General features: G+C 42.8%; 1 protein-coding gene across 4 annotated transcripts; it reads left to right on the forward strand.

Annotated features, from left to right (window-relative positions):
• The first annotated feature begins 26,081 nt into the window (after positions 1-26,081).
• MTCL2 (microtubule crosslinking factor 2) lies at positions 26,082-120,411 on the forward strand. Of its 4 annotated transcripts, none has more exons than XM_073683678.1 (15): positions 26,082-26,782; positions 42,504-42,728; positions 46,896-47,054; positions 58,539-58,592; positions 63,875-65,101; positions 74,579-74,710; positions 82,895-83,020; positions 83,536-83,766; positions 86,581-86,670; positions 86,958-87,110; positions 97,898-98,143; positions 108,752-108,811; positions 110,562-110,632; positions 110,825-112,268; positions 112,447-120,411. In XM_073683678.1, exons 1-15 carry the CDS (start codon positions 26,303-26,305, stop codon positions 112,591-112,593), a joined length of 4,845 nt encoding a protein of 1,614 aa, XP_073539779.1. In that variant the 5' UTR covers positions 26,082-26,302; the 3' UTR covers positions 112,594-120,411. The 4 variants fall into 4 exon arrangements, with proteins under 4 accessions (XP_073539779.1, XP_073539780.1, XP_073539782.1 ...); XM_073683679.1 differs by having other exon boundaries at positions 74,582-74,710; XM_073683680.1 differs by having other exon boundaries at positions 26,083-26,782; positions 112,497-120,411.
• The last annotated feature ends 23,768 nt before the right edge of the window (positions 120,412-144,179 follow it).

The following is a 144,179-nucleotide window of genomic DNA, read 5'->3' on the forward strand; positions in this document are numbered from 1 at the left end:
AAAATTAAAATATATCGATATTAAAATAAAAAACACCTTATACTCACCTATCGGCCGTACTCCGAGTGTCCCACGGCGATCCGATCACCCAGCAGCATGCTATACACTGACAGGAGTGCTATACTCCTGGCAGTGTATAGCGCTCCTCACGCTATACTCCTGGCAGTGTATTGCACTGAGGTCACTGGAGTTCAATCAGCTGAGAGCTCAGGTGACCTCACTTACGGCACCGGTGCTGCGTGAGAATTTTCTCATGCAATGCTGATGCAGTAAGTGAGGTCACCAGAGATTATCAGCTGTTCATCAGCTGATTGAACTTCAGTGACCTCAGTCTCGGCAGCTCAGAGCTATACACTGACAGGAGTGATTACACTCCTCTCAGTGTATACAGTGCTGTCCTCTACAGCAGTCACACCAGTGATTGCTGATGTGACTGCTGTAGTAGTGACCCAGATCTGCGTGGGACACTGTGGATTATGTCATCACGTCGGACAGGTGAGGGATATGGTTGTTTTTTATTTTTACAGGTGACAATGACTTCACCGGATTAGGCGTTAGGTGAGTATACAGTGTTTTTTATTTTTAAATAAATGATTAAAACCATGTGTAATTTTATTTAAAATAAAAAGACTTTATTCTAGTGGTGTCTTTATTTCAAAAACTTTACTACGGGATTAGTAATGGGGGCGTCTTATAGACACCCTTAATTACTAAACTGGGCTTCATGTCAGCTGCCAATACAAGGCTGACATGAACCCCAACCCTATTATCCCACTTACCACCACACCTGGGCAAGTGGGAAAAGCGGAGGCTAAGCGCCAGATTTGGCGCATCTTGTGGATGCGCCAGTTCTGGAGCCGCTGAGAGATGATTTTATTAGCCTCGGAGGGGGCCAGGATCCATGGCCCCTTCTCTGGCTATTAATATCAGACCACAGCTGTCTGCCTAGGCTTTGCAGGTTAGATTTTATAGAGGGACCCTATGTCACTTTTTTCTGGGGTTCCCCTGTAATCTAGCCAGTAAAGGCTAAACAAACAGCTGTGGGCTGTTATTAATAGCCAGAGAACATTTTTGGCTAATGGCCCCTTTCCTGGCTACTAATATCAGCCCCCAGTGGTTGGCTTTCCCTCTGCTGGTTATAAAAATGACACGGGAGCCCACGCCATTTTTTAATTTTAGGCTATGTGCCCACGATTCGGATGTAACAGCACTTTGGCTACAGGTAAATCCGCATGTTTTCACTGAACCATGCGGATTTATTGCATTTAATACACTCTAGTAGTCAAACTTCTGTTATGGAGACTAGCAATTAGTGATCCGCAGCCTCAGATGCACGCATAGTGGGACATGGGATTTCTAGAAATCCCATCCACTATGCTGTAACATCTGGCCGCTGCGGGTTTGACGCTGCATAAATACGCAGCATCAAACCAGCAGCATTTCCTGATCATGGGCACGTACCCAAAGTCACGTACCCAAACCCCAACCCTATTATCCCACTTACCACCACACCTGGGTAAGTGGGAAGAGCGGAAGCTAAGCGCCAGATTTGGCGCATCTTGTGGATGCGCCAGTTCTGGAGCTGCTGAGAGATGATTTTATTAGCCTCGGAGGGGGCCAGGATCCATGGCCCCTTCGCTGGCTATTAATATCAGACCACAGCTGTCTGCCTAGCCTTTGGAGGTTAGATTTTATAGGAGGACCCTACGTCACTTTTTTCCGGGGTTCCCCTGCAAAATGACACGGGAGCCCACGCCATTTTTTAATTTTAGGCTATGTGCCCACGATTCGGACGTAACAGCGCTTTGGATGCAGGTAAATCCGCAAGTTTTCACTGAACCATGCGGATTTATCACATTTAATACACTCTAGTAGTCAAATTTATGTTATGGAGACTAGCAACTAGTGATCGGCAGCCTCAGCCATAGTGGACATGGGATTTCTAGTGGACATTAGTCTCCACTGCAGATTTTGACTGATTGAAATGTCATTACATGGGGTGGATTCGCATATACTGACAAAACAAATGTGGCATTAGGATTAATGGGATTAGGGTTAATGTGATTAGGTGTCACTGACACCTAACCCTAGTTTTAGTAATTAAGAGGTGTCAGCCAGACACCCTCATTACTAAGTAAAGAGTTAAATAAACACACACTGAGAATAAAACACTTTCTTTGAAATAAAACAGACACATTCTTTAATCATTTAAATTAACTAATATACTCACCCTAGGTCCGAAGGTAATCCAAGGGTTGAAGCGATGTCCCACGTTTCTTTAATCAAATATCTTTATTTAGCTCCAAAAAGCATTCATTGCTGTACAAAAACGCATCAAAAACACACAAAATCGCAGCAAAACGCACGGTTTTGCCGCAGCATTTTTGCTGCCAAGATAAGTTTGCAAAGCAGGCAGATGAGGGGAGTGATGGTACAGGGGTAGCACTGCTTCAGCAAGGCATGTCCCCTGAAAGCCGGAGGAGTGTCAGCTCCAGTAAAGAGGGAAATGGGAGAGCAGGGCAGGCCAGGCAGGTGCTGGTAGTGGGGGACTCAATTATTAGGGGAACAGATAGGGCAATCTGTCACAAAGACAGGGATCGTCGAACAGTGTGCTGCCTACCTGGCGCTCTAGTCCGGCACATCGCTGATCGGGTTGACAGATTACTGGGAGGGGCTGGTGAGGATCCAGCGGTCATGGTGCACATTGGCACAAATGACAAAGTTAGAGGTAGGTGGAAGGTCCTTAAAGATGATTTCAGGGAATTAGGCTGCAAGCTGAAAGCAAGGACCTCCAAGGTGGTATTCTCTGAAATACTACCGGTACCACGTGCCACGCCAGAGAGGCAACAGGAGATTAGGGAGATAAATAAGTGGCTCAAGAACTGGTGTAGGAAGGAGGGATTTGGGTTCCTGGAGAACTGGGCCGACTTCTCAGTTGGCTACAGACTCTACGCTAGGGACCGGCTGCTCCTCAATGGGGAGGGTGCAGCTGTGCTGGGGGAGAAAATGGCTAGAAGGTTGGAGGAGTGTTTAAACTAGGGATTGGGGGGGAGGGTATTCATTTTATAGGTGGGGAAGATAGTGCAGATAGTGACCTGGGCACAAATAAAGAAATTGGGAGTGGGGTTAGAACAGTCAATAAAGGAAGAAGGAATAGAGGTACAGAGAGATACATAAAATGCATGTACACTAATGCCAGAAGCCTCACCAACAAAATGGAGGAATTAGAATTAATTTTGTTGGAAAATAATTATGACATGGTAGGGATATCTGAGACGTGGCTGGACGAGAGTGTTATGATCTGCAACATAAACTAAGGAAAGAATGTGAAAAGCTGTCTCTACAGTAAGACTAAGCTGAATCCCTACGATGTAGCGGGCAGCCTGTTCCTTGTGAACAGACCCGTCTTCGTCCTCAGCTAGTCTGAACGGAGACCTATAGAATAAAGGGAGGGGTCCCTAAAAGAACTAAGGACTGGGACAAAAATGGGACACCTCCTAACAGAAGTTGTTGCAGAGCAAAAAGACAAACTGACAAAAAGTACTAGAGGTCCCAGAGGACCAAGCAAACTAGACAGAGATAGGCACCGAAGCACCTGGCTAGAGAGACAGGCAAAAAACACTGAAGTCCAGCAAAGCCAGAAGGGCGGAGCTGGAATATATAGGCAGCTGGTCACGTGACTGCAAAACACAAGATAGCAAAAACTAACAGGAGGGTTCTAACAGTACCCCCTCTTCTATGAGGATCCTCCAGGCCCAGGCCTATTAGGAAACCTCCTGTGGAAAGCTTTACCAAGCCTAGGAGCAGAGACATCATCGGTCCTTACCCAGGAGTTGTCTTCGGGACCGAAACCCTTCCAGGAGACAAGATACTGTAATATCCCTCTATGCCATCTTGAATTTAAAATACGAGAAATTTCATATTCACCGTCTTTCACTACAGGAGGAACTGTAACAGTGGCGTCCCTATTAGAAACGTCAGCCTTTTTCAACAAGGAAACATGAAACACAGGAGTAATCTTCCAGGAAGTAGGGACATCCAACCTGACAGCAGATGGGTTAACAACCTGAAGCACTTTAAATGGACCCACAAACTTAGGACCCAGTTTTTTAGAGGGAATCCTCAACCGCAAGTTCTTCGAGGACAACCAAACCATGTCACCCACAGTAAACAAAACCTCTTTACGTTTCCTGTCAAAATACTTCTTGGACTTCTTGTTAGCCTCTTGCAGGTTACAACGTACATTAGTCCAAACTCTCTCCAAATCACCGGAAAAATTCTCCTCCTCCGGCACCGCCGACCAAAATTTGGAGAACGAACCAAAAGACGGATGTCTCCCAGTGCAACAAAAAAAAGGAGAACACCCAGCAGAGGAGGATGTATGATTGTTAAGAGCAAATTCTGCGAGAGGCAGAAACTCAGACCACACCTCTTGATTGTCCGCCACAAAACAACGCAAAAACTGCTCAACATCCTGGTCCTTTCTTTCAGTCTGTCCATTAGACTCAGGATGATAACCAGATGAAAATGACAAATGAACTCCCAACCTGTCACAAAAAGCACGCCAAAAGCGAGCCACAAACTGAGGTCCTCTATCAGAAACAATATCCGTGGGAACGCCATGGAGCATGACAATCTCCTTAACAAACGCCTTAGCGAGTGTCTTGGCGCAGGGCAACTTAATGAATGGAACCAAATGACACATTTTACTAAAATGGTCTACGACCACCCAGATGACAGTAAAACCCTCAGACACAGGAAGATCAGTAATAAAATCCATAGAGAGATGCGTCCAAGGCGCACTAGGAACCTCCAGAGGGCAAAGCAACCCCGCAGCCGGAGTATGTGAAGGTTTTGACCTGGCACACACAGTACACTAACGCACCCACTTGATGACTTCCTTCTGTCATCCAGGCCACCAAAAACTGCGACTGATAAGTCTCTTGGTCTCCGAAACTCCTGGATGACCTGCCAACCGAGACTCATGACACTCCACAAACAAATCACTCCTAAAGGCTCTAGGTACGAACAACCTCCCATGGGGAGTGTTAGATGGAGCATCATCTTGAGCATTCAGAATCCCATTCTCCAAATCGGAGTCCAATGCCGCCACCACAACTCCTTTCTGCAAAATGCTCTCCTCTTCCTCGGCACCGACCGTAGGAGAGAAGCTGCGAGATAAAGCTTCGGCTTTAACATTCTTAGTACCAGGAATATAGGTAACAGAAAAATTAAACCGAGAAAAAAAAAGTGCCCACCTAGCTTGACGGGCATTCAAGCACTTGGCAGCATCCAGATAGATCAAATTCTTATGATCTGTGAAAACCTGAATAGGAAATCTAGCGCCTTCCAAAAAATGACGCCAGTGTTCAAACGCAAGTTTAATAGCCAGCAACTCTCGATTTCCAACATCATAATTCAGTTCGGTTTCTGAAATTTTTTTCGAAAAGAAGGCACAAGGATGTACTCCACCCTTGTTCTCCTGAGACAAAACTGCTCTGACCCCCACTGATGAAGCATCGACCTCGACCAAAAAAGGTTTGGTCTCATCAGGCTGTATAAGGATAGGGGCAGAACTGAACCTCTCTTTGAGATACTCAAACGCTTCAATGGCTTCAGTAGTCCACTGGGTCGTATTCGCACCTTTCTTGGTGAGATCGGTTAGAGGTTTAAAAATTACAGAAAAATTCTTAATGAATTTCCTGTAATAATTGGCAAAACCCAAAAACCTCTGTATAGATTTCAAACCAATAGGCCTAGGCCATTCCTGCACAGCCTGAACCTTCACAGGGTCCATCTCAAAGCCCTCACTGGAGACAATGTAGCCCAAAAAACTAATTTTCTGCACAGCGAACTCACATTTCTCCAGCTTAGCAAAGAGTGAATTATCACTCAATAACTGCAAAACTTCACGTACACTCTGCCAATGGGACTCTAAATCTGGTGAATAAATCAAAATGTCATCCAAATACACAACCACATTCTTACCAATCAAAGGTCTCAGGATGTCATTAATAAGGTTCTGAAAAAATGCAGGTGCATTGGTAAGACCAAAGGGCATCACCAGATTATCAAAATGACCAACCGGAGTGTTAAAAGCAGTTTTCCATTCATCACCCTCCTTCACACGTAACAAATTGCATACCCCTCGGAGATCAATTTTTGAGAACCACTTGGCCCCCACTATCTGGTTAAACAAGTCAGGAATTAACGGCAATGGGTAGGAATTGCGTACGGTAATCTTATTAATTTCACGAAAATCCAGACATGGACGTAAACCGCCGTCCTTTTTTTTAACAAAGAAGAATCCGACTGCCACAGGCGACTTAGAAGGTCTAATGTGACCAGCAGCCAGGCTAGTCTCTATGTACTCCTCCAAGGCCTTTCTTTCAGAGATAGTAAGATTAAACAAGCGACTTTTGGGAAGAGTAGCACCTGGAACAAACTCAATGGCGCAATCATAATCCCTATGAGGAGGTAAAACTTGCGACTCCTCCTCCGAAAAAACCCTCCAAAAATCTTGAATAGGTACTGGTAATTCCCCTTTTTCCACAGCCGCAATGCGACCATTACAAAATTTATCATAGCACTTCGGACTCCAAGACTTAATCACATTAGTAGACCAGTCCAACAAAGGATTGTGCAGTTTTAACCAAGGCAATCCTAGAACAACTGGAGAGGGCAAATTATCCAAAACAACCAAATCCAAAATTTCTTGGTGAACACCATTGATAGTGAGAGGAAATGCAGCACTTTTGTGAATAATACATTTCAAAGGAGTGTTATCAATTGCAACCACAGAAATAGGAGATGACAAAGGTTTGGATTTCAATTTAAGTTTTTCCAAAAACCCTTTATCAATCACATTAAGTGTTGAACCACAATCCACAAATACCTGAAATTCAATCAAATCTCCTTGCAGAGTAGAACACCCAGAAAGGAACACTCCTGCAGAGCGTAAACAAGCTATACGGGCGTAACTGACCTTATTTTTTTCTTTACTTAAACGACGCTCACAATACTTAATCAAATGATCAGCTTTACCACAATAAAGACATAAGCCTTCGGCAAATCTCCTGTCTCTTTCTTGAGAGCGGAGTGACATCGCCCCAACCTCCATTGGTTCTCTGCTGTCAGAGCAGATTTTCTGGAAACTAGGGCCTGAAGTTACAGGAGTTTTTACATCATTGACCCTGGACCTTATTCTCCTGTCCACACGAACAGCTAACTGCATAGCTTCCTGCAGAGTTTCAGGTGCAGGGAATGCAATTAGCAAATCCTTAACCCTTTCACTCAGACCAGCAAGAAATAAACATATCAGCGCCGAATCATTCCACTTAACTTCTGAAGCCCATCGCCTGAAGTGTGTGCAATAAATTTCAACATCATCTGACCCCTGATTCAAATGTCTAAGTTCTGATTCAGCAGATGAGATTCGATCAGGTTCGTCATATAATAGCCCCATAGCGGAAAAAAATTCCTCAACAGAACTTAAACACGGATCATTAGGTTGGAGAGAAAAGGCCCACCTCTGTGGTTCTTTGCGCAAAAGTGACGTAATAAAACCAATGCGCTGTGATTCATTCCCAGAGGACCTCGATCTCAAACGAAAATATAACAAACAAGCATTTTTAAAGGAAAAAAAATCTTGCTGTTTACCATAAAAAATATCAGGCAGTCCTACCTTCGGTTCCACAAAATGCGCTCCAGGACAGCTACTCACGTGTTGCTGAAGCTCGGCCACCTCCAGAGACAATCCCTGCAGGCGCTGAGCCAACTCCTGGACGGAAACCATATTGATCCCCGAATTTCTTTCCTTTTAGTTTTTTTTTTTTTTTGGGCTGGACTTACTGTTATGATCTGCAACATAAACTAAGGAAAGAATGGGAAAAGCTGTCCCTATAGTAAGACTAAGCTGAATCCCTACGATGTAGTGGGCAGCCTGTTCCTTGTGAACAGACCCGCCTTCGTCCTCGGCTAGTCTGAACGGAGACCTATAGAATAAAGGGAGGGGTCCCTAAAAGAACTAAGGACAAAAATGGGACACCTCCTAACAGAAGTTGCTGCAGAGCAAAAAGACAAACTGACAAAAAGTACTAGAGGTCCCAGAGGACCAAGCAAACTAGACAGAGATAGGCACCGAAGCACCTGGCTAGAGAGACAGGCAAAAAACACTGAAGTTCAGCAAAGCCAGAAGGGCGGAGCTGGAATATATAGGCAGCTGGTCACGTGACCGCAAAACACAAGATAGCAAAAACTAACAGGAGGGTTCTAACAGAGAGCCATGACTGGGCAGTTAATTTACAGGGCTATAGTCTGTTCAGAAATGACCGTACAAACAAGCGAGGGGGGGGGGGGTGTGTGTTTATAAGTAAAATCATCCTTAAAACCCGTCTTGTGGGAAGATATATGTGAATATAATGAAAATGTAGAGTCCCTGTGGGTGGAGATAAGGGGAGCTGGAAAAATAATAAATTACTGATAGGGGATTGTTATAAGTCTCCAAAAATAATGGAAGTAGCGGAGAATATCCTCGTAAAGCAAATAGATGAAGCAGCGACTCAAGGAGAAGTCATTATTATGGGAGACTTCAACTACCCTGAAATACATTGGGGGACAGAAACCTGTAGTTCAAGGAAAGGTTATAGGTTTTTGACAACTATGAGAGACAATTACCTTTCACAACTGGTTCAGGACCCAACAAGAAGGGGGGCACTGCTAGATCTAATATTAACCAATAGGCCAGACCGCATATCAAATATAGGAGTTGGGGGTCACTTGGGTAATAGTGATCACAAAATAATACATTTTCATGTAACCTTTAATAAGATGTGTAGTAGAGGGGTTACAAGGACACTAAACTTCAGGAGGGCAAATTTCCAACGGTTGAGAGATGATCTTAGTGCAATAAACTGGGACGATATCCTGAGACATAAAGCTACACAAAGCAAATGGGAGACATTTATTAGCATCCTGAATAGGACCTGTGCACAATATATACCCTTTGGGAATAAACATGCTAGAAATAGGAGGAAACCACTATGGCTAAATAGAGCTGTAAGGGGCGCAATAAGTGACAAAAAGAAAGCATTTAGGCTGTGTGCCCACGTAGCGTTTTTCAAGCGTTTTTGATGCGGAATTTCCGCAGCGGAAACGCTTGTAAAACGCTTGGTAACACGCACCCCATGGTCCCCAATGGGATTCCGCAAGTTCTATGCACATGCTGCGGATTTTTCCGCAGCGTTTATGCTGCGTTCAAAAATCCGCAGCATGTCATTTAATTTTGCGTTTCCGCAAGCAGAATTGCCTTTGTCCAATGCATAAAAAACGCAAGGCAATTCCGCATGTGGAAAACGCGTGATAAACGCGCGAAAAATGCGCGATGAAACGCGTGCGGAATTCCGCATGCGTTTTTCCGGGAGAGGACTTGCAGAAATGAAGCAGAAATTTTCTGCTTCATAAATGCAACGTGGGCACATAGCCTTAGAGAACAAAAGCAAGTAGGTAGTGATGAGGCATTAAATAAATATAGAAAATTAAATAAATTCTATAAAAACCAAATCAAGGCAGCAAAGATTGAGGCAGAGAGAATCATTGCCAGAGAAAGTAAAAATAACCCCAAAATATTCTTTAACTACATAAATAGTAAAAAACTAAAAAATGATAGTGTTGGCCCCCTTAAAAATAGTCTGGGGGAAATGGTGGAGGAGGATGAGGAAAAAGCCAATATGCTAAATGATTTTTTTTCAACCGTATTTACACAAGAAAATCGCATGACAGAAAACAGGATCAGTGATAACAAAAATTCTCCATTAAATGTCACTTGCTTAACCCAGCAGGAAGTACGGCATCGTCTAAAAATCACTAAAGTTGACAAATCCCCGGGCCCGTATGGGATACACCCGCGAGTACTGCAGGAATTAAGTAACGTCATAGATAGACCATTATTTTTAATCTTTAAAGATTCCATAATAACAGGGTCTGTACCACACGACTGGCGTATAGCAAATGTGGTGCCAATATTCAAAGAGGGGACAAAAACTGAACTAGTAAACTATAGGCCAGTAAGCTTAACCTCTACTGTGGGTAAAATCCTGGAGAGTTTCCTAAGAGATGCTATACTAGAGTATCTGAAGAAGAATAACCTCATGACATGGACAAAACAGAATTCATCATCTTTCCGCCATCTCATTCAACCCCCCCAACTGACCTATCCATCATAGTCAATGGCTGCCCACTGTCCCCAGTCCCTCAGGCTCGCTGCCTTGGGGTAACCCTGGACTCTGAACTCTCCTTCAAACCACATATCCAAGCCCTTTCAACTTCCTGCCGACTCCAACTCAAAAATATCTCCCGGATCCGCACATTCCTCAACCATGAATCTGCAAAAACCCTAGTGCATGCCCTCATCATCTCCCGCCTTGACTACTGCAACCTCCTGCTCTGTGGCCTCTCTTCCAACACTCTTGCACCCCTCCAATCCATCCTAAACTCTGCTGCCCGACTAATCCACCTGTCCCCCCGCTATTCCCCGGCCTCGCCTCTCTGTCAATCTCTTCACTGGCTCCCCATTGCCCAGAGACTCCAGTTCAAAACCCTAACCATGACATACAAAGCCATTCACAACCTGTCTCCTCCATATATCTTTGACCTAGTCTCCCCCTACATACCCGCACGCAACCTCCGATCCTCACAAGATCTCCTTCTCTACTCCCCTCTAATCTCCTCCTCCCACAATCGCATACAAGGTTTCTCCCGTGCTTCCCCTCTACTCTGGAACTCTCTACCCCAACACATCAGACTCTCGTCGACCGTGGAAACCTTCAAAAAGAGCCTGAAGACCCACCTCTTCCGACAAGCCTACAACCTGCAGTAACCACCACTCCACAAATAATGCGGCACGACCAGCTCTACCCTCACCTACTGTATCCTCACCCTTCCCTTGTAGACTGTGAGCCCTCGTGGGCAGGGTCCTCGCTCCTCCTGTACCAGTCGCCGTCACATTGTGTTCAAGATTATTGTAATTGTTCTTGTATGTATAACCCTTCTTCACATGTAAAGTGCCATGGAATAAATGGCGCTATAATAATAATAATAATGACCCAATATCAACATGGGTTTACGAGGGACCATTCCTGTCAAACTAATCTGATCAGTTTTTATGAGGAGGCAAGTTCTGGACTGGACCAAGGAAATGCAGTGGATGTTGTGTATATGGACTTTTCAAAAGCTTTTGATACGGTTCCACACAAAAGGTTGATACATAAAATGAGAACAATGGGGATAGGGGAAAATATATGTATGTGGGTTAAGAACTGGCTCAGTGATAGGAAACAAAGGGTGGTTATTAATGGAAAACACTCAGACTGGGTCTCAGTTAACAGTGGGGTACCACAGGGGTCAGTATTGGGCCCCCTTCTTTTTAACATATTTATTAATGACCTTGTAGGGGGGAGTAGTATTTCAATATTTGCAGATGACACTAAACTCTGCAGGGTAATCAATACAGAGGAGGACAATTTTATATTACAGGAGGATCTACGTAAACTAGAAGCTTGGGCTGATAAATGGCAAATGAGCTTTAATGGGGATAAATGTAAGGTAATGCACTTGGGCAGAGGAAATAAAATGTATAATTATATGCTTAATTGTAAAACACTGGGCAAAACTGTAACTGAAAAAGACCTGGGTGTATTGGTGGACGACAAGCTCACGTTTAGTGACCAGTGTCAGGCAGCTTCTGCAAAGGCAAATAAAATAATGAGGCATAGATGCTCATGAGGAGAACATAATTTTACCTCTATACAAGTCATTAGTGCGACCACACTTAGAATACTGTGTACAGTTCTGGTCTCCGGTGTATAAGAAAGACATAGCTGAACTAGAGAGGGTGCAGAGAAGAGCGACCAAGGTTATTAGAGGACTGGGGTGTCTGCAATACCAAGACAGGTTATTACACTTGGGATTATTTACTGTGGAAAAACGAAGGCTTAGGGGTGATCTTATTACTATGTACAAGTATATGAGGGGACAGTACAAAGACCTTTCTACTGATCTTTTTACTCTGAGGCCAGAGACGGGGACAAGGGGGCATCTTCTACGTCTGGAGGAAAGAAGGTTTAATCATAATCACAGACGGGGATTCTTTACTGTAAGAGCAGTGAGACTATGGAACTCTCTGCCGCATGATGTTGTAATGAGTGATTCACTATTAAAATTTAAGAAGGGCATGAATGTCTATCTTGAAAAGTATAATATTACAGGTTATATATACTAGATTCCTTGATAGGGCGTTGATCCAGGGAACTAGTCTGATTGTCGTATGGAGTCGGGAAGGAATTTTTTTCCCCAATGTGGAGCTTCGTGTTTGCCACATGGTTTTTTTTTGCCTTCCTCTGGATCAACATGTTAGGCTATGGGTTGAACTAGATGGACTCAGTCTTCCTTCAGCCTTAAAAACTATGTTACCTATGTAGATGCAGAAACCTTACAGAAAGTTTTGCAAACAAATACTGAACATGCGCACATAGCCTAAAAAGGTTGTCCACTTCCAAAAAACTTTTGCCCATTTATTCAGTTACTTGTTGTAAACAAATTGAGTATTACTTACCCTTCTGGGGTCCAGCACTGTGTCTCCACCATTGCCCCAGTCACTGTTAATTGGCTGCAGTGGTGATGTCAAGTCAACATTGCTGCAGCCAATCAACAAGCTCAGCAGCTTGTGTTGTCTACATTGGCAGAGCCATTGAGCTCAGTGATTGGCTGCAGCGCTGACTACTTTATGTCACCTCTGCAGCCAAACAATAGAGACCAGGGCAGTAGCGGAGACACAGAGCTGAACACTGGGAGGGTAAGTAAAGCTCCGAATATATCTTTACAAGTAACTGAGCATCTGCCTAAAAATTTCTTGAAAGGGGGCAACCTCTTTAATCATAAGCTCCCATACATAGCTGAATATGGTCTAAGAATACATACTGTAAAAAATATACAATATTCTAATATACTTCTGAACACTGAACAAACATTTCAATAAATAATAAACACAAACATTTCAATAAATAATAAAAGGAACGCTGCAACCAAACCTGATACAATTTGCTGTATTGTGTGGAACACATCCCATCCCATGCACACAAGCACTCACTAGTCTTCAGGGAGGAGAGGGGAGAAAGTCGTTAGTAGACAACTGTGGCAGCAACTTATCACCCGAATACAGAAAGATGGGGAGCATAAATTCAAACTCCCTGATCCTTCTCTCTCCCGACCTGATTTGTTCGCAGACAGTCAGGAGGCTTCCATCTACATTTATTGGTAGGCCAATCCTGTTGAATTCGGAAGGTACAGATGACTTTACTCTGATAGGTATGTGGGTGTTTTAACCAGAACTATGCATGACACATTAGTTTGGACTACAGTGTTCCTTTTAAAGGGGTTGTCTAGGATGTAAATATTGATAACCTGCCCTTGATTCAGGTTGTCAATGTCAGATAGGTGAGGGTTTGACACCCAAAATCCCCAATGACCAGCTGGGATCCCACAGCTCCGTACAATGTGCAGTGCCCAATCTGGGGTACTGCAGTTAAGCACCCATTGAAGGGACTGGTAGCTGAGCTGCATTACTGGAGAACAGCCACTGCACATTCTACTAAGTTATTTATTTCCGGCCGCCGAAGGATACGTCATCAATATCTAAGCCTTGGAAAACCCCTTTAATACTGATTGCATAGTGAAGGATGTTTTACGAAGAAGACAATACTGGAATTATCTGATCACATCTGAGACCAGTGGGTGTTTATTAAGATGTAAAAACAGACAATTACTTGGGTGGTGTAAAATAGTGTCATGATGAAATGAATGTGACAGATGAAACAAAACCTACTTAAGACCGTAATTACAATCACCTTATTTCAGGATTAGAACTTAGCTGGTTACTTCCGGCCTTTTCTGTGCAATGCCTACTTTTATATACCGTAATTCTATAATTGTCACGATTACTTTGGTAATATTAGCTTAACGGAAATACTGTAAAATGTGGAGAGAGAGAGAGAACTTCATAATTTGTATAGGATTTGCATTGTACCAAGTCTTAAGAAGCCAAAAATAAAAAGGGTATTGTTAAGTGTTGAAACAGAGTTTCTCAATATTGTTAGCCAAATACAAAGAAATGTCAACCAAGTACCCCAAGTCTATGATCTGTCATATTTGATACTTTACATGGCTTAGATATAACGTTAAAAGGTGTGGCGTATTTAAAGGGGTAAATACCTGTGTGGAGCATAAATATGTAGTATATTATTAAGGTCTTGATAAATGTTTTTCAGGTGCCACTGTAGCCCATTTTACAGGGTTAACTAGTTAAAACAGCCAATCACATTGTTTCACAGTGACCCATAGATCTGTGCTCCACATTGTTGTACATATGCTGCTTTAAGCTGATTTCACATGGTTTCATAGTCCGTGTACAGATCTCAATACTCGTGTCGGCCTAATCACCTCATATATACCTATCAAGTTGTAAATTTCGGTAAGGAGACTCACGGTTGGTCCGGGAATTGCGGTCTGTACACGGGCTGTGAAACTCATATGTTACATCAGCCTTACTTTTGTTAAAATGTTTCAGAGTTAAAGATAATAGCTCAGAGCTGAATTTACAATTCTGCTTTTTCAGAGAGGGTTTAAGCAGAGTGGGCCTGATCTACATGTGCCAAAAACCTGTCTTCCAGGCACTGCACCATATTTTTCATGTACTTAGGATATATTTTCCAACATGCTTGACAAGAGGCATGGCCTAAGGAAAAGTTGGTAGAGTAGGGGTTTGGCCTTAGGTGACCAAAGTAAAGCCAACTAATAGATGGCGCAAAAATTAGACTTGACAGTCTAAAGACACTTTGATAAATTTGACGCATTTTAGGACCATGTTGTCTATGCTTACAGTGTCAATGAATTTTATAGGATTAGTAAATCAGCCCCTTTATTTCAGTCTCCTTGGGTAGACGGTTCACAGAACGCAGGCAGCCAGAGACTTGTGCTGTGTTGATGGCATCCACAAAGCAACATCTATGAATCAGATATTCCTTTCCAACGTGTGCTGTCAGAATTGGATCGCTCTCTGTTGTGAAGGGACTAGTTTTGTGAATAACATTATTTAACTGCTAATAATGATGAATACTAAAATGCATGACTTAAAAGGGGTTTCCACTACCTGACTAACCCATTTTAAAATGAAGTAGTCCCCCTTCGAAATTAAAAACATCATATGCTCACCTCCTGCACTTGCGCTGATCCAGTGACGTCGGCTACGGGTCTTCTGTGACATTATTATGCCACGTGAGCTCTGCTGCCAATCAGTGGCCGCTATTAGGCTGCTGTGCTCTCACTTATTTAGTTTGTCCTAGTTTCATGCCTTCAAATGACCCTCAGACAAGCAGAAGTAGTAAGAGTACAGCAACCCAATAGTGGCCACTGATTGGCAGCAGAGCTCACGTGGCATAATAATGTAACCCAAGCTTCAGTAGACCCAAAGTTGACATAACTGTAGCACGTTCAGTGCAGGAGGCGAGTATATGATGTTTTGATTTTACAAGGGGGACTACTTCATTTAAAAAGGGCTAGCCCAAGTAGTGAACAATACTTTTAAAGTACCATTACAGTATTATATTTTTTATTTCGGCAATTGTTAGCTACCAGTAATGTATGTACAGTGTATGCCCTAAAATAGTTACTGATCGCTGTCTTCTACCGTTTCCAGCGCTGCTCTGGTCCTTTCCTGCAGGCTCACACCGCAGACTGATAGTTCTTTTCTTAATGTAAGTCTATGAGAGCCTCATTTTGAGACTCTCAGACTTCCAGTCCACACAAAAAATGTTGTTGTGAACCGGCCGGTCACAACTGTGGTCACATGGTCCTGGAGAAGACTGGAGTTGCGCTGAAAATGGCAGGAGACAGCGACTGGTAAGTATTTTATTGCAAACATTGAACATACTTTACTAGTAGTTAACAGATGGGGGAAATAAAAAACAACATTGGTGTGGTTCTTTAAAAAGCTACAGTACATGACAATACAGATCCTCAGTTAAAGTCCCCTATGAATGTGAAAAATCTAGTATTAGCAATGAATGGCAGGATCTCTACTAGGTGGAGAAAGGCAGAGGGAGCTGTTGCACCAATACATGTGACAGAGGAGTGAGGAGCTTCCCTTTTGTTCCCTAGACTATATGTCAGCAAAACAGTACTCTGTGCCTGTCACTTGAGAGCAGACAGCTGTACGTATTGATCTTACAGAGCAGTTAGCAGTGCAGCTCCACGTATTGTACTGAATTTACAGAATTCTGTATGGAAGACATTCATATAATGGATCAGATATGACTACTTGATCTCTTTTCTTATAGACTGCAAGCTTATGACCAGCGCCCTCACTCCTCGTTTAAATAGTATAATTATGTGTTACTCTGTAATATCTGATATTATTTGTACATGTCCCTCTGATTTGTAAAGTGCTGCAGAATATGCTGGCGCTATAGAAATAAAGTTATTGTTCAATTATTATCTCTTGGTTTTGTAGGACTAATTCAAAAAGACCAATACTGTTGTATTTCTTTTTATATCACTGGTGCATGTACACATGTGAAGTCGTACTATTCCATAGGAATATATTACATGTGACATTGCACCGTGCTTATCATTGTGGCCTAATAAAGTAGTTCCTCATATGGGCCTGGTTAAATGACCAATATGGCACCTTGTGATAAACCTAAATTTGTGGCGTTTAACAAAATAAGAAAAACGGTAACAATGAAATGAAGGTATACAAATATTCGCACACACCAATCAGCCAACCTGCCTAATATGTACATCCCCCTTGTGCTGCTAAAACAGCTCTAACCCATAGGCGCCATAAGACCTCTGCAGGTGTCCTGTGGTATCTGGCAACAAGACATTAGCAGCAAATCCTTTAAGTCCTATAAGTTGCGAGGTGTGGCCCCCATGGATCAGACTTATTTTTCCAGCACATCCCACAGATGCTCGGTCAGATTGAGATCTGATGATTTGGAGGACAAGCCACAACCTTAAAGGGGTATTCCCATCTCGTACTTTTATGGCATATCCCACATCTGTCCCTAGAAAGGTTCCCAGTTCCTCACTACCGGCAGCGGAGAGTCAATGAATGGAATTTATGACAACGGCGCATGTTAGGGCCTGGCTCTTGAGGTGTGGTCCCATCTGTGGGATCCACATCTACTATACATTTATGTGGATGTGCCATAGATTAATGGGAATACCCCGCTAAACTTTTTATCCTGTTTATCATTCGATTCTTGAAAAATGATGCAGTGTGGCAGGGGTAGGTTATCTTGCTGAAAAAAGGTCACTGGCTAGGAATACCACTCTAATGAAGGGTTTACTTGGCCTGTACAATAGCTACAGTAGGTAGGTTTTCATGTCATTATAACATCCACACAGGTTTCCAGCAGTACATGGCTTGCCATCTTCCCATAGTTCATCCTGGTACCATTTTTTCTACAGGTTACTGACACACTCCGTCCTTATTATGTAAAGAAAATGTGATTCATCAGCCAGGCCACCTTCTTCCATTACTCCATGCTCAGGTTCTGAAGCTCATGCACTTTGAAGAATTATGTGATAAACGGCGTGGAGTTACGGTTGATACGTTTATGAATCAGATATGGTTATACTTAGATGTCAGACTCATGCCTGGGTTTCATGATCCATGTATGGACAGTAATGCCCAAAGAGACGGTAGGTCTTCTGACCTGAATCAACAGCCTCAGGCATATATGAGGCGACTAGTGAGGATTAGGAGACTCACGGTCAGGTCCAGGGACTGTGGTCCATCTGCAGATGCAGCCCTATTGTGGTTACAGAATTGTTATATATTGGCCGCACTTGTAATTCCCAAGGAATCTTTATGTATATAGGCACCTTTACAGTTACCCCTATATGGCTCTTTTTCTACCCTGTACTTTCCAGATGGCCATGTAGGGGTGTAGGTGAAGTGGGTGTAGGGGCCTAGGAAGACCTAAAATTTCATATGAGGAGGCCAATACTATTAAATATACAACCGACAGAAGAAGGGTCTCTACCTATATCCAACCCAGCAAGGGCAATAGCAAATATCACTTGAATATATAAATGAAAGTATTGCTAATCAAGGGTAATAGGGATACCAAGAACACAACGGGTTAAATATAAAAGTAGAAAATGTTTATTTACAGAAAATTAAAGTATATAACTACTGTTATATTTTATATATAATTTTCATACAGTACAGACCAAAAGTTTGGACACACCTTCTCATTTAAAGATTTTTCTGTATTTTCATGACTATGAAAATTGTATATTCACACTGAAGGCATCAAAACTATGAATTAACACATGTGGAATTATATACTTAACAAAAAAGTGTGAAACAACTGAAAATATGTCTTATATTCTAGGTTCTTCAAAGTAGCCACCTTTTGCTTTGATGACTGCTTTGCACACTCTTGGCATTCTCTTGATGAGCTTCAAGAGGTAGTCACCGGAAATGGTCTTCCAACAATCTTGAAGGAGTTCCCAGAGATGCTTAGCACTTGTTGACCCTTTTGCCTTCACTCTGCGGTCCAGCTCACCCCAAACCATCTCGATTGGGTTCAGGTCTGGTGCCTGTGGAGGCCAGGTCATCTGGCATAGCACCCCATCACTCTTCTTCTTGGTCAAATAGATCTTACACAGCCTGGAGGTGTGTTTGGGGTCATTGTCCTGTTGAAAAATAAATGATGGTCCAACTAAACGCAAACCGGATGGAATAGCATGCCGCTGCAAGATGCTGTGGTAGCCATGCTGGTTCAGTATGCCTTCAATTTTGAATAAATCCCCAACAGTGTCACCAGCAAAGCACCCCCACACCATCACACCTCCTCCTCCATGCTTCACGGTGGGAACCAGGCATGTAGAGTCCATCCGTTCACCTTTTCTGCGTCGCACAAAGACACGGTGGTTGGAACCAAAGATCTCAAATTTGGACTCATCAGACCAAAGCACAGATTTCCACAGGTCTAATGTCCATTCCTTGTGTTCTTTAGCCCAAACAAGTCTCTTCTGCTTGTTGCTTGTCCTTAGCAGTGGTTTCCTAGCAGCTATTTTACCATGAAGGCCTGCAGCACAAAGTCTTCTCTTAACAGTTGTTGAAGAGATGTGTCTGCTGCTAGAACTCTGTGTGGCATTGACCTGGTCTCTAATCTGAGCTGCTGTTAACCTGCGATTTCTGAGGCTGGTGACTCCAATAAACTTATCCTCAGAAGCAGAGGTGACTCTTGGTCTTCCTTTCCTGGGGCGGTCCTCATGTGAGCCAGTTTCTTTGTAGCACTTGATGGTTTTTGCAACTGCACTTGGGGACATATTCAAAGTTTGCCCAATTTTCGGACAGACTGACCTTCATTTCTTAAAGTAATGATGGTCACTCGTTTTTCTTTACTTAGAATTTGTATTATGGCAAGAAAAAAGCAGCTAACAGTCTATTCAGTAGGACTATCAGCTGTGTATCCACCTGACTTCTGCACAACACAACTGATGGTCCCAACCCCATTTATAAGGCAAGAAATCCCACTTATTAAACCTGACAGGGCACACCTGTGAAGTGAAAACCATTTCCGGTGACTACCTCTTGAAGCTCATCAAGAGAATGCCAAGAGTGTGCAAAGCAGTCATCAAAGCAAAAGGTGGCTACTTTGAAGAACCTAGAATATAAGACATATTTTCAGTTGTTTCACACTTTTTTGTTAAGTATATAATTCCACATGTGTTAATTCATAGTTTTGATGCCTTCAGTGTGAATGTACAATTTTCAAAGTCATGAAAATACAGAAAAATCTTTAAATGAGAAGGTGTGTCCAAAAGTTTGGTCTGTACTGTATGTAAATCATACTTTTTGTAGAGACATGTTGTTCTATAAGGAGCCCACAATATGAAGGATTTGATTGTCTCTTTCTGACATGAGAACTTTTCCATCTTTTCCCATATCAGGTTTCTAGTTGTACCTTTTCCCTTACTACGTTATTCTAGTCTTTTTTTGTATGGAATTATCTTTAATTTTCTGTAAATAAACATTTTCTACTTTTCTATTTAACCCCGTTGTGTTCTTGGTATCTCTATCACTCTTGATTACTTTCAATTATATATTCATGTGATATTTGCTACTGCCCTTGCTGGGTTGGATATAGATAGAGACCCTTCTTCTGTCGGTAGTATATTCTGGTTCAGGGGGATGTCCCACTTTGTATAGTGGTACTTCTTTTTTAGGTTAATACAATACTATTAAATACCCGTACCATTTGGAGGCCGGGTTGCAGATTTTGCATGAAGACCCACAAGCTTCAGGTTAGGCCTCATTCAAACATCAGTGATTTTCCTCATACACAGATTTTCATCAGTGTTTGGTCAGTGATCAGTTTCACCATTAGTGTGTCATCAGTGATTTTGATCTGTGACTTCAATCAAAAATGGACGGGTCTCCATGATTTTATTGTGGCGACAATGTGCACACCCCATATATTAGCTGAGCCTCCCATACACACCCACCCCAATATGTGCACTCCATGTATGAGCCAAGCCTCCCATACACAGCACCTCCCCTCCATTATGTGCACCCCATGCATGAGCCGAGCCTCCCAAACACGGCACCCCCCCATTGTGTGGACCCCATGTAGGAGCTGAGCCTCCCATACACAGCACCCCCCATTATGTGCGCCTCATGAATGAGCCGAGCCTCCCATACACAGCACCCCCCATTATGTGCACCCCATGTATGAGTCGAGCCTCCCATACACAGCATCCCCCCATTATGTGCACCCCATGCATGAGCCGAGACTCCCATACACAGCATCCCCCATTATGTGCACCCATGTATGAGCCGAGCCACCCATACACAGCATCCCCATTATGTGCACCCCATGTATGAGAAGAGCCTTCCATACACAGCACCCCCCATTATGTGCACCCCATGTATGAGCCTCCCATACACAGCAACCCCCCATTATGTGCACCCCATGTATGAGCCGAGCCTCCTATACACAGCAACCCCCCCATTATGTGCACCCCATGTATGAGCCGAGTCTCCCATACACAGCATCCTCCCATTATGTGCACCCCATGTATGAGCTGAGACTCCCATACCCAGCATCCCCCCATTATGTGCACCCCATGTATGAGCCGAGACTCCCATACACAGCATCCCCCCATTATGTGCACCCCATGTATGAGCCGAGACTCCCATACACAGCATCCCCCCATTATGTGCACCCCATGTATGAGCCGAGACTCCCATACACAGCATCCCCCCATTATGTGCACCTCATGTATGAGCCGAGCTTCCCATACACAGCATCCCCCCATTATGTGCACCCCATGTATGAGCCAAGACCCCCATACACAGCATCACCCATTATGTGCACCCCATGTATGAGCCGAGCCTCCCATACACAGCACCGCCCCATTATGTGCACCCCATGTATGAGCCGAGCCTCCCATACACAGCACCCCCCCCATTATGTGCACCCCATGTATGAGCCGAGCCTCCCATACACAGCATCCCCCCATTATGTGCACCCCATGTATGAGCCGAGCCTCCCGTACACAGCATTCCCCCATTATGTGCACCCCATGTATGAGCCGAGCCTCCCGTACACAGAATCCCCCATTATATGCACCCCATGTATGAGCCGAGCCTCCCGTACACAGCAACCCCCAGTATGTGCACCCCATGTATGAGCCGAGCCTCCCATACACAGCATCCCCCCCGTTATGTGCACCCCATGTATGAGCCGAGCTTCCCATACACAGCATCCCCCCATTATGTGCACCCCATGTATGAGCCGAGACCCCCATACACAGCATCCCCCATTATGTGCACCCAATGTATGAGCCGAGCCTCCCATGCACAGCACCCCCCCATTATGTGCACCCCATGTATGAGCTGAGCCTCCCATACATAGCACCCCCCATTATTGTGTGCACCCCATGTATGAGCTGAGCATCTCATACACCCCCCCATTATTGTGTGCACCCCATGTATGAGCTGAGCCTACCATACACCCCCCCATTATTGTGTGCACCCCATGTATGAGCTGAGCCTCGCATACACCCCCCCATTATTGTGTGCACCCCATGTATGAGCTGAGCCTCCCATACACCCCCCATTATTATGTGCACCCCATGTGTGAGCTGAGTCTCCCATACACCCCCCAATTATGTGCACCCCATGTATGAGCTGAGCCTCCCATACATAGCACCCTCCATTATTGTGTGCACCCCATGTATGAGCTGAGCCTCCCATACATAGCACCCCCCCATTATTGTGTGCACCCCATGTATGAGCTGAGCCTCCCATACACAGCACCCCCCCATTATTGTGTGCACCCCATGTATGAGCTTATCCTCCCATACACAGCATCCCCCCATTATGTGCACCCCATGTATGAGCCGAGACTCCCATACACAGCATCCCCCCATTATGTGCACCCCATGTATGAGCCGAGACTCCCATACACAGCATCCCCCCATTATGTGCACCTCATGTATGAGCCGAGCTTCCCATACACAGCATCCCCCCATTATGTGCACCCCATGTATGAGCCGAGCCTCCCATACACAGCACCGCCCCATTATGTGCACCCCATGTATGAGCCGAGCCTCCCATACACAGCACCGCCCCATTATGTGCACCCCATGTATGAGCTGAGCCTCCCATACACAGCATCCCCCCATTATGTGCACCCCATGTATGAGCCGAGCCTCCCATACACAGCATCCCCCCATTATGTGCACCCCATGTATGAGCCGAGCCTCCCGTACACAGAATCCCCCATTATATGCACCCCATGTATGAGCCGAGCCTCCCGTACACAGCATCCCCCATTATGTGCACCCCATGTATGAGCCGAGCCTCCCGTACACAGCAACCCCCCATTATGTGCACCCCATGTATGAGCCAAGCCTCCCATACACAGCACCCCCCATTATGTGCACCCCATGTATGAACCAAGCCTCCTATACACAGCATCCCCCCATTATATGCACCCCATGTATGAGCCGAGCCTCCCAAACACAGAACCCCCCATTATGTACACCCCATGTATGAGCCGAGCCTCCCATACACAGCACCCCCTCATTATGTGCACCCCATGTATGAGCCGAGACTCCCATACACAGCATCCCCCCATTATATGCACTCCCTGTATGAGCCCAGCCTCCCATACACAGCACCCCTACATTATGTGCACTCCATGTATGAGCCGAGCCTCCCATACACTGCACCGCCCCATTATGTGCACCCCATGTATGAGCCGAGCCTCCCATACACAGCACCCCTACATTATGTGCACCCCCTGTATGAGCCGAGCCTCCCATACACAGCACCCCCCATTATGTACACCCCATGTATGAGCTGAGCCTCCCATACATAGCACCCCCCATTATTGTGTGCACCCCATGTATGAGCTGAGCATCTCATACACCCCCCCCATTATTGTGTGCACCCCATGTATGAGCTGAGCCTACCATACACCCCCCCATTATTGTGTGCACCCCATGTATGAGCTGAGTCTCGCATTCACCCCCCCATTATTGTGTGCACCCCATGTATGAGCTGAGCCTCCCATACACCCCCCATTATTGTGTGCACCCCATGTGTGAGCTGAGTCTCCCATACACCCCCCAATTATGTGCACCCCATGTATGAGCTGAGCCTCCCATACATAGCACCCTCCATTATTGTGTGCACCCCATGTATGAGCTGAGCCTCCCATACATAGCACCCCCCCATTATTGTGTGCACCCCATGTATGAGCTGAGCCTCCCATACATAGCACCCCCCATTATTGTGTGCACCCCATGTATGAGCTTATCCTCCCATACATAGCATCCCCCATTATGGTGTGCACCCCGTGTATGAGCTGAGCTTCCCATACACATCCCCCATTATTGTGTGCACCCCATGTATGAGCTGAGCCTCCCATACACAGAATCCCATGTATGAGCCGAGCCTCCCATACACAGCATCCCCCCGTTATATGCACTCCCTGTATGAGCCGAGCCTCCCATACACAGCATCCCCCCATTATGTGCACCCCATGTATGAGCCGAGCCTCCCATACACAGCATCCCCCCATTATATGCACTCCCTGTATGAGCTCAGCCTCCCATACATAGCATCCCCCATTATTGTGTGCACCCCATGTATGAGCTTATCCTCCCATACATAGCATCCCCCATTATTGTGTGCACCCCATGTATGAGCCGAGCCTCCCATACACAGCATCCCCCCATTATATGCACTCCCTGTATGAGCTGAGCCTCCCATACACAGCATCCCCCATTATTGTGTGCACCCCATGTATGAGCTTATCCTCCCATACATAGCATCCCCCATTATTGTGTGCACCCCGTGTATGAGCTGAGCTTCCCATACACAGAATCCCATGTATGAGCCGAGCCTCCCATACACAGCATCCCTACATTATGTGCACCCCCTGTATGAGCCGAGCCTCCCATACACAGCACCCCCCATTATGTACACCCCATGTATGAGCTGAGCCTCCCATACATAGCACCCCCCATTATTGTGTGCACCCCATGTATGAGCTGAGCATCTCATACACCCCCCCCATTATTGTGTGCACCCCATGTATGAGCTGAGCCTACCATACACCCCCCCATTATTGTGTGCACCCCATGTATGAGCTGAGCCTCGCATTCACCCCCCCATTATTGTGTGCACCCCATGTATGAGCTGAGCCTCCCATACACCCCCCATTATTGTGTGCACCCCATGTGTGAGCTGAGTCTCCCATACACCCCCCAATTATGTGCACCCCATGTATGAGCTGAGCCTCCCATACATAGCACCCTCCATTATTGTGTGCACCCCATGTATGAGCTGAGCCTCCCATACATAGCACCCCCCCATTATTGTGTGCACCCCATGTATGAGCTGAGCCTCCCATACATAGCACCCCCCATTATTGTGTGCACCCCATGTATGAGCTTATCCTCCCATACATAGCATCCCCCATTATGGTGTGCACCCCGTGTATGAGCTGAGCTTCCCATACACATCCCCCATTATTGTGTGCACCCCATGTATGAGCTGAGCCTCCCATACACAGAATCCCATGTATGAGCCGAGCCTCCCATACACAGCATCCCCCCGTTATATGCACTCCCTGTATGAGCCGAGCCTCCCATACACAGCATCCCCCCATTATGTGCACCCCATGTATGAGCCGAGCCTCCCATACACAGCATCCCCCCATTATATGCACTCCCTGTATGAGCTCAGCCTCCCATAGATAGCATCCCCCATTATTGTGTGCACCCCATGTATGAGCTTATCCTCCCATACATAGCATCCCCCATTATTGTGTGCACCCCATGTATGAGCCGAGCCTCCCATACACAGCATCCCCCCATTATATGCACTCCCTGTATGAGCTGAGCCTCCCATACACAGCATCCCCCATTATTGTGTGCACCCCATGTATGAGCTTATCCTCCCATACATAGCATCCCCCATTATTGTGTGCACCCCATGTATGAGCTGAGCCTCCCATGCACAGAATCCCATGTATGAGCCGAGCCTCCCATACACAGCACCCCCTCATTATATGCACCCCATGTATGAGCCGAGCCTCCCATACACAGAATCCCCCCATTATATGCACTCCCTGTATGAGCCCAGCCTCCCATACATAGCATCCCCCATTATTGTGTGCACCCCATGTATGAGCCGAGCCTCCCATACACAGCTCCCCCCATTATATGCACTCCCTGTATGAGCCAAGCCTCCCATACACATCCCCCATTATTGTGTGCACCCCATGTATGAGCTGAGCCTCCCATACACATCCCCCATTATTGTGTGCACCCCATGTATGAGCTGAGCCTCCCATACACAGAATCCCATGTATGAGCCGAGCCTCCTATACACAGCTCCCCATGTATGAGCTCAGCTGAGCCTCCCATACACTCGCAGTCCCAAGCCTGTAGCTGCTGCAGGATGTGCCCCCTCCCTGCTTTGGGCCGGTCCTCTGCTCCGGCGCCTCCCCCTCCTCCCAGCAGTAGATGAATCCGATGCGCACAGGAGACACATCAGCGTCCGTTATACTGGAGCATTCAGCGGGCAGTACCATTGACAGTCCCGGGGGAAGGAGGACACATCGGCCGGAGGATTCCAATCGTGTGTCCGGGACCCCGGTGCTATCAGCAGAATAGCCGTACAGAGCCGTGCCGCAGAAATCCCGGAGCAGTGATGGAGCCGGCGGGGCCCGGAGGGGGTGCTCCTCCCCCGGTTCCCGAAAAAAAGAAGCTAAACCGGGCCCCATCCCCGGCCCGCCCCAAGGATCTAACCGGGTGGTCTCTGTCGAAGCCTCGTAGATCTTCCCCGGTGTCCCTCAGCGTTATCCCACCAGGACCGCGCCGTCCGCTCCCTTCTCCGGGCACCAAGAAGCTGGCAGTCCCCGCTGCCCGAACCGGAGGGAGGGGTAAGATCCCGGCGGCTCCGGGGACCAGGCGGGTGACGGACAGCAGCTCGGAGGGGTCCTGTGCCTCGGAGGAGAACAGCAGCAGCCGGGCGAGCAGCGAGGAGGGCGGGGTGTCTGCGGCCTCCAGCCGGCTGCCCCTCAGCACCTCCATGGCCTTCTCTGACCTGACCGAGGATCTGCTGGACGGGGGCACCGAGAGCCTCCTGCGGGAGATGGACGAGCTGCGCTCAGAGAACGACTACCTGAAGGTGAGGCTCCGCATGGGCGGGGCTAGTGCGGGAGGGCGGAGTCAGCTCTGCACAAACATTGCCCCATCAGGCAGTGCAGCTACAGGATGGGAAGAAATCCAGGTGTAGGCTACTTATAGGGGACTCCACTACTTGGCCAACTGCATCTCAATCTTTGTATCCCCTTGTAGACGAACACTTATACTCCCCATTGGTGCCTTTCAAGCGGTGTCGTCACTGGCTCTCCCGGTGATTGTGTGACATTGTCATGTCATCCCTGTGGCAGCCCTCACTTCCTCCAGATATGTGATCCGTCTGAAGGCGGGGAGAGTGAAGCCAGCGCTGACTTGATGGCGTGGCATTGTTATTCCTGGGAGAGTCAGGGCCGACAGACACTGCTGGAGCGGCATCGGAGATAAGTGTAGGTGTTATCATTTTAAAAGGGGGAAAACTAGGGATTGAGAAGGGGTGTCTCAGTAGTGGACAACCCCTTTAAGGATCCCTGGTGACAATCAGTGAGCTCATGGCTACCACTCCACATTATGCCACCATTGTACCACACTGGTGCAAAAATGTGAGGCCTGGTGGTCCTACCTGTGCCCAGCCTGTGTGTTCCCCTTCCATCATCATAGGAAGTTGACATTTGTGTAGCTGTGACCCATCACAAGCAGCAGCCATGCGAGGGCAGTGGAATCATGGGCATTCTGTAGTCCTGGGGCATATCTGATGTATGGAATGTAAGTGGTGCACTGGCATACATATACGTCAGGCAGTGGGGTCTACACTAAGCTTATTCATCAGTCTCAGCCTGCCCCCATGGGCCTGTGTCATGTACTGATTGTTGGGCATGTGCCCCATCTCAGCCACGGTGACGGTACGATGTTACGCTCTCTTTGGGTAATGGTCAGACATTCACATGGTGTAGTGAGCTTTGGCCAGTCGGACTCCATGCCTGCAGGAGGCTGTGTGACCCTCAGGCTTGTTGTACCAGCTGTCTGCTGAGCCTGTGCACCAGGTGTCTCCGCTCGTGTTTTCTGAGGACAAGTGTGAACGTTTATACCATGTTTGGAGTTAGTGAAAAATGTTATAATGTTGCAAATAGGTGGGCACCCATCCCAGAAAGAAGACAAGAATGAGTGGTTGGCAGTGCAGATTTGTGGTGCCATGTGCCTGACAGCGGGCTGCAAAAGCCCTGACTACTGTCGAGCGCCACATCTTAGGGTTGGTGGATGCTGCAGTCATTGGGCTGAATGCACACATTGCAGCCACCATGCCATTTGCAGCTAAAAGCAGATTGATTGGTAGTGCCCGCACGGCTTACAGGTCACTGCAGGGCATTAACAAAGTCTTTAGCTGCAGTTAAAATAACAAAACAAAAACATGCCGCTCTGCATGCTGGTGTTTGTGTCACTCGTGGATTCACATACTTGCAGCTTCTGTTGCATTTTTTTTTGCAGACGTAGTGTCTAAGGTGAAGGGGTGTAAATAATGGCTGAGCATGACCCGCTGTGTACCCCACACATGGTACGGTTTGGGGTGACATGGGCCTGCAGACCTTTTAGCTCCCAGGGCACTTTGTGTAGTCGCTGTCCTGTGTACAAACATTGCATAGCAGTTACTTGGGTCTCACTATACTGTGGCACGTTATGTCTAGTTAATAACCTCTGGATTAGCCCAGACGTATTGTCTTCCTTTCAGCAGCATCGCTATAATTACCAATTGTTTCCATGCTTCCCTTTTCAGATCTGTATTTCCCCTGTATACTCCTGTCTGATCTCGCCATTATTAGCTCTAGGACGTCATGCACACCATCATAGTTTGGATCTAAGTTGAGATCTGTAACATAGTGCCAATGGAAATCTATGCTGTCATGCAGATTATTTTTTTTCACATGCCTTTACATAGAATGTGTGGGGAAAAGGATAAATAGCATGTAAAAAAATTAATAAACAAATAGCTGTGGAACATTCCATTGCACGTCACATTATATTATAGAGGACTCACTCCCAAAAGCATTGTTCATTGGCCACCAACAATGTTCATACAATCGAGATCTAATATAAGGGGTTGTCCACGTTTTGAGGACTTTTGTGTTGTTGTTTTTTTTATATGCATGCATTTTGGGCTAAAAATAATTGTTGCAAATGGGATTTCACTAAAAAAATTTGCACCATTTGGTTTTTGGAACCTCCATGTTTCACTGGCTATATAGTCTCTAACCTACTGGCTGCAGATTGAGTTCAGGCAGGACTTTTATATTGATGGCTTATCCCAAGGGCTTGAGCACATGACGACCTTATTTTTGGTCCTAGTGTGATCCGATAAGACATCAGATCACACTCGGACCAATGTTATTCTATGGGTCGTGCACATGTCCGATATTTCTTTTTTTTTCTTGAACAGAGCTGGTCCATGGAAAAAATCGCAGCATGCCCGAGTTTGATCCGATATTTGGACAGCATTCGGCCATGCAAGTTAGTGAGTCTGTGCAAAACATTGTACTGCACTCGGATGACATTATGAGTGCAGTCTGATTTCCATGGACTGACACAATGGAGAAGATGTAAAAAAAAAATTTTTCCCCTCATCTTCTTATCCGAGAAAATCGGAGTGTGATTTGCATAATTGACCCGATTCTCTCAGATGAGAGAATATATATTCGTGTGACTCTCTAGCCTTATGATAGATCATTAATATCTGGTGGGGGTACGACACCCGGCTGCCCCTCCGATCAGCTGCTCTCAGCGGTGGGCGAATAGCCTTAGTTGCAGCACTGCACAGCACAGCTCCTTCATGTGTATAGTGGCTGCTGCCAAATACTGCACGTCCGCCCCCTATTCAAATCGAAAAGGGTCTGAGGGGGAAACGTGCAACTTTCTCTGAGCTCCTCTCACCTGCTTTATGGTTAGACAACATCAAAGATGAATGTACAGGGAGACAAAGAGCCTGTAAAAGCAAAATGGTGCCAAATGTTTAATGAAACCTAATTGCAAAAATGATTTTTAGCCTCAAATACATATGAATTATTACTTTTTTTTTTAAAGAGGTTGTCCACTACTAGGACAACTCCCTTCTCAATCTGAATGTTTGCCCCCATAAAAATAAGACCACTTATCCTTACCTGCCGTGACCCGCTGTTCCAGCGGTGTCAACACTCACTCTCCCGCGGCTCATGTGAGGTTATGTCATGTGAGCCCTGCGCCCAGTCAGCGCTGGCGTCACTGTCTCCGCCTTCAGATGTATCCGTAAGCAAGAGAAAGTGAGCGCTGCGGCTGGCTGCTCAGTTGCTCTTGACTACTTATATGTCCTATGGCGGGGACTGACGCCAAAGTTGATTGGGTGCAGGGCTCACGTGATATAACAACCTCATATGAGCCGCGGGAGAATGAGTGTTGACACCGCTGGAACAGCGCAGGAGGGGAGTATAGGTGTTTTTATTTTGACGGGGGCAAACATTCACATTAGGTGCTCAACCCCTTTTAAAAAATAAATAAAAATGGCCAGAAAGGACTCAGTTAATGGGCCTATAGGTATATTATTGTGCCATTTAATCACCACTTCTTCATCCTGCTTCTGATTTGGCCGTTACATCTGTAGCTTGCAGGTCTATGGTTACGTTGGACGTGTCGGATAACGCTTCCTCTCCAGGATTACCTGCCCTTTTTGTTTCAGTCTTGTGTTAATTTTTCACTGCTTACTTTCAAAACTGTCCATTCATCTGCCCTGTGCTCTGGGATTGGATCACCTTCTATATACAGACACCACACACAGGATGCCCCCCCCCCCCCCCACACTTGGTGCTTTCTGCCATAATTGCTTCCAGATGACTTCTGGAGCTTGGGACAGCGTGTGACCCGAAACTCTCACACAGTCCCTCTGTGTCTTGCTCATAGTTCCATGAAGTCACCCGGAAACGCCAGTAATTCTAAGTGTAATGTATAAATATCTATTCCTGAGATTTACACGATGGAGTGGATGGGGCTTTGTCTTGAGCGTGACATATTGGGTTAAGATACTTGTGGAAAGTAGGTTTATATAGCGGTGTCTTGTAAGAAGCATCTTCTGTCCAGAGGTTTCTGTAGGCACACACTGCCATTTTGTGCCTGACTGTCTGTGTACAGTGTATACACAGGGCAGGTGGGCACTGGTTTACCGTGACAGGCACTCTTATTCCTGCTTAATTAGTCTACTGACAATTGAGGGACATGGACGTCATAAAGCCCCAGGAAAGCATTGTGATGGTGATAATGCTAATACCAATGTTCCCTAGTGTATGGTGTATAAAAAGGGCATAAGAGATTGTGTGTTGGGATTTGGTTTCTCCGGGCACCTGTACAGTTTGTGTTACCGGAGGAGCCAGGTAGCTACCAAACTTGCACCAAGAGCACTGACGGGGGGCTCAATAGGAAATCTGTGATGCCTGGGCTCCGCTCTGCACTCCTTGGAGGCTCTCCTAGGCAGGAGCTAAGCGCTATTGCTTGACAAGTTTTAGAGCATTTTTCCTTTTTTCAAGAAAAAAAAAAATGGTAGCGGGTCCCAAACCTTCACTAATCTGCAGGACATGTTAGGTAGTACTTATCATATTAATAAGAAAGTAAATGATAGGTACTCTTTCAGTAAATGTTTAGATTCCCGACTATATAACAATGTGAAGGATCCTTTTTTTTTTTTCCTTCTTTTTAGAACTTTATAATGTGCCGTTCCTCTTTTATTCCTCCTAGAAATGTATAAGTAAATGGACAACTGGGAAGTTGGTGGGAGGGAAGGGTGTCACTTTGTGGGGATAATGGTGACACACAGCTGTCAGGAGGAATAACTGAGGAACAACACAGATTTAGAAGATAAGATGATCCAAAATTGTTAGTTTATTGGGAATTCAAGTATTTATTAAAAATGAGTGTAGAAGAGCTGCCTGGTACTCTGAGCCTGTAGCTGAGGCTGCGTGCCCACGTAGCGTTTTTCAAGCGTATATGCTGCGGAATTTCCGCAGCGTATACGCGTGTGAAACGCATGGTAATCCGCTCCCCATGGTCCCCAAGAGGATTCCGCATGTTCTATGCACATGCTGTGGATTTTTCCACAGCGTTTATGCTGCGCTCAAAAATCCGCAGCATGTCCATTAATTTTGCGTTTCCGCAAGCGGAATTGCCTTTGTGCAATGCATTAAAAAACGCAAGGCAATTCCGCATGTGGAAAACGCGCAATAAACGCGTGCGGAATTCCGCATGCTTTTTTCCGGGAGAGGACTTGCAGAAATTTTCTGCAACGTGGGCACATATCCTGTAGTGACGCAGGGTTCCTATTAGGCCCTGTGGGTTCCTATATTTTGCCTATGGGCCACTATCCGTCTTTGTCATCCTCTTCCATATATTGCTGAATGTAAATAAACAGTGGAGTATCCCACCTTCTGCTCTCTGCACATGACCTCTTGTTCTACAGCTCCTTCTAGCAATCACGCTTCCTTCCTGAGCTTTGTATAATGATTTCATGTACTTGAAAGCTTCCATCATGCCCTCCTCTTTCCTCTTATGCTAGTTAGACATGGGGGAATGCATTTTTCCTGTATTTGTGGTGCTCAGCATTTTTCTTGTCAGTCTTTGAACTGTTCTATTAATTCTCGAGATCTAAGGCATGAAGTCTTGTTTTTAGCTCTCATGGTGTTCGGGGAGGTGATCATTCTTTGCCGTCTCCTTTTTTGGGAAGTCAATGAGATTATTAGTTTAGACTTTGCAGTGATATTGCTTTTGTATGGAGATATGGTGTAATATACCACATCTCCTGTACATTTTATGGGATACAATGGGAAGTGTATGTGTAATTTCAGATTCTCCTTGGTGGTCCAGCAACACACAATCAGCCCCACCACCCCTACATCTCTAAGATGCTTCTTTATGCAATGCAGACAGGGTTCATATAAAACCCAGATTGAAATTTACATTGGGGATACAGGTTATATATAAGTAAGTCATGTCCTATAAGACATATATGACTAATAAGGGGGTGCATTAATCAGAGACCCCTCTTAGTGATACAAAGAGGGGCTGCTTACTCTGCATTACGTTAAGCTATTAAGTGGGTCTTAAGGGGAACGTTTCTCCTTGTGGAGGGCGCCAAACTGGTATAAGATTTAGGCCACGCAATCCTCCTCTTCGAATTTAAATATGGAAATTAGCCTTAGATAAAGGGGAATGGACCTCCAGTGTCATCTACGGGATGTAGCAATTCTAATAGTCAATATTGACCCTTTTAACAAGCCTTGTCACATGACATGGGATAAAAAGCTAAAACAGGAACTCCAATTGCAGTTGCTTGTTTCTGGTTATTTGCCCCTCAGTGCAAAGCTGAAAGTCTGATTTGATTAATTGAGAGGCCTATGACATGGGGGGTCTAAGGGTTAAGCTTTTAAAGGATTATTTAAAAAAAATGCAAATTATCTTCCATTGTATAAGGGATAATTTGGTGAGAGGCTGATTTGTGGGACCCTCACAATCCCAATATTGGAGATCTGGAGCCCAGAGAATGGGGTTGTGGAACCCTGTCTTGAATGAAGCGGCTGTGCACATGATCAGCCTCTACTCCATTCATTGTCAATGGGACTGCCAGAAATGGCCAAGTACAGTGCTCTGCTTTCTCCAGCAGTCCCAATGACAAATGCTTCTGAGACCATTCATGTGCACCCCTGCTCTGCTCAAGACAAGGCTGCAGAACCCCAATTTCAGAATGTTTGGGGTTCCCTTCAGTCTGACCCTAAGCGATCAGCAAGTTAACCCCTATCCAATGGATTAATGTTAACCTTTGATTGTAGGTCTGACCATTTAATTAGAATGGTCTGCAGATATTAAACGCTACATTTTCCTGAAGGATAAATATAGTATGGCCAATGAATCTTCTTTCTGATGCCAAATATGTGCACACATTGAGTATTTGCAGATTTTTCTGCAGCAAAAATCAGAATGCTGGCAGGAAAAACACTGTGTAAAATATGCGTGTTTCTGAGTGTGTCCCCCACCCCCAACACTGAAAAAATCCAGTGTATGAACAAGCCCTTATGTGGTTTAACTCATTGTTATATGAAATAGATATTCACAGTAGGGAACCTATACATTTTCTATAACTATGCAATTTCACTTGTACAAATGTCAGCAGAAAGTGCCATTTGTAGCCATAGGAGGAGTGCTGTACACTGTGGATAAGGGTTCTCAATGAATGGGGGACATGTATGGTTGGATACAGTTGTGCCATGCATTTGTATGGCATTAGATAATGTGAGCTTTTGGGGCATGAATAATCATATGCTGACTATGCAGTCCAGACACAATTTTAATATTACAGGGAAATCAATGTGCTGTATGAATGAAGAGCTTACCAGTAATAACTGGAGTAACGTGAGTAATTCTTTGCTGCAGTTAGTCTTAAACCTAGGTTTCTCCTGGTTATTATGTCTGCTTTGGAAAATTGCACCATCTGCCTTTGGAACGCGTGCCCATTGACCCAAGTAGATATCCTCACATTTCTCCACCTCAAGTTTTGACATGCTTTCATATAAGCTTCATCCATGATCAGATTTGTTGAGAAACTATGCAGGATATTATCTGTATATGTTAGTGCTGCCAGTAGCCATCAGGCGGCAGGATGGTGGGGAGCGTGATGCTACAAAGTGAAGGCCGCACTTGGGAATAGTCACGTCTTCTCTACATTCCATACAAAGCCTCAATATTCCTAGTATGTGTGGATTATGCATGTGTTAACGTCTCCAAAATATTGGTACAACATCACCTTTAGAAAAACACCTTTTCATTTGTCCTATTGGGGCGTAAGATATCCTATAGACCATACATGTTAAACGCTGGCCCATGGGCCAAATCTGGCCCGCAGCATCAGAACTCCCACCTCTATGTGGGGCCCATTATTCTGTATGGAGGACTATGTGAGACCCATTATTCTATACACTGGTTGGCCCACGACTTTGTCCAAGTTTTTAATTTTGGCCCTCTGTGTGTTTGAGTTTTGACTAACCGACCAAATCCAGGCGCCTCTGTACAGTGCCACCACAGATTCTGCATTAGTTCCAGATCATCATTACAGGTATACCCGTTATCTTTTCTTAGCGCTGTGTTCTTTAGTTATTCCTCCTAGAAATGTGAATAAATTGACTTCTGGGTGTTACCCTTTCCTTCCTCTGTCAACTTTGTCCCTGTACACTCTCTGCAGACAGGGAAAAAAATTAATAATAATGGCCTATTGTCAGTATACTTATAAATTTGTAAGCGGCCTAACAGAGGAACAGCACAATGCAGAGTTATAAGAGAAGATGCTTCGGAATAGTACTTTCTTGTAAAGGATTAAAACCTATATATTCTATCCATGTAGAGCTTGCAGTGACAGCAACAATTTGTCACTCGTCTCTTCTTTTTCATTTTGATCATTGGGTGTAACCATGTTTGCTGCCAGTGACTTTTAGGAAATAAGTATCCATTTAGTGAGCCCATCATAGCGCGGTCTCCTCCCTGTGCCTTATGTAATGAAGAGTTGATGACTACAGAGGGAACGGGCAGTGGACGTGTCAGGCAGATTGGACATGTTACTTTCCTTTGAATTATTAATAGCGTATTCAACAATTTTAGTGTGATGCCAAATCCACAATAAAAAGAGCGTCCCTGTCCGGGAGGTGAGGGGCTGTCGGCCTGCGTAGGACAGCTGCCTGGGCCTCCTCTCAAGCTGTCACTTCTCCTTTTCTTGCTCCTACTCTGCCATGCGTGAAGAGCCCCTTCCTGACCCTAGACGTTAATCTCTTTGTGTTTGATCATGGTGCTGTATAGAGTTCAGGTGCTCGGGGATATGGCTCGCCAACAGACATGGTAATGCCAAGCGCAATGTGTTCAAGTTGTGTGATTACTGAAGTACAGTTGTCTTATATACAGACATTCAGAACTAGTTTACAGTTTTGTTTTTTTGTTCATACCTGAAAAGCATCTATCTTCTGCCATGCTTGCTTCCATCTTTTTTTTTTTTTATCTAATTTTCTGATCCATTTATCAAATGGATTGAATAAATGCTGCCCCAAATAATCTGCTTGATTGAAGTGGACTTGTCCTGGACACAGGCCTGTCAGGGGGTGGATTTGTCATGGGCACCAGAGAGCATACGAGTGATGGCTAGGGCTTATAACCAGTGGTGATCTTATCTGTGGTTTATTCCTCATTCTGACCTGTACCATAAAGCTGGGAAATGGTGTCTGAGCTCTTGGTTTCGGCAACACCTTTTGTTTTTCTCTGTGCCAGTTTTCATAAATGTAGTCAGGAATTACTTGCTCTCACTAACATTTGAAAACTTAGCATTAAAGTTTATTTCCATTTTCTTACGTGGGTAATATTGTAAAGTGTTTGGGAAAAACTAGCAACTTTGCAATTTACTTGTTAAAATTCCTCGTTGTCTTCAAGAACACACTTTATAATCTTTTATGGCTCCTTGCCTGCTACTACTAGTATCTAGCCATGAATGTGCTGTGCTTACAAGCTCTTTCCAATAGAGCTTGTAAATACTGTAATAATAATCAGCCTGCTGCCATTGTTGGCTTCCGATACCGGCCAGCTTGAGTGCCACTTTGTTTCTACGATGTAGCAGAGGCAAAGTGATATTATATTGCAGCATTGTGAGTGCACAGTTCTCGGCAGCGGCGCAATGATGCTGCTGGTCCAAACTGTCAGTCAAGCAGTAAGCCTTGAGGCTGGGGAGTGGAGCGCATCTGCCAAAGATCATGGGACAGTTCCTTTTAAAGAATTTGTTCTGGATTAGGAATAATTTCCCCCCAGAAAACACAGCACAACCTTCATCACGTGACCACGTGTGGCTCACAATGCTATTCTGTGGAGTCCTCAAACATCTGGTGAAAGACATGCTTGTCCATGTCTGCTTTCTGCATGCATGTTTCATGGCAGATACAAGAGATATAGCAATAGGCAGGATCTGTGATGCATCAGTAATAATGATGCACTGGGTGGCTGATTCGAGGATCCCAGCATATTGGCATAATCTGGTGTACTACCCCAGCATGCCACCCCAGTGTGAGTAGATGAGATAAAGCGGTGGCCACGTGGAGTGCGGCTATCTTCATTTAGTAGTTTTATGAGAATAGTGAAGCAATTGGCTATTTCTGCAACTCGCATATACTGCAATAGATGGAGCTGCTTGTGTGCATGATCTTTCTATCTGGAGCAGACGTTCATTGTCCTGATAGGTGCCACTACCACTTTTCCATCCAATCATAGATTTATGCTGTATTCTCTGAATATGCCATAAATGGCTCTAATTGTAGTTTTGCCTCAAGTTTTACTTCACCCCTTGAAATAAGTTCAAGCTGACGTCGTGGCCCTCAGACCGGAAACTGTTATTAATCCCTGGTCTACGGGCTGTGTCTTGTATTGCAGCTCAGCCCCAATCACTAAAATGCGAATGTGCAGTAATACTAGATATGAGTTACATTCACATTTTTCTAAAATAGCTTGCATTTTCAATACTTTGGATTTTATATTAATGTGAACATTATTTATGTGGGTGTTTTTTTTTTTTGAATTTTCCCCATCGTCACTTGACATGCCACCAGGAAAATAATAATAATAATAGTTTATTTTTATAGCGCCAACATATTCCGCAGCACTTTACAAATTTTAGGGGGGACTTATACAGACAATACAGAATAAGCATATCTCATATCGAACGGAGTGAGGGCCCTGCTCGCGAGCTTACAGTCTATGAGGAAGTGGGGGAGACACAAAAGGTAAAAAGTACATATATTGTATAATGCAGCCTTGATATACTGAATAGGATAAATAATAATACATGGACTGGTCGCCAGCCAGTATGTGTGCAGTCCTGACAGAGGCTTTTATGTGCATGGTTGGTTTGAACCCGAAGTTGAAGAAGATTTTAATATGGGGGAAAGCTGGGATGGACAGAGTGTGTTCAGGTGATACGCCAGTCTAAAGAAATGTGTTTTTAGGGTTCGCTTGAAACTGTGGGTATTGGGAATTAATCGAACTGTCCTGGGTAGTGCATTCCAGAGAATTGGCGCAGCACGCGAGAAATCTTGGAGACGAGAGTGGGAAGTTGGGATTATGGAGGATTTTAGTTTCAAGTCATTTGCAGAACGGAGGGCACGTGTAGGGTGGTAGACTGAGACAAGGGAGGAGATGTAGGGGGGTACTGAAGCATGGAGCGCTTTGTGGGTAAGCATGATAAGTTTAAAACGAACTCTATATTGGATGGGCAACCAATGCAATGACTGGCACAGGGAAGAGGCATCTGAGTAGCGGTTGGCGAGGAATATGATCCTGGCTGCTGCGTTCAGGACGGATTGGAGAGGGGAGAGTTTAGTAAGAGGGAGACCGATTAGTAGAGCGTTGCAATAGTCAAGACGAGAATGAATAAGAGCGACAGTAAGAGTTTTTGCCGAGTCAAAGGTGAGAAAAGTCCTGATTCTTGAGGTGTTTTTGAGGTGTAGATGACATGAACGAGCGAGTGATTTGATGTGAGGAGTGAAAGAAAGATCTGAATCAAAAATGACCCCAAGACAGCGGGCTTGTAGCTGGGGAGTAATGGTTGAGCCACAAACGGAGATGGCAATATCGGGCACAGGTAGATTAATGGAGGGAGGAAAGACGAGTAGTTCAGTTTTTGACAGATTCAGTTTTAGGTAGAGGGAGGACATAATGTTAGACACAGCAGAAAGACAATCACTGGTCTTTTGTAGTAATGCAGGGGTGATGTCCGGAGCAGAGGTGTATAATTGGGTGTCATCAGCATAGAGATGGTACTGAAAACCGAATCTACTGATTGTTTGTCCAATAGGAGCGGTGTATAAGGAGAAAAGAAGGGGGCCTAGGACTGATCCTTGAGGAACCCCGACAGTAAGAGGAAGTAGGGAGGAGGAGGAGCCGGCAAAAGACACAGAGAAGGAGCGGTCCGAGAGTTAAGAGGAGAACCAGGAGAGAACAGTGTCCTTGAGGCCAATAGTGCGGAGCATAGTGAGGAGGAGCTGATGATCCACAGTGTCAAATGCTGCAGAGAGATCCAGGAGAATCAGCAGGGAGTAGTGACCATTAGATTTAGCTGTTAGTAGATCATTAGAGACTTTAGTGAGGGCAGTTTCAGTAGAATGTAAAGAGCGGAAACCAGATTGTAAAGGGTCAAGAAGAGAGTTGTCTGAGAGATAGCGGATTAGACGGGAGTGGACCAGGCGTTCCAGGAGTTTAGAGATAAAGGGAAGATTGGAAACAGGTCTGTAGTTGGCCGTGCAGTTCTGGTCGAGGGATGGTTTTTTAAGTAATGGTTGTATGCTGGCGTGTTTAAAAGAAGAGGGAAAGATACCAGATGAGAGGGAAAGGTTGAAAATTTTAGTTAGGTGAGAGGTGACAGCTGGAGCAAGGGACTGAAGGAGATGTGAGGGAATAGGGTCGCTAGTGCAGGTGGTAGGGCGAGAAGATGCAAGGAGCCTGATCACTTCATCTTCCGTGACTGGTTCGAAGTCAGAAAATGAGCAAGATACAATGTGGTGGGGGGGAGCATGCATAACATTTGGGGATTGGGAGAAAATTTCCTGTCGGATATGGTCAATTTTTTCTTTGAAATAGTTAGCCAGATCGTCAGCGCTGAGGTCGGTGGTCGGGGCCTGTGCTGTTTGATTGAGGAGAGAATGAAACGTGTCAAAGAGTCGTTTAGGATTATTGGAAAGTGAGATGATGAGGTTGTTAAAGTAGGTTTGTTTGGAGAGGTGAAGGGCAGAGTTATATGTTTTCAGCATAAATTTATAGTGGAGGAAATCTTCGGGCAGATTTGATTTTCTCCACAGCCGTTCAGCGCACCTGGAGTACCTCTGGAGAAGACGTGTTTGAGGCGTGTGCCAGGGTTGTCGCCGTCTATGCCGAATTGTTCTTTGTGTAGGAGGTGCGGCTTCATCCAGGGCGCATAGCATTATTTTGTTATAATGCTTCAATGCAGATTCGGGACATGAGAGGGAGGAGATTGGGGCCAATGATGATTGCAACCTTTTTATAAATTTCTGGGTGTTAATGGCGCGTAAATTTCTATAAGTGTGGACGGTGGGAGTGTCTTGAGTAGAGTCACAGTTCTTGACAGAGAATGAAAGAAGATTATGGTCAGAGAGTGGAAGGGGAGAGTTAGTAAAGTCATGTACTGAGCAAAGCCGGGAGAAGATCAGGTCCAATGTGTTCCCGTCCTCATGTGTAGGAGAATTAGCAAGCTGTGAAAGGCCGAAGGAGGAGGTTAATGATAAAAGATGCGTGGCAGATGGGGAAAGAGGATCGCCAATTGGGATGTTAAAGTCTCCCATGATTATCGTGGGGATGTCGCAGGATAGAAAATTTGTAAGCCAGGCAGCAAAGTGATCCAGGAATTGACGGGGGGGACCTGGGGGGCGATAGACAACCGCCACTCGCAGGGAGAAGGGCCGGTAGAGTCTGACTGTGTGGGCCTCAAAGGACGGGAAGATAAGGGAGGGTACAGGGGGGATAACCTGAAAAGTACATTTTGTTGAAAGAAGCAGACCAACACCTCCACCTGATCTGTTGTCAGGTCGCGGGGTATGAGAGAAATGTAGGCCACCATAGGAGAGAGCTGCAGCGGCGGTGGTGTCCGACTGCTGGATCCAGGTTTCAGTGAGAGCCAGAAGGTTGAGGGAATTAGAGAGGAAAAAGTCATGGATGTAAGAGAGTTTATTACAAGCTGAGCGTGCATTCCAAAGGGCACAGTTGAATGAGACAGAAGATATGCAGGGAATATTAATGAGATTAGCAGGGTTTCTGAATGTAACAGGGAAAGAGTTAGTGTTATTATTACTGGAGGGTCCTGGGTTGGGAGAAATATCACCTGCGACTAATAGAAGGAAGATACAGAGAGTGAGCAGATGATTGAGTGATTTGTGAGAGCGTTTCCTGCGTTGTATGGTGGGAATGAATGGATCTGCGTGGTATAACATTGTGAAGAGAGCATGACAACTGTACATAGGAGAAGAGAGGAGTGAGGGGTTAATATGGATGAAGTGTGCCGCATTTGTGGGAGAACGGTGAATGTGGATGATTGTAGCAACCAGAGTATAAATGGCACAGATACAAATGGTGAATACTGTTTGCCAAAAAGATGACCTGGAAGCAAGTTTTTTTAATTGTCTTGCATGTCTTACCTGTCTCCTGCCCTGTCCAACTGCCATATCTAACTGCCAGGGCACTTTGCTAAATTATGGCACTTCGATAAAGTATGCATAAATGCTATATGCATAAATGCCCCCGCATAAATGCCTCCCCTTAACTAAGTCTCAATATATAGGGACGTATCTGCTTAGATCTGCACAGATTTAACTCATTAACAATCAATCACTAGCTTAAAAGACAACAGGAGACCATAAAGTGCAGGGAAAAAAAAAAAAAACAGACTAGTAAACTCGGCATGGATCATAAACTCTTAGGCTGTGTGCCCACGTAGCATTTTTCAAGCGTATATGCTGCGGAATTTCCGCAGCGTAAACGCTTGAAAAACGCATGTAGATCCGCACCCCATGGTCCCCAATGGCATTCCGCAATGTCAATGCCCATGCTGCGGATTTTTCCGCAGCGTATATGCTGCAGTCAAAAATCCGCAGCATGTTCATTAATTTTGCGGAAGCGCAGCGGAATCAATGTGCGGATGGTACCCAAGTCTGGAGGAGAGGAGACTCTCATCCAGACCTGGGTACCAAAGAACCTGTAAAAAAAAGAATAAAATTAAAGTTTATACTTATCTTATGATGTTTTCCCTCCGTCGCGCTGTTGTCTGAAGGACCTGCCACGTCATTGAGTCATGTGACCCACCACATGACTCAATGACGTCACCGCAGGTCCTGCACACAACAGCATGAGCCGCTCAAGACTCCGGACGGGGCAGAGAATGCATCAGAAGGTGAGTATAAAGTTTATTTTTTTATTTTTTACCATTCTGAACAAGTTGTCAAGCACTTTTCCAAGTGATGCTTGGAGAAGTGCTTGATAACCCGCATGCGGAAATGCATGCAAAGACGCCTCACAAACGCTTCTACCTGGCGGGAAAACCGCATGTAATATCCGCATGCGATTTTCCCGCCAGGGAGAAGCGTAAAAAATATGCTTCAGGTCCGCAACGTGGGCACATAGCCTGAAAGTAAGTGTGATGACCTTTAAGTATCATGGAATAAAAAAGCTAGAGGAGTGAAAAAATATATACCAGAAATTGATAGGCTGCAGAGCATTGCATGGAGATATAATGCAGTTTTCAGGACAGATCACACAAGCAGTGAAAAATATATACCAGAAATTGATAGGCTGCAGAGCATTGCATGGAGATATAATGCAGTTTTCAGGACAGATCACACAAGCAGTGAAAAATATATACCAGAAATTGATAGGCTGCAGAGCATTGCATGGAGATATAATGCAGTTTTCAGGACAGATCACACAAGCAGTGAAAAATATATACCTGTAAGAAGAGAAGAAAGATGAATATTAGCAATGCCATTTTCTAACTGCCAGGGCACTTTGCTAAATTATGGCACTTCGATAAAGTATGCATAAATGCTATATGCATAAATGCCCCCGCATTGGTACTATTAGCTCATCAGAATTATTTCTCTACACTAAGCAGTCCCTTGATGCCTACCGATATTAACATTTCGATTTAATTGAAAATATTATATGTAACCTTTTTGTTGTTCATGCAGGATGAGATTGAAGAGCTGAGATCAGAGATGCTGGAAATGAGGGATGTCTACATGGAAGAAGATGTCTATCAGCTTCAGGAACTCAGGCAGCAGCTGGAGCAAGTACACAAAACCTGCCGAATCCTGCAGTACAGGCTGAAGAAAGCCGAGCGCAGAGGACTACGGGTGGCACAGACAGGACAGGTGGATAGTGAACTCCTCAGTACCCTCGAGCAAGATGTCAAGGTAATAATTAAACTTAATTGTACGTTAGATAGTTGCATGGTTGATCTCCAACGTCTCTGAATTTTTTGATTGATCTTTAATTCTTATTCATTTTCCCTGAATTTACCTGCCAAGAGTGCATGTAGAGCGGCGAAATGCTTCTTGACACCTGGCAGCTTTATTCTGGGGGAACAAAGGATTGGGGATGTTTAAATGCCCGATGTCTCTCAGTAAAACGAGCAATCTGGAATCTTTATGACAGGAATTTTTTTTAATATATTTTTAGACATATAATGTACTGCAAGAAGAGTTAGACTGGTTTGTGCCTAGCCAGCAATGCACTGAGAAGAGACACTAGTAGACAGGACTGATGTCTCAAAGTGCCACCACGCCATAGAGCACACATGTCAAACTCTGGCCCGTGGGCCAAATCTGGCCTGCAGGGTGGTTTTATTTGGCCCGTGACACCAGAACCACCACCCATATGTGGGGCACATTATTCTGTGTGGTGAACTAATTGGGGCCCATTATACTCTATGGAGAACTATGTGGAGACCGTAATGCTGTGTGGAGGACTATGTGGAGACCGTAATGCTGTGTGGAGGACTATGTGTGGGGCCCATTATTCTGTATGGAGGACAATGTGTGGGGCCCATTATTCTGTATGGAGGACTATGTGTGGGGCCCATTATTCTGTATGGAGGACTATGTGTGGGGCCCATTATTCTGTATGGAGGACTATATGTGGGGCCCATTATCCTGTATACTGGTTGGCCCACGACTTTGTCCAAGTTTTTAATTTTGGTCCACTGTGTGTTTGAGTTTGACATCTCTGCCATAGAAGAAGGAACCAGCATGTCCATGCAACACATGAATAGCCATTCGTTTAAATCTGGGTATATAATGTAACATTTAGCAGCAGAGGCATCTGAAAAGATGGTGCTTTTTAATTATTTGTACTGCTCGCTAGACCTTTACCACAAGAGTCTTGGCTATACTGGCACTCACCTGTGAATATTTCTATGAAGCGTTTTTCTAATGAAACATAGTATTATAAAGTTCATAGTGTACAGATTTTGACACCTAAACCCACCAAGATGGTAGTTTTTATAGTTTGTGCTCTTTTATGCATTGACAATCACAGGATTTTCTGCTGCTGTTCTGTCTGCTAACCTCTGCACCGATGTCAGTTGTGTGCTTTCTCTGGGGTTGCTATGGTGGCATCCACCGACTTCTGTGCATAGACATCCAGCTTTCTAAGGCCACGTTCCCACATGCAGTATTTTGAGTTTTTTACCTCAGTTTTTGTAAGCCAAAACCAGTAATGGGTAAAAAAATACAAAAGTGGTGACGTGTTTCTATCCTCTGACTGTTCCACTCCTGGTCTTGGCTTACAAATACTCAACGTGTGCACGTGGTCTAAGTCATATGTCCTCCATGGAGAAAATAATGTTTTGGAGATCAGGAGGAGAGAGAACATACACCCAGCGTGTTATTTAAGTGTTACATGTAGATGCTACACGCCATGTACAGTGCTGCTCATGATTGATATTGCAGTCTTAGTCTGTCAATGAACACAAAAAACATAAACCGGCAGTATGAATAGCGACCATAAGATGCAATTGCCTCACGACACATTGATACATGAGGCCTCGGTGTTGTGCTGTTCTCTTGTTCTGCACTTGGTAAAGAGCTACTGTATATCTGTCTTCAGTGTATTGCAGGAAGCCGGGCTCTACCCTGGTTGCCTAGCAACTCTGAGCAGGCTCCGGCCTGTGTTTACATTGCTGACTTCAACCTTCCGATTTTCACATGGCTCCATTTTCCATTATTGCATTTCTACTGCCAGTTTCTGCTTATTGCAAACAACGACACTCAGTATTTAAGAGGCCGGTGCTGTGCGCACTGTCAGTGAAGGGGAGGCCGATACTATTGAGTGAAGAAATGCACTTGATTGCGTGTTTTCAGGGGCCACTTGGGCATTTCTGATGTGTGCCATTTTTGTATTGAAAACACTGATTGTAAAGACAGCATTAAAGGGGTTTTCTCACAAACAAAAGTTCATTAAAATCAATGGCTTTCAGACCTTGAACTGAACATGGTCTGATCATACCACAGCTCCTGGGCAGGGGAGGAAGCAAAAGAGTATACAGACATTACAGCAGGGGATCACAGAGGATTCATTTTGTAAAATTCATTTTGAGGTAAAATATTTCACTGTCTGTTTTTAAAAAATGTTTACCTCACAAAATGAATCCTCTGCGATCCCCCTGCTGTAATATCTGTATAGTCATTTGCTTCTTCCCTGCCCAGGAGATGTGGTATGTTCAGACCGTGTTCAGTACACGGTCAGACACAGCCATTGATTAAAATGAACTTTTGTTCTTGGGGAAAACTCCTTTAAGTTTCAATCAGAGATCGTTATCCGTGCATTCTCTCATTCTAAAGCCGCTATCAGTATTTGGTCAGTATTTTTTCTCAGGAGTGGGAGCCAAAACCAGGTGAGGAACAATCAGAGAAAAGGTATAATAGAAACAAGTCACCAATTCTGCATTTATCACCCACTCCTGGTTTTGGCTCCCACTCCTGAGAAAAAATACTGATAGTGGAGCCGTGGCCTAAAGTTTGAGGAAAGCAAATGGCCGCCATAGGGGTTATCACGGATCCTCTCAGATTTGCTTGAGTGTGGTGAACCACATCTATGTCAGACATCTTCTTTCCGGCATATACGGTAATTATTAAACTACACAAAACCAGCACCAGATATGTTATACTAGGGTCTACTAATTGTAGACCTTCACTTTTGTATGTTCAAACTTTGTTTACATATGCATCATGGCTGCCATTTATAAGGGAGGCCACATCGATCTGTTGTAGAACAGTACTTAACGAGTAACCGTCGTTTTAATTTGTATTTCATAAATCAATAGTGCCCATGAAAATAAGCAATTTTGGAATGTATCTTATCAGAGAAATCTGCTTCTTTCTCTGCCAGAATTGATCAGTCAATATCAAAATTCTCAATTCGGAGGTAAAATCTGTATTCAGTGAAGACCGACTCTCCCATTACTGAGATAGGAGATGGCAAGTGCTACTGATATTAAAATCCCAGACAACCCCTTTAATATTTTGCGGGCCAGGCATGGGGATGTATCCTTGAATAACTACCAGTAGTCTGCTATTCAAAAGTACAGGAAGGTTGGACAATCTCTGCAGTTGCCATATTGGTTGTGGCCCAGTTTTACTTCCCTAAAAATAGAGAAGGGAGCAATAATGGATTGAAGCACATGTACGCCTATAATCCAGCTGTGTGTGCGAACATCTCTTGACAATTACTGTACAGCTGGAGAACTGGGATTGCAGTCTATTTCATCATCCTCGAGCGGAGCGCCAGCAGGAAAGCCCAATACTCCTCCCTCTATGTGATGGCATTCCTCACACTGTCCAGGCCCACAGTGTACTCCGAGCACACTCCGCTCTGTTTCTTGGTGTCAGTAGGATTCCTGAGGAGTGGGCTGCTGACGATATGACGTCCAAGTTGGTTCTGACCTTTTACCATATATTAAACATACATTCGGAAGTTTATAAAAAAATTTAATGAATTCCATTTATCGTATTTTTTGTTATCCTTTTAATGGACTTATGATATGAGGTCTGTGTATTTGCATGCCTCCTTGTTTCCTACCCCCTGAAAAACAATGAACAAAGAATACACGCTTTTTTAAGATGGAAATGAGGAGATGACTCTTGGAAAATGACAAGCGGCAACTCTGTAGGAAGTGATTACATGAGCTGCGTTTTGCATATCATTGTTGGCTTGGATATGATATGAACAGCACTGTCTCTTCATCCGACGAGTTCATATCGAGAGATAGGATATTGGTCCTTAACTTTGCCATTAGTGCAACCCCTTATTGTATACAAATGGGAGAAAAAATACTTAACATTTCACTCTGGTTAGAGGGTAAAGGCTAAATAAAAGCCTGACTGTGGTTTTCCCATTTTTCCACCATATGCATTGACTTCTAATCTATAGTTTGGTGGTGGGGTAACTGTCTACTGTAAACTACACACACACCAATGGCTAGACTATAAAGATGCTGCGGCCTCTCCAGTGTCACTTTTAACAGTGCTGTGTATTGTAACACATTACTTTCCTTGTTAACTGATTCTCAATCTTTTAATCAGGTGGCCAAAGATGTCTCTGTTCGTCTCCATAATGAGCTGGAAGGGGTCGAGAAGAAGAGGATTAAGCTGGAGGAGGAGAATGAGGAGCTGCGTCAACGACTGATTGAAATAGACCTAGGCAAACAAGTATTGCAGAATGAGATGGACAAACTGAAGGAGGTAAAGATCTCATTGCAGATAAGAGTGGAGGAAAAAAGGAATGCTTCATGACTAGAGTTGAGCGGATCTGAAAGAATTAGAATTTGCCTGTTTGCACGGTTTCTCCTGGGACGTTCACTTTATGGAGAAGTTATTCTGCGGAAATTTAATGTCCCTTATTATGTTCAGGGATCTCTCCAGACCTTAGAGCAATAATATATAAAAAAAATAAATAAATAACAATAAATAAAGCCAATATGGAGATATGAGTGTCAGTGGGTGCTCTCGTCCACTGGCCCAGCTGTCTTTAGAAAGACTGCATGGACAAGGGCTCATCCCACTGAACACCCGCACTCCTTTCCCGTGGGCAGAATACTACTCCGACAACACAGGGTGAGGGTATAACAGTGTGGCAATACTTTATTGAACAACAGATAATAACATATAGTACAGTCTCAGTGCATAAAATGGTGCAAATGACAGAGTCTCACCCTTGCGCTGGCTCGGCTGGAATTAGAACATCAGTGACTTCGGGGCTTCCAGGGCCGACTACTCCAACCAGTGGCACTCCGCTTTTGGTAGGCACTCACAGAGGGGAGGTAGCGGCAGGCTTAGGAAGCTGACAGTCCATTAAGGTACTTTACCTGTTTGTCCTAACCTGGCTTCTCCAAACATCTCTATGGGTTCAATGATGGTCAATGGATCAAATCTGTATTCCTCCGGTTGGAGCCATGGTTCCCTGGCTATCCTTCTGCAGAGAGACTCTACAGAACAGCAGAGTTCCCTTTTTATACCCACGTCTGTCCTCAAGACCATCAGCCACAGGTCAGGGGGAAGGTGGGATGAGGTCATCTCTCATTGTTCGAGTCTTCAATCAGTCTGCATAGTTTGTCCTCCAATGTTTGCAAGTCATCAAGCTGCATGGTTTGATACAATGGGTAATCAACATATCAGCAAACATATAATATTCAATTACACTATGTTCCTTTCCTCCAAATACAAACAAATGCATGATAAGCTGCAGCAAACATCAATTCAAGAGCCAATGTTCAGACTCATATGAACAATGGCTTATGTCTCCTGACCTACTAAAAAATGTGTCTGGCCTAATTAAGAATAAGTGCTGTATTGTCACAACCAACACTTCCGTCTTCTTACTGTACTTCTTACTTACCCCTCCATTCCTTTGCGCATCTTCTGATCTTCCGACGCTCGCGCTGGAAGGGTTCTGCACAAACACGCAGAAGGTGGCGAAATTTGCTGAGATCTTCCGCGCATATTCTCCGATCCTTCCCGGGCCTCGGGAAAGCCAGAAGTCCTGGTTCAGCGCGAGTGGCCCAGGGATTCTAGCGTGAGTGGCTGGAGAGGTGAGCAGCAATGTGGGTATAAGCATTTTGATGGCTCTTTATGATTCAGAAAAATGGTCTCCAGCTGCCAACATTTTGCTGAATATGCTCCAATGCAAATTACAAAAAAAAAAAATCCATATTTTGGAGAATGTGGAGTTTTGTAACACTTGAGTAGAATTCAATTCTTCCAAAACTACTTCAGTTGCTCGTCTCTATTCATGACATACAGGTCTCAGACATATCAGAAGAGCTGTGAGACCTTCTTTAAACAGCTATTTTAGCACATACTCACATTTTGTAATTCTGGATCATTTTGTTCTTAAAGGAGTCATCTAACATCATTTTTTTTTTTTTTTTTTTTTATAAATAACAGCTGCCGATGTAATGAAAATAAACACTACTTGCCCATTACCCACCTCCCCCCATTGATCCCTCACAGACCCTCCATTGGTGCTTGCTCCCTGTCTTTGCCAATTAGTGGCTTCAGCAGTCACCTACCATACTACATTACCACTCAACTATGGGAGCCATGATGACAACCCGTAACCGTTGTGACAATATGCCAACCCCTGTAAACAAAGACAGGCAACACTGTTGGAAGGTTAGCGCAGGATCGTCAGGAGTATATAATGTATGGCTAGTGTGTTTTTTTTATTTTCTTATTACATCTGCATTTGTTTTTTAAAATAATACATGAAAATTGTATAAAGTTTAAAACACCCATTGAATGCTTTTGTTGTGCTGTCCGTTTGTTATTCCCTGTGGAAGTTAGTGGAAACTGTCAACTAGTCATTACCATTGTCTAATCAGTGTTGTCAGTGTCAGACTGTGAAGGGACACACAAGGAGAAATTGACTCCTAGCTGTCAGTTTTTTATCTTTATGTTTACAGGAAGAATAACAGAGGAACTCCCATATTTAAAAAGTTATTTTTTGGGTAATACAATTATCTACTAACACTGTCATGAAAGGAAGAGCGTATTGTTTTGTTTTTTTTTAAATGCAGTTTTGTAATAATAATTGCATTACTTGGGATTATTATTACTACTAAGTACCCCTAAGTCAGATCTGACTGATCTGTCTGCCCGCAATAACTTGGTGGCAGATGGAGAAGACACAATGGATCACTACCCGATCACATGCCCAGAAGGATTACATTTTCTACAATCACATGGCGTTGATTTCGGAGGCGTGCTACAGCAATCCCTAGCTCTCTGGCTGGATATATAGGAGGGGAGGTGGGGGGTGAAGGATTAGATCATAAGCAGCTGGAAGTTCTCTCCAGCGGTTCTCGTTTAAGTATGCAGAACTGCCCGAGTTTAGAAATACACAAAGAACACTTTCAAAGAATGCGCCATGTTCTCAATGTGGCAGAAAGCCAAGTATAGCAAGGCCGCCAGAGATCTCAAAGACATGTTTAGCAGTTTATAGCGTTGCCATTTTAGGAAACTAAAAACTAAGTTTTATAGTAGTAAGATTTGGTGTACCCTCAGAGCTGCATAATAAGAATAACAAAGAAAAAATGTCCAGTTCACCATCATTAATACTCGTTCTAGTCCGGAGCACGGATGGCGTTATTGCTTGAACGTAGTCAAATGGTAGCATGAAGAGAAGGATCCAGCTTCATGGGCTTATTGGTGAATGAAATCAAATCCAAAAGTGAGAGTTAAAATTTCATGTCAACGGCACAGCTGCAAAGGAAGTGAAAATTCCATGACAGGATGATCTGGTAATCTAAGCGTTTCAGGGGTTACCACACTTAATCATGATAGCGCTGCTGCCACTATGGTACGTTCTAGAACGACCGACTATTTAAACGTGCCATAGTGGCACCCCTGAAGCAAGTAGATCGTCATATATTTTGTAATTGATTTCATTCACCAATAAAGGTTTTAGTCCGTGAAGCTGGATTCTTCTCTCTATGCTATTATAATAAGAATAACCCTTACTAACCCATTTAGGACCAGCCATAGCTTATCCTAAAGTTTGACATTTCCATACTCTTCTTTGTATCTGTCAAAGCATATTGGTCTACAAATTACATCAGGAAAAAAAACAAGAGCAGAGTTCCCGGTGTGCAGTATTTCCAGCCACTGCTAACATTGCACATCACAAAACCGTTAGTACTATACTCAAACAGGACACTTTGATTTACCTTTATGGCATTGCTACAGAAAGTGACATTCTCTGTATGAAAACCTGTCATATATTGAGCTCAATATGCAATAAGGCATCTTGAGGATGAAACGTTCGGGTGTTTTCACACTGTTCTGCACCGCTAACTTGCCATATTCCAGACATGCCTCAAACCTACTTATATGTTCCTATTTACCCAGCGGAGGCCAAAGGAGTGTGCTTTTGTGCTCTATTGGATCTGGTTATATTTGAGGTATACTTTGGGAAGTGTTCACCATGTATGTATATTAAAAAAAACTGCAAAATGCAGTGTGAAAAGAGACACTTATTAAAGTGCTGTGTAGTTTCTGTTTCTTGTTATGTTTTTAAGTTGATGATCTTGTACTAACTTGCAACTCAATCTACAGCTTATTGGGGCACTTACTTGTGAAGGGAGCTATTCTAATAAGAATGTTCTTGTATAGGAACTTACTTAAGCGACATGGATTCCTTTTGGGAGACAAGTATATTTTGCTACAAAGCATTTTTTCAATAGGGTTTCAATAAACCTAATGGAGCATTTGGCTTCTGCAACCTTTATGTAACCCAGTACATAGCTGACTGCAGAATATGATTACAATCAAATCCATCAGTTAGCACGTTCTGGCAGCAGGGTTTGTAACACTTGAATCTCTTATACTGAAACCTCCTTTAGCCTATGTGCGCACGATCAGGACTTGAAGCAGAAATTTCCTGACGCGTTCCTGCATCTGCTTGGCAAGAAAAATGCTGTGGAAAAAACATGCGTTTAAGTATTTTTTGATGCGTTTTTGTACATCAGTGAATGCTTTTTGGCGCCAAATAGTTATTTGGTGGGACATTGCTTAAACCCTTGGATTACCGCCAGAACTGTGGTGAGTATATTGGTTAATTTGAATGATTAAAGAATGTGTCTGTTGTATTTCAAATAAAGTGTTTGCTTTGTGTCTGTGTGTTTATTTAACTCTTTACTTAACTTTAATTAGGTTTGGTCATGAAAGAGTCTGACACCTTGTCATCACCAAACAAAAGAGCTAGGTGTCAGCTAATCCCAATCTCATTAGCATTTCCATTCATGTAATTTATGCGGCAGCTGTGAGCTGCTATTTTTAGCCTAGGAAGGTGCCATTTGCAAACATGTTCCCTGGCTATTAATAACAGCTCCCAGCTGTTTGTTTAGCTGCTACGTACCCCCGATCAACACTCAGCAGCGCTTTGGACGCTGCATATTTTTGCGGCTTCCAAAATGCGGTGTTCTAATACTGCACTTTTGTGGTCGGTACATGTGAATCCACCGCATATCATGACATTTCAATCAGTCAACATCTGCAGCGGAGACTGGCGTGTCCGCTACAGAAATGAACATCCAGCGGGTGAGTTTGGGTATGTGGCCACGGACACGAGCTGCTGCAGGTTTGATGCTGTGTGTTTATACAGCTTCAAACCCGCAGCATCCAGATGTTACAGCATAGTGGATGGGATCTCTAGAAATCCCATGTCCACTATGCGTGCATCACAGGCTGCGAATCACTCGTGGACACTGACATGTGGTACATCTTTCAGGACCACAGCATGTCAAATTCTCTTGCAGAGTCGCTAGTCTCTGCAACAGAAATTTGACCACTAGAAAGTATAGAATGCGGTAAATACACATGGTTCAGTGAACACATGTGGATTTTCCTGCGTTCAATAGAATGCAATGTTTTGGACGCAGCAAAAATGTGCGTCCAAAGCGCTGCTACGTCCGGATCGTGGGCACAGAGCCTAAAATATAAAAAAAAAAAAATGGCGTGGGCTCCCACGTCATTTTTATAACCAACAGAGGCAAAGCTGGGGGCTGATTAGTAGCCGGGGAAGAAGCCATTAACCAACTGGCTATTAATATCAGCCCACAGCTGTTTGTTTAGCCTTTACTGGCTAGACTAAAGGGGGACTCAGGAAAAAATTTGACGTGGGGTCCCCCTATAAAATCTAACCACCAAAAGCTTAACAGTCAGCTGCGGGCTGATATTAATAGCCAGGGAAGGGGCCATGAATACTAGCCCCCTCCACGGCTATTAATATCACACCTTATCAGTCCCAGAAATGGCGCATCGATAAGATGCGCCAAATCTGGCGCTCAGCCTCCGCTCTTCCCACTGCCCTGTAGCGGTGGCGAGTGGGGTAATGGGTTTGGCGTTCACGTCAGCGTTGTATTGGCGGCTGACGTGAAGCCCAGGTTAGTAATGAGACGCCCCCATTACTAACCGCGTAGTAAAATTATTGCCGCCTTTTCAATAAAAGACACGGCCAGAATAAAGTATTTTAATGAAGTAAAAAACATTACGGTTTAAAAAAAGAAAAAAATATATTGTACGCTGTCCGTGAAGCCATCGATCTTCTGAAAAAAAGGGAAAAAAACAAACAACCATATTCCTCACCTGTCCGCCGTCAACGACGCAGTCCACGATTACCGCCAACGATTACCGTCCCTCGGCGATCCGGGTCACTTCTACAGCAGTGACATCAGCAATCACTGATGTCACTGCTGTAGAAGACAGCACTGTACACCGACAGGAGTGTAAAATCACTCCTGTCAGTATACATGCTGCTGCAGGAAGTCACTGGGGTTCATCAGCTGATCAGCCCCAGTAAGCTACCACCATGGGAACATTCTTGAGAATGTTCTCATGGTGAGGTCACGTGGGCGATCAGCTGATCGCTCACGTGACCGCAGGTCCTGGAATCACTGCTGGCCGCCGGGGAGAGAGCATCAGCGAGGACCAAGAGGACACCGTGGGCGCCAGTTTATTTTTTTTATTTCAGCGCTGGCACGCCTGGCTTGGCTGGGAAGACTACTGCTCCCCTCTGCTGATAACCGCGAGAGCGGAGGTCAGATGAGAGGAGTATCAGTCCTCTCCCAACCCGGGTACCACCCGCACCGCGTTTCCGCCGCAAATTCACTGCTATTGGCTTTAATTGAAACGCAACAAATCCGCAAAACAAATATTATACCTGCGGTTCAATTCAAGTCAATGGGCGCGAATTTGCGGCAGAAACACCCAAACAATGGTCATGCTGCGGTTTCTACCGCAATGGTAATCCTGAGCGGAAATTTCCGCATCATGTGCACAGCACGTCAGGATTACAAATGCTATAGCTGGCTGACCTATTAAAAACCGCCGCGAAAACGCATCAAAAACTCTTCGTGTGCACATAGCCAAGTTGATTTGGTCAGAAAACAACTTGAGGCTATCTCTATACATCCTATAGACCATGACCGAGTGCAGAGCTTGGCTATCTTTAGTCCCATAGATTTTAAAGAAAGCGGAACACAGTTATTCTCCTTTTGTGCAGCGGTGGTCCCAACGATCAGGCACTTCACCTACTCTGTGAAGTTGTAATTGCAACATATTTTACCGTTGCAGATTTTTTGTTTGTAAAGCTCCACAGCAGAAAATTCCTGTGGGAAAGTACCCTGGAAATATTGCTATGGCTGTTATTAGACCTGTAGGGCCTGATTTATTTTTGCATATACATTTTGTGTTTTTGCTGGGTTTTTCATGTGCGTCTTACTCTTACTTTAAAGCTTATTTTAAGAGTTTAGCCTGTCTTGGTGGTTTTTCTTGTTTATCATTGAGCATTACTCACAGAAATACACATAAATAACGTTAATGGTCATCTAAGTAATATTCTGCTACTTTGAATACACTTGAACACGCAAATCATCAAGATCCACTGCTGGTAGCTCCCTTTGCAATTGCTAACCTAGGACATCCCAGATGTGCTCGATGGGAGACAAGTCCCGAGGCTCTGCAGGCCATGGTAGCACATTTAGGCTAGCAGGCTGTTCACAGTAGTACAAGCAACATGTGGCCTGGCATTGTCGTTTTGAAAAATGGCTCCTGTGACACTTTGAAGAATTGGCCGTACCACTGGTTCCACTTGTACAGCAAGTAACACCACATTTCACATACCGAGCCTAGGAGTCAATCTGTGTCTAAACAAATCATCAGAAGGTGTTTACATGACACTGGGCTATTAGCCAGACATCCAGCTATAGGTCAGAGCTCTCAAAGGCTTTTATGGTGTAGAGCAAGACTGGAATGGAGGCCTGTCTTCTGCAGGGATGAGTTCTGCTTTTGTCTTGGACGCAACGATAGCTGGAGATTGGTCTGGAGACCATGTGGACAACACCCATTGGTCCTCGGATTAAAGTGTGGGGTGGTATAATGTACAGTAGCCAGTAGGGCTGTGGCGTCGGTAAGCCAAACCTCCGACTCCAACTCCACAATTTCCCTGACTACGACTCTGACTCCACAGCCCTGCCTCACTACTCATCATGTACATAGCAGCACAGTTTCATCTCAACTAAAAGCCCAGATCCTTAGATCAGGAATAGAACAGACATTTATTGGACATTTAATAACTTTCTCAAATCCTTATGAAAACATTTACAGCACATACTGCATTGTACTACTGTACACAATTTATTATATATTTTAGGAGTCGAAGTCTGTCCATTTTATACCAACTCCGACTCCACCAAAATGGACTCCGACTCCGTAGCACGGGTAGCAGGACCTCTCTAGTCTTCATTTCAGGTAAACTAGCAGCTTGGTGTTACATTAATTTGGTCTTGGAACGGCAATTTCTCGCAAGTGTCTTTGGAGCCGTGTTTCATCACAAAGCCAGGGCGCTTGTTTCTGCTGCTCCTTTGAGCAGGCTGTAGCCTCTCTGGACTTATCTCCCATCGTACGCCTCTGGGACGTCTTTGGTCGGCAATTGCTTAGGGAGCTTTCCGCAGTTGATGTTGGTGATTTGCGTGCCCAAGTGCATTCAGTATGGTTGAACTTTCCCAAGACAACCATTAATAACCACACTGATAACAAGCAAGTAAGATTGTGTATTTCTGCGTGTGGTGCTCAGACTCGATATTGAATAAATTGAGATGTTATGAAAATGATGGAAACAAAATTTTAAAATCATTAGCATGTATATCAATCCTGTGATTTTATTAACTCCACAAACTTTTCTTTTTGGCTTTGAAATTCCAATGTTTAGTAGTTTTTTATTTGAAATGCTCTTTTTTTGGGGAAAAGGACGAAGCCTCAGAGTAAAATAAACATTAGATGTAATGTCTGTTTTTAACCTGGTCCTGATTTGTATTTGATAAAATTGCCCTATCCTTCCTCGTGGTGCAGTAAAGGTTGTTTTTCTTTTTTATATATTTGGTTAAGGGCCTGGCATTGTCAGTAGATCAGTCCTCCCATCCTTTTGCCTCCAGCATAAAAGATAATCGACATCCAGAAATGCACCCACCGTTCAGATGGCTGTAATCCATCTTGTACCTCTGCTGAGACGCAATATCGAGGACTACATATCAGTCATTACATTGTTCTGTGCCTTGGAGTAACACGTTTGACACTTGCTTTTTTCCTTTCTATCATCCAGACGTGTTGGAGTTGATGTGTTGAACACAGCGGGGGCTCTCAGATCAGGAGGCGAGTGGTCTGGTGGCCTTGAAATGTGCCCGACTGGGTGTAAGCTGCTGAGAGCAGATGGTTGCTTTGTGAGATTTACAAAGATAAATAATTGCCGCTCGTTGTCTGTTACATTGGGATATCGAGGATAAAAGGGCTTTCTATATTCACGTAAGGTTTCCTTGGTGCATTGATGTTTCTGTGGCTAGCCGTTGTGACTGTAAGTGAGAACAACTGTCGCTCTGACATGTTGAGGTTAACAGGGTGGCACACCGCCTTGGGTAAATGTGCAAGGGTATATGTGAGCCGTCATGAAGTCATCGAGCAATATCTATCAATGGCAGTATGAAGGATCCAGTGCTAATATGCCATGCTATGCGGTATCCAACACACAGCCCGAGTGCCTGGTACCTGTCAAAAACATGAATGAACATCTCCATAAGTGATGCCGTTAGGGCGGCAGTTAGGTGTAGATACAGTGTGTACATATACATAAAGCCACTGTAACACTCACCCACTTGGTGCTGACATGAAGGATAACAAGACTGAACTACTATACCCTCATATACATTGCCATGGGGTAGATATTATTTCTTGAGAAATCCTCTTCTGTTACCTGGTTGGCCCCAGCTGATCATCTCCTGTGCATGGCGTCTTCTCGTCTCTCCCTCAACATAGTCTATAAGGATTTTGTTTTTTTCTGCGAGATTTGTTGTCTTAGGAACATTCATCTATATGGGGCAGTGGGCTCCTATGTGCAAATGTGGTTTGTGAACTCCTCAAAAAACACCAAGTTATTTTAAGCTAAAACCACTCCAGGAAACGGTCTGCTTTTTGGGTGAGCGTTTTTCTTTAAAAAAAATCCTCATATCAACTGCAAAGTGCAAGTCTAACCCTCCCCCCACCATATATGTGCTATATCTTTGCCTGTAGTAGAAATCTGCATTCTTGAGGGCACAGCTGGGTGGTGTGCAGACAGCGAAGGGTGTGTCAGCCTTGTGTAGGAGGGCGAGCAGGCAATACATGGGGGCTATGTGATGTAACACACCAGTTCTGGGTCACTGAGTGGCACATGATCTTTGTTACATGAGACGAAAAGGCTGGTATCTGCCATTATATGTAAGGTATTGTTCACTGTGTGTTTTCAGGCCTGACTTCCACGCCACATGACCAGTGAGATGGCCAGCTTGGTTGCCCTAGCTTCTTCTTTTATCTTCTCATGGTAAATGTTCAACCTGTAGTTTTATGCTTGAACCAGATGAAGCTAATGATACATTTTAGCACCAGTGTGACAACCACATCCAGTGGTGGTTCTGGTGTCGCGGGCCAAATAAAACCACCCTGCGGGACAGATTTGGCCCACGCTCTAGGGTAACAGTAGATAAATGGTGAAGGACACAGCAGAAGGATCCTGAGAGTTTATAAGAAGCTCTCTTAGAGCGGGTTCACGGCGAAGCTGACAAGACGCTAATTTTGGTTTTCTGCTAGTAGTGGCAAAATTTTGACAGCAATCATATCAGAGCGTTATATGGGTTTATACAGTTTAAAGTCTCTTAGGATTTGTTTATACAGAAATATTGTCTAGATCTGACAGATTCAGACGTAAAATATTCAGAAAGGGGGTGACTACTGGTAACTGCCGCTAGTAAAAAAAAACAAAACAAAACAAAACCACTCAATGGCAATTAAAAAAAGAAATCAAAGTATTTATAATACATTCATGGCATTCAATGAAAGTTTCTCTTTAATATATAATTAATCTTGAAGTTCCAGCTGAAGACTGTCCTTTGGCTGTTTTGCTTAATATTGGCCCAGAAAAGCAGTGTGATTAATTAACACGAGTAGCTGAATTAATTTTGTTTTTAACACCTTCAAGTATTTCAGTCAGTTGGTGTAAAAGTCTCAGATTTCTGCTTGCACCTTTAAAGGAACCAGTGAGCAATCCAACGGGGACAGATCTTATTGAAGTATTTCAAGCGGCCTAGTCCCGAGAAACAACCCTGCTCCATATAGAAAGGCTAGTGCCTGTATCAGGGCCTACAATGTCTGTACAGATGAGTCTGTTAAAGGCAGGAGTTTTGGGATTGGAGTGGTGATACTCCTATTTCATGTACCCTTGATAAAAAAAACTGCAAATTATGAAATTGAACAGGTTTGCTATTCTGCGATCTAGTAGAACATCTCATTATTCCATGTGAGTTCATAGTCTTGCCTCATGAGATTAGTTGGTATGTGCTTCCATTAGAAGGAACCAGATGGCAGGTACCCTGGGTTCTAGCCCAGATCTGGCATTGTTGAATTGTTACAAAAGGCCACTACATCTGTGTTTTCTGTAAAAGCAAGTAACAATGGCACACACACAGTACCACAATGCCATGATATTTTGGGTTTCATCTCCCGACCACCTAGAGCTCATCAGATCATTCAGAATCTAGCTCTCATTAACAGATCGCGTATCTATCATGGCTGAGGGTTACCATAAAATATGCAAAACTGAATGGTGACTTTATCTCTGACGTTATAATTCATTTGTATTTACAGAATTCTTTAAAAAGGAGAAGATCGGGCAAATTGGACAAGAAACCATTCCCTCAGGTGAGACCTGGTTAGGTGGGCAGTGGGTGGATCGGTGTAGAGTGTATTGATAATGTAGAATACTCGCGTGTCATGTTTGGTCGTATAATTTGTTGTGCTGTGGTCATCAATCATAGTCAGGAGATGGTTGTGCACAAATTACATTTACTGTCGCCATTAGCCCATGACACTTCCTGTCATCATGGTCAAGAGTGATGGTCAGGCACAGTTGTCTAGTAGGCTGACCTTGTCATTTGGGTGTACAGCTGGGCCTGCCAACATCTTCCTATGTCCACAGGAGGGTATGTAGAATTCTGTAGGCAAAAGTTTGGTTCTAAGTTGCAGTCCAACGTTACTTTGTGCTACAAACTTATCATTGCAGGTTAATTATGTAGTGCCATTGATTTCTGCACTGCCGTTACAAATAGTCATTGTCTGCCTCCTTTCTAGCATCCGTTTTTATTTTTTTTTTTACCTCTAATTCAATGGCTGATCCATATCAAAAGGGAGTCTGCCAACATAAAGGAACTGTTAAAGCCAAGCACAGACCAGAGCTGTCAATCAAAGGGGAGGGTGGCGATGGTTGCACTGAAATGCTCGGCTACGTCAAAGATGCCCTGATCGCCTCTGCTTGGTTTAAGTCATTTTGCATGAAAGAGGACCTATCACTAATTTTGCCATATAAAGTGTTCCTTCCTGCACATAGTAGTGGGAATGTACATAAAAAAAGTGTTTAGTTATTGTGGTTTTGTTTTTGCTTTTTTTTAAAACTCAACTCTGTTGTGGAGGCACAGGGCACCAAAAATACTGGCACCTAATGTAATGTGTGTTAACTTTTATTATCATTCAGCTTTCATTTTGTTCAGCTCTTTGGGTGTTTACTGTCATTCCACTATGACACTGTCCAATTGTAAAAAAGGCAGCGTCCTAGAGGCAAAAAAGTAGATGCTCACAGTTCTGACCTAAATGAAATGCCCATTGAGGTCAGGAACTGCGCCAGTGTGGTCACGTGAGAGTTTATTCCCCACTCGCCATAGAATATCATGGGTACAAATCTGTGAAAACCACTGATAGTACTCGTACGAGAAAATCTGTCGTGTGCATGAGCCCTTAGACAAGATGCAACAATTTCAACTCAAAATTTGGTCAAACTGCACTGAGACTATTATATCTGCCCCAATGTTTTGTTTTGATGCATCCTTAAAAAAAAATTACAACAAAAAATAAAACCTATCCAGAAGTGGCAGCGAGGATATTGAAACTTCTCATTTTCTTCTGTCTTTTTGTGTGCCATGTCTTGGTACACTGCCACCAGTCTGCACATGTTAATGAACCAAATGACATGATGGATTGCAAGCTCTCTGGTATTGGAGTCGTGCCAGCCGTGGCAGTGGGCATCCATACAGTTGGGTGACTTTTTGTTAATACCAGGATAGGTGATTTCTGACCTCCTGTGGAGAAGGAAACAAGAATTGCTTCTACTGTAGATTTGGAATAATGTATCACTATTCTGGGACTAATTAAAAAGTGTCTTCCTTTTTCTCATTACATTTTTTTTTGCATTCTTGAATGTATTCATTTATGCCAGATCATTAGTATTCTGCTCCCGCATTACAATCTACATCTCAATGGTGCTTTCATTAAGGCTTCTGCCTTCGTTAAGAAAAATAAAAGGGGACTTTCAAGCGGTTCTCTTGATTACAGTGTAAAGGCATCTGAGAAGGATTTAATTTTCAGGGGGGCTGTGAACTCAGACAAATGCTATTCTGTTCTGTGTACTAGTATGGCAGATTAATGACAGAGGGGAAGCTGTGTGCAGCACACAGAGCCGCAGTCAGGAATAGTGCGCCATGGTCATAATATTTGTACAAGTTGGTACAAAGACCACTACATCTGTGTTTTCTTTAAAAGCAAGTTCTAGCGTCAAACACACGATTTCCACAATGCCGTGCTGTCTTGGGTTTCATCACGCATGAATTTCACAACCACCTGGAGCTTATTAGCTGATTCTAAATCCAGATCTCGTTAACGGATCACATAATTATGGCTGAGGGTGGTCGCAAAATATGGTGAGCTGAACAGTGACGTTCCGTTCTTTGTCTCTATTCACACTGTATTCAGGTAGAATGGTCAGAATGCACTTTTGAAGCCTGCCTTAGATATAGGCAACGTAAACCTATACAGTTCATACACTTATTGGAAAACTGAATTATATAATTATGATTGGCCATTTTTTTTCTTTGGGGACTTGTATTCTCTCTATTTATTTAGGTATTTTGCTGAACAAAACTTTCAATTCTTCTAAGTTTTTATTTTTAAATTTGCATTCTGCTAGCACTATAGGTGTCTGGAGCTTCCTTTCCCTCACATCTAAGTATGCACTGCTCCTGTATTGTCTAATAGCATGCTTGCTCCTAACGGAAAGCCCACATCTGTTATGCCTGTATGCCATTTGCCTCTCGACTTTTACTCTATCAAAGATCTGGCTGCACTCCCTGTATTGTTTGTCACTGACTATGCTATTGGTCCGACTACGCTTGATGACAGGCAGCAAGTAAGGCAGAAGGGAGATGCTTAGTTGGCAGCACCAAAAAGGGGATTTTTTTTTGGAGGGGGGGGGGGGGGGGGAGTGGGCTGGAAAATTAACTGTGGTGTTCTGAATTTAAATGATTACTGTTTTAGGTTTAGGCACTTTTGATGACCATTGTCAAGTAAGCTTTTCCAAAGGTTTTTTCTTTAAGGGGTAACTGGTCATTTGGTTCAAACTGCATGTTTAATAGCAATCCTGTATTAAAGTCGTGGAGCCATGTCCCAAAAATGTGAAGTTTTGTGGTTATACATCTTTATGTCTAAGAGAAGCAGCTGTTTTTTTTTGTCCTGGAAGAAGCACTTATCTCTCTCCAGAATATCCTGTTGTGGAGACATCCCAAACTGTGGTGAAACCCATAATACAAACACAGAGCAAATGCATAGTGGGCGCCACACCCAGACATACCATGCTCCATGTTTCCAGGACTTTAAATAGCATACATTAAAGAGAATGCAAGCTTTCCAAAAGCCAAAATATGTTTTTCTATTTTTATGCTTAGTTTTTCTCAGGGTATTAAGAATATTTATGTAGATGACATTACATGGACTTTAGGTTATTTTTTCTTTTTCTTTTAAGTTTGTGTATGTGTATACTTTTACACAATCTGTCTTCTATAGCCTGGCTGCAGATTGAATTAAAGGAAACCTGTCATCAGAAATAACGCTATTAACCTGCAGATATGTGGTTAATCTGCAAGTTAACAGCGTTGTTATGCTGCCCGGCGCCTGCACGCAGCCGAATGCAGTGGGGAAATGAACTTTTATTCTTCCCGCCAGCATACGGTTTCAGTCATGGGGGCGGGGGCGCTGCTCGTTCAGTCATCACTCTGAGATTATAGAGCAGCGGCTGTAACTGCATCCCCCAACCCTGACTGATGGCCGGCCGCAATGCAGAGCGAGTGTCAGTCAGGGCCGGGGGAGCGGTTACAGCAGCTGCTCTGTATACTCAGAGTGATGACTGAACCAGCAGCGCCCCCATGACTGAAACCTAATGCTGGCGGGGAGAATAAAGTTAATTTTCTCCCCACTGCATTCGGCTGCGTGCAGGCGCCGGGCAGCATAATAACGCTATTAACCTGCAGATCAACCAGATATTTGCAGGTTTATAGCGTTATTTCTGGGGACAGGTTCCCTTTAACTGCGAATCAGTCAGTGAGCTTGTTCTGATGGTCTCAGTCAGTGAGCTTGTTCTGATGGTCTCAGTCAGTGAGCTTGTTCTGATGGTCTCAGTCAGTGAGCTTGTTCTGATGGTCTCAGTCAGTGAGCTTGTTCTGATGGTCTCAGTCAGTGAGCTTGTTCTGATGGTCTCAGTCAGTGAGCTTGTTCTGATGGTCTCAGTCAGTGAGCTTGTTCTGATGGTCTCAGTCAGTGAGCTTGTTCTGATGGTCTCAGTCAGTGAGCTTGTTCTGATGGTCTCAGTCAGTGAGCTTGTTCTGATGGTCTCAGTCAGTGGGCTTGTTCTGATGGTCTCAGTCAGTGGGCTTGTTCTGATGGTCTCAGTCAGTGGGCTTGTTCTGATGGTCTCAGTCAGTGGGCTTGTTCTGATGGTCTCAGTCAGTGGGCTTGTTCTGATGGTCTCAGTCAGTGGGCTTGTTCTGATGGTCTGACAGGGAGTGTGTAACTTTTTTTTTTCCCCTCTCAGGTAATTTATGACCACGGACTCCTAGGAAACCAAAAAAAAAACTGTAAAAGTCAAATGGTGCAAAATTTTGAATGAAACCCAATGCAAAAAATTTATTTTTCTCTAAATAAATGTTAATGGGTTTTCTTTTGTTGTTTCTGTAAAACCCTTAAAGTGCTTGCTTTCTTGGCCTCATTTAATCTTGAGAAAACTATTGCTAAGATCTGTGTTACAGATTAGCACACGTTTATTTTTTATTTATTTTTTTTAGGTGTGTTTTTTCCACAGTTTTGTCACAAAAACGGAAGCATTTCCTAGTACTAGAAAGTCCATGAGATTGCTTATTTTTGCCTTGCAGATTAGAAGCAGTTTCAAATCTGCATCATGTCAATTCTTTCCGTGCTTTTGCAGCATTTTTTTTTCACCCATTCCAATGAATGGGAGTAAAAACACAAGTAAAAAAGCAGCAAAAAACGAACGTACATAACGCTGCTTTTTTCTGCCAAGAGACACGTTTTTGATCCAGAAATGTCTGCAGCAAATACTCAACATGTGCGCATAATATTACTAAGTGAGTTGTGCAAGCCAAATTTGTTTTTTAATCCCCTTTTCTTTGCTGCAAAATATTGCTATATGATACACCAGTCATGAGGCCGCTTAAAGAAAGTGTCTACCTTGTCTTTAGGCTTGTGCCAAATGTATTATTTGGCATGTGCCAGTCTGATATATTTGCAATGTTTCCTGCCGTGTAGACTATTTATTTTAGTTTCTAACTTTTTATGGAAGTATTAATACATTTTCACAAGTGTCTGTCTCTTAGCTCTATATTGTTGGCAGACTTCATTTCTTTAGGTTTTTGTTGCCTTTTGATGGCAAAAGTTAATATAAAATGTAAAAAATAAACCTTTTGTGGAACTATTCAAACAGGATTCATTGGTATCCATAAAAGCTGTCACGACTCTATTATGTATGGCAATATTGAATCAAAAGTAAAAACTCCTAAATATAGCAAGAGTCTGTATAGAGTAAATCTTACCTAGGACACAGTTGTTATAGTTGTAGAAAAATCTAAAATTATTTTTTTATTTTTTAGGAGGACAACGCAGATCTTAAATGTCAGCTACATTTTGCAAAAGAAGAATCGGCTTTAATGTGTAAAAAGCTAACCAAATTGGCAAAAGATAACGACACCATGAAGGATGAACTGGTAAAATACAGATCTATGTACGGAGACCTAGACAGCTCATTATCTGTTGATCAGCTGGCAAACTCCCCACATTCCAGAGAAGCAGAGTTGAAGTCTCATCTTAAACTAGTTGAAGAAGAAGCCAACATATTGAGTCGCAGGATAGTTGAGCTAGAAGTTGAGAATCGGGGTTTAAGAGCAGAGATGGATGAGATGAAAGTTCATGCTGAACGAGAACATCATGGTCAAGACTCCAGATTTGCATTTCCAGCTGGAGAGTCTGGGGACAACTTTGTAGAGCTCAGAAGACATCTCCAGTTTGTGGAAGAAGAGGCAGATCTACTCAGAAGATCAATGATGGAGCTGGAGGACCAAAATAAACTACTCATGAATGAACTGAATAAATATAAGTCTGACCATGACCTGGACATTACGTTGTCAGAGGACAGCTGCTCTGTCATTAGTGAACCTTCACAAGAAGAACTCACCACTGCCAAAATGCAAATCGGTGAACTTAGTGGAAAAGTGAAAAAACTTCAGTACGAAAACAGGGTGCTTCTCTCAAATCTTCAACGTTACGACCTGGCATCTTGTCAGACTACAAAGCCCTTAATGGAAACTGATGCCGAAGCAGGCGACTCTGCCCAGTGTGTTCCCACGTCTCTATGGCGCGAGGGACCAATAGGAGGGGAAACGGATTCTACAGATTCAAAAGAACGTACTCTGAAGAGTATCCTGAAAACTCCAGATATTTGTAACCATTCTCCGTCCAGGTTACCAAAGATTAAAGACTTAGAAAGTCTATTTGGCATTAAAACACAAGTGGAAATAATCAGTAAAGCCATTGAGGTCTTAACATCTGACGCAAACGGGTTTCTTTCGGGTATTAAGCTCTGTTCAGATAATGACTGTGGAGACATCTTGTTAACAGAGGCCTGTGATAACAGTGAAGTAACAAGTGACTCCAAACTGGTGCACGCAATCCTTTCTAGACTAGTGATGTTACAACAGGAGCTAAACTGCTTTACTAAAAAGGTCGATGCCTTTGGGGACTCTTTGTCATTACTGCCAGACACTACCTGTCCAGGTACCTCAAAAGACTCCTCAAGGAAAGAAAACTGCACTAGTTTACAGGTGAGTGCTACATACATTACCATGCAGAACCTTTCCCTTTTCCCCCATAGCAGTAATGTCTCGCTATGTCTAACCCGCTTGAATTAATCTGCCTAACCTTTACCTGTATACTTAATACTAATGGTAAACCTGCTGCATGGCGATTACACAAAAGAGAGGACGCTGCGATTCGACTGTGCATGAAATCTATAGGACATTTTATTTCCATTAGTGTTTAAGCCCCCGTCACACTAAGCGAGATCGCTAGCGAGATTTCTGCTGAGTCACAAGTTTTGTGACGCAACAGCGACCTCAGCAGCGATCTCGCTACGTTTGACACGTAGCAGCGACCAGGCCCCTGCTGTGAGATCGCTGGTCGTGTCGAAATGGCCTGGACCATTTTTTGATCGTTGAGATTCCGCTGGGTAGCATGCATCGGTGTGTTTGACACCTTACCAACGACCTCGTTGGTGACTGAGAAGTCGTCCCTCATCGAGGTCTGAATCGTCAGAGTAGCTGCTATGTGACAGGGTCCCAACGACCGCTGACCTCGTTATACAGGTCGCTACGGGTCGCCGTATCGTTTCTGCGTCGTTGGGAAGATCTGACTGTTTGACATCTCACCAGCGACCACATAGCGACGCAGCAACGATCCCTGCCAGGTTGTATTGTTGTCGGGATCGCTGTAGCGTCGCTAAGTGTGACGGCGCCTTTAGGCCTTATTCAGATTTCCTTTTTTCTACACACTTATTCTGTCCATATTTTTCACAGATTGATACACTTACCTGTTGTGACCTACAGAGTTGCTCACACATATAGGTTTTTGGGTCCATGCATATTACAGACCTGTGTATTCTTAACACTGTAGGGGCATATTCAGATGTCTATTTTTGGCTTACGAGTGCTATCTGTGTTTTTCATGCGCTCTTAACGATAATGGTGAATGGGGTCATTCACATATCCATGATTTTCTGAAAAATGCAAAATCTCGGCGACGTGTGCGATTTTGATCAAATGTCGATTTAAAATCTGCAATGCAGATCTATGGATCCATGAAAAAAGGTATGCCATTTGAGTGCAGTTACGGACTGTTAGCTAGAAAAGAAAAAAATATATATCTTTCATTATGGATATCATTTTTTTTAACATATACAGTACAGACCAAAAGTTTGGACACACCTCATTTAAAGATTTTTATGTATTTTCATGACTTTAAAAATTGTACATTCACACTGAAGGCATCAAAACTATGAATTAACACATGTGGAATTATATACTTAACAAAAAAATGTGAAACTACTGAAAATATGTCTTATATTCTAGGTTCTTCAAAGTAGCCACCTTTTGCTTTGATGACTGCTTTGCACACTCTTGGCATTCTCTTGATGAGCTTCAAGAGGTAGTCACCGGAAATGGTCTTCCAACAATCTTGAAGGAGTTCCCAGAGATGCTTAGCACTTGTTGAACTTTTTGCCTTCACTCTGCGGTCCAGCTCACCCCAAACCATCTCGATTGGGTTCAGGTCTGGTGACTGTGGAGGCCAGGTCATCTGGCGTAGCACCCCATCACTCTTCTTCTTGGTCAAATAGATCTTACACAGCCTGGAGGTGTGTTTGGGGTCATTGTCCTGTTGAAAAATAAATGATGGTCCAACTAAACGCAAACTGTATGGAATAGCATGCCGCTGCAAGATCCTGTGGTAGCCATGCTGGTTCAGTATGCCTTCAATTTTTTAATAAATCCACAACAGTGTCACCAGCAAAACACCCCCACACCATTACACCTCCTCCTCCATGCTTCACGGTAGGAACCAGGCATGTAGAGTCCATCTGTTCACCTTTTCTGCGTCGCACAAAGACACGGTGGTTGGAACCAAAGATCTCAAATTTGGACTCCTTAGACCAAAGCACAGATTTCCACTGGTCTAATGTCCATTCCTTGTGTTCTTTAGCCCAAACAAGTCTCTTCTGCTTGTTGCCTGTCCTTAGCGGTGGTTTCCTAGCAGCTATTTTACCATGAAGGCCTGCTGCACAAAGTCTCCTCTTAACAGTTGTTGAAGAGATGTGTCTGCTGCTAGAACTCTGTGTGGCTTTGACCTGGTCTCTAATCTGAGCTGCTGTTAACCTGCGATTTCTGAGGCTGGTGACTCGGATAAACTTATCCTCAGAAGCAGAGGTGAATCTTGGTCTTCCTTTCCTGGGGCGGTCCTCATGTGAGCCAGTTTCTTTGTAGCGCTTGATGGTTTTTGCAACTGCACTTGGGGACACATTCAAAGTTTTCCCAATTTTTCGGACTGACTGACCTCCATTTCTTAAAGTAATGATGGCCACTCGTTTTTCTTTACTTAGCTGCTTTTTTCTTGCCATAATACAAATTCTAACAGTCTATTCAGTAGGACTATCAGCTGTGTATCCACCTGACTTCTGCACAACACAACTGATGGTCCCAACCCCATTTATAAGGCAAGAAATCCCACTTATTAAACCTGACAGGGCACACCTGTGAAGTGAAAACCATTTCCGGTGACTACCTCTTGAAGCTCATCAAGAGAATGCCAAGAGTGTGCAAAGCAGTCATCAAAGCAAAAGGTGGCTACTTTGAAGAACCTAGAATATAAGACATATTTTCAGTTGTTTCACACTTTTTTTAAGTATATAATTCCACATGTGTTAATTCATAGTTTTGATGCCTTCAGTGTGAATGTACAATTTTCATAGTCGTGAAAATACAGAAAAAAAATGAGAAGGTGTGTCCAAACTTTTGGTCTGTACTGTGTGTGTATGTATAATAAATAAATATATATATATATATATATATATATATATATATATATATATATATATATATATATATATATATATACTTTTTTAATGTAGGAGAAAAAACAAACTTCTGAATAAGACATAGGTCAATTTTTTTTAATTTTTTTTTGTGTGCATATAAAATTGAGGTTTGCCAGCAGTGTATGGATGTGAAAGCATTTTCGAGACCCATTTGTTATAATGGGACACTGGACCAGATGTGCATTCACTAGACATTTAATTGAGTGCTCAAGTACTAGGCCACATAAAGGAACTGACTGAATTACATTTAAAAAAAAAAAAAAGACATCGGAGTCCAGAACTAAGGGTCGATGAGAAGCTATTTTATACTCCCTTCCCCTGTCTCTCCCTTTTGGCAGAATATCAATATTGTTGCCGGAGGTATTGCAGTGGCCTAAATTACATTGGCGCGAGGCTGTAAATTGAGGGCATTTGGTGATCACAGCAGCACAGACTGCATCCGCGAAGCTCCGAGCTCTTAATTGGCGTACGGATTACTGCAAAGCTACCATAATAGTGAGTGCTTTACTACAAATAACCGGGATGAGGGCTACAATGCTGCTACTGAAATGTTTTTAACATTCTACAAAGTTAGTAGAGGCGTATATTCAGTAAGGAAAACCAGACCGAATATTCTAGCAGGGCAGATACCAAATTTCTATAAATCAATTTTTGTACAATAAAAAGAATACAATGTGTTCTCTGAATGTCTTGAAAGACGCTAGAGCAAAGTCTACTACAGGGAACGTAAAGCGAGATACTGTGGAGTAACCAGACCTCTAGTAAATGTCCCTTTTGTGATGGAGCCAGTGCTACCTTTTTTATGATCAGGAGATTGAGGTGTAATTGGTTTACAGCAATAAAATTCTTGTACTGCAATAATAGCGTCTCAGCCCATTCACTCAGACCCTTTATGCCCTGGGGCTGAAGTTTCAACTAATTATTGCATTATACTCCGCAGCTCTTTTGTTCTTCCAAGCGTGAAAGATTAGATGCACAAAAGTGTTACTTGTATGAATTTGTTAACTGGGAAGGAGGTGGTATAGTATTAATACAACTTGTGCTTCCTATAAATTCTCCCGGGAACAAGCTGCAATAATGATACTAATAATAATATAGGAAAAGGGTGGTATATACGTTCATGTTATGGTGGTGGACTGTCATACATGGTTGTATCTCAGTTTCTTGACTTTTCAAAGGGACAAAAAAAATAGAATGTTAGGGGTCTGCACACTTCAATTTTACTTTAAAATGGTCAGCATGGCAAAAGAAGTAATGGTCACCTCACCAGTGTCCCAAGATTTGCTGGGTCCCCCGATAGCCTCTATTTCCTTGTCTCTCTGGATACATAGAAAATATGCTCAGCCAATGACTGGCTATAGTGGTGCTAGGCCTCAGCTAATGATTGGCTGAGGGTCATTTCTTCTTAAATAGACCAAGAAAGAAAAGAGCAAGGGTCCCTGGAAGCTTTGAGTCTACAGTAGTCTCCTGTAGAAGAGAACAGTGCGGGGTGAGCTTTTGGCGCTGACAGTCACCTTACAACTAGGGTGGGCTGTGACATACACATATATTTTAGATTATTATATTATGTCACAGCCTACCCTAGTTATTCGGTGACTTTCAGCGCCAAGAGCTCATCCCACATTATCTTCTACAGTAGACTCAAAGTTTCCAGGGACCCTCACTCATCTTTTTTTTTTTTTTCCCCCCTGGTCTCGTTAAACGCAAAAAGGCCCCCATACACTTAAATGGCTATTAGCCAAACGATGCCTCAGCCGATAGGTCGGCCAATAGCCATCTCAGCGCTCCTGTGTTCTCTATGAGAGAACCACTGACAGACATCTCTGCTGGCAGCTTATCTGCGAGAGAACAAATCGATTGGCAGTCCGAAATCGGACATGCCCGATCAACGTCTCCCTGACAATCAGTCACTGCTCCCAAACGCAGAGTGTCGCCTGAACCTGTCGATATTGATGGGGGCGTCCAACATTAGTCTAATATTACAAATAACCTCTTAAGCCCCCATACATATTTAATTTTATACATTGCAATAACAGGATTTGAGAACATATCATGTAACCAGTTAGCCTTGTTTAGCTGTACTTGTTTTGTGCCTGTTATGTACGATGGGAGAATGGTTACTGAACAATACAATGTTCTGATCTGATGAGTAAATTGCATAGGCATGGTATAGTTTGGTCTTCAGCTTCCTATGGTTGCCCATCAGCTGTCCACTGGAAGTACACACATTTTTTAATAAATCAGAGCAGGTTTATATTCTACATAAAAGGTACAATTGCTTCAACATAGCAAAAAGAGAAATCCACACAATTCTTCCTTTCACATTTTCCTCTTCTTTGATCCGGCCTATATATGTAATATCTCTAGCCTTTTAAGTGTTTTTGTTTTTTTAACCCTCAATACTTCCGAGTCCAGGTTTACCACTGATGGTTGATGTCAGGGCTACTGTCCCCAAGTGTTATCTCATCTACCACAAGCTATAAAGTGGCAGCATGGATGTAAATGACATTTCCATCACACTTTACGTGTAGGAAAACCTTGCATGATTTTCTCAATCTCCTATGTTCATAACATGAGGGGTACAATGTTCCATATAATATATTTGCTTGGCTTTACTAGGTATTGAAAATCGCCTACTGTCGCTTGCTTAAGGTGAAATGACAGATTTTAAGACTACAAGTCTGTGTTGGAATTTTCCCCAATGTCCCATGTTCAATGTCTTTTCACATACCCTTTAATCACAGTTGACTAACATAGTTTTAGCATAAACAATGGTCATATTCTGGCTGATATTCCCTGTAGTATGATAAGGGATCCATTGCTTTCACTAACTTTTTTGCTCTTTTTGTATGCGGGGTAATATGTCTGCCACTTTTGCTCCTCATTTGTACTACACAATGGCTTAATTTTGCTCAAGAGACTGTCTGCAATCCTTGGCCCATATTTCAGCACCATATTGTGAAAGTCTCTCAGGCTCATTTGTAGTTCTGCACTCGTCTGTTTGGTTGTTTTGTACATGTAATTTTAATAAGACATATTGAAAACTTCACATGCCATACTAGGTTTGTTGGAAGCAACAAGGAGCATATTCCTCTTTGTGCAACGACAGATGTCTGCTCCTTTCACAGCCCCTCACTGATCTCTTGTGTGAAAGCAGACCAAGCTAATTGAGGTTATATTCTAATTTATCTCATAAGATTGGAAGCCACATATTTATATCCTGGTCTGAAACGCCGCAGCCATTGCTAGAAGTGTTAAATGAAGTCAATATACATGTGGGGAAACGAGCATCAAAATACACACCATGCACATAATTTCCTGTAGGCAGCAAATCTGTCTCCTGGATGGACCTCCAAGATACACAAGCATATACACTGCTCAAAAAAATAAAGGGAACACTCAAATAACACATCCTAGATCTGAATGAATGAAATATTCTCTTTGAATACGTTGTTCTGTACAAAGTTGAATGTGCTGACAACAAAATCACATAAAAATCATCAATGGAAATCAAATTTATTAACCAATGGAGGCCTGGATTTGGAGTCACCCCCAAAATGAAAGTGGAAAAACACACTACAGGCTGATGTCCTTAAAACAAGTAAAAATGAGGCTCAGTATTGTGTGTGGCCTCCACGTGCCTGTATGACCTCCCTACAACGCCTGGGCATGGTCCTGATGAGGTTGTGGATGGTCTCCTGTGGGATCTCCTCCTAGACCTGGACTAAAGCATCCGCCAACTCCTGGACAGTCTGTGGTGAAACGTGACGTTGGTGGATGGAGCCATGATGTTCCAGGTGTGCTCAGTCGGATTCAGGTCTGGGGAACGGGCGGGCCAGTCCATAGCTTCAATGCCTTCATCTTGCAGGAACTGCTGACACACTCCAGCCACATGAGGTCTGGCATTGTCCTGCATTAGGAGGAACCCAGGGCCAACCGCACCAGCATATGGTCTCACAATGGGTCTGAGGATCTCATCTCGGTACCTAATGGCAGTCAGGCTACCTCTGGCGAGCATGTGGAGGACTGTGCGGCCCTCCAAAGAAATGCCACCCCACACCATTACTGACCCACTGCCAAAACCGGTCATGCTGAAGGATGTTGCAGGCGGCAGCAGATCGCTCTCCAAGGCGTCTCCAGACTCTGTCACGTCTGTCACATGTGCTCAGTGTGAACCTGCTTTCATCTGTGAAGAGCACAGGGCGCCAATGGCGACTTTGCCAATCCTGGTGTTCTGTGGCAAATGCCAAGCGTCCTGCATGGTATTGGGCGGTGAGCACAACCTCCTTCTGTGGACGTCAGGCCCTCATACCACCCTCATCGAGTCGGTTTCTAACCGTTTGTGCAGACACATGCACATTTGTGGCCTGCTGGAGATCATTTTGCAGGGCTCTGGCAGTGCTCCTCCTGTTCCTCCTTGCACAAAGGCGGAGGTAGCGGTCCTGCTGCTGGGTTGTTGCCATCCTATGGCCCCCTCCACATCTCCTGGTAGCACCCCCAGCCTCTGGACACTACGCTGACAGACACAGAAAACCTTCTTGCCACAGTTCGCTTTGATGTGCCATCCAGGATGAGCTGTACTACCTGAGCAACTTCTGTGGGTTGTAGAGTCCGTCTCATGCTACCACGAGTGTGAAAGCACAACCAACATTCAAAAGTGACCAAAACATCAGCCAGAAAGCATTGGTACTGAGATGTGGTCTGTGGTCCCCACCTGCAGAACCACTCCTTTATTGAGGGTGTCTTGATAATTGCCAATAATTTCCATCTATTGTCTATTCCATTTGCACAACAGCATATGAAATTGATTGTTAATCAGTGTTGCTTCCTAAATGGACAGTTTGATTTCACAGAAGTTTGATTTACTTGGAGTTATATTCTGTTTGTGTTCCCTTTATTTTTTTGAGCAGTGTATTTAAAACCATTTAGTAGTATTTAGAGCTACTTAGCAAAAATCGGGTAACAGATTCCTTTTATGTAAGCTGAGAGCAGCATGTTCTAGGGATGAGACCCTGATTCCATTGATGAAGCGCTTACTGAGCTGCTTGCTATTTTGATAAAATCACTGTTCTCTGTTGCAGATCTACCAGTTCTCTGCTGAGCTCTGTATGACCCTGCCCACACCTCTAATTGGCTGCTTTCTTTGGCAGCTTTCTGCACATGAACAATATACAATCAGTGGTGGGTGCGTTATTACACAACATGGCACAATACTCCGAATCCTCTAGTGATAATCTCCTGCTGATAAAACACTGATTTTATTGAAACTATAACAAGTAGCTCAGTAAGTGACACATCGCTGGAATAAGGGTCTCTGTATCTACATTATGATACTTTCGAGATTAATTGGCAAAAAAATGGTGACAGATTCCCTGTAAAATGAACACTAAACCTAAAAATTGAATGCTAGAAATAAGCTGAAGATAAACTTGTCCACATTGTCTGTCTGCAGGATTTTCTGCATGATCCTAAAGCAGCTTGCAGAAAACCCACAAAGAGTACGAGTTATTTTTCTTATTTCCTTGCGGGAACTGGTGAGCGGTGTGATGGGAAAGCTTAGAAACAATTTAAAAAGACACAGATTTGGTCCCACCTATCTGCAGACAGGGCTGAGGGGGGAGGCTCCTGCTGCAGGCAGCTGTACATCCTTCTCCACACTATATATCCAGACTGTATAGTAATGAGAAGAATGACTTTGTTCCTATTTGTTAAAAAACAAACAGCTAAGTAGAATAGATTGGTGTAACCAACCCTAGCAATACCTCTTGAGTTCTGCTTATTTGGCTAGTTATGGTAAGGTCTTGGTGAATTGGCTGTAAACCATCTTCCATATTGTTCTGCTGTTTTCTGTGCACCAACACTACGCTGCACTACATCTCTAAACCAAGCAAGGAAATGCAGGTTGTGGCGACTGTGTGCGGTTTATACCTATAGTTTTTATGGTAATGTATATTTGCTTTGTTTAAGGGGGTTCCATGTGTGAGGGACATTTAGGACCTAGAATGCCATATTCTTGTCCATCTGGAACATTGGCATCAAAGTAGTCCTATAAGTTGTAATGGTACTGTGTGTGTGTGTGTGTGTGTGTGTGTGTGTGTGTGTGTGTGTGTGTCTCTGCCGTGCACATTACCACGTGTGGCCGTACCTTCTAGTGTTTTGGCTCTAGACCAGTTGCAGGGCGTTCAGTGACGAGTGGTTGTGAGACTGTTCGGTGCACGCTCTATTTACCCAGAGTTCTACTTTCCTGCATGATGCTAGACTTCAGAGCTAATCTTCCTCTACCCCCTGCTCCCTAAACCTCGCTCCCTTGTTCACTGCATGGGCACCATAACCGGTGTTTGCACATCTTCTTCTTCTTCCCTTCTTTTTCTCTTCCTGTCTTTTTTCCCTAACAAACCCCCAGCCCACGTGTCTACTCATTGCGTGTTTTCTTTTCCTCTCCACATTGTCTTTCTCCTCCGTCACCAAACTCTTCTTTCTGTTCCTCCTTTATTTTATTATGTAATTTTGTTTCCCTTCTTCCATTTGATTTTGTTGGTTTCTTGTTTGATCCCCTTTTATTTCATATTTTGTCTTTTATTTCTTTTGTGTTCCTTTTTACTCCTTCCCTTGGCCTTTCTCGTTCTGTTCTTCATTAACTTGCCCATGCATGCAGCAGCCTGAGTGTAGGAACTGTCGAGACAAGGAGGTGACTTGTTGGGAGAAGACTGAAAATGAGCATAATATGGACCAGACCAAAGGCCTTAAGAGCTATCAGCCAGAAGACAACGAGTCCTATGCTGCAGAGGTAAGTCAACAGAATATATGTTCTCTTTAATTGTTGTGAAAAAGTGCCCATAGATGAAAAGCATATTCCCATGAGGAAATTGTTCCACTCTTGGTACAGTCATGGCGCAATTCTTGACACATTGTTTATAAGCCAGAAAATGGAACCAATTGTCTTCAAGCAGCTGTCCTATCTGACTTCTTGTCAAGGTGTCCATAAATGCATTGATATTTTATTTCATAGTATCTAACTAATCACAATATGTATTAATAAAAGCACAGGTCTACATAGAAAGTGGTGCTTTTCACATTACCAACTGATACAGCTTACGTAGAAGTGGCAATGCAAGAGCTCCTTCACAGTATTTTCACTCCAATGGCGGTACAAGCTTAAAGGGATTTTCCCACAAAGTACATTTTAATTAAAAGATCTTGGAATAAAAATAAGTTCCACAAATGAAAGTATTTAAATAAAATGTTCCTGTGCTGAGATAATCTTATAAATGTGCCCCTGCTGTGTACTGTGTAATGCTTGTGTCTGACTGTGCAGGAACATGGTCTGATCATACCACAGCTATTGGGCAGGGGAGGAATGAAAAGAGTATACATACAGGACAGCACAGGATCACAGCTGACTCTTTTTGTGAGGTAAAACCTTTCCCTGCCTGTTTTTAAGCAATATTTTACTTCAAAGAAAGTAAGAATCAACTGTGATCCCCTGCTGTCCTGTCTGTATACTCTTTTGCGCCCTCCCCTGCCCAGGAGCTGTGGTATGATCAGACCATGTCCCTGTACGGTCAGACACAGCCATTACACAGTACACAGCAGGGGCACATTTATAAGATTATCTCAGCACAGGAACATTTTATTTAAACACCAATTGTGGAGCTTATTATTCAATTATCTATTGATTTAAAATTTTGAGGGATTGGTTTGTGGGAAAATCCCCATAAGTAGTAACTTTTGTTTAAAACAAAATTGTCTGACTCCCTATAAAAACGTTACAGTGAGCATAGGTATGTTAATAACTATAAAATTCAGCTCACTCACCTGCTGTCTGCCCTGTGGATCTAGTGCAGCCCACTCCTGTGGTCAGTGGCACCACCAGGAACGATGATGTCTCGTTCTGCAGAACCACTGCAGCCAATAACAATTGACTAGAACAACACCTCATTAAAGGCACATTCATACTGCAGTGTACGTCGGAGATGTAGGGTCAGTGGGATTTCTTGCAGTGTACCGCCTTCACTTCAAAAGTTGTCCATAGGCTATCATGTTAAAAATATTCAGCGGTAGGTACGTGCTTCTTAGTAGATACCTCTGTATAGAATATTGTAATGAACCTTCCCTACTATACAGCGCAAAAAAACCCTCAAAAAACCTAAGATGCTGGCATAAATTATCACAACAAAGACCAAAAGGACAATCTGTTGGCCTTTGGTGACTGAATAAGGATCTATGGATATGTGTGATATATACCCTGGGAGTTTTGCCAACGTGCACTGCTAATATAGTGTGGCTACCCCCCAAACCTGCATGCATTCTATTCCCAAACAGACAACTATTCTTGGCTATTTGCACATATACATACTTTGTTAAAAATACAATGCACCACAATACAGACACGGACAAGATCGGTTTGGATTCTGGCAAGCTGAAAGGTGTATAGACACCTGTGTACAGGGACAGAGCGCACTGCAGGATCTGTGTGAATGAGATCAGGCAAGCTAAAACTTGTATAGGCAAACCACAGCAAAAAATATATATATATACAGTACAGACCAAAAGTTTGGCCACACCTTCTCATTTAAAGATTTTTCTGTATTTTCATGACTATGAAAATTGTACATTCACACTGAAGGCATCAAAACTATGAATTAACACATGTGGAATTATATACTTAACAAAAAAGTGTGAAACAACTGAAAATATGTCTTATATTCTAGGTTCTTCAAAGTAGCCACCTTTTGCTTTGATGACTGCTTTGCACACTCTTGGCATTCTCTTGATGAGCTTCAAGAGGTAGTCACCAGAAATGGTCTTCCAACAATCTTGAAGGAGTTCCCAGAGATGCTTAGCACTTGTTGGCCCTTTTGCCTTCACTCTGGGGTCCAGCTCGCCTCAAACCATCTCGATTGGGTTCAGGTCTGGCGTAGCACCCCATCACTCTCCTTCTTGGTCAAATAGCCCTTACACAGCCTGGAGGTGTGTTTGGGGTCATTGTCCTGTTGAAAAATAAATGATGGTCCAAGTAAACGCAAACCGGATGGAATAGCATGCCGCTGCGAGATGCTGTGGTAGCCATGCTAGTTCAGTATGCCTTCAATTTTGAATAAATCCCCAACAGTGTCACCAGCAAAGCACCCCCACACCATCACACCTCCTCCTCCATGCTTCACGGTGGGAACCAGGCATGTAGAGTCCATCCGTTCACCTTTTCTGCGTCGCACAAAGACACGGTGGTTGGAACCAAAGATCTCAAATTTGGACTCATCAGACCAAAGCACAGATTTCTACTGGTCTAATGTCCATTCCTTGTGTTTAGCCCAAACAAGTCTCTTCTGCTTGTTGCCTGTCCTTAGCAGTGGTTTCCTAGCAGCTATTTTACCATGAAGGCCTGCTGCACAAAGTCTCCTCTTAACAGTTGTTGAAGAGATGTCTGCTGCTAGAACTCTGTGTGACATTGACCTGGTCTCTAATCTGAGCTGCTGTTAACCTGCGATTTCTGAGGCTGGTGACTCGGATAAACTTATCCTCAGAAGCAGAGGTGACTCTTGGTCTTCCTTTCCTGGGGCGGTCCTCATGTGAGCCAGTTTCTTTGTAGCGCTTGATGGTTTTTGCAACTGCACTTGGGGACACTTTCAAAGTTTGCCCAATTTTTCGGACTGACTGACCTTCATTTCTTAAAGTAATGATGGCCACTCGTTTTTCTTTACTTGGCTGCTTTTTTCTTGCCATAATACAAATTCTAACAGTCTATTCAGTAGGACTATCAGCTGTGTATCCACCAGACTTCTGCACAACACAACTGATGGTCCCAACCCCATTTATAAGGCAAGAAATCCCACTTATTAAACCTGACAAGGCACACCTGTGAAGTGAAAACCATTTCCGGTGACTACCTCTTGAAGCTCATCAAGAGAATGCCAAGAGTGTGCAAAGCAGTCATCAAAGCAAAAGGTGGCTACTTTGAAGAACCTAGAATATAAGACATATTTTCAGTTGTTTCACACTTTTTGTTAAGTATATAATTCCACATGTGTTAATTCATAGTTTTGATGCCTTTAGTGTGAATGTACAATTTTCATAGTCATGAAAATGCAGAAAAATGTATAAATGAGAAGGTGTGCCCAAACTTTTGGTCTGTACTGTGTATGTATGTATGTATGTATGTATATGTGTGTGTGTGTGTGTATGTATGTGTATATATATATATATATATATATAATATTAAATAAATCAATCAAATATTGTGGTTGGGCATGAAATGCATAGCAATACTGGTGCAGATCGGTAAACCGCTCGGACCCTGATTCCTTAAGGCTAGCTTTTTGAATGTCAATCTTAATGAAAGAAGGGCTGTAGCAAGATGCGCCAAATCTATTAAAGAGATTTGTTCCCTTTCAGTTGTGTGTTTTTTTTTTTTTTTGTTTTTTTTTTAATTCCAGCTGCAACTTGTTATAAAACCGCAAACCGCGCTGTACTCTTCCTCCAATTGCGAGTCTGACGCTGCTCCCAGTGCCTGACATGGGATGACGTCAGCACTGCAGCCTGTCAATGCAGCAGGCAATCAGTGAGCTCTGCCAGTGTAGACAGCACACCCCCTTCAGAACCACTGAGATCACTGATTGGCTGTGACAACGTGACATCAGCACCGTAGCCAACGTTAAGCCCTTAAAACAGAGGAGGAGACTCGTCGGTGGACCTGGGGAAGGCGAGTACAGCTCGCTTTCTTTTATAACAAACTGTAGCCAGGCTAGCAATTTTAATTGAAAGGGAGCAACCCCTTTAAGACGCTTGCTCCTCTTTAATGAATTTGGTTCATCTTTCAATTGCCATGTGCCATCACCAGGAATGTATACTAGGCAGCCACCCTGACCAAACTTTGCCAAAAGATGGTGGTGTTGGACAGGACTTCCTTGAAATGCCAAGAGTTGTAACATTTTTTTCATGACTCGAAGTTGTGCAAAAATGTTGCAATATTTCTAGCTGTTCTCCACTAGAATGTATACTAGTGAATGGCGCAGGTCTTTGTCCATACATATAGGCGTGATGTACTAATATTTACATATTATATCATTTGCTGTTATGTAAATTTTGCAATATACTGCTTATTAAAGTTTTCAGCGGCTCTTGAAATATTAACACTTTTTACTGCTGGTTGCCCGCTAGACAGCAGACCGTGCTCAGATCTCGCAAGTTTTTTTTAAAATGAGCTTGTAAGCACTGCCTTTAAGCTGCAGAGGATGACTGGAATGTGCTTTTACCGCCTAATCCCAGCCAGCTGTAGGCCAGTGCTCACAAGCTAAATGGCAGCGGTGGTCGGTCTCTTAAGCATCAACATGTAAAAAGAAAAAAGGTGTTAATATGTAAAAATCTGCTGTAAATTTTAATAAGCAGTAAATGACCATATCCATCTATAAAGTCAGGAATAACCCTTTAATGGCTATAAATGTTATAAATTCTCTGACCGCATCCATACAGCTTACATAAGTTATCCTTGAGCTACTTGACAGCATAGCTAGTAGTAGTAGTCCTAGCAAATCCAATCTTCAACTGAGGCAAAAATATTGTTTGCCTTGGCCAGTGTTTTATCGGCACTTGGGGCATATGCCCTTCCAAAAACGTTTGCCATGTTATTTGATACAACTTTACTATATCAGATAAAGTGATAAGGGGGAATGAATTGGTAACAGGAAGTCTATAAACCATCCCTGCCCCCACCTTCACTGCTTTGTCATATTTTCACTTCTGAGAACATACACAGATATTCCCAAATGTGTGACTCATGCCGGCAGGTTTTCTCTTCTATGCCGGGGGCTTTAGGATCTGAGGATGTGCAGTGTTACACAATGTATTACTCCTATGACTCTTTCCTCTGTCTCTCATGATGACCTCACGGTGATTCTTTGGCAGAGTTCGCTGCCTGCTGATGTAAATAAGTGTTCATCCTTCACAACATTCACATCCTTATCTTCACAGCAACAGCGCTGTCTGTAACTAATAGTACAAACCTATGGGTATAAGCTGTATCATGCGCTGCCTAGCAACTCTTCCCTGGTTGCCAAGCAACCCTGTTCCTATGGAGAAAAAAAATGCACTACTCTGCGAAACCGCTGCTTTTAACTATTTCTGTCTCTAAATTATTCCATTTGGCATAATAGTGTTGGATAGTATTTCCTAACCATCTTTTTTTTAAACAACTTTCATGGTTATAAAATATTAATGTTGAAAAGATCAGAAGGCTTGTGGCCAAAATGATAACTTTTAAGCTGCAATTTTTGATGCAAAATTACAGTAATGTGTATATATACACTGCTAAAAAAAATAAAGGGAACACTCAAATAACACATCCTAGATCTGAATGAATGAAATATTCTCATTGAATACTTTGTTCTGTACAGAGTTGAATGTGCTAACAACAAAATCACACAAATAATCAATGGAAATCAAATTTATTAACCAATGGAGTCCTGGATTTGGAGTCACCCCCAAAATGAAAGTGGAAAAACACACTACAGACTGATCCAACTTTTGATGTAATGTCCTTAAAACAAGTCAAAATGAGGCTCAGTATTGTGTGTGGCCTCCACGTGCCTGTATGACCTCCCTACCATGCCTGGGCATGCTCCTGATGAGGTTGCGGATGGTCTCCTGTGGGATCTCCTCCCAGACCTGGACTAAAGCATCCGCCAACTCCTGGACAGTCTGTGGTGCAACGTGACGTTGGTGGATGGAGCGAGACATGATGTCCCAGATGTGCTCAATCGGATTCAGGTCTGGGGAACGGGCGGGCCAGTCCATGGCTTCAATGCCTTCATCTTTCAGGAATTGCTGACACACTCCAGCCACATGAGGTCTGGCATTGTCCTGCATTAGGAGGAACCCAGGACCAACCGCACCAACATATGGTCTCACAAGGGATCTGAGGATCTCATCTTTGTATCTAATGGTAGTCAGGCTACCTCTGGCGAGCACATGGAGGGCTGTGCGGCCCTCCAAAGAAATGCCACCCCACACCATTACTGACCCACTGCCAAACCGGTCATGCTGAAGTATGTTGCGGGCAGCAGATCGCTCTCCACGGCGTCTCCAGACTCTGTCACGTCTGTCACATGTGCTCAGTGTGAACCTGCTTTCATCTGTGAAGAGCACAGGGCGCCAGTGGCGACTTTGCCAATCCTGGTGTTCTGTGGCAAATGCCAAGCGTCCTGCACGGTGTTGGGCTGTGAGCACAACCCCCATCTGTGGACGTCGGGCCCTCATACCAACCTCATGGAGTCGGTTTCTAACCGTTTGTGCAGACACATGCACATTTGTGGCCTGCTGGAGGTCATTTTGCAGGGCTCTGGCAGTGCTCCTCCTGTTCCTCCTTGCACAAAGGCGGAGGTAGCGGTCCTGCTGCTGGGTTGTTGCCCTCCTATGGCCCCATCCACGTCTCCTGGTGTACTGGCCTATCTCCTGGTAGCGCCTCCAGCCTCTGGACACTACGCTGACAGACACAGCAAACCTTCTTGCCACAGCTCACATTGATGTGCCATCCTGGATGAGCTGCACTACCTGAGCAACTTCTGTGGCTTGTATAGTCCATCTCATGCTACCACGAGTGTGAAAGCACAACCAACATTCAAAAGTGACCAAAACATCAGCCAGAAAGCATTGGTACTGAGATGTGGTCTGTGGTCCCCACCTGCAGAACCACTCCTTTATTGAGGGTGTCTTGATAATTGCCAATAATTTCCATCTATTGTCTATTCCATTTGCACAACAGCATGTGAAATTGATTGTCAATCAGTGTTGCTTCCTAAGTGGACAGTTTGATTTCACAGAAGTTTGATTTACTTGGAGTTATATTCTGATATCCTGTTGCTTTAAGTGTTCCCTTTATTTTTTTGAGCAGTGTATATTGCAATTTAAAGCCTAGTGCGTTTCTTTAAGCCTCTTCTGGATTACACACGACTTGACAAATATTACTGTAACTAAATACAGGGAATATCTGCTCCAATAAGTAATATTACGTCTGCCTTCCAGTGCCCGGGATACTTACAATTTAGTACCCACAATTCTATTACACAAAGCAACCCTGTATTCTTGCTATGTATGCACTACATAAGTACGGTATATGCCCTTACATTAGGAAAAACCTGTCACATCCATCTTGGCACCCAATCTGCGCCATCTGTCATGTACAGGGAAGGAAATATTTTTGTTTCACATTAATAAAGGCCCCATACCTATAATTGGCAAACTTTTCTTGTGCCATCTGTAAATATCTAGTTCAGAGTCCGCTAGGTGCTCCAGCTCTAGGAAGAGTCTGGTATATTTTTTTTTAGCTATAGACAAAGTATATTTACATTGAGGTCCAAAATCTTATTGAACTCCTATTTTCTCAAGGCATGAAAAATGGTTCTTCTGGCAAGGTCCCCCAAATCTGAAATAAAAGGAAGTGACTTTATAAATGGTCTATTCCGAAACGAGTTTTAGGTCCACAGGTAGTGTAGAGGCACTTGTGTATTCATGGTAACAGACTACAAACAAACCCTGTGTAGTCTGCTCCGGCAGCCATGCTCCCTTCCATCTGCCTTCTGCTTCTTAGTTGCCAACAAAACATTTAGTAGGTTAGTGAGACAGCAGATGGATTAATATATGGCAGGTCCACACCATGCAGTATTTTATAGTCTGTTACTATGGTTATAAGGATCAACCTAAGAGCTGTAGGCTTAGACAATTGGCTTTTTAATTAATGCTGTATTATAGTTCAAGCCATCTGTACCAATCATAATTTACATCTTGTGTCTTGACTGTTCACCCCAACACCATTATAAAATTACTTCTCTGAAGCAAAAAAAAACACTTTTTATATGAATTTCTACAAAAGTGAAGTGTTTATCTCCAGAAGGAAATATGTTAATGACCTATAATAAAGGAGCATTAATGGTAAAAATCCCAAATTGCAAAACATTAATATTTGACTCTCCTCCTGTAGATTAAAGACCTGCAACTGGTACTATCTGATGCCAACGAGACCATACAGGGGCTGCAGGAACAGCTGTCACAGGAAAGGCAATTACGGAAAGAAGATGAGGATGTCTTCAACCAGAAGATTGCACAGGTCAATGTCTACTGAGCTCAGTCATCATTTCATCAAGTTAAAATATAAAATTGCCCTTTGCATACATGGGTCATTTAGCGAAGATCACAATTCTTTCAGTAGAGAGTTAACACATTAATGGCAAATTTCTGTGACTTATTTTTTATATAAGATATATTATAAAAATCATTGACATTAGCTATTAGTGAGTGAACTCTGCTGAAAGACTTGTGATCTTGTATATACTCCGTGTCTCCCAACTCCTAAGTTTTTACGAATTTGCCCCAAGTTAAGAGTCCTTCCTCTGCCAGGGCCTACCAGTCAGATAACTAGTGTCCGTGCAGACTAATTCACATGTTACTTTATTACCGTTTTGTGGCCATTCAGACAGCCATGATATCGTACTATATTTCCATCTTCTAATGAGGATATGTAGTTTTTCTATGTCTTGAACAGGTTTTTTCTTAAACATTCCTGAATTGACCTTGCCTATACACATAGTAATTTTCTCTCCTTTTTGCAAATCCTTTGTGCAGCTGAAGGAGGATCACCAGAAGTTGCTTTTGAGACGGGAATTTGAGCTTCAGAGTTTGGGCCTCCAGAGAAGGTTGGAGCAGAAGTTCTGGAGCCAGGAGAAGAATGTTCTGGTGCAAGAGATGCAGCAGTTTAAGCAGAGCTTCTACCTGACCTTCATGAAGCTCAAGTGGTTCCTTCAGCGCTGGCGGAAAGGCAAGATCCTCCAGAATGATGGAGAAGATTTTCTGGAGGTTAGTATAAATTGTCCTCTGGAAATATATGTAGTCCACTGACACTTTCGTTACTCTTTCAGAAACCCTGCACATGCAGTTGAGAAAATCACACATTTGTATAGGAAGAATTTTCTTATGCAAAGTGTACAAAATTATTGCATTTCTGTTGTAAATTACGTGCCTGGGGACAAATTTTTGGTGCATTATCAACTTAAATGCAACTCTTAAAGGTAGGTTCACACAGCACAAATACTCTGGGGGGGAAAAAAAAAAAACTGCATTTGTCTGGAATCCCCAATGGTTCTGCAGTTAAAACTGACACTGGTCGAAAAGAGGATTGGCCTCATTCAGTGGGACTAATCCATATGCTGCTACCGGTAGTTGTTTTAAGGTGCATTCATATCACTCTTTCAAGCCACATTAAGAAAAATGTTAGCGATGTCTGCACAAAAAACTTATGAAAATCTTATGTGAACCAAAGCTAAGGCTTGATGCACTATGTTTAGCATGTACAATAGGAAAGCTCATGCATCATACATTAGCTGTAACCTGTCAGAGGCCCAAGGACCTTCAACTAATAACTATATATATCTGATGGGTCAGCTCCATTCAGATCAGATTTGTTTTAAATGTATTATATGTATGTCTATAGAATTTCTTTTAAATCTGATCTGAGCGGAGCTGCCCCATCACCAGCACTGATCTTTCATTACAGAAGTCGGTGTCTCTAATTGTTCTTCAGCCTCAGCCAGTTAATTGGCTTTCTTATGAGTCTTCCAAGAATTATAAAGCTAATGGGTATTGTCATGCTAAGTAGCGGGGTAATCACAACATGCCACCCTGATACCAGTTGATGCGTGTGCAGCGGATAATCTTGTGTACTGTACTGACAAAGCCGAGGGTAGGGGTTAGAGAAACAAAGTCTCACAAAATGTTAGGTGCAAATTAAAGGTGCCAACGGGTTTATGCTTATTAATTAAGATGTGGTAATCGAATACCCAAGCTGTTTCATGTATTGTTGAACGTAGTGGGGGTGGGGGAGGATACTTGTCACATGACTGATCACAAAACTCTGTCTTTCTTCTGCCCAGTCACTGCGATCTATATATAAACCAGACTTCATTGGGCGCATGAGGCTTTTCCAGCGCTCGGTGGGGAGCTGCTGCTCAGGATGGCACTGCTGCCTCGGGCGTTGTTTCCTGGCTGTGATAGCAGCTGTTATGGATGAATCTCTGCGTGTGACTAAACCTATATTCTAGCCGAGCTTCACCACCAGGCAGGAGAGCCAGGAATATTTTAGACTAATGTGGATTACATTGACGGTGCAGGACCAATCTGATTATCCGATGCTCAGAATTACAGGAAGGCAGCAGATGCCGTTTTAAACAGTCATGCAGACAAATGATATGGTGACTGGGTTAAAGGGTCAGTGTTACTGAAGATCTGCCACGGTGAAGAGACTTACTTAAGTGATTGTCAGGTCAACTTTGCTGAGATGCAATGAATTCTTAATAGGGGGTTTGTTCAGCGGGTTCCAGGGTTAACATCCCTTTTCTGTGTGATGTTTGTATGTGCGGAAGTACTTAAAATTACCATTAGTCCCTATTGTCGGGTAATATGTATTAGATGGTAAATTTAATGAGATATCGCTTTTAAAATTATATTTCTTCATTTAAAATACATTTCATTAATTTGAATAGCGCTTCCCTGAGTCCATTCGCTATCCTGAGATGCCTGTTTTAGTAAATTCCTTTCCTAATTTCTGAAGAAACTATACCAGACTATCTTTTCTTTAGAACTTTGCGATGTGATGTGCTGCTCCTCGGTTATTCCTCCTGGAAGTGTAAACATAGATTCGCAAATGGGCCTGAACATTCCCCTTGTTAAAAGGGCGTGTGATTACGAGTCTTTTGATTGGATATTCTTGCAGCCCAGGGACGCACCCCATTATTAGGGGCACGTTTAATCAGACCTCTTGGAATGGTGTGACTACACTAATAGAGGAATGGCACAATTCAGAGTTCTGACAAAAGTTGCTCCAGCGTTGTGATTTCAAAATGAATAAAAGTATATAATAAACCACACCAGTCAGGAGAGTTTTTTTTTAAATAAAGTGCAAATTTTGTGTTTTAAAATAAGAATGGTATGAACCTTTATTGCTCACTATAGGGCATACTCTTGTGTGTACAGTTGTAATGGCACAGATGCATGGAACTTTTTGATAACTTACTTAAAAAAAAAAAAAACTTTTTTTGTGTGAGAAGTTCCATTGTATTGAAAAGTGTAGTTGATTTATCACTTCACTACGGTTATGGTGTACAGGCTGTATGGCATACTTTTTATTAAAGTCTATGGGTGCATTAGTGTGTACTCCAAGAAGTGATTTCTAATAATGTGTATATACCTAACGTGCGTCACAGCTCTGTTCACATCAAATCTAAGTGACGGAATTGCCATTTAGAGTCTGGAAGCCTTTGCCCACATGTCCTTTGGGGCTTGTCTTGGTGGTCAGACTCATTTACTGCTGTAATGTGGTTAAAAGTCAGGAAATATGCTGCACAGCCGAATAGAATTTGTGACCACCTAATTCAAATGGGTCAGTCTGAAACTGGTACGGATTCTGGAAAATGCTTTATAATGAAAACTGCTGTGTCCTATAAGACAACATCCTGTCACCTCCACATCGTATCAACCATGTTGTGGCATTTTCGCATGGGGTGGTAAAGGTGCGAGACAGAGCTCATTGCCCTGGCATTATTACCCTATTTAATACGTGCCAGTGTAGATTGAGACTCATTTTCATTTTTTTTTTCTATTATTTTCACCTTTTAGGTAAATAGTGTAAAAGAACTGTACATGCTGATTGAGGAGGAAGAATTAAATCTCCCATCCTGTGATGGAGAAACATGGCCGCAGAATATGGTAAATATGAAGACATTTTTTCTTTTTAATGTGCACTTGACCTCCCAGGCATTGTGCATAATTTCCTTAATGCTATTAACCTCTATAAATTTGGAACAATGCTGGGAAAAGGTTGCAATTAGTGTTATTATGATGACATTTTTAATCACCATCTTTATGTACGAGTGAGAAACTGTGGAACCACAACTAGAAGGACCATGGATGATCTTGGTCCACCATAAAGGTGCAAGCTTGCCAGTTTGCACGGGCTCCTTATCTGACCAGTGGACCTTATTTTGCTTTTGTAGACCATGGAGTCCATGAAAACCCTTTCTGATGTAAAGAAGATCCTGAAAGACCTGTGCAATGAATTGCAGGAAGAGAGAAGAGGAATGAATGAGCTTCAGCAGCAATTTGCTAGAGCAAAAGCAGCCTGGGAGATGGAGAGAACTGAACACAAGGTTGGTTTCTGATAACGCTGGTGTGTGGATAGTTTGTATTTCTAAGTTTGCCTGTGTTTTTTAAGCTGTATATATAAAGGATTTATGGTCCGCTTACCCCGGTGCACTTCTTATGATCAGCAATGGGCAATGTATGTGTGCACAGCTTGCTCATACATGTTGCCGCTTTCCTTCTCATCCACCTTCCTCTCCTCACTGTGGGATGTTGAGGAGCATTTCCTTGTCATTGTCTTAACCTGTTCCTTTGGCTTTCACAACACACCTGTCCTTCCTGTCTGTGCTAAATCTCCTGCCATCGCCACCTTCGTGTCCCTTTTGGTGTTACCTTTTACCACAGCTTCCTGACTGCATTACCGATGCATTGTTCCTCTGCCAGCTATCCTAAAATCACTGATTTGCAGTTCTTCAGACCACAGCTTCTCATTCTAAAATAGCTGCTTCCTCTAAAAAACTGAAAGCAAAACTAAGTTATATCCTATAATCAGATGTTTTCATCTGACAGCCACTGTAGGGAAGGCTTGGTGGCTTACTTATCTACTGCTTCCGCTTAAGATGCAACTGCCTGTCTCCTTAGCTAGAGCAAATATATACATTAATACTGTACATGTCAGAGCTATGGTCCTTGGTGAATCGGACGTTTTAGGTGTGGGCCGCTACACATAGATATTTTTTTTCTTTTTTTATAGTGTGATTGTCCTGATTCTTTTGCAGATATCACAGGCCATCAGCCATAACCCCAATCTTGAAATTGTTGTCACAGAATAGAAAGAAGGGTCAGTTTTCTTATTGCCGTTTGTCTGTTGTTGCATTTCAGCTACATTCACTTAAAGGTAATATGTCACAAGGTCTTTTGCATTATTCCAGTGATGTCACTTACTGGCCTGTGTTGTATTATTTTTTATTACTTTTCTCTGCTGCAGATCTGGCAGTTCTCTGAATGCTGAGCTCTGTATAACCCCGCCCACACCACTGATTGGCAGCTTTCTGTGTACACTGTGCATAGGCAGAAGCTGCCAATCAGTGGTGGGGGTATGGTTGGACTATCTGACAGCGGATTTACTACTCCTTTAGTGATAATTTCCTTCTGATAAAGCAGTGACTTTATAAAAACTACAGCAAGCAGCCCAGTAAGTGATTGCTGGAATCAGTCTGTCTCTACATTATTCTGCACTCAGAGTAGGTGGCAAAAACCTATTGACAGATTCCCTTTAAATGAGAATGAGCTGCAATACCAGACCCAACCTCTGGACAAGAGGTGCTGTTTTTTTTAGAAGTAAAAATACTATTTTCTTTCTTATCTTGGACCACCGCTATCAACGTCTAAAAGCCCCTACACGTGGCTTTTATGGATAGCTTGTTGTTCACCTAATGCATTTGCAAGTAACGTGCCTTCTCTAATATATTGATATGCTGACAATGATATAAACTCTCCGCCACTTGTACAGTCACAACACCTAAACTTGGATATTTAACACTTACATTTTCTCACCCTGGCATGCTTTTTAATTTTCATTTAAAAAACTTAGATTTCTTAAAATCTAAGGTGGTCTTAGCAAAAGTACCCTTATGTATTGCTGATGTCCAGCAATGTATACCTATGTGAAGGTTTTACAAGGAGAACCGCTTGTGAGCAGCAGCTCCCTATATTAATAATACATGTATGGCTGCTGGCTGTGATGCTTACATGCCAGCTATGTAGTAACTGCCCGATCCACTGAATGAGTGAGTAGAAGGCCATTACTTTGTTAGTTGACCTATGTACTGGACTATTCTGGTATGTGTAGTGCGCTCACCCCAGTGAGTGTTCGTCACGGACAAAAGCTCTGTCATGGATGTGTGAAAGAGTTTGGAAATGTGATAGTCATTCCAGAAGTAGGAGAGGCCGGAAATGTGATCACGGCCTTTCAAGAGAAGTAATTAGGAAAACGATAGCTATTCATGAAGTGGGATAGACTCTGTGCATGATGGATTTTATGGGGGTGACTGAACTCAGTTGCCCACCATAGCTATGTAAACTTTCAGCAGTACCCTATTTATTCTATAGTTGTTTGTTTTTCTTCGATACAGTTACATATAATGTATCGCATTGAAATAAGTGGTATGGTGCCCATAACAAGTGTATAATATTTGCCTAGCAATCACCATGTATTACTATAATCAATAAGCAATAAAATGTAAAGTTCTGTTCATAACATGGCTGAGCCTCCTGTTAGTCATATTTGTATTGATTAATCACAATGTACGTGTGTGTGTGTGTGTGTGTATATTATATTATATTATTTTTTTTTTTTTCCTCAATGACCCACTATAAATAAAAGCATAGTCTACAGTTGCAGTTAGATATACCGAAATATAACCGACTGTTAAAGAGCAAAAAGATACTAAGGCCTCTGTTCACAAGACAGAGGCTTTGTATCACTTCAGAGCCTTAGGAGCATCAGGCGTTTTTAAACAAGCTGCTCTACAAACCCAGTTCCACAAAAGTTGTGATCTTGTGTAAAATATAAAGAAGACAAGAATTCAATGACTTGGCAATATCTGATTAGCTATACTTTATTCATAGCAGAAGATGAATGTCTGACATATTTTTCTGTTTCATTAAAAAAAAATGTCATTTAGCAATTGATGACGGCAACACATCTCAAAATAGTTGGAATTGAGTTAACAAAAGACTATAAAAGTAAGTGGTACTAATGAAAAACTGCTGGAGGGTCAATTTTCCACTAAGTCACATGATTATGTTTAAAAAGGGAATGTTAGAGAGGCAGAGTCTCTCCAAAGCAAATATGGTCAGAGGTTCGCCAATCTGTGATCAACTACGTCTATAAAAATAGTGAAAAAAATTCAGAAAAATGTTCCTCAGTGTAAAATTGCACTTTGAATATCCCACCATCTACAGTACATAATATCTAAAGATTCAGAGATTTTGGAGAAATCCATGTGCACAAAGGAGAAGGCTGACTGTCCATATTGGATACTTGTCCGCTACAGGCCCTCTGGTGGCAATGTATTGAAAACAGACATTACTCAGTCGTACTAATCACTGCATGGGCTCAGAAATAGTTCCATAAATCATTGTCTGTGAACACAGTTCACCTTGTAATTCACAAATGCAAGTAAGCTCTACAATGCTAACAAGAACCTATATAATAAACATAATCCAGAAATGCTGCCATCTTCTGTCGACCAAAGCTCATCTAAAAGGGACTGATACAAAGTGGAAAACTGTTCTGTGATCAGATGAATCAAAATCTGAAATTCTTTATGGAAACAGCTGACTCAAGACTAGCGGGACCATCTAGCTTATCAGTGCAGTTCAAAAGCCTGCATCTCTGGTTTGGGGGTGTATTAGTGCTTATGGCAAGGGCAGCTTTCTCTATCAATGCTGAGCATTATATAGAGATTTAGAACAACATATCCTCCTATCCAGATAACAGCTATTTCAGGGAAGGCCTTACATGCTTCAGCAAGACCATGCTAAACCACATACTGCATCCATCACAACAGCAATGTTCCGCAGAAGAATAGTTCATGTAATGAACCGGCCCTCTGCAGTCCAGACCTTTCACCAATAGAAAACATTTGGTGCATTATGAAACGAAACATCTTGCAAAGACCCAGGAGTGTGGAGCAGTGACAATTCTGCATCAGACAAGAATGGGACAACCGTCCTTTCAAAAACTCCACCACTTGGTCACCTCACTGCCAGACGTTTGCAGACTATTGTAAGAAGAGGGGATGTTACACAGTGGTGGACACTGCTCTGTCCTAACATTTTTGATGTGTGTTGCTGCCATCAATTTCTAAATGAGTTAAGTTTTTCAAATGAAATGGAATAATGTCTGACTTTCACCTTCTGATCTGTGTTCCTTGTTCTGTTGCGAATAAAACATGACTAGAAGAGAATTCCAAATCATTGCATTCTTATTTTCTTTACATTGTTCATAGCGTGCCCACTTTTTTTTTTTTAATTAGGCTGCGTGTCCACTATGCGTTTTCCAAGCATTTTTGCCACAGAATTTCCACAGCAAAAACGCTTGGTAATACGTGTCCCATGGTCCCCAATGATAATCCGCATGTGCTGTGCACATGCTGTTGAAATTTCCGCTGCGGATTATCATTGCTGAAAAATATGCAGCATGTCCATTAATTTTGCGGACACGCAGCATAATTGCTGCCATTGACTTGCATTGAATCGCTTAATATCCGCATGACTACATGTGCACATGCGGATATTAAGCGATTCAATGCGCGGATGGTACCTGGGTCTGGGAAGAGGAGACTCTCATTCAGACCTGGGTACCATGGTACCTGTTAAAAAATAAATAAATAAATAAACATATACTCACCTTCCGATGTCCCCCGGTCTCCTGTATGATGCGTCCTGGCTCCCCGACGGCTCGCGATGGTCTAAAAAGGACCTTCCATGACGTCATTTAGTCATGTGACAGGTCACGCGACCACTGACGTTGGCGGTCGTGTGACCTGTCACATTACCAAATGACGTCATGAAAGGTCCTTTCACACCACCGCGAGCCGTGCAAGAGACCGGACACTGAGGAGAAAAGACCGGGGGCCATCAGAAGGTGAGTATAATGTTTTTCTCCAATAACCCCCCACGACAGCACCAAAGGAGGATGTCACCCCACCCTAATAGGGACAGGAAACACAAAGAGGTCAAATAGCCCCTCCCTCCAGTGTTTTTTCCTGTCCCTATTGGGATGAAGAGGTCATCCATGGTGCTCTGTTTCGGCGGCAGACACCCAGCATACCTTTAAGCCAGGCAGCTGGGACCGGGCAGTTTTCCTCCTCCTCCCCTTATGCTGCTCCCATCTCCTCCGGGACTCGGGACCTCCTTCCCCACCGAGTCCGCGCCTGCGGGTAAGGCCCGGTGGGTGTCGGGCTGGAGGCCTCCTCGAGCTCTCCAGCCCAGCTCCTCCCCCCTCTCAAGGCGGCCTCCGGCGGTCTCCATAGTGGAGAGACGCGCGCTGGATCCTGGAAGTGACGCTTACCGCTGATGACGTCCCTTCCGGTGTGCGTTCCACCCTGGAACGCAGTAACCTGAAAACGGACGGAAAGTGACGTGGGACGCCGAAACAGGGTCACTTCCGGTCCTTTTAGGGACATCCTCTGCACACACAAAAAAAAAAGTAATATAAATAATCAAATAATCCCGCAGGTGATCGCAGGTGTTCCTGCTTCACCAATTGGACCAAGGGGGAGGAGCCTCCCCCCCCCAGGGAAAGAGGGAGAGCGCTGAGTCCAGTTGCCTATATAAGAGCCCTGGACAGAAGACATCTAAGGTAGGACCTAATCCGTTTTTGTATTTTTATACACTGGATGGTCAGGAATCTATCTTCTCCATGTCTGCGGAGCCCAGCGCAATTCCAGTCCCAGTAAGTCTGGCACTAGGGGTCCTTTCCTAGGTGCAGGTTAGAATTGATACATTAATTACCCTTCTCTCTCTTTTTTAGGGGGACAAGGATCCTGCACCAGGAAATAAATCTAGCCGGAAGTGTGCTATATGTTCAAAAAAACTATCTCTTCAAACAAAAAATATTTATGCCAGAAATGCACGGAGAAAATTATTAGGGATGAGCAGCCGTCCCTCATAGACGAGATCAAGGGGATAGTCCACTTTTCCCGATCCACTTCTGATTCGCCTCCAAAGGCTAAAAAGAGATTTCCCTGGAAGAAAAAAGAGACTCTGACTCCCAGGATGAAATATCCCTTCCAGAAGATTTTATAGAGGAAGGTGAACTTAGCCCAGCAGAGGAAGGTCTGGGAAATAAGAAATATTATTATTTCTCAATGGAATTTATGGAAGATCTCACAGCAGTAAGAAGAACGATGGAAGTGGAAGAAGAGAAGCCCACTAGATCAGTCCAGGTAGAGATGTTCGGTGGTCTCCGCTCAAAGAAAAAGATGGTGTTCCCGATACATAAAAACATTCAGGATCTAATCCTGGACGAATGGGAAAATCCTGAAAGACGACTGAATACACCAGCAGAATTGAAGGACAGGTTTCCGGTAGATGAAGAAACCTCAACATGTTGGACCGAGATACCGAAGGTCGATATTCAAGTGGCAAGAGTCACTAAAAAGACAGTATTGCCATTCGAGGATTCGTCGCAACTAAAGGATCCTCTGGACCGCAAGATGGACAGCCTTCTCAGAAAATTCTGGGAAACATCAGCAGTACTTTTGAACCCAAACTTACTCTCTATGTGTGTTGCACGATCCATGTCAAGATGGCTCAACCAGCTTGAAGAGCATCTGGCTATGGGCACATCCAGAGAGGAGATACAAGCTTCCTTACCTTTACTGCAGAAGGCCACTGACTTTCTGGCGGATGCTTCAGCAGAATCTGTGAGGGTAACCGCCAGGGCAGCAGTCCTACCGAACTCCACAAGGCGAGCATTATGGCTGAAATCGTGGAACGGTGATGTGGCATCTAACATAAAACTTTGTTCCATTCCCTTCAGGGGAGAATATATGTTTGGCCAGGCCCTCGACGACCTCCTGGAGAAGGTGACTGATGAAAAGAAATCCCTGCCTGAACCCAGACACTACAGGAAGACCCCCTTTAGCCCCCCTCAGGAACAGAATCCCCAGTACAAGGGGAAAGGGAAGTCCGGTCGATGGAGCTACCCCAAAGGGGGGAAAGATAGGAATATTTTTTTCCCAAAAGGACAGCGACAACAGAAGCGGTGACGCCAGAGCAGTAGGGGGACGAATCAAAAACAATTCCAGAGGGGGTGAAGATCGAATTCTCCTCATATCCACTAAAGAAAGTGAGAATAACCCATCTAGCCTCCCCGAGATTAAAAACCGCTCTGATGTCCGGCCTAAGAAACCTGTTTATCATTGGGGGCTATTTCACCGGTCCCAAAAACAGAAAGACAAACTGGCCACTATTCACGCCTGTTTATGATAAGAAAACCAAACGGCACTTACAGAATAATAATAAATACATCATCTACCGAAGATTCAACATGGAGTCCATCAGATCAGCAGTTCCCTTGATAGGACAAGGATATGTAATGGCAACCATAGACTTACAGGATGCATACTACCATGTCCCTATACATCCAACATAACGGAAATTTCTAAGGTTTGCGGTGGTTCAAGAGGATCAAACGTTACATTTTCAATTCAACGTATTGCCGTTCGGAATATCCTCAGCACCAAGAATATTTACCAAAATTATGTCAGAGGTAGTGGCTTCTATAGGAAAGGAGAAAATCTGCATCATTCCCTACCTCGATGACTTCTTGCTAGTAAGTCCCTCGGTGGCATCACTCCAGGAAGATCTGCAAAGAACAATCTTAATCGTGACCACCCTAGGGTGGTTGATAAATCATCAAAAATCAGACCTGGTCCCTGCCACAGAAAAAACGTTCCTGGGTGTTCTATTAGACTCTGCCAGACAAACCTCCTTCTTACCAAAGCACAAGCAGATACTTTTGAGATCCAAGATATCGAAGCTGAAGACCCTGAACAAGGTGTCCCTAAGATTTGCCATGTCAGCCCTCTGCTCCATGACAGCCTGCATCCAATCAGTAGCCTGGGCTCAAGCTCACAACAGGGTATTGCAAACCCATATTCTCGCACAGTGGGATGGATCCCCAGACTCCCTCAATAAGAAGATCCCGATCCCTCATTATGTGAAAACATCCCTGTCATGGTGGCTCAGCCCAAGAAACCTAAGAACAGGGGTTCCATGGTCTCAGTCCCCTCTGATAACAGTCACGGTATACGCCAGCAAGACGGGATGGGGAGCCTTCGTCGCCCAAATCCCCTTCCAGGGGGTCTGGACAGAAGAGATCAGCAGGAGATCCTCCAACTTCCGCGAATTAAAGGCAGTGGAGGAGGCACTCAAAACATCGGCTCCAATCATTGCGGGCAAACACGTAAAAGTCTATTCAGACAACATGACTACCGTAGCTCACCTGTCCCATCAAGGGAGTACAAGGTACGAGAATCTAAAAAGTATCTCAGCAAGAATATTCTTCTGGGCGGAAAGTCATCTTCGTTCCTTATCAGATCTGCACATAAAAGGCTCAGACAACATCCAGGCCGATTTTCTGAGCAGAAGGAATATCCAACCCGGGGAATGGGAACTGGACTCAGACATTTTCCACATGCTGACCAGACAATGGGGTCATCCGGAGGTGGACCTCTTTGCAAGATGCCAAAACACCAAGGCCGAAAAATACGTCTCCCTAGATCCGGTCGACGTATGCCTGGGGATAGATGCATTCGCTCACCCGTGGCGTTTCCATCTAGCTTACGCTTTTCCCCCAATTCCATTGCTACCCAGGAACTTACAGAAAGTAAGGACCGAGGAGGTCAAGGTAATCTTGATAGCCCCACTTTGGCCCAAAAGGAGCTGGTTCTGTGCACTAAACAGTCTAAGCATAGAAGGCCCCCTCATTCTACCAGCAATCAAAAACCTTCTCCATCAGGGTCCACTACTCCATCCAGATGAAGAGAACCTTCATCTAGCGGCCTGGCTTCTGAGTTCACAATCCTAAAAGCCAAAGGGCTCTCAGACCGAGTAATTCATACCCTACAAAGAAGTAGGAAACAAATAACAAACTCCATATACAGCAAGATATGGAAGACCTTCCTAATATATGGTATAAACCAAATATGCCAGATCTTCGGCATCCTGACATGACCCAGATCTTGGATTTTCTACAGGAGGGGCTGGAAAAAGGCCTTAGGCCCAGCACCCTCAAGGTACAGATCGCAGCACTGAGTGCCTATTTCAACCAAAGCCTAGCCGAACATCGATGGGTAAAAAGGTTCATGACAGCAGCTACTCGTCTGCGTCCCAGAATAATCAACCACGTTCCCTCCTGGGATCTTAATATCGTCCTTAAAGGTCTGACACTACCACCTTTTAAACCTTTGGCCTCAATAGAGCTGGATAAGTTAGCCTGGAAAACCACTTTTGTAGTAGCAATTACGACTGCCAGGAGAGTGGGAGAAATCCAGGCCTTCTCAGTGAATGACCCGTATTTGAGAATCCTGGATGACAGGATTATTCTACAACTGGACCCATCTTTCTTCCCAAAAGTGGTCTCAGACTTTCATAGATCACAGGAGATAATTCTGCCCTCCTTCTGTCAGAACCCAAAAAATAAAAGAGAAGAAGAATTCCATTCTTTGGACGTAAGAGGGGTCATTCTTCACTACCTCCAAAAGACAGAGGCCTGGAGGAAGGATCAGAACCTCTTCATTCACCCATCTGGTCAAAACAGAGGAAAGAAAGTCTCAAAAGTTACCATCGCCACTTGGATCAAGAATGCAATTTTGGAGTCATATCAGATCCAGGATATCTCACCACCAGAAAAGCTGAAAGCACACTCTACTAGAGCCATGTCCGTCTCCTGGGCAGAGAAGGCTAACACTTCCCTCGAGCAGATATGTAGAGCAGCTACATGGTCCTTGGTCCATACCTTCACCAAACATTACAAACTTAATTTAATGTCCATTAAGGACTTGGCCTTTGGGCGGAAAGTGCTTCAGGCCATTGTCCCTCCCTGAGCATGAGTATTTGGTACTCCTCCTTTGGTGCTGTTGTGGGGGGTTATTGGAAAAAATAGAATTAGACTTACCGGTAATTCGGCTTTTAATAACCTTCCACGACAGCACTGTTAATTCCCTCCCTGGCTTGGTTAGAAAATCATTTAATTTGAATAAGAATAAATATAATTTGAAGCATCCATACTTGTGTGGTCCTTTATAAAAACACTGGAGGGAGGATGAGGGAGGGGCTATTTGACCTCTTTGTGTTTCCTGTCCCTATTAGGGTGGGGTGACACCCTCCTTTGGTGCTGTCATGGAGGGTTATTAGAAACCAAATTACCGGTAAGTCTAATTCTATTTTTGTTTGTTTTTTACCATTTTTATTCTTTTTTTCAACTATTAACTTGGTGACACTATATAAATCCATGCCAGTTGCATGGATTTATATAGTGTGACCAAATTGTCAAGCACTTTTCCAAGTGATGCTAAAATCACTTGGAAAAGCGCTTGATAACCCGCATGCAGAAATGCATGCAAAGACGCTTGACAAACGCTTCTACCTGGCGGGAAAAATGCATGTAAAATCCGCATGCGTTTTTCCTGCCAGGGAGATTGGGAAAAAGTCTGCAGCATTTCTGCATCGTGGACACTTAGCCTTAGGGTTGTAATTGTTTGGGGGAAAAAACAATCGTCCCATACCATTTATATACTGTCAGCAGTATATCCCATTGCACCACATAAAAGATGTTATCATTGCCAAACTGCTCATTCATCAGCTGATCAGTCGAATGAACAATGAAGGGCAACCAGAGTTCGACCAATTATTGGCCAACGTGAAAGGGCTCATCTTTATAATTTTTTTCATGTTTTCTACAGCTAGATCACCATTGCTTCTGTCAATCCTAGTGGAATTCTTATGGAGTACGAAGTTCGATTATTTTCACAACAGCCTGTAGTATATGAGCATTGCAGTTAAACCATCTGAACTATTTTTTACCTGTTTTTGCAATTTTTTTCTCGTTTAGTTCTATGTGCAGTCTCCAAAGATTGCACACTTCTCAAAACAATAATACATAAGACCAATTTACATATATTAATTCTCTACTGGGAAAATTTCTCCAAAGCCCATATTTTTGAAAGGAAGAAAGGCTTATGATTTGGTGACCTAGAAAATAATCACATTGTCACATGATTTTATTTTTTTCCCCTGTTTTATTGTAAATTAATACAGATCATTTTATTTGTTGTAGCTGGAATCTGGGAAACTTGGGTCGGACAGAGCCTCACCAGATATTAAAGCTGCCTTAAAGCGGGAAAGGGAGGATCACCAGCATCTTCTGGCCGAATCCTACAGCGCTGTCATGGACCTGACAAAACAACTACAGGTCAGCGAGAAAAACTGGGCTCAAGAAAAAGAGGAGATGCTGACTCGTTTCCAGGAAGAGCGTAAGCAAACAGAGGAGCGAATAAAAGAACTGCAGAGTAAACTAAAACAGGTGAGAGGATGAGGGGGATTCTGGATGGGTCAGTAGCACAATGTTCATACACCTATTGAAGACATTTAGGATAATACTACCATTTACATATGGAGTCACCATGAACAGGTTTCACCCTCAGCAAGTATTGTACATCTTTAAAGGGAATGTATTAACTGATTTTTCTCACCTAATCTGAGATCAACATGATGTAGGGGCAGAGACCCTGATTCCTTCTATGTCACTTTCTGAGCTGCTTACTGTAGATTAGTTTAGTGATCTCCTGTAGCTAAAACAGATTTCTCCATGTAGTCTTCCATATTCATGAGCTCTATATAAACCTACACCCACCACTGACAACTGTGCACACTGTGCATAGGCAGAAAGCTGCCAATCAGTGATGTGGGCAGGTTATACAGGGCTCCACATTCAGATCTGTAGCAGATATAACAGTGCTTTTATCAAAACTGCAGTAAGTGACACACTGCTGAAATGTATACACTATTCTGCTCTCAGATGGAGTAGCAAAAACTGGTATGAGATTCCCTTTAAGAATACAGTAAATTGGGCTTTAACCCACTGTTCCCTCTATGCAGTGTCTGTGGGTAGAAGCAAAAGTTTTTGGGGAAAACTAACTTGCAGGACTATAAAAGTAGAACAAATAATCATTGGGCTGACCCATTCTTTTATGTGAATCTGAGGTTGTTCCTGATTTCCTGTGTTAGAAAAAAGTTGTAGCAGAGAGTTGCTGTATAGTAAAGGATGAGGAGATCTAAGTTTTGATAGAAGCGGATCCATAGTATCTCAATTATATAAAGGGATATTCTGGTATTTTGCAATGAAGCTTGGAGTACCCATCACCTGTCTGTGGCTGCCCTTTTTATTTTAAGGAACAATGGAAATCTACAGACTAATGATATTACTAAATATGAATTAACAAAAATGTCAGTTGTCGCTATCTTTTCCATCAAAAGTCCTGCCCTCACTACTGGGTTGTGGAATCCTGACATGCAGAATAGGATCCTACATCCCTCCACACAGTCCTCACTGTGAAATAGTGAAATCCCGCGTGATATCACAAAACCTCATGTTTTTGAGCTAAACTAGTGTTGCCATATAATTTACCAGGCCGTTATTGATCATTAACAGCTCTAATGATGTTACCGATCGGTAACTGCTTAGCAAATGATGCTGTTGCTCTTGAGTAGTTGAAAGCTTGAGATCTCACGTTTTTACAGTGATTGGACCCTTGGAGGGTTATTGAATCCCACTGTAGGGATTCACTCTGTGGTAGGCATATTAGGCCTTGGGTATCATTCACACAGGCAATGCAGTTTTTATTGTTCCCCAGAGGTTGCACAGCACCAAAACAAGCTCAAAAACATTAAATCCCTAGCCTTATCCAGGCGCTAACTAACTACTGGGTGGGCCATTTATATGGATACACCTAAATTAAATAGGAATGGTTAGTGATATCAACTTCCTGTTTGTGGCACATTAGTATATGGGAGGGGGAAAACTTTTCCAGATGGGTGGTGACCATGGCTTCCATTTTAAAGTCGGCCATTTTGGATCCAACTTTATTTTTTTCAATGGGAAATGGGCTGCACATCTCGTATCTTCACAGCATAGACAATTGCCTTCAGATGACCCCAAAGATAAAAGTCTAAGGGGGTCAGATCGGGAGACCTTGGTAGCCATTCAACTGGCCCACGACGACCAATCCACTTTCCAGGAAATTGCTCATGTAGGAATGCTTGGACCTGATACCCATAATGTGGCGCTGCACCATCTTGTTGGAAAAACTTAGGGAACGTGCCATCTTCAGTGCATAAAGAGGGCAACACATCATCATGTAGCAATTTCAGATATGCAGTGGCATTGACGTTTCCGTTGATGAAGAATGGCCCCACTATTTTTGTACACCATATACCACACCATACCATCAAGATACGAGATGTGCAGCATCTGAAACAACGGATACTGGAAGCCTGTGTTAGCATTTCTTCTGCGGTGTTGCTATCAGTGTGTCAAGAGTGGGAGAAGAGGGTTGCATTGACAATCCAACACAATGGGCAGCACTTTGAACACATTTTATAAGTGGTCATAAACTTGTAAAAAACTCATGAAAGAATAAAATTACGTTAAAACCAAGCACACCATTGTTTTTCTTATGAAATTCTCAATAAGTTTGATGTGTCACATGACTCTCTTCCAATTGAAAAAAATAAAGTTGGATCCAAAATGGCCGATGTCAAAATGGCCGCCATGGTCACCACCCATCTGGAAAAGTTTTCCCTCTCCCATATACTAATGTGCCACAAACAGAAAGTTGATATCACCAACCATTCCCATTTTATTTAGGTGTATCCATATAAATGGCCCACCCTGTAGAACAGACCCTGGCTACTGAGCTATCCCCAGCTCGGGCAAACAAACCGGCTATTGTCCATAGCAGACACTGATGCGTGCTTTTCTCTGCACACTGTCTGTGCAGTCTCTTCTCATAGACATTCTGGCTTGGCTCTCTTTCGTCAGCATCTCTAGCTCCCAGACACCTCCAGTCTGCTCTGCTCCCCAGCAGACTGACACTTTCTCAGGACATTCACCTCTACTGCATCCAGCAGCCGGAGACTTCCACCCACTGAATCCACTTCCTGCTTGTTGGCAAAAAAAAACCACACTACACAGCTGCATTTCTAATCAAGACACTGCAGAGCTGGTATTAACCCTGTCCTTCACAGCTATGCTACACCACTCTGCTTGCCGGGATCTTGCAACCCAGCCATTTGGACCCCATTTTTCCTAGAAAGTAGGGTCCTTTAGCCTGTCACTTATGATAATTCTGGGCGTTTTTGTAAATGTCATATTTAGTAACATCTGTTTGGCGCTGCTCAGCTTCCTTATATATAAATGGCTGCCACAGACTGGTGATGGGTACACTTTAACTTCTTGTATAGTTGGCTGTACCGTTAATACTTAAGTTGGCCATACACCTTAAATAAAAGTGTATATGGGGGTCTGCTTACCATACAGTGATGGTGGGGTATTTTGACCTTGTCTGGCAGCAGCTTGACTAGCCTTGCTTGGCCAAGATTGCATGTTAGTTCCTGAGCTCTCCTAGACTGTTAAGTGTCAGTCTCAACCAGCCATTATAACTAGAAAAGCCAGGTAGCACGAAAGCCACCTGGAAGAGTGTCATACACAAGCCGCACAGCATGATCTTGGTTGTATTTTCAGCAACTTGACAGAAGAGAAGACAATTTATTTGCATTAAACCTGTCTGAAATGTGCTATTTGTTCTCTGTTCTTAACACGGTTAATGTATCTGTTGGTGCCGCGCTCCGTATGTCCCAGCGATGAGCAGATGTCACAGGTTCTATAGAAACATACCGTACAGGAGGATTTTAAGGCTATGAATAATGCATGACCACCCATACAGCCTCAGAGCACAGGTTGCCTGTACACAAGGTTGTGTGGTATGAACCATAAATTAATCAAGGTGGTCCCTTCCTTTTAATTAAATAAGAAAGAAAAAAATGTAATTCAAGTGTGAGCTGTCCTAGGTGGAAATCGCTTACCAAAAATGGGTGCCTTGCTGATAAAGGGATATCTCCCTTGAAGAAAAAATGCTAGGAAAGTGTATTATTACATTATAGTAATTCAAGTATATGACTGACCTTACAATGCAAGAACCAGCCGGGACCACCAAAACAAAATCTGCCTTTTTTGAGTGGTTCTTCATATAGGGTTCCCAAACTCTATTCTCCTTTGTGACCCTCTGAAACCTGGCATAGTCTGACCTTACGGTTGCGCTGTCTTCCATCTATCCGCTATAACATAATTTAGGACTGCAGTTAATTATAGTCTGTATGGATGCATCGATACACCTTTATGAAGATCAACAGAAAATTGCTGCATTTTGCATTTTAGATGCATTGAAGCAATAACAAAAAAATGCAAAAATTGCTGCAAAAGTGGGCATACCTTTTTACGATTAAGATTTGTTGGTGTACAAGTATTTCCATTATGTCGATTTGATTTATTGTGTTTTTAGTAAAAACACAAATAATTTATATCGAACAGTCTTCCCTGCAATGAGGCTAATCCCCACTTAGCGGTCCCCATGGCTCTTGTCATTTCCATGTGTTGGCATTTTCTGCCCAGCAATAACCTAATTTTGTCTGGATTAGGTTTGTGAAACCTACAGTTGCCAAAATGATATTTAAATCCCTCAATCGCCAGAGGCAGGAATGGAGCAGAGTCCCAGCACGGTGTGATGTTAAATTCTCCACGGCTGCCGAATGGAATAAATTGTGTCTGGGATTGTGGAGTTAGCGATAGCCCATTACTGTGCGGGTATACTTATCCACTCTACTAATAGTGGCAGCCGGGCTCAATAAGACATTTTACACCTAATTAGTAGAGTGTTCAGTAATGAGAAAATAAATTTAAGGGTGGGGGAACGGAGCCTACTCTTCAGTAACATATCAAACGATAGATTTATAGGAAGCGTGGAAGCGCACCATCCATGGAATGACACATTACAGATCTCTATTTAAAATCTTCTGTATTATTCATAAAGCCAAACATGAGCTGTAGAGCTTGTGTAAAATTACACTAAACACCATAAAATACACCCCCAGGGTGCTGCAGGTCATTATGAAGTGGAAACAGATACAAATTTTGTGCAGCAAAAAAGCTCATTCATACAACTGCTACAACTTCTGACATACCGTATATTCCGGCGTATAAGACGACTTTTGAAGACTGAAAAATCTTCTGTCTAGTCTGGGGTCGTCTTATACGCCGGTAATGCTTTTGAACTTTCAGAAATTGACATGCGGGGATACTCTGGGGGTGTTAATAAGCTGCCGTGGCCGTATCCCTGCCATGTCGGAGTTAATATAAGGTGGAGGGAGTTAAAATACGGCGGCGGTAGGTCCAGACAGTCAGCGCTTCTGTGCTGAAACTGACACATCGCTGCGTATTCCTAGCTCCGGACACAGCGCAGGGCTTCTGTGCCGACAGCTTTCACTTGTCACAGAAGCGCTGCACTGTGTCCGGAGCTGGGAATTTCGCATCGCTTCTGTGACAATATATGAAAAGCCGGCAATTCAGCAGCGGCATAAGCCGGCACCCGACAATTTAGAATAGAAAGAATAGAGCATCACACATAGATTAGATAGATAGAAACATGTCAGTCACATATATATGAAGTACAGTGACAGTATTGCTTACTGTACTTGTCATTTAGTGTAAAGGATTTATTAAAACAAATAATAGTGTTTTCATGCACCGTCTCTTTAAAAAAGCCGGCCGGCAATTCAGCATCTGTACCCGACAATTTATAACAGACAGAATAGAGCTTCACACATAGATTAGATAGATAGAAACATGTCAGTCACATATATATGAAGTACAGTGACAGTGCTGGTTACTGTACTTGTCATCTAGTGTTAAAATAACGGATTTATTAAAAAAAAAATTGGCGTGGGGTTCCCCTTAATTTTAGTCTCTAGCGGAGGTTAAGCAGACAGCTGGGGCAAATGTTTGAAGCCTGGGAAGAGGGTAATACCCACGGAGCTTCCCAGGCTACTAATATCAGCCCCCAGCTGAATACCTAGCCTTTACTAGCTATTAAAATGGGGGATCCCAAAAAAATGACGTGGGGTCCCCCCTATTTTAATAGCTAGCAAAGGCTAGGCAGACAGCTGGGGGCTGATATTAATAGCCCAGGAAGGGAGCCATGAATATTGGCCCCCTCCCAGGCTAGAAACACCAGCCGTCAGCCGCCCCAGAAATGGCGGATCCATAGGATGCGCCAAATCTGGCACTTAGCCTCGCTCTTCCCACTGCCCTGTAGCGGTGGCAGTGGGGTAATAGGGCTGGGGTTGATGTCAGCTTATAATGCCAGCTGACATCAAGCCCAGGTTAGTAATGGAGAGGCGTCTATAAGACACCCACATTACTAACCCCATAGTCAAAGTTAAAAAAAACACAAACACCCAGAATAAAGTCCTTTAATTGAAATAAACACACAATTCTTTATTGTTCTAAATTAAACCATACTTACCGTCACACCCATTCCAGCTGAAGCCAACGATCTCCTGCAATAAAAGTAAAATAATAAAGCAACATAATCCTTACCTTTCCATGGTTCCCACGACAGCTTCAGCTCTGCTACATCGAGATGACAGGCTGGACCGCAGCAGAACGCTGCCATCCAGCCTGTCATCCCGCAGACACTGAGAAGCGCAGGCATGCTTGCGCTCCTCAGTGTCTGACTGTGACGGCATCCAGATGAGCCGACAATGAACTCAGCTCACCTCCTGGACGTCCGTCACTGACAGCGTGGGAAACTTCTACTGCGCATGCGGGGAGCAGGAGAATTTTCCCACGCTGTCAGTGACGTACATGAGGTGAGCCGAGTTCATTGTCGGCTCATCTGGATGCCGTCACAGTCAGACACTGAGGAGCACAAGCATGCCTGCGCTTCTCAGTGTCTGCGGGATGACAGGCTGGATGGCAGCGTTCTGCTGCGGTGCAGCCTGTCATGTGAATGTAGCAGAGCTGGACCGGTCCTGGGAACCATGGAAAGGTAAGGATGAGGTTGCTTTATTATTTTACTTTTATTGCAGGAGATCGTTGGCTTCAGCTGGAATGGGTGTGATGGTAAGTATGGTTTAATTTAGAACATTAAAAAATTGTGTCTTTATTTCGATTAAAGGACTTTATTCTGGGTGTTGTGTTTTTTTTAATTACTTTACTAGAAATTCATGGTGGTCATGTCTAATATTGGCGTGACCCCATGAATTTCGGGCTTAGGGCCAGCTGATAATGCCAAGCTGGCCCTAACCCCTTTATTACCCAGTGAGCCACCGCACCAGGGCCCTGGATGAGTTGGGTACAGCGCCAGAAGATGGCGCTTCTATGAACGCGCCATTTTCCGGGGTGGCTGCGGACTGCAATTTGCAGCGGGGGGGGGCCCAGAAAGCTTGGGCCTCCCTGCGCTGCAGATTCCAGCCCCCAGCTGCCTAGTTGTACCTGGCTGGACACAAAAATAGGGCGAAGCCCCACGTATTTTTTTTTTTTAATTATTTCATGAAATAATTAAAAAAAAAAGGGCTTCCCTATATTGTTGTGTCCGGCCAGGTACAAATAGGCAGCTGGTGGTTGGGGGCAGCCCGTTCCTGCCTGCTGTACCTGGCTGGACACAAAAATATGGCGAAGCCCCACGTCAACATTTTTGGGAAAAATTAATTACAAAATTAATAATTTAGGGACTGCATCTTTATTAACCCCTCAATTGTCATTTAGTGTTAAAATAAAGGATTTTTTAAAAAGAAAATTGGCGTGGGATCCACCATCATTATAGTCTCTAGCGGAGGTTAAGCAGACGGCTGGGGCAGATGTTTGAAGTCTGGGAAGAGGGTAATACCCACGGAGCTTCCCAGGCTACTAATATCAGCCCCCAGCTGAATACCTAGCCTTTACTAGCTATTAGAATGGGGGACCCCCCCAAAAAATGACGTGGGGTCCCCCCTATTTTAATATGTTTATGAGTGACAGTTTTCCTGCTATATACCTGCATGTCATAAGAATTTAAATTAAAAAAGGACCATGTTAAATTCAAATCTGTTTTTTTTTAATTTTTACCGGTGTTTGGTATGCGTTGGAAAAGGGGTAGTCTTATACGGTGAATATATCCTAAACTCTATATTTTAACAGGAAAGTAGGGGGGTCGTCTTATACACCAGGTCGTCTTATACGCCGGAATATACGGTAGATAAATTACATATAAATCCAACAGTGAAAAGAAAAATCTATTAGATTGTGTATTACATAGGGATTCTCCCGAAGGGGCATTGCTTCTTAATGTTACTGTATGGCTGCCCAATATGATGGCACACAGAGTGCCTATGGCTCCAAGCTACACAGGCCTTAGTGTATATCATTATACACAGAACGGCCTTCATCTTTTAGAGTCGTGGCGAGAAGACAGCTAGAAAATACATAGCTTCTAATGGCCACAAGCCTACTCAGTATTAAATATGAATACAACAGGAGAAACAGAGTTCATATAGGCATAAAAACAGTATAGCTTTATTAGATGCAAGATAATAAAAAGGCCACAACAGTGGCGACACCAAGTAAATCAGATTACAAAAATACAGTACATGGTAACATTTGTATAAAGTATATGTAGCAAAAGCCCCCCCAAAAAGAAAGAGGGGAGTGGTAAGCGGAGAGCATATGGAATACACCATAAGTAAAGGGTATCCGCACAAGTGTGCAGGTATGCATCAAGTGTCAAGAAAAAATTCCAAATACCGCTTACCAGTCACTAATATGGGAGGGCCAGCAGAAGAAAGGTGACAGGTAGACCAAGAACAGGGTGAACTTAATGCACCAAGTGGCCAAAATGGAGCCTCGACGCGCGTTTCGCCCCGATGCAATGGGCTTTCTCAAGAGGCATAGACTTGTGGAGGACAAGGACCTTTTTAAAGTTTTTTCATGCGGTCACGTGACCGCAACGTTAGTCACGTGACCGGAAGTAAGTAGGTGACCGATGTTCGTCGGCGCATGCGCTGGGCGCCAGAAACTGTCGGTGCGGGCAGAATCCGTCACCTGGCAACGCGCATGCCGGAAACACATGATACGTGAACCGGAAGTGCGCGGCCAGAAGAAAGACGGTCATGCCCGGGCCAAGAGCAGCGTGCCCAGAACGCATGCGCACCGCATCGTATGTCACCTAGCAACATAATGGCCAATAGCAGAGGCCGGCATCCAAAATGAACAACAAAGGGTCAAACAGTCATAAGTTCTGCAATGCATTATATATATGAGCATAAGTGGACAATAATACAAATCACAATAATATAACATCAAATATGTAGAGATGTCCATGTATACAGTACGCAGGGCCGGTCTCATTAGATCCAGTGTTGTTAGTCAGTGCATAAAATAGGATGCGGTTCCGTTCTCATGCTATATGTGGACAAAAGAAAAAAGGAGCCAAGAGAAAAAAGGAGCGAAAAAAGAAAATGATTAAAAGATAAAAAACAAAAATTAAAAATACCAAATAAGTATTAGGAACAAAAAGGCCAAAATTGGTTGTATAACATCTAAGGCGGAGAACTATATAACAGGCGAGGCCCATGTCACAGGAAGGGGGCAAAGCTAAGTGCCTCATTAAGGCCCCGAGGAGACATGGTGTTCAGACATACAATCCATTTTACTTCCTTTTGACCAAGAGCCTTTGTCAGATCACCTCCACGGGAGCCAAGATGTAAAGTATCAATTCCACGCACTTTCAGAGATTTTGGATCGCAGTTGTGTTTGCGTTGAAAGTGACGCGGGATAGTTTTTAGCTCCCGTGGGTCGGCCACCGTTCTGGCCGCGCCAATGTCACGCACATGCTCCCGTATCCTCACTCTTAGCTCTCTCATGGTCAAACTGATGTAGATTAAGTTACAAGCACAAGTTGCGTAATAAATAACATGGGTTGAACTACAGGATATATAATTACGAATTTGGTATTCACGAGAGCCGTCCGATGAGGAAAAGGAAACAGAGCGCACGGCATTGGCGCACGCCAGACAGTGGCCGCAAGGAAAAAAGCCAATCCTTGGTCCTCGGGACCCAAAAGGGTTGGTAGGTGGGGGAACATAATGACTCAGTGTCAACATGTCACCCAGGTTATTGGCTTTCCTGGGTGTCATGAGTGGATAGTCCCCCACATATTCTCGTAGGGAGGGCTCCGCACCAAGAACACCCCAATGTTTGGAGAGGATCCGCCGCATCTCCCCCCACTCATGATTAAAGGTGGAGATGTAGCGGATCCTTCCCATATCCTTCTTCCCAGTGGAAGTTGTTGAGTATAACAATTGATTACGGGGAGTACCCCTTGCCCTTCTATAGCCACGGCGGATGCACCTGTTGCTGTATCCATCAGCTAATAATTGTAGCATTAGGGATTATCAGTCTAATAGCTTTTTCTATGGATTTTAATCTGACTAAAATAATTTGCCTTCCCTGGACATGCAGTCAATCAGCTTGCGTAGTTTCACTGCTTTTTCCATCTTTAAAGTTAGAGGTTTTCTCAAGGTCAATCTTCCATAGCACACTGCTATCCTTTACCCTGGTTTCCTGCTTGCTGGGGGACGCTGTGCTCCTGAAGATTTACAGTTTAACCCCGTGGCAAGATTGAGCCGCTAGTGCTCTCCAACGCTGCTAGCAGAGGCTTCAGAGAAGCTCAGGGACACTAAAGCTAGCTGAATCCAACGATCTGTCCAATTTCAGAGCATCGCTTGTAATCACTGTGCACCTAGCCTAGGAGACCGGCTACCTCCTAATAGACTGCTGGTTACCTAGGCGATGAGCTGCATACTAGAAAATTAAAAATCGCTCCATTCTTGAAAATGGAGGGGATTTTTAATACCTTGTAAACTGCAAAATTGCTTGTTAATACATTATACAATCACTTTGCAATTTGTACTAAGTTGAGACAACCCCCTTTTATGACCTGTTACTGACTGACAAGTTTTGTTCATGGTGTGATAAAAACCTGGAATATCAGTGCATGTAGGTTAGTCACCAGCATGCTCATTTGTGGTTATTTTTCAGAAAGAAGAGGAGTCTTGGGTGAGAAGAGGTCCAGAGAGGAAGAGTGGATGCTGGAAGGAGGTATGCATCTTCTATAAAGAGCTAGCAGTAATCATGTATTGTAAAGATTATCTAAAAACCCTTACAACTACCTGTATTCAGACATTTCACACTGTGCTAATACAGGGCTAATATTTTTATCTAGAAATTATTGCTTTCTGTTATATAGTTTATATGAGACCGTTTGGTAGAATTAACTAGAAAGAGGCAGTTGAAAGTAAGCATCTTCTGTTTTCTTGTAAGTGCCATAAATTCCAGGGTGCAGAGCTGCAGTACCCGAGAGTGGTCACTACACATTACACGGACTTATGGTGTCCGGCTCCATACTCTGTGTACTTACAACAACCACCGGACCACTAACAGCTAAACAGTAGGGTGCCCAGTATCGGACCCCCACCTTTTTTATATTGATGACCTATTCCAAGAAGAGGCCATTGATTTCATAGTCCTCTATACCATCGTTAACCACTTCACACACCCTGAGACAACTGTATGTCGCGGTCTGAAAGCACGTCTAAGAAGCAGGTTCAAAAGCCCCTGGAAGAAGGGGAGGAAAAAAATAAAACTTAAAGCTCAATAACAAAATTTGACTGGTCAGGATGGGTTAAAGGTAAATTATTTTCAACAGAAAATGACCTTTTGATAAAATCAGGGCTTTGTGTTGAATGTATTTGAAACATTTTGGCAAATTGTTTTTTTGTTTTATTATCACAATCTATATAAAAAAAAATGCCAAGAGCCAGTGTTGCAAGAGTTCAAACTTTTTGCTTTTTCAGGAAATAACGCATGTACATAGCCACAGTAGTTGGATCCCAACTCTCTTGTATAGGCATGGCTAATGAGCTTGTGCAAAGGACACTGAAGGGGGGAGAAGCAGAGCAGGGTCGGCTGTGACCTTTTGTGATTGGTGGACCCTGTGTTATAGAGGGGTTGCCCATCATTGTAATCCTGCCTCTATGGATAATAAATTCCTGTAAGCTGTTCTTGCAAATAAAGGAAGTAAGACTCTAAAAAAACCTCAGTGGCCAGTGTGAAAATTTGAAAGATTCCGATCCTTTTTTTTTTTTATATATTTACTAGTTTTTATTTATTTTTTAATAAAGATCATAATATGAAAAATGTAAAAAAAAAAAATTTAAATGTTACACAAAAACCTGATCACTTTCCTTTATTGTTGAGCAGCACTTTTTACTGTAAAATATATATTCCACTTAGCCTTTAAATCCAAGAACCCAAGTTGCCAAACCATATCCACTAAAGTGTATATAACATCAGATCACTCTGGATGTGCGGGAAAAAAGCAAACATTGAACAGTATAAATGGGAGCATAACAGCTAGCTAGCAGATAAACTTGATAGATGCACAAAAAAAATGTTGCGCTCACAAAGTGATTGTGACCTTGAAATCTATCGCTACTGTCACTTCACCATAAAGCATGTGGAAAAATGCTTCACTTGTGGTGAGCGACCATTGGATTGTCAAGGGAATAGGTTACAATCAGCTGTTCCATGTTGTAACTCAATACATTCCTTCAGCTGCTGGATGTGAACTCCACTTACCACTTCTAGTTTATCTTCCTTCTTCCTAATTGAGGCTGAGCCAGTGAAGACCTAAGGGGTTTTATTAAGTTGTGTTCTGCACCCCCTTGTGTCGCTGTACATTTCAGCACAAAGCTAGATGTAGCAGTCTTCTAATGTGGACAGGCTCCTTTGATCTCCTAAACTGCATAATATGAATATTTATTAATGGGTAACACATGGTTTGTTCTAGGCTCTCACTGACAAGATGCAGGATAAAGATATTGACTGTGACATAGATGCCAGCAGGACCAATTTAAAAAGGTAACGATTACTTGATTCTCTCTTCTTGGTGCAGAGCGATCTGTGGATAATAATCTATTTGTAATTTTGTTATCAATAGAACTTTACTTTATATCAATAAATATAAAAAATGTGACCTATTTTCATAAATGGTGGCAACAGCTTGACTTATTTTGAACTTTAGAAAATGACTACATTTTTTTTCTTCTACAGAACAAAGTCTGTGTCCTCTATGTCAGAATTTGAAAGTTTATTGGATTGTTCTCCTTTTCTTCCTGGACAACCCCTCCTTGATAATACTGAAAACAAAAAAGGGATGACAAGTTTTCTGGCTTCTCAGCTCCTCACTAATGGCTCAGTAGATTCAGATATCAGTCAGAAACACTGCCCGTATATGAATGACAAAACTTTGATTGACCACTTGGCCAAGGACAATTTGGGTATCTCTTCTTGGGATTACACATTAAGTAATTCTGGGAAAAATGGAGAAGCTGGTCACAAGCAGATACAGAGAAGTTACACTGCACCAGACAGAACAGGCATTCGAATTTATTACAGTCCACCAGTTGTGAGGAGACTGGAAGCACCTTTGGTCCAAAGCAAAGAAGAAAAACTTATGATTGAGCCAGGATTCCTATTCACAATGGCAAAGCCTAAAGATATGGAAAAGCCAGAAAAATTTTCTGGTGATTCCTACAGTCGATGGTTGTGCAATTTCTCCAAGAAGAAGCATGACCTTTTGGACAAGGATGCTGTTACAGAAACGCCATCTTCAGTTCCTGCTTTTCCAACGTCATTGGGTGATTTGGAGATCTCAGGAAACATGAGTGATGACATGAAAGAGATAACAAATTGCGTTAGGCAAGCAATCCGCTCAAGTTCACTAGAGAGGAAAAGTAAAAGCGCATCAAGCCAGACAGTTGGTGCCTCTACAGTTGGTGTCCAGACTGTCCAGATGGTAAGCGTTGGTCTTCAAACTGATCTACCCCGAACAAGTCTTCATGCAAAGAGCTGGTCGCCAAGAAGCTCATCTATGTTGTCTGCAAGGAGCAAGCATATTAGCACATCTTTGGACAAAGTCCATTCCAAGATTGAACGGCCTTGCTGTTCTCCCAAGTTTGGCTCTCCTAAGTTGCAGAGAAGGTCTTCATCTAAACTAGATGTCTCTAAAGACAGAAGCCTATGGAATCTCCATCAGGGCAAACAAAATGGATCAGCTTGGGCAAGATCTACAACTACTCGAGACAGCCCAGTTCTCAGCAACATTTATGATGGATCGTCCAGTTTGTTCAATGTCGTGGATCATGCTGGAAGTACAGAGTCTCTGTACAAGGCAGGAGTAACAGAAAGAAATAAAACTGAAGCCCCCAAATATGGCATTGTGCAGGAGTTCTTCAGAAATGTGTGTGGCCGAAGTGGTCAGAGCTCTAGTACAGGTGCTGAAAAGAAAGAGCTAGAGGAAAATCCCAAGAAACCGGATAACCATGACCATTGCTCATCTGCTATGTGTCATCCATCCTATAATGTATCTAAACTATTGAGCAAGAAGACCCCAAGACAACATATCGCTGATGAACAGAAGTCTTCTCTCGCAAATCAAGGAGCTAAGGATGGCAGCTCTAAAGACCCTGATGTCATTTCCACAACGGCAACGGAAGTAAGTGCTACTCTTCGATCTCTTGCTGACTATGTGTGACTCTCCTAAATTATATTGTACTGAAATCAGAGAAGATCTAGTCATTTTATTACTCATGGTACACTGGAATTCTTCTCTGTGGATGTACCTTGTTCAGCATTTTCTTCTTAAAATCCGTATTACCTTGCTTTTCCTGTAGGATTACTCCTGTAATTGCAACTCACATCCTGTCACATCCTGCTTCTCCAGACCGTCCCGAATCCACTCGCGCCAGAGTCAAGCCAGGTGCCAGCTCCACCAAGAACCAGCTCCATCTGAGGAAAATACAGCATCTGGCTGCAAATGAAGATGACAATATTCCGAGGATTCAGGCCACTACTCGCGATCCACTGTTATGTTTCATTTCAAGATGCATCCTGTTCTTGCCTTCGGTTTTGTACATAAGTGCATAGGTTAGATTGACATTGACTTTCCTGCCCTGCTGAATGCTAGTGTAGCACTTAACCCTTGAAGTCCTTAGTAACATGTACCTAAAGTAGGTATGTACGCATACACTGTACTCTAGATACTGTATGTTTATATATAAATGTCAGGATTGCTAGGAGCTACTTTACTGCCATAAGGACCCATCACATCACGATAATACTGTGTTTGGTCTTAAACTTGATGGATAAGTTTATGTCCATCTTTTATGCCGAACTCTTAATCATTCCTTTTCTTACACAATTTGAGTAACAAGTCCTTATATCGTCTGGTTGAAAAAGTAGATTTGTGTTTTTTATTTACAGTGTTTGGAAATCAAACTATTGGACGACACTTTCAAGTGATCCCAATAATTTACAAAATGAATTTATTAATTAGCAAAATAAAATAAAAGGCAGTCTAAAGGCAAAATAGTAAGACTAATAAATGTCATCAGTGACATAGTGCTAACAATGCACGCAAGTCATATGGGTAGTGAAACCTCGAAATTATATTATCTGATAGATTTTATAGTTTATGCACTCATTGGGATGTTATAATCCACAAGAGCAAAATACTTGCAAAGTATTGCATAACAGAGATTGTGCCCTGTTAATAAAAATATTCTGTAGATAGGAATATTTAATAATTTAGTAAAAAATATTTGCCCTTTGTATATAATGTGTATATATACATCTCCATTCTCCCAGTCATTGCGGCACAGCCATTGTCATTCTGAAATGCACTGCTTTTTTTATTTTTTTCTATCTCTTTGATACTTTTTTTTTGGTTGTTTATACATGTTGATTTTGTTATTTCTTCACAGATAATGGGGTTATTTAGGATTTTTTTGAAAAATGGCTTCTTTTCATTTTTTGCCCATTGGCTGTGTCTGATTTTGCAGCTCAGTCCACTTCAACTGAATTGGAGCTAAGCTGAGATACCAGATACAGTGTATGGACAAGAGCCACATGCGTTCTGGAGAGACTAGCCATGTTTTTCTAATCTGCAGATCACTTTGAGCATATGAACCTTTTAAGGTTATAGTGCTTGTAAATAATCATGGTCGACTTGGGCACGGTTTTCTAGCATGACACTGAGATACCTCACTATCACCCATAATTGTTTAGACATCTCTTCTCAGACCACTTATGGACTAACAAGAAGGATTCCACCTTGATACCTAGACAAACTGTATATAGTCCATATATTAGCCCAGTACACAAAAACCTAATTATCTGATATGAGCAGTTGGTTAAAGGTCAGTTTACATGTACCGACCAGTGGCACGATATTACTGCCGATAGTCAAGTGACCGCCAATAGGTAAAAAGTTTACCTGCCTGTTTACACAGACAAAGCAAAGTAAACAATGCACATTTGGCAAACTGTTCTAGGCCGCTCAGTGCGCATAGGTAGCCATATTTCTCAACAGTGAGAGTCCTGTTTAAACAGGATGAAGCACTGCCAAGAATGATCTTTTATTCTGCGCAAAAACACATTTCCCGCGTTTTGCTCGTTCAACAGGTGTTCAGCAACCTGTTTAGGCTGCAAGAGAATAGTGAAACACGTGTTCTTAACAACGATCGTTCACTATTATCTTGCAGTGTAAATTCCCCTTAAGAATTTGCTTGGGTAATTCGTGTCCAAAGGCATATTGATCGACAGTTCACAAACCAGAAAAACTCAAATGACCCACACAAGCCCTCTGAAGGTCATTTTTGTTAATTCAGGTCAGTGGGTTTCGCAGTATGTTAGCCTAATCTCATTCTGGTTTTTGAGCAGTAGTTGGGACTCTCAAAATTGAGGGGTGCATTTAAAGTGGATGCAGACCGTTTATTGGCCCAATCAATATGAAGCTATAAGCTCTCCATGAATGGTTTGCGAGCTATGAGGTACTTTGTGGTTGGTCACCACTTTGTAAATTTTATTGTGATTTAGTTTGTGATACTTTGTACATGACTCTTATGTAGGCCATTTTGTATTTTTAAGCTTTCCCGGCAGCTTTATATCCTGTTCTCCAAAATTGTAATTCATTATAAAACCTATTGGAGGGAAGACGCCTAACAGCTTAGGCCCATGCATACTTTTTACCAGTACTCAATGCCAGTAAGATCCTGTTACACCATTCTGTTTGACATGCAGATTGCAGAGGTATGGAGAATGACCTTTTGTACATTTATGTATTTAGTGGTCCCTTTCCACCACTTTATACATTCCTCTTTGAAAAATTTGCGGAAATGCCAGTTTGCAAACCCTGCCCTTGGGAAATGTTAGCTTTTATGCTTCTTTCTTTGCTGGTAAAGAATTACACTGCCATTCAGCTTACAATCTATGATAATTACTGCCACATACACTGACATGTAATATGCCACTGTAGATAGTTCTCCCACTAACATCATCTCACACTGCCACTGTGTACCCCCTGGTAACTTGGTGCCACACTACACATTTAATGAGAAACAGGAATTGGTTCACACTACTCCTTGGGGTTTTTTTTGGGTGTAAAAGGCCTTTTACCTCCGCTCGTCACTGTGACCTTTCCTGGAAGTGACCACTACACTTGCACACTCTCTAAATCCTGTACTTCTGATGAATTATAGCTGTCACACACTTTTTGTATGGTTTTAGGATGGGTGTTAGTTTAACTCAACAATAGGACCAGTATTACTTCTGTTTACACAAGGTACAAATGTGAACAGTACCACTATGTTCATTCCTGCCTGTACGTCCCACTTCTTCCTACTGCCACTAAGCCTACAGTATATCATCTGGCCACTTTTTTATACTCTCAATATGTTTAAGCACATCACTTGTGACAATGTTTCACTCAACAGTGGTTCACTCTGGTGTTTTTTTTAATTCCCTTTGTGAAACTCTTTCCACTTGAGCCCTGAACTGGGCATAGCGCTCTGAATCGGTTTTACCTGTTGTATTCCTTTAAGAACCCTATCCACTTAATTATAACTCATCTGTACAGCCGAGTCTAGGGATAAGCCCATATTCACTACTGCCTTTTATATGGCTGGTTGGGGTTCAATGTCCCCCTTTCCTTAAATCTCACTACTATAGTAATCCCTTTTGAGGAGGAAACAAAGGTAAACTTGGGGTATAGGGTTGACCTCTTTTGTGTGAGATTCACTTGAATAGAACAAAGCTGCAATACCAGACACAATATATGGACAATGCCGCCGTTTCTGGAAAAACGCTAATTTGTTTTTCTGATCTCATACAAACCTTTTAATGCTATGCCTCGGCTATGAAACCTTGCCTCCTTCAATCTTAATTTACATGACATTAGGCCTCATTTATCAAAACCGAAAACTGTTGCACATATCAACCAATCGGAGCTCAGCTTTTATTTTTGTAACCGCCCTGGTAAAATGAAAAATGTGCTGTGATTGGTTTCTGAGGTTTTCTTTTCGATAATTATGATAAATGTTCTCAGCAGCTTCTCTCTTTGTAAATGTGGAAATTGTACAGCTTTGAGTGATGACACCTTAAAAGCAAAAGAGCAATAACCAACATATTCCTGTTAGATCAGGAATATGTACATTTTCCCAGTATGATAATAAAGATAAATTATGTTTCCTTTTTCTAACCTGAGACTGAAGGAGTCACTTACAATACCTGCCACCTGGTGTTTAGTAATCCATGACCATGTAAATGGTCGCACATTGCAATACTGGTTGCATCTTAGCCATAGTCTTTTCCTGAATTGAGACCAGTAAGTGGTTTCATGCAATATAAGGGGGCTATTACATTGCAGCTATGGGGAAATAGTTTGCCAACTGGCAGAGAACAGTGAGGGAGAATGCAAATATTACTGTAAATTGCCATTAGTATTTGGCTACAAGGCTTGTACAAGTGAAGTGTGAGGCTTCAGTTTGCTTCATCTTTACAGGCCCAAAGTCCAAAAAAGCCTCCTTTCCAGTCTTTTCATTTGACAGTACCTAGTTTGGAGCAGATGCCATTAAGATCTGCTTCTGCACTTTGTTTTTCCCCACCAGCCATTTTTAAAAATCTCTTCAGGAAGTAAAAATCACTTGGAAAACTTTCTGTGCATTTCCTTAGGAAATCCACTTTTTCTTTTTATGAGTTATGTACAATAAAAAATTATATTGTGGTACCGTGTTAGCCAGAAAAATCGATGTAAATACTTCTATGCCCAAAGATGACAAAGGTAAGTATTCCACCTCATGAAGAAATGTCGTGTTGCAATATCTCTTAAATGTTGTGCTCTTATCTTATTAATTCATTTGTAAACCTGCCTGAAGAAGGAGCCTCTGTGCTCTGAAAGCTTGCAAACATATATTTTGTTCTGGTTAGCCAATAAAGGTATCACTCCGAGAATACTTTTGTCATCTTTGGACATAAGTATTTACATCAACTGTTTATATGAGGAGTTTTCTAAGTGGTTTTTAAGGAGTATTTTGGAGTGGATCCGGCCCAAAAAATTCTGTGTGAACATAGTTACATGCTGAGATTGCTGAGGGACTTTAAAGTAGTAGCTACTTTTTTTTCTTCCATAGAATGCACAAAAAGCGAGAGGTTTTAGGTTGGGTTCCTCCTCACAAAAAAGAATATGCAAATGCCAACTTCACGTTAATCGTTTGTAAATCTAGCCTGTATTAACCTAAAATTAGTATTTCACAGTTGCCCATTTGGATGTTTTTAAAGACATTTAGACTCTTAAGGTGTCAAACCCTAATGGCTTCAGTGCCCAGCAACACTATTTTCCCAACTCCTTACTGACTTTCAGAAATCTGCTTTTTATACAGTAATATTCTACGCTAAAGTGAGGGTTTACCTTTTAACGCCAGGTTCTTTTTAAGGTACAAAATTCTAAGGCAATTTTTTTCATATATTGTTTTAGTGGTCGGATCTTTCTTTTCATCTCCTGTAGGGTTCAGAATTCACCATGTAGACAAAATTAGATTTTTGTCTGCCTGGAGCCACCATCAGATGGAATTTTAGATGCTTCCTGTTGTACAATAGACTCCATAATAAAATGGTGTATTCGCCAGTGTCTGCCCTTCCGGTCAAGTATGCGATATGCATACTCATGGTCAGAACCTGTGTAGTGAGCATGGCCTGAGCGAGGCCATGCCCACTGGACGGGTTTTTCCCGGGAGTATGTATATTGCATAATTGACAGCCGTTCCTAGCACAGACACCTGCGAACCCTCGCAGCGCACTGGGAGGATTCACATGTCTGCAGTCACAAAGAGTGACTGCAGACTTGTCATTATAGACCAGACAACCCCTTTTAAGCTCCTAGCCTTCCGCCTGTGGTGGCTGCATGTAGCCATGAGTTTGACTATACAAGAGATTTAGAGCTAAGAATAAGTCCAGCTTCATACTTTCGTGAAACATCGACTGTGCTCAGATTTTATGACTTGACCTAACAATTGGGTCTCCCAACCTCAGCTTTCCGTGTTTCAAGGATGTGTGAAACTGTCCTAATGGAGAACCTACTGTTATAAACCTATTGAGACGTTAAGAGTAAACGGCACAGAATTTTAGACCTAATTAAAATAATTATGCCCATTTAAAGGAAACAGGCTTCAGTTGAGCTCTAGACCTTTATTCATGCCCCTGTCCAAAAAAAAATCCAATATTGCATTAATTCCTGGCCAGCTATGAGTGACTTGCAAGTGACTCTTTATGGGAAATGTAAATAATATATATTGTTGACTTTATACCTGGTTTTGTTCATTTCATATATAGAAGCACGCAGAACACACACTTGTATCAAAGTACACCGTATATTGTATACCCATATATAATGATATATTCTACACTGTAGATTGTGTATATCCCGATTGTTGATCCTGACACATCATGCCTAGAATAGAAATGGTTATATACTACATGATTCACATCACATGGCACATGTTTTGTATAGAAAGAGTGACTCTTTAAAACCTAGAAAACCAAAATCAACCATTCTTTGCTTTTGTTAATGTTTGCAAATGGCCTGTAATGATTCTAGCACACACCCCATTAGGAATGACCTGTTAGATATGACCAGACCAGAGGGGTGGATCGTCTTGTGTTTCGTCATGGAGAGGAACAGGCTGGCATACTTATATTTTTTTTTCTCTGTAACACCATTTTTAATTTTTTATAGGCCTTTTTCCCACAATTATTTTTAATTTAAGTATTTTAAAGATCCTGAATTTGGTCATGTGGCTGTATTTTGAGTAATTGGCATTTTTTTGCTTGTATTTTTTTCTAAAATAAAATGAACAAAAGCCAGTTTTACTTTAATACTGCTGACAAACCTTAAACCAACACAGTTATTAGGTCACATCATTGTCATAAAGTTTGATCTCTCAATTAGAGGGGTTGTCCTGGCTTATGACATTCTCAGTAGCCGCCACTACACACTGAAAAAAGCTTTGCTGTTCCAGCTCCTTTATTGTTTACATCTGCCATCACAGCAGGCAGCAACTGATCTATGGGGGGGCATGCCAGGTTTCAGACCCTAAAAAAATTGTTCCTTATAAAGGTTTCAGATCCTCACACATTTGGTATTGATGAATAGGTCATTTAATATCCTAAGCTTGGAAACCCCTTGAAGCCATCAGTGTATGAGACAACCCCTTCGATGGAGAGATAAAGTATTTCCACATCTATAATTTGAAAATGGTAGTATGATTTAATGAAACCGTAATTTTTTTTTCTAGCATTTATTTTTTGTATTTTAGTTGCATATTGGAAATACAGATTGTGAAAATTGACCAACATTGTCTTAAGCAGCCGAATTTTAAAGGGTCATATGGATGGTCATAGGAGATTGCTCTGCAGAGCAATGGCTGTTGTCACATTTCTGTAGCCTCACTTGCACTTACGTGACTTTAAATGTTTCCATCATTTTTGTACACAATTTTATATACCATTTGTTGGTTTTTTAGTGTTTTTTGTTTTGTTTTGTTTTTTTTTTACCTATTTTTGAAATCCACCATGTATATAATATTTATTTATTTTATTTCTTTGTGAGTTTTTTTTTTTTATAGGACACAATTTTTAATTAGACTAACTAGAAGTTGCATAAAGTGCAATGTTTGGGGTAGGAAAGTGAGTTAAATAGTGAGTATATGTGGATATACCTTGAAACCACATACCTACTATTTATGTATGAAATCGGACACCAATAGATTGGACAGTTAACATTTAGGATGTAAATATTTGTACGGCTTTCTTAGAAAATTTTTCAACATTTTTTTTTTAAAAATTGTCAACTTTTTAAACAATTTTTTTTCTCTACTTTATACCAATGACTTTTCAGAATTTTTAATGTAAAATTTCTCAAGTGTTTTTGTAAATATGTTTCTAATTATGTGTTTAAATTAGTAAAATTAGATCGGTCTTTATAACCTTTTAAATTAGAAGATTTCAACGTATCTGTCCACTCGTATTTGTAATAAAAGAGAAGGAATTTCGTACAAATTGTTTGCCTGTTTGGACATGCAATATAATAAAATGAAGCCAGTAATGAAAGTTAAATGTCCGCCCCAAGCACCACTGTTGGGTTCCATTTTTGTTCTTTTTTATGTTTAATAGAATTGTCTCATGAAGTAAAAAAAAAAAAAATACCCTTTTTAAATTTGCTATATTTCATGCCTTTTCATTGCAATTGTCTTTGTAACGGTGTCGACTAACTGTCACATGTCCATAAATTAAACTATTGAAATCTAGTCTGTGTGGGGTGTTTTTTTTTGTTTGTTTTTTTTTTTGTTTTGGTTGGTCAGTGAGATATTTGGGGTGGCAAATCAAACGAGTATTGCTCTTTGTCTTATATTTTGTAAACTGTAGAGTTAGGTTTTAATACATTTCATTTGCCTAGTCCATTCTGAAGATTGGTCCTAGTCCATTTCTGCATGTCCTTGCCTGGAAAAACGCATGGGGAATTTCATGCGCGTTTTTGAAGCGTTTTGGACATGCGGAATTGCGTTGCGTTTTTCTAATGCATTGAAGAAGGCAATTCCGCATGTGTAAACGCACAAATAATGGACATGCTGCGGATTTTTCTGCACATCAAAAACGCTGCAGAAAATTCCAAAGCATGGGCATTGAACTTGCAGAATGTCATGGGGGACGGGTTACCAAGCGTTTTACAAGCGTTTACGCTGCGCAAATTCCGCAGCAAAAACGTTTGAAAAACACATCGTGGGCTTTCACCCTTAAGGGTATAACATGTAACCCCCCCATATTAAAAAAAATATATACTTTTAACCGACATCAAAAGTATTACACAAATAAATATTACACTTAAATACACCAAAAACAACTATGTAACGTACCCCCTGACACAGAGGCATATCCCCTTTATATAGTTCACAACTGTCCTTCAAGACATCATCCACAGGTCAAGGATCAGGGATGATGGACTTAAAGGGGTATTCCCATCTCCAAGATCCCATCCCAATATGTAGTAGGTGTAATAATAGTAATATTAGCAAATATCTTCAATTAGAAATGTAGTATAGTATTTTTGATTCGCGATCTCTCTTACCTCATGTGCAGGCATCGCAGGACCTTAGGTATCAATGGTTACGACCACTAGCAGCAAGTAGCAGCAACTGTGACTTTATCAGTGGACGTAACCATGGATACCTAAGGTCCTGCTATACCTGCACATGAGGTAAGAGAGATAGCAAATCAGAAAAAATATACTGCGTTTCTAATCGGAGATATTTGCTAATATTACTATTACACCTACTACATGTTGGGATAGGATCTTGGAGATGAGAATATCCCTTTAACTCACATTGCCCGAGTATCTACAGCTAATCCCCCAATGTTGACTTGCAAACATTGAGGGCTAAACTATAAGCACTTAAACTATGCAAGTCAACAAGCTGCATGAACTTATACAATGGCAATCCGCATATTTAGCAAACATCCATTGTTCAATGACCCTGAGTCCCTGTCTTGCAAAGCTAGCAGACAATAAGTTACAGTAAATATCAACTCAAGTGTCAACATCCAGGGTTATTCAAACAATAGTCTATTGATCAACCAAAGAAAAGCACACAAATTCAAAAGTCAACATAAAGATAAAAGCTTATGGATTCTGGCCTACTGAATTTACGTCTGGATAATTAAGATTAAATGCTGTGTCACAATATATACTGCCAAGGAATGAGGGCACATAAAGAGACAAGCGTAACTCAAAAATATAATATGATGCAATATGCTCTTCATGTGAGGATACACCCTACAAATTTCCCTACTTGGCCACGTAGGTTGACATCCTAAAGAAAACGCACAAGACTGGCGCCCCTGCTCACTGGCGTAACCTGGGAAGCCTTAGGATACCCTAGTAGTCAAATGTGAAAAGGCAGACCTTGTATGTGAATAGACATACCATCAATGATAGGTGTCAAGCTGATGGTTGTGGAACCACTATGCCACAAACGGGAGAGCCTGGAGGGGTGTAACTAAGAGACCACCTGGTTCTTCAGTAGAGCCCCTGATGGTGTGGTGCGACTTTGGATGCAGGTAGATGCCAGGTACCACTCCAGGACAGACCCCGGGTCTGCAGCAGCTGACCCCAAAGGGGCAGGGATGAACTCTGAGGCAGACCAGCCAGGAACTGGTCCACAGAATGGGTGGATGCTGTATGCCTGGTTTGACAGGACGGATGCTGGAACTGACAGGTTCAGCAACACAGGACGGACTCGGGTACAGGATCTGAGGCGCTAGTTCAGACTGGACAGGAGAGGAGCGAGGTACAGATGTGAACAGGATTAGGTACAGGTAGGATGGATACAGGGACCTTACAACTAATAAATGTACACCCTAAACATTAATGTTCCTCAGCCACCTCCTCACAGGTTAGGGTGCCTTAAGTACTTGATGTCTTCCAGCTATTGGCTGGGGAGAATTTTTGAAGTGCACACGCTGCCCCTTTAGAAGCAGGGAACGCGCGTGCCCTAAATACACTCCCGGGGGACCTGTGCCCCATGCGCAGGTCCTGGAAGGAAGAAGCTACAACAGGTACCGGAGCAGCGCTGCCGTGATGGTGAGCAGGTCGGTATCCCTGCAGGGAGGAGGAAGGGGAGTCGTTCAGGGACACTGGTGCTGACATTACAATAGGTATATATCTGCCACAAAACACATAGATCACTTAAAAAAAAAAAAAAAGTAAAGGCAGACGGTAAGATACAGTGATAAACCCACAGTTGCCAAAAGCACAATTCCTAACACATCAAATGCATAACAAAGTAAGATACCTTATTAAAACCCATCGTATTTATATGTGGGGTAAGATAAACATTTAAAGGGGTATTCCCATCTCCAAGATCCTATCCCAATATGTAGTAGGTATAATATTAATAATATTAGCAAATACCTCCAATTAGAAATTTAGTATAGTTCTTCAGATTTACTATGTTGCTTACCTCTTGTGCAGGCATTGTTGTAGCTTAGGTATCCATGGTTATGACCATTCATATAGTGACAGTTTGTTAGACAGCTCTTAGTGGTCGTAACCATGGATACCTAAGCAGCTGCAATGCTCTACATGAGGTAAGCGACAGCGAATCTGAAGAGCTATACTAAATTTTAAATTGGAGTTATTTGTTATTATTACACCTATTACATATTGGGGTAGGATCTTGGAGATGGGAATACCCCTTTAAAGTAACTGCTTTAGATGTCCAGCAGTACCAAGAAAAAAAGCCTATCCCAAGCACCAGTGGGAGTATCACTATCAACCCACATGTGCGAACTCATTATTGATACCAATCCATAGTCCTTGACGTGTTTCCCCATACATGGTTCATCAGGAGGCTTTATTGATGTCCATAATGAACACTTGGGGTTTCAGTTCAGTGACGCATAGACACCAGCTTGTCAAATGTCAGTTAGTGAGCTTATAAATACGCGCCTGTTTATGAGCTCATTAGCACATCCAAATGATAGAGACTTAATCAGAATGTGAAAATAGTCTCCTGTCAGGGAGCCACTTGTATTCACAATGGCTAGGTCTCAAAATTTAAAAAAAATGACCCTATGTCCGGCACATGCGCTGTGCGACATGAGTAAAGGAAAGATGATTTTAGGAACCACATCTACTAAATGACAGGCCATGTAAAGTTAAAGAGCAGAGTCGCCAAGTGCTGAGGCTCATGGTGCATAAGAGTTGACATTGTTTGCTTTCTAAACTACAAGGTTCCAAATCGCCTTTGGAATTAACATCTGTAAAAAAAAAAAAAACACAAGGAACGTCTTGTCATGGATTTACATAGCTGAGGAGCTGCACAGAAGCCTTACATCACCAAGCGTCTGGTGGAGTTGTGTAATGCACGTGGACTCCAGAGCAGTTGAAAATTGTTCTGTGGCGTGACGCGTTCCTCTATCTGGCTGTCTGGTGAACACTTAACCTCACCTGCCTGCGTTGTAATGTTCTTTATATGTAGGAGGTCTAATGCTATAGGGCTGTTTTGAGGCGTTGGCCTATGCCCCTTAGATCTAGTGAAGGGAAATCTTAAAGCTTCGGCATACCAAGACATTTTGGACAATTACATTCTAACTTTATGGGAGCAGTTTATGAAAAGCTGTTTTTTTGCTCCAGCATGGCTATGCTGAGGGCACAAATTAAGGTCCATTAAGGCATGGTTGTGGACCAGTCAAATTTTCCATACCAAACGCACCCAAATAGCCCTGACCTCAACTCCCTTAAATGCCTTTGGGATGATCTAGAAAGGTGATTATGAACCAGACCCTCTCGTCTAACATCAGTATCAGACCTCACAAATGCTCTTTTGTATAAATGGGAAAACATTTTAATACATACTCCAAAATGTTGTAGAAAATCTTCCCAGAAGTCTGGATGCCGTTATAGCTGCCAAGGGGAGAAAAAATCCATATTAATGCCTACGGACTTAGAATGGAATGTTATACCAGCTCCTGTAGATGTCCTAGTACTTTTGTCCATATAGCATGTATACATACAGCATTTGGATATATCCTGTCCATATGCCTTAAAAAGGTACACTGCCATAATTGAAGACATCTGCTGCTTTCAAGGGGCTCCTGCAATCAATGTCAATTCATTTGTTATAAATTTGTGAGTCAATTATTGTGAGTTAGAATTTTATGTTCAACGTTCGCTGATCCACCAAATATTAAAGGATAATCTCTTATTAACAGTTTCAAGTGCAGCAAGAAATAAAGAGTATACTTACCTCTCAGAGCAGCAGTGTTCCTCCGATGATCGCAGTGCTGTGACTTTGGAACTGTTAGTAAGGGGTTGTCTAGTAGTGAACAACCCCTTTTGTATACCATATAAAATCTCTCCTGACAAACTGTTTAATGAAACTGAATATATATGAACTCATATTTGGTACAGAAAAGCAAAGAACAAAAATGAAATAAAAACTTGGCAGCAAAAAATGATACAAAATTGAAAACAATGCCTGGGCATGATTATTGGCACCTTCTGCTTAGCTTGAAACAAAGGACAAAATCAAATTAAGCTGAGAAATTAGACTCTCTTATCTCCATCATGTCAGTGCTCATGTGACGGTAGCCTAAGAGTGTTGGATTTAATGTGAAAAAATTACAGTTTTATTCCTTACTCCTTTTTTCACAATGCAAAGACAAGAAAGCTGTTTGCGCAGACCAGAAATGCTATTATCACCAAGCACAAGCCGTCTAAGGCTATGTGCCCACGATGCAGAAATGCTCCGGATTTTTCCTGAGCGTTTCTGTATCTCCCTGGCAGAAAAAACGCTTGCGGATTGTACATGCGGATTGTACATGCGGATTGTACATGCGTTTTTTCCTGCCAGGGACATGCGGAAGTGAAGCGTTCTTCACATGCATTTCCGCATGCGGGTTGTCAAGCGCTTTACTAGCGATTTTAGCATCACTTGGAAAGTGCTTGACAACTTGGTCACACTATATAAATCCATGCAAACGGTATGGATTTATATAGTGTGACCGAAAGAATGGTAAAAAATAAAAAAATAACTCTATACTTACCTTCCGATGGCCCCCGGAGTCTTGCTTCGCTCCGTCCTCCCTTGCCGGCAGCTTGCGGTGCACTACACTGAAGGACCTGCCGTCACATGACTATGACGTCAGCGCAGGTCCTTCAGTCCACCGCGATCTGCCGGCAAGCAAAGACAAGGAGACCGGGGGCCATCAGAAGGTAAATATAATATTTATTTTTTATTTTATTATTTTTTTTACAGGTTCTATGATACCCGGGTCTGGAGGAGAGTCTCCTGTCCTCCAGACCCGGGTACCATCCGCACATTGAAACATTTGAATTCCGCATGTACAGATCCAGTTATGCGGAATCCAAGCGTTCCAATGAAAGTCAATGGCGGCGAAAACGCAGCGCTTCCGCAAAATAATTGGTAGTGCTGTGTTTTTTTCCACAATGATAATCCGCATGTGCTGTGCACATGCTGTGGAAATTTCCGCTGCAGGTTATCATTGGGGAACATGGCAGGCCTTCTACCATGCGTTTTTAAGCATTTCTGCAGCGTTTTTGCCGCTGAGGAAACGATTAAAAAACGCATCGTGGGCACACAGCCTAAATGGTACAAGACTATCTCCAAAGACCTTCTCACATCATTGTCCACAGTTTAAAATGTTATCACGAAGTTTGTTAGCCATGGAACAATCAAAAATTACCAGGATGCAATGGATAGAGGAAAATTGATGAGAGAACAAAAAATAAAACTGGTACAACATCCAATGTGCTTAAGTCTGAACTGTCAACATCTACACTGTGTTCCAAATTATTATGCAAATAATATTTTCTCAGATTTTCCCAAATTACCTATATGAATTGCAGTCATTGTAATTTTCCAATCAAATAACTATTAGAGTACAACTGAAAGGTTTTTGTACAAACTGCCTATGATAACAGTATATTTTTTAAAAAAAACAAACCTCAAACTGCACTCAAAATGCATGTTCCAAATTATTATGCACAGCAGAGTTTTCAACCTTTTCATTTTAATAAAGAACAAAAAAATGGTCATTTTTGAAATTATAAGCATTAGCAGGTTATTACAAACTGAAATCATGCATGAAAATGATTTTGCTGCGGAATGCACGGTTCTTCTTCTTGAACCATGGAAGGAAGTGCTGTTTGAGAAACTCAACATACATTATGGAGTTCATCTTTACCCCTTCAGGGATCCTAAAAGGGCCGACAATCTCTCTCCCCATGATTCCAGCCCAAAACATTACTCCACCTCCTCCTTGTTAGCGCTGTAGCCGTGTTTGCATGGGGTGTCCATCAACCAGCCATCCTCCACTCCATCCATCTGGACCATCGAGATCATTTCATGCATGATAATACCCCGTCTCATGCTGCACATAACACATCTGCATCTCTGGCTGCTATGGGCATAAAAGGGGACAAACTTATGGTGTGGCACCCCACCCATGCTCCCCTGACCTCAACCCCATTGAGAACCTCTGGAGCATCATCAAAAGGAGTGTCTATGATGGTGGGAGGCAGTTCACACCTAAGCAACAGCTCTGGGAGGGTATTCTGTCCTCATGCAAAACAATTAAAGCAGAAACCATCCAAAACCTGACAAATTCAATGGACGAGAGAGTTCAGAAGCTCCTTTCGAACAAGCGGTCCTATGTGCAAATGTAACATCACCTAGAATAAAGTTTTGAGTTGAAAACTGTTTGATTTCAGTTTGTAATAACCTGCTAATGCTTATAGTTTCAAAAATGACCATTTTTTTGTTCTTTATTAAAATGAAAAGGTTGAAAACTCTGCTGTGCATAATAATTTGGAACATGCATTTTGAGTGCAGTTTGAGTTTTTTATTTTTTTAAAAATATACTGTTATCATAGGCAGTTTGTACAAAAACCTTTCAATTGTACTCTAATAGTTATTTGACTGGAAAATTACAATGACTGCAATTCATATAGGCAATTTGGGAAAATCTAAGAAAATATTATTTGCATAATAATTTGGAACACAGTGTATAGTGAGTGTTTTAATCTGTATTATACCCCGCACACTAAGCTAAACTTAGCCAATAGTTACACAGAAAAAAACAACCTTTCTGGGAAGCAGTTCTGTGAATAAATAAAACCAAAGTAGAGCTTTTTGGCAATGTTCTATTTAGAACAAAATAAAGGCTATAAAGAAAAGTGCCCCCTACCTACAGTGAAAGATGGTGGAGGATCCATAATATTGTGGGGCCACTTTCCTGCCTACTATCGTACTGGGAAACTTGACTGTGTTTCAGGAAAATTAAAATCAGAAGATTATCAGAACATTTTAGAGAGTGATGTGCTGCCAAGTGTAAGAAAACAGGATACTGACCCAAAGGAATAATAGGTAAGAGAAAAAATGGACTAGGTTTAAACTGGTCAAAAAATAGTTCTGATCTCAATCTAATTGAAAATCTTTGGAAATAGTTGAAACCTATTATTAGAAAAAGGAACCCAGCAAACACTAAAGAGCGTGAAAGAATTCCAGTGGAAAAACTACCATGAGACTGGTGTGAGAAGCTGACAGATGGCTAAAAAAGGTTGCAATTGTTGCCAAAGGTTATGCAATTAAAGAAGCACTTCTCTTTTTGTCTTCTACAACTGCATCCCCTACTTGGTTGTCTCACACTCTGCACTTCATTTATATACACTGCTCAAAAAAATAAAGGGAACACTCAAATAACACATCCTAGATCTGAATGAATGAAATATTCTCATTGAATACTTTGTTCTGTACAAAGTTGAATGTGCTGACAACAAAATCACACAAAAATCATCAATGGAAATCAAATTTATTAACCAATGGAGGCCTGGATTTGGAGTCACCCCCAAAATTAAAGTGGAAAAACACATTCCAGGCTGATCCAACTTTGATGTAATGTCCTTAAAACAAGTCAAAATGAGGCTCAGTATTGTTTGTGGCCTCCACGTGCCTGTATGACCTCCCTACAACTCCTGGGCATGCTCCTGATGAGGTTGCGGATGGTCTCCTGTGGGATCTCCTCCCAGACCTGGACTAAGGCATCCGCCAACTCCTGTACAGTCTGTGGTGAAACGTGACGTTGGTGGATGGAGCGAGACATGATGTCCCAGATGTGTTCTATCAGATTCAGGTCTGGGGAACGAGCAGGCCAAAGCTTCAATGCCTTCATCTTGCAGGAACTGCTGACACTCTTCAGCCACATGAGGTCTGGCATTGTCCTGCATTAGGAGGAGCCCAGGGCTAACCGCACCAGCATATGGTCTCACAAGGGGTCCGAGGATCTCATCTCAGTACCTAATGGCAGGCAGGCTACCTCTGTCAAGCACATGGAGGGCTGTGCGGCCCTCAAAAGAAATGCCACCCTACACCATTACTGACCCACTGCCAAACCGGTCATGCTGAAGGATGTTGCAGGAAGCAGATCGCTCTCCACGGTGTCTCCAGACTCTGTCACATCTGTCACATGTGCTCAGTGTGAACCTGCTTTCATCTGTGAAGAGCACAGGGCGCCAGTGGCGACTTTGCCAATCCTGGTGTTCTGTGGCAAATGCAAAGCATCCTGCACGGTTTTGGGTTGTGAGCACAACCCCCATCTGTGGACGTCGGACCCTCATACCACCCTCATGGAGTCGGTTTTTAACCGTTTGTGCAGACACATGCACATTTGTGACCTGCTGGAGATCATTTTGCAGGGCTCTGGCAGTGCTCCTCCTGTTCCTCCTTGCACAAAGGCGGAGGTAGCAGTCCTGCTGCTGAGTTGTTGCCCTCCTACGGCCCCCTCCACGTCTCCTGGTGTACTGGCCTATCTCCTGGTAGCGCCTACAGCCTCTGGACACTACGCTGACAGACACAGCAAACCTTAGAATCATAGAATCATAGAATGGTAGAGTTGGAAGGGACCTCCTGGGTCATCTGGTCCAACTCCCTGCTCAAAGCAGGATTCACTAGATCATCTCAGACAGATGTCTGTCCAGCCTCTGTTTGAAGACGTCCATTGAAGGGGAACTCACCACCTCTGGTGGCAGCCTGTTCCACTCATTAATCACCCTAACTGTCAAAAAGTTTTTTCTAATATCTAATCTGTGTCTCCTCCCATTTAGTTTCATCCCATTGCTTCTAGTCTTTCCTTCTGCAAATGAGAATAAAGATGATCCTTCTACAATGTGACAGCCCTTGACATATTTGTAGACAGCTATTAAGTCTCCTCTCAGTCTTCTTTTTTGCAAGCTAAACATTCCCAAATCCTGCAACCGTTCCTCATAGGACATGGTTTGCAGACCAGTCACCATTCTGGTCGCTCTTCTCTGAACTTGCTCCAGTTTGTCTATGTCTTTTTTAAAATGTGGTGCCCAAAACTGTACACAGTATTCCAGATGAGGTCTGACCAAAGAGGAGTAAAGACCGATAATGACTTCACGTGATCTAGACTGTATGCTTCTGTTAATACATCCCAGAATTGTATTTGCCTTTTTTGCTGCTGCATCACACTGTTGACTCATGTTTAGTCTATGATCTATTAGTATACCTAAGTCTTTTTCACATGTACTGTTGCTTAGCTTTATTCCTCCCATTCTGTATATGCTTTTTTCATTTTTATTGCCCAGATGTAGTACTTTGCATTTTTCCCTGTTAAAAACCATTCTGTTGGTTGCTGCCCACTGCTCCAGTTTATTTAGGTCTTTTTGAATCCTCTCTCTATCTTCTCTAGTATTAGCTATCCCTCCTAGCTTTGTGTCATCAGCAAATTTAATCAGTTTACCCTCAATTCCTTCATCTAAATCATTGATAAAGATGTTGAACAATACAGGTCCCAGGACGGAGCCCTGTGGTACCCCACTTGAGACATTCATCCAGCTGGATGTGAAGCCATTTACAACCACCCTTTGAGTCCGATCACTAAGCCAGTTATGAATCCACCTAACAGTTGCCTGGTCCATTGCATACTTGGTCATTTTTTCAATAAGGATGGTGTGAGATACTTTGTCAAATGCTTTGCTGAAGTCAAGATATACTATATCTACAGCATTTCCCTGATCCACCCAGTCAGTGATTCTGTCATAGAAGGAAATTAAGTTAGTCTGACATGACTTGTTAGTTACAAACCCATGCTGACTCTGGTTAATCACTTCATTTTTATCCATGTACTTACATATATGTTGTTTAATAATTTGTTCAAAGATCTTTCCTGGTATAGAAGTCAGACTCACCGGCCTATATTTCCCTGGGTCCACCTTCTTCCTCTTTTTGAAGATAGGAACAACATTTGCTCTTCTCCAGTCTTCTGGGACTTCTCCTGTTCTCCAAGAATTTTCAAAGATTATGGAGAGTGGTTCTAAAATTTCTTCTACGATCTCCTTCAGTACTCTGGGGTGTAATTCATCTGGACCTGGAGACTTGAACTCATTTATGTTAGCTAAATATTCCCTCACAATCTTTCTGTTTACAGATAACTTTGATTCCTCTATTCCTTTAAAAGGACAGTGAAGATCAGTTGATGTTACATTTTCTTTCTGAGAGAAAACAGATGCAAAATAGGAATTAAAAAGTTCGGCCTTCTCAACATCCTCTCTTACCATTTCTCCATTTTCATCCTGTAAAAATCCTATAGCATCTTTGACTTTTCTTTTACTTTTGACATACCCCCAAAATCCTTTTTTATTGCTTTTGACATCTCTTGCAAGCCTTAATTCATTGTCAGCTTTAGCTAACCTGATACGTGCCCTACAGGATCTGCAGACTGCATTATAATCTTCTTTAGATATGCCTCCCTCTTTCCATTTAATAAACATTTCTTTCTTTCTTTTTAGCATGTGTTTAAGTTCTGTGTTCATCCATCCTAGTTTCCTTAAATGCTTCCCATTCTTCCTACTTTTCGGGATTGTTAACGATTGTGCTTTGAGAATCTCATTTTTAAAAATTTCCCATCCTTCGTGGACATTTTTGTCCTTAAGGACATCCAGCCATTGGATCCCTCCTATTCTCTTTCTGAGTCTCTTAAAATCTGCCTTTCTAAAATCTAACCTTGAAGTTTGAGTCTTCACATGTCTTCCTCCTCTAGTTATCCAAAATTCTATAATAGCATGATCACTGCCTCCTAGGGTCCCAGCCACCTTTACCTCCTCAACCATTTCCTCCCTGTTTATAAGGATTAGATCCAAAGTAGCAGATCCCCTTGTTTTCTCCCCTACCTTTTGGAAGATAAAGTTGTCAGCAAGAGAGGATAAGAATTTGCTTGACCTGTTAGTTTTACTTGAGAGAGATTCCCAACAAATGTCTGGATAGTTGAAATCTCCCATGACCACTACGTCATATTTTTTGGAGAACTTGGTCATTTGATACATAAAGAGTTCATCCATATCTTCAGCTTGCCCAGGTGGCCTGTAGTAAATGCCTACAATGGTGTCCTTTCCGTTGTTCTCTCCTTTTATTCTTACCCAAACAGTTTTCACAGAACTCCCAGTCTCTGAAGCTTCAATCTCTGTGCAGATATACGCTTTTCTAACATACAATGCAACACCTCCTCGTTTATCAAGTCTGTTTCTTGCAAATAAGTTGTATCCTTTTAGCCTTTTATTCCAATCATGTGTATCGTCCCACCAAGTTTCAGTGATTCCAATGACATCATATTTCTTTTCCTGCATTAGTAGTTCCAATTCTCCTTGTTTGTTGCCCATGCTTTGTGCATTTGTATAAAAACATTTTAGTTTGTGATTGGTTTCTCTTCCTCCCATATTTTTATTATTTAAATTGTTTTGTCTTTGTTCTTCCTTTCCACTTCCAGTAGCAGAGATCTCAATAGTATTTGTCAGCTGTATGGCTTTTTCTGGCCTTTTGCTTCCCTTCCCACATTGTTCTAGTTTAAAGCTCTCCTGATGAGTGTAGCAAGGCGACTTCCAAATACATGTTTTCCAGTCTTCGTAAGGTGCACCCCATCTCTAGCAAGTAGTCCATCGTATAGGTAATTCATTCCGTGATCCAGAAATCCAAATCCTTGTTGACGGCACCATCGACGTAGCCAGTTGTTCACCTGTAGAATCTTATTCCACCTCATTGTTCCATGGCCATCCACTGGGAGGATGGATGAGAAGACCACCTGCGCTCCCAATTCTTTCACTTTCTTGCCTAAGTCTTCAAAGTCACTGCAGATGGTTTCCAGGTCCTTTCTTGCGGTGTCCTTCTTGCCACAGCTCACATTGATGTGCCATCCTGGATGAGCTGCACTACCTGAGCAACTTCTGTGGGTTGTAGAGTCCGTCTCGTGCTACCACGAGTGTGAAAGCACAACCAACATTCAAAAGTGACCAAAAAATCAGCCAGAAAGCATTGGTACTGAGATGTGGTCTGTGGTCCCCACCTGCAGAACCACTCCTTTATTGAGAGTGTCTTGATAATTGCCAATAATTTCCATCTATTGTCTATTCCATTTGCACAACAGCATGTGAAATTGATTGCCAATCAGTGTTGCTTCCTAAGTGGACAGTTTGATTTCACAGAAGTTTGATTTACTTGGAGTTATATTCTGTTGTTTAAGTGTTCCTTTTATTTTTTTGAGCAGTGTATATAGTCTCCATATTTCCATGTAGTTCAACCTCTTATTTTTGGCCCTTTAGCCTCCATCTTGATGCCTAGTTTTCACCCTACATGTTTATTCCTTTATGTTTTCCTATAATGTATCAGTACAGCATAACATGACCAGCTAGAGCCAGTACATCTTTACCTGCTGGGGTGACATGGACTATCCTTCACTCTATATCCTCCTAAATAAACTAAGACAACGTCAGTGGTACATTTCATGTAATAGCATCATGCAAGGACTCCTAGTGACTGAGATGGTGACCCCTTTCAGCGTTAATTCACAGGGTCACCATGTGATCACATGACCTAACTGAGGAGATATGATGTTATAGGCATTGCTGAAACTTGGTGGGATGATACACTTGATTGGAATACAAACCTTGAAGGCTACAACTTATTTATAAGAAACAGACTTAACAAGAGGGGAGGAGGTTTTGCATTGTATGTTAGGAAAGCGTCAGTGCAGAGCCTCTCACCTAGCCAAATCAGTTCTCATACTTTGCACTGACGAGGGCCAATAGCCCAAAACACTGTGTCTGCAAATTGAGATTCTGCTTTGGCTTTTATCCTAAGTCATATTGTAAGACTCGTTAAAGGGTCAATAGTGACGTGTAGGATTACTGCTTCCAACAGGTGGTGCTATAGAGTTAAAATCCTCTTCCTCTCTGAAAAGGCAATTTGCATATATCTCCACAGAGATCCAAGCTTCAAAGAATGGTAGCTCTGTAGAAACTTTGAATAAGAATACAAGGAGAGAAGAACAGAAAGGACAATATTGTAGGTGTTTACTATAGGCCACCTGGACAGACTGAAGATATGGATGAACTCTTTATACATCAGATGTCTTTGTTCTCAAAAAAGTATGACATGGGAGATTTTAACTATCCAAATATTTGTTGGGAATCTCTCTCAGGCAAAAGTAATAGGTCCAGAAAATTCTTATCTTCTCACACTGACAGCCTTATCTTTAAAAAGGTAGAAGAGAGAACAAGAGGATCTGCAATCTTGGACCTAATTCTTATCAACAGGGAGGAAATTGTTGAGGAAGTAAAGGTGGCTGGGAATTTAGGAGGCCAGGATCATGCCATCCTCAAATTTTGGATTACAAGAGGAGGAAGACCTGTGAGAACTCAAGACTTTAAGGCTGTGTGCTCACGATGCGTTTTTTAAGCGTTTCCGTAGCGGCAAAAACGCTGCAGAAACGCTAAAAAAACACATGGTAGAAGGCCTGCCATGTCCCCCAATGATAATCCGCATGTGCTGTGCACATGCTGTGGAAATTTCCGCTGCTGATTATCATTGCGGAAAAAAACGCAGCACTACCAATTATTTTGCAGAAGTGCTGTGTTTTCGCCGCCATTGACTTGCATTAGATCGCATGGATTACACATCACTGTATATGTAGATGCGCATTCCATGCGTTCTAATGTGCGGATGGTACCCAGGTGTGGAGGAGAGGAGACTCTCCCCCCGGACCCGGGTACCATAGAAACTGTGAAAAAAAAGAATAAAATAAAAAATAAATATATACTTACCTTCTGGCGGCCCCCAATGTGCTCCTCCTCACATGCCGGCAGTTCGCGATGGACTAAAGGACCTGCGATGACGTCATAGTCATGTGACAGGTCACGCGACGCTGACGTCGGCAGGTCCTTCAGTGTACCGCTGCCGGCAAGGGAGAACGGAGTGAAGCAGGACACCGGGGGCCATCAGAGGGTAAGTGTATTTTTATTTTTTACCATTCTTTCATCACACTATATAAATCCATGCCGGTTGCATGGATTTATATAGTGTGACCAAGTTGTCAAGCACTTTATAAGTGATGCTAAAATCTCTTGGAAAGCGCTTGTCAATCCGCATGCGGAAATGTCAGTGAATAACGCTTCACATCCGCATGTCCCTGGCAGGAAAACGCATGTACAATCCGCATGTCCAATCCGCATGTACAATCCGCTTGTACAATCCGCATGCGTTTTTTTCTGCCAGGGAGATGCAGAAACGCTCAGGAAAACATCCTGAGCATTTCTGCATCATGGGCACATAGCCTAAAGGGGTTTTCCCAAATACATTTTAAAAGGGCGGTCCCAAAAAATGTTCCTGTGCTGAGATAATCTTATATATGTGCCCCTGTTATGTACTGTGTAATGGCTGTGTCATACTATACAGGAACATGGTCTGATCATACCACAGCTCCTGGGCAGGGGGGGGAAGCAAAATAATATACAGACATTGCAGCAGGGGATTACATAGCAATTAGAAAATGCTTTGATATCTTCTTATAGCCTTCTTGTGCCTTGTGGGCCTCCATCATTATCATTTTAACTTTCAGAGTGCTAGTCAGCTGCTTAGAAGAACCCATGACTGCTGTTTTTGGCACAAGGTTAGAGGAAGCTGGGTTTTTATAAAGCTGGGAAATTTTGCCTTTCCTAACCATAGTGAACAAGCCATAATCCTAAGGCTGCGTGCCAACTATGCGTTTATCAAGCATTTTTGCAGCGTAATACGTGCCCCATGGTCCCCAATGATAATCCGCATGTGCTGTGCACATGCTGTGTAAATTTCCGCTGCGGATTATCATTGCGGAAAAATCCGCAGCATGTCCATTATTTTTGCAGACACGCGGCGTAATTGCCGCCATTGACTTGCATTGAATCGCATAATATCCGCATGACTACATGTGCACATGTGGATATTCTGCGATTCTATGTGCGGATCGTACCCAGGTCTGGAGAGGAGGAGACTCTCATCCAGATCCGGGTACCATAGTCTCCTGTACAGTGCGTCCTGGCTCCCCGGTGGCTCACGATGGTGTAAAAGGACCTTCCATGACGTCATTTAGTCATTTGACTTTTTATTCTTTTTAAACTATTAACTTGGTCACACTATATAAATCCATGCCGGTTGCATGGATTTATATATAGTGTGACCAAGTTGTCAAGCACTTTTCCAAGTGATGCTAAAATCGTTTGGAAAGCGCTTGACAACCCGCATGCGGAAATGCATGTGAAGAACGCTTGACAAACGCTTCTACCTGGCAGGAAAAACGCATGTAAAATCCGCATGCGTTTTTCCTGCCAGGGAGATACAGAAAAAATCAGCAGCATTTCTGCATCATGGACACTTAGCCTAACAGGCTAATTAAGGTCTGAAACCCTTGGTCAAAGTTATCTGAGCACACAAATCTCCAGGGGTGCCCAAACTTTTGCATCAGCCCATTTTCCTTTTTGTAATTTTTAAAATAAAAAAAAAATAAAATGACTGAACAGTCATATATATATATATATATATATATATATATATATATATATATATATATATATATATATATATAATATACAATATTGACATTCCATATGTATAGGATTGTGATTGGTGCAACTTTATTAATGTCACTCACACCCCTTTTGGGGTGGTATTTGTGTTTTGATTTCTTATGTATGGATTCATGTGCATCGATATACAGTGGTGGCCAAAAGTATAGGCTCCCCTGCAATTCTGTCAGATAATACTCAGTTTCTTCCTGAAAATGATTGCAATCACAAATTCTTTGGTATTATTATCTTCATTTAATTTGTCTTCAATGAAAAAACACAAACAGAATTGTCCTAAAGCCAAATTGGATACAATTCCACACCTAACCTAAAAAAGGGGGTGGACAAAAGTATTGGCACTGTTTGAAAAATCATGTGATGCTTCTCTAATTCTTGTAATTAACAGCACCTGTAACTTACCTGTGGCACCTAACAGGTGTTAGCAATAACTAAATCACACTTGCAGCCAGTTAACATGGATTAAAGTTGACTCAACCTCTGTCCTGTGTCCTTCTGTGTACCACATTGAGCATGGAGAAAAGAAAGAAGACCAAAGAACTGTCTGAGGACTTGAGAAACCAAATTGTGAGGAAGCATGAGCAATCTCAAGGCTACAAGTCCATCTCCAAAGACCTGAATGCTCCTGTGTCTTCCGTGCGCAGTATCATCAAGAAGTTTAAAGCCCATGGCACTGTGGCTAACCTCCCTAGATGTGGACGGAAAAGAAAAATTGACGAGAGATTTCAACGCAAGATTGTGCGGATGGTGGATAAAGAACCTCGACTAACATCCAAACAAGTCCAAGCTGCCCTGCAGTCCGAGGGTACAACAGTGTCAACCCGTACTATCCGTCGGCGTCTGAGTGAAAAGGGACTGTATGGTAGGATACCCAGGAAGACCCCACTTCTTACCCCGAGACATAAAAAAGCCAGGCTGGAATTTGCCAAAACTTACCTGAGAAAGCCTAAAACATTTTGGAAGAATGTTCTCTGGTCAGATGAGACAAAAGTAGAGCTTTTTGGGAAAAAGCATCAACATACAGTGCACAGGAAAAAAAAAGAGGCATCCAAAGAAAAGAACACGGTCCCTACAGTAAAACATGGTGGAGGTTCCCTGATGTTTTGGGGTTGCTTTGCTGCCTCTGGCACTGGACTGCTTGATCGTGTGCATGGCATTATGAAGTCTGAAGACTACCAACAAATTTTGCAGCATAATGTAGGGCCCAGTGTGAGAAAGCTGGCTCTCCCTCAGAGGTCATGGGTCTTCCAGCAGAACAATGACCCAAAACACACTTCCAAAAGCACTATAAAATGGTTTGAGAGAAAGCACTGGAGACTTCTAAGGTGGCCAGCAATGAGTCCAGACCTGAATCCCATAGAACACCTGTGGAGAGATCTCAAAATGGCAGTTTGGAGAAGGCATCCTTCAAATATCAGCGACCTGGAGCAGTTTGCCAAAGAATAATGGTCTACAATTCCAGCAGAGCATTGTAAGAAACTCATTGATGGTTACCGGAAGCGGTTGTTCGCAGTTATTTTGGCTAAAGGTTGTGCAACCAAGTATTAGGCTGAGGGTGCCAATACTTTTGTCTGGCCCATTTTTGGAGTTTTGTGTGAAATGATCAATGATTTGATTTTTGCTTCATTCTCTTTTGTGTTTTTTCCTTGCAAGCAAATTAAATGAAGATAATAATACCAAAGAATTTGTGATTGCAATCATTTTCAGGAAGAAACTGAGTATTATCTGACAGAATTGCAGGGGTGCCTATACTTTTGGCCACTAATATTCTTATGGACACAAATATGGCTATTTTCCTGCGCTTTGTTTTTCCCACCCATGCTACAATGATTTGCCCACCTGCACGCATGTGTCCCATGGTCCCATTGCGCCCCCCGGCTTGCGGCATCTCCATCTGTGTGACCTCGTCATCAGTGATGCCGCCGCTGTTGTGCGTCCCGGTTACCATGATACACATGCGTCACTTCCGGCTGGTGCATTGCATCTCTGGGTATGGGGGTGGCGCCATTGGGACCGGTCTTCTAGCATTCCGGTTACCATGAGCACCATATGTCATTTCCGGCCGGCGCATAGCTCCTCTGGGTAATTTATTGGCGCCATAATATACACTCACAACTGTGGACACATGGGGGTGTGTTACGGGTGGGACTTGCCTATTGATTGGCGGTACCTTTTTATACTGCATATGTTCATTTTCTATAAGTATACCCCTTGACAAAGGCTCGTTTGCCGAAACGCGCGTCGGGGCTGGCGCGCACGTGGCAGTGACTGAAGGGTAATCTATCCATTGACAGGTAGACTATGTTTCAGATATACAGTACAGACCAAAAGTTTGGACACACCTTCTCATTTAAAGATTTTTCTGTATTTTCACGACTATGAAAATTGTACATTCACACTGAAGGCATCAAAACTATGAATTAACACATGTGGAATTATATACTTAACAAAAAAGTGTGAAACAACTGAAAATATGTCTTAAATTCTAGGTTCTTCAAAGTAGCCACCTTTTGCTTTGATGACTGCTTTGCACACTCTTGGCATTCTCTTGATGAGCTTCAAGAGGTAGTCACCAGAAATGGTCTTCCAACAATCTTGAAGGAGTTCCCAGAGATGCTTAGCACTTGTTGGCCCTTTTGCCTTCACTCTGCGGTCCAGCTCACCCCAAACCATCTCGATTGGGCTCAGGTCTGGTGACTGTGGAGGCCAGGTCATCTGGCGTAGCACCCCAACACTCTCCTTCTTGGTCAAATAGCCTGGAGGTGTGTTTGGGGTCATTGTCCTGTTGAAAAATAAATGATGGTCCAACTAAACGCAAACCGGATGGAATAGCATGCCGCTGCAAGATGCGGTGGTAGCCATGCTGGTTCAGTATGCCTTCAATTTTGAATAAATCCCCAACAGTGTCACCAGCAAAGCACCCCCACACCATCACACCTCCTCCTCCATGCTTCACGGTGGGAACCAGGCATGTAGAGTCCATCCGTTCACCTTTTCTGCGTCGCACAAAGACACTGTGGTTGGAACCAAAGATCTCAAATTTGGACTCATCAGACCAAAGCACAGATTTCCACTGGTCTAATGTCCATTCCTTGTGTTCTTTAGCGCAAACAAGTCTCTTCTGCTTGTTGCCTGTCCTTAGCAGTGGTTTCCTAGCAGCTATTTTACCATGAAGGCCTGCTGCACAAAGTCTCCTGTTAACAGTTGTTGAAGAGATGTGTCTGCTGCTAGAACTCTGTGTGGCATTGACCTGGTCTCTAATCTGAGCTGCTGTTAACCTGCGATTTCTGAGGCTGGTGACTCGGATAAACTTATCCTCAGAAGCAAAGGTGACTCTTGGTCTTCCTTTCCTGGGGCGATCCTCATGTGAGCCAGTTTCTTTGTAGCGCTTGATGGTTTTTGCAACTGCACTTGGGGACACTTTCAAAGTTTTCCCAATTTTTCACACTGACTGACCTTCATTTCTGAAAGTAATGATGGCCACTCGTTTTTCTTTACTTAGCTTCTTTTTTCTTGCCATAATACAAATTCTAACAGTCTATTCAGTAGGACTATCAGCTGTGTATCCACCAGACTTCTGAACAACACAACAGATGGTCCCAACCCCATTTAAAGGCAAGAAATCCCACTTATTAAGCCTGACAGGGCACACCTGTGAAGTGAAAACCATTTCCGGTGACTACCTCTTGTAGCTCATCAAGAGAATGCCAAGAGTGTGCAAAGCAGTCAACAAAGAGAAAGGTGGCTACTTTGAAGAGCCTAGAATATAAGACATATTTTCAGTTGTTTCACACTTTTTTGTTAAGTATATAATTCCACATGTGTTAATTCATAGTTTTGATGCCTTCAGTGTGAATGTACAATTTTCATAGTCATGAAAATACAGAAAATTTTTTAAATGACATGTGTCCAAACTTTTGGTCTGTACTGTATGTCTCATATAAGTGTAATAGGTGAAGTAGTTATCAATTATGTACCTGTCATGGTGGCGATATCTAATGTGATTATATTTACTATACTTTAGATACTTATCCTTTGGATTTTCAATGAATTTTTTCCCTTAACTACAGAGTGACTGTTTCCACTGTGCGCGCTATTTTAAATACACTCTGTGTTTTCTGTGTATGTTTATCCACTTATTTTGTTATCATGTAATAAAATCTAGATATTTTGATATAATATTGTGCTGGATCATTCATTTCTTGAGCCTTGTGGCTCTTCCCTGATCATATATTTTCTTATGATGATCCTCTTACAATTGAGGTCCTAGGTGGGCAGAGTTAATGATGAAGTACAACAAGTACGTTATAATAATATTGCCTAAATCTGTCAGATATTTTTCTCTTATCATGGGCACTTAGCCTAACTGGCTAATTAAGGTCTGAAACCCTTGGTCAAAGTTATCTGAGCACACAAGTCTCCAGGGGTGCCCAAACTTTTGCATCGGCCCATTTTCCTTTTTGTAATTTTTAAAATAAAAAAAAATAACAAAATGACTGTACAGTATATATCTATTGCCTAAAATACACCTGAAATCTGTAATCTTTAACTTTAGGCCTTGACATCATTTCAACTTCAACTTGCTTAAAGGTAATCTGTCACCCCCAGGGGCTTATATAACCTATTAATATAGGCATACAGGTGATAGAAATGTTAATCTAGTCCTACCTGTATGCCTCATATTAATGGTTTTGATGATGTGAAATCTTATATTGTAACGTTATGGTAATGATTGCTCCAGGCCCTGGGCCCATAAGGAATCCCCGTCTCCTCTCTTCATTACAATAGTAACCCCCTCCCTTGCACATCACAGTGTCCTGTGACATGCAGTTGTGGCGCTGCAATCCCGCGCCTGTGCTTATAACTCCCTCCATGATCCTCCCTTCTATGGGAGAAAGTCTCCGTGACTCACCGGCGCCTGCGCAGAAGATCACAGACTAGTGCATTCCGTGATCTTCTGCACAGGTACCGGCAGTGAAGCGCTGACACTCTGCTGTCCACAGGGTAAAGCAGGTCCTGGTCTCCGGGAAGATGGCGGATGGGTCAGTCGGGCTCTGATTACAGTCTGTGGCGGAACACAGGGGACGTCGCCCACAGTGATGCGCCTCCGCAGAAGATTACGGATACTTTGCTATTTACATCACATAGGCCTCATTTCACTAATTCACCCAGACGTGAGAAATAGGGAAAAAATTACAGGCTGCAGCCTGCCCGACACCTGCAGGAGCTGATTCAGTTCAGCCTGACTGTGGCAGCAGAGGTAGTCCAGGGCTGTGGAGTTGGAGCCAGTGTCCATTTTGGTGTTGTCGGAGTCGGTACAAAATGGACTGATTCCTAAAATATATAGTAAATTGGGTACAATAGTTCAATGCAGTATGTGCTGTAAATTTGTTCATAAGAATTTGGGAAAGTTATGTCACTCTCCACAAGGAGAAACGTTACCCTTTAGACCTCAGTCCAGAGCCTCTCACCTAGCCAAATTACAGGTGCTTCTCACAAAATTAGAATATCATCAAAAATTTAATTTATTTCAGTTCTTCAATACTAAAAGTGAAACTCATATATTATATAGAGTCATTACAAACAGAGTGATCTATTTCAAGTGTTTATTTCTGTTAATATTGATGATTATGGCTTACAGCCATTGAAAACACAAAAGTCATTATCTCAGTAAATTAGAATAATTAACAAAAAACACCTGCAAAGTCTTCCTAAGTGTTTAAAACGGTCCCTTAGTCTGTTTCAGTAGGCTCCACAATCATGGGGAAGACTGCTGACTTGACAGATGTCCAGAAGGCAGTCATTGACACACTCCACAAGGAGGGTAAGCCACAAAAGGTCATTGCTAAAGAAGCTGGCTGTTCACAGAGTGCTGTATCCAAGCATATTAATGGAAAGTTGAGTGGAAGGAAAAAGTGTAGTAGAAAAAGGTGCCCAAGCAACTGGGATAACCGCAGCCTTGAAAGGATTGTTAAGAAAAGGTCATTCAAAAATTTTGGGGATATTCACAAGGAGTGGACTGCTGCTGGAGTCATTGCTTAAAGAGACACCACACACACACACGTATCCAGGACATGGGCTACAAGTGTCGCATTCCTTGTGTCAAGCCACTCATGACCAATAGACAACGCCAGAAGCATCTTACCTAGGCCAAGGAGAAAAAGACCCGGACTGTTGCTCAGTGGTCCAAGGTGTTGTTTTCAGATGAAAGTCAGAGTCTGGATGAAGAGTGGAGAGGCCACAATCCAAGCTGCTTGAGGTCTAGTGTGAAGTTTCCACAATCAGTGATGGTTTGGGGAGCCATGTTATCTGCTGGTGTAGGTCCACTGTGTTTTATCAAGACCAAAGTCAGCGCAGCCGTTTACCAGGAAATTTTAGAGCACTTCATGCTTCCCTCTGCGGACAAGCTTTTTGGAGATGAAAATTTCATTCTCCAGCAGGACTTGGCACCTGTCCACACTGCCAAAAGCACCAATACCTGGTTTATAAACAAGAGTATCACTGTGCTTGATTGGCCAGCAAAGTCGCCTGACCTTAACCCCATAGGGTATTGTCAAGAGGAAGACACCAGACCCAACAATGCAGACGAACTGAAGGCTGCTATCAAAGCAACCTGGGCTTCCATATCACCTCAGCAGTGCCACAGGCTGATCGCCTCCATGCCACATTGCCACATTGATATAGTAATTGATGCAAAAGGAGCCCCGACCAAGTATTGAGTGCATTTACTGAACATACATTTCAGGCCAACATTTCGGATTTTAATAACATTTTTTAAGCTGTTGTTATAAAGTATTCTAATTTACTGAGATAATGATTTTTGTGCTTTCATTGGCTGTAAGCCATAATCATAAACATTAACAAAAATAAACACTTGAAATAGATCACTCTGTAATGACTCTATATAATGTATGAGTTTATCTTTTTGTATTGAAGAACTGAAATAAATTAACTTTTTGATATTCTAATTTTGTGAGAGGCACCTGTAGTTCTCATACTTTGCACTGATGAGGGCCAATAGCCCTAAACACAGTGTCTGCAAATTGAGATTCTGATTTGGCTATTATCCTAAGTCATATTGCAAGACGTGTTAAAGGGTCAATTGTGACTTGTAGGATTGCTGCTTCCAACAGGTGGTGCTATAGAATTCAAGTCCTCTTTTTCTCCAAAGTGGCAATTTGCATGGAAAGTTATGAAACATCCTATAAATATCTGTTCTATTCCTGATCTAAGGGTCTCGGCTTTTATTTGAGATGAATCTGTGCTGCATTTTATGTACATGCTCAGTAGTGAGGCAGGGCTGTGGAGTCATGAAGTTGGAGTAGGAGGTTTGGCTTACCGACTCCAAAGCCCTGAGAGCTACAATGGTAGGATTTGGACATGAAAGTGTAGCACCCTGAGGATTCGGCTGCTACAGGGGTATTGCACCTCAACCCAGAGGTGTGATATTCCACTCCCGGGTAAGGATGGAGAGTGGAACTGAGCTCAGATAGACTGCATGCACTACATACATCCCATTTCAGAGGAGCAGGCCGACGGTACTCCCACTTAGAAATGTGCAGGTACAACCGAGCCTGTTCCTGGCTGGAG

This window comes from Phyllobates terribilis, unplaced genomic scaffold, assembly GCF_046119375.1.
Source record: "Phyllobates terribilis strain yellow unplaced genomic scaffold, ASM4611937v1 Scaffold_5__5_contigs__length_657084704, whole genome shotgun sequence".
Taxonomy (NCBI): domain Eukaryota; kingdom Metazoa; phylum Chordata; class Amphibia; order Anura; family Dendrobatidae; genus Phyllobates; species Phyllobates terribilis.

Excerpts from the sequence above, each read along its gene's own strand:
- MTCL2 (XM_073683678.1), top strand. The coding sequence starts at position 26,303 with ATGGAGCCGGCGGGGCCCGGAGGGGGTGCTCCTCCCCCGGTTCCCGAA. Across the intron at positions 42,729-46,895 it reads CCCTCGAGCAAGATGTCAAG|GTGGCCAAAGATGTCTCTGT; the intron begins GTAATAATTAAA and ends TCTTTTAATCAG. Across the intron at positions 83,767-86,580 it reads ATGGAGAAGATTTTCTGGAG|GTAAATAGTGTAAAAGAACT; the intron begins GTTAGTATAAAT and ends TTCACCTTTTAG.